Source organism: Nasonia vitripennis, chromosome 2 (genome assembly GCF_009193385.2).
Source record: "Nasonia vitripennis strain AsymCx chromosome 2, Nvit_psr_1.1, whole genome shotgun sequence".
Taxonomy (NCBI): Eukaryota; Metazoa; Arthropoda; class Insecta; order Hymenoptera; family Pteromalidae; genus Nasonia; species Nasonia vitripennis.
This window is the reverse complement of record NC_045758.1, coordinates 17437120-17541564: the sequence shown is the minus strand read 5'-3', so window position 1 is coordinate 17541564 and position 104445 is coordinate 17437120. Positions and strand designations below refer to the sequence as shown.

General features: G+C 37.8%; 3 protein-coding genes across 16 annotated transcripts; 2 read left to right on the top strand and 1 right to left on the bottom strand.

Moving 5' to 3' along the window:
* The first annotated feature begins 6044 nt into the window (after positions 1-6044).
* Positions 6045-9589, top strand: LOC100680064. Its single transcript, XM_031922968.1, has 3 exons — positions 6045-6916; positions 7143-9027; positions 9085-9589. Exons 2-3 carry the CDS (start codon positions 7143-7145, stop codon positions 9567-9569), a joined length of 2370 nt encoding a protein of 789 aa, XP_031778828.1. The 5' UTR covers positions 6045-6916; the 3' UTR covers positions 9570-9589.
* Positions 9590-13061: 3472 nt separating this feature from the next.
* LOC100115447 (protein NDRG3) lies at positions 13062-63935 on the bottom strand. Of its 14 annotated transcripts, XR_004344617.1 has the most exons (12): positions 63431-63935; positions 56418-56899; positions 55105-55233; positions 53780-53833; positions 29015-29214; positions 28045-28165; positions 25134-25422; positions 23592-23861; positions 23073-23157; positions 20923-20924; positions 20299-20421; positions 13062-18037 (listed from the first exon to the last, which is right to left on the bottom strand). XR_004344617.1 is itself a non-coding variant. In XM_016989130.3 (11 exons), exons 2-11 carry the CDS (start codon positions 56636-56638, stop codon positions 17892-17894), a joined length of 1560 nt encoding a protein of 519 aa, XP_016844619.1. In that variant the 5' UTR covers positions 56639-56899; positions 63431-63935; the 3' UTR covers positions 13062-17891. The 14 variants fall into 14 exon arrangements, 10 of the variants coding, with proteins under 10 accessions (XP_016844619.1, XP_016844620.1, XP_001600170.2 ...); XR_512887.4 differs by lacking the exon at positions 20923-20924; XM_016989130.3 differs by lacking the exon at positions 20923-20924 and having other exon boundaries at positions 20377-20421.
* Positions 34951-39409, top strand: LOC116416186. The gene is made up of 7 exons (XM_031923714.2): positions 34951-37214; positions 37609-37867; positions 37946-38157; positions 38224-38432; positions 38516-38844; positions 38924-39107; positions 39197-39409. Exon 1 carries the CDS (start codon positions 35828-35830, stop codon positions 37058-37060), a length of 1233 nt encoding a protein of 410 aa, XP_031779574.1. The 5' UTR covers positions 34951-35827; the 3' UTR covers positions 37061-37214; positions 37609-37867; positions 37946-38157; positions 38224-38432; positions 38516-38844; positions 38924-39107; positions 39197-39409.
* Positions 63936-104445: the final 40510 nt, after the last annotated feature.

Below are 104445 nucleotides of genomic sequence, written 5' to 3'. Positions count from 1 at the left end.
GAAACTTAGAAAATTTTCAGCCGCACAATTCACAAAATAAGGCTTTTCAATGTATAATATTTTAAGGCTGTTGATTTTGTTAATTTGGGCTATTATTTATCCACCGGACTTTGTTCGTTGTCAATTTTCACTAATCATATTATTATGACTACTCTTTTATAACTACCGAATTTATAGCAGCCTGCAGGTTTCGCGCCTATACACGAAATAAGCGGCGAATATCGATGTCGTTATCGCGTTGATAATAATTCTGGTTATTGTTTATTACAATAACTTGCAACTTTATTAACATCAACAGCTGCTCGCAGTACATAAGGACACAATTAGCTATGACTTGTAACAAGTGTTCGTGGTCGAGTGGTAAAGTGCCAGCCTGCTAGTTGCCTTCCGACCGCCGAGAGAGTTGCACGCACTCAAGTCGAGCTCCGTAAAAAATCAGAAAAAAAAACTGAAAAATCGTGAGTTTCAAATAAGGAAAGTGTAATATAAGAATGACCAACGGGTAGTGCTTATAATAGTGAAGAGTAGGTGATAAAAATCTCCTGAAATTCGAATAGAAGACGGCCGGAAAAAACATCAATCAAGAGTCAAGGCCAAACGGCCACGCGCCACATGGGACGCCATATTGTGGCGTCCCGCCGGCGGTTAAGGCTCCGATAAAATTGCATCAGATCATACAAATGATTAGCCCGAATAAGAAATGCGACACGCCAAAAAAGAGAAGAAGAGACTCCCCAGAGTCCAGCAAGGAAAACGAAAAGATGTTTAAGCCTGACACAGTTACCCGAAGATAGGAATTCCTAAAGATGGACAGTACAGAGAGAAAGATAATAAATAAAGCTCTTGGAAAAGAGAAAACAAGCGCCAACATCAAGCCAAACATCATAGTGAGAAAAGGGGCACAGAAAACCGCCCAAGACAACCTGAAAAAGTCAAACACAACCTCGGAGATTCCGAGAAAGTCACAAACAAAAGTAACGACCAAAAACGACGATAAAACAGGGATCTTGACCCGTGACATAGAAATAAGAGCAAATGATGGTAAAGAAGACCATACCGGCCGAGGCGCAAACACGGAAAAGGAAGATGACAGAGAAAGAAATGAAGAGAAGAAAGAGGGCAGCGCTACACCAGAGCAAATTGCTACAGGCAACGAGGCAGGCACAGCAGCGGGAGAGACGACGGCAGCAGACGCTAACATATACGAACGAGATAGGACAGATCTACATAATCCCGGTAACATCAACGGAGAGGACAATGATAGAAACAGCGTAGCGTCTACAGATTCGATGAGGTCGCAGGAAAGAAGAGGACCAAGACTTCCACCGATAACCATAGAAGGGTATAATACCTACGATATAATAAGTAAGTTACATGCGATAGACAAAAATGTTAAATTTGTTATTAAAAACTTAGGAGACAAAAAGAGTAATATATTTGTAAACAATCTAGATAGCTACGTAAAAATCAAACAAATGCTGTCGGATGCTAGTATACCATTCTATTCATTTACACCAAAATGCATGAAAATAAAATCTATAGTTTTGAAGGGTTTATATAACGACACAGATCCAAATCATATAATAGAAGAGATAAATTCACTGAAAATAGAGAATGTCACTATTAAAAAAATATCAGTCTTAAAAACAAAAAATACTGAAAGAAATTTATTTCTAGTGCAACTATCAGCCGACAGCATTGTTAAAAATCTAACAAAGATCGATCATCTATTGAACCAAGTTGTTACCTGGGAACCGCTCAGAAGAAAAACAGTAATACAATGCAAAAAATGTCAGCGTATAGGACACGTAGCCTCCAACTGTTCAATGGAGTACCGCTGTGTAAAATGTATTAAGAAACGCGAACCGGGCAAATGTGATATGGCTAACGTAAATAGAGAAGAGATCCAATGCGTTAATTGCAATCAGAAAGGCCATCCTGCCTCCTTCTTAGGGTGCCCCGCTATCAAAGAGATCATGGCTCAAAAAGAAACCATTAAGAATCAATTGGCAAAAAAAGGCAGGTGATTTTAAATCATACGCAAATGCCCTCCAAGCAAATAAGACTGAGATTGAAAACCACAACAATGTAAATAATATAAATAACACTGAATTAATAGTAACTAGGATCAAGTCTGAAATTATCAGTAGCCAAAATAAAGCTTTAGAAAGTTTAGTAAATAAAATGAAATCGGACATTTTAGAATATGTAGTCAATTCTAATGAAGCTATGATTAAAATGATAAATGAGAACACTTGCAAAATTAAATCAATAGCTAATCACTTTCAAATAAAGTGGAAAGTCGTACCGGATCAAAATGGAGAGTAAGCTTAAAGAACTGAAAATAATATCAGTAAACGTCAACTCAATCTTAGCAAACTATAGGAGATACAACCTATATCAATTTATTAACGAACACACACCAGACATTTTAGCTGTCAATGAGACGAAAATAAATAAAAAACACAATATATTCTTTGAAAACTACATTACGATTAGGAATGATAGAGATAACAATAAGGGTGGAGGCGTTGCTCTTCTTATTAAGGATCACATACCATTTGAGAAAATAAAGATAAGAACTCTAAAATAAAGACGACTTAAATATAATTGGTACTAAATTAAAGCTAAACAAGGATCAAAATTACTTCATCATATTAGGTGATTTTAATGCGAGACACAGTTCGTGGAATGACGATAAAAGCAACTACAGAGGTACATAGTTATACAATTGGCTAGCAAACTACAACTTAGAATTCAAGTGCAATATCATAAAAACAAATGAAGCAACATTCCCACAATCGAACGCATATATTGACTTTGCAATAGCTGACTCGAGACTTAATTTTTCAAACACTAACCTAAACACGCTACATTACGACAGTGACCACAGACCAATAGAAGCAACTCTCATACTAAAAAACGAAATAGATCCGATAACAAATAATCCTAAAAAAATTTACCTTTTTAAAAAAACCAAATGGGACAATTTCAATAAAGCACTAAATAAGAATTATAATAGTGAAATCCCTGACGACAGGAACCTTAGTATAGAAGAGATTGACGCGTATATTGATGAGCTGCAAAAAGCAATTGAAAAAAGCACAGAAGAAACAACTCCAGTTCTGCAATTTAAAAATAGGCTAGAAAAATTAATTAATGAAAAAATACTTAGGCTATATGAGGTCAAGCATAAGCTTCAAACCCACATACATAGACTAACCCACAAACATGATCCTGACTCCCAAATAATATTGCTCAAGCTTAAGGAGCAAATGAAAATAAAAAAGGAAGCTATAAAAGAAGAATTTTCGAAAAGCTCCAACAGTTCTTGGATTAACGAAATAAAAAAAATTGATTACAGAGAATCAGCTAAATTTTATCCTAAACTAAACAAACTGTTTAGAAACAAAGGAAAAGATAATATCGACTATGTTACAGTAAACAGTAAAGAAAAAAATATTTTAGAAAGCATAAACGTAGACCCGAAAGATTTCATTAATCCAAGTAATAATGAAGAACTAATAATCGACGACGAAAAACTCTTACCGGATGTTATAGGAAAGCAGCTTGAAATAATAAATACAGAGAATGAACAAATTAAAGTAAATAAACAGTTAAGAGAACATTGGAACGAAATAAATAACAAAGATACTCTAATAACATTTAATCAAAGTAATAAGTCAACTAATCCGATAAATACAATCCAAAAGGATATTCATTTTACTAATGTATTAGAAGTTAGGGAATTAGTCAAATACATGAGTAATAACACTTCGACGGGATAGGACAACATACCAAATATAGTCATTAAGCACCTAAACATGAAATGTATCAGGAATTACACAATCATCTTTAATAACTGTATAAACACCGGCTATTACCCAAACAAATGGAAAATTGCGAAAGTAATTGTGTTAAAAAAAAAAAAGAAAGACAAACCAAACGAACTCGATAATTTCAGACCCATAAGCCTGCTGCCACCGATCAGCAAAATTTTTGAACGAATTATCAACATTTCAATAGACAACTCATGTAATAGCAAACAAATTATTCCGGATTACCAGTTTGGATTCAAGAACAATCACTCAACTCTACATGCAGTTAATAAACTAGTCTCGGACATAAATTGGCATTTACTCAATAATGAAATGGTGGGAGCAGGCTTAATAGACTTGAGAAAAGCTTTCGATTCCGTTTGGCTGAATGGATTAATATATAAGCTCATTAAATATAAGACGGACTTTCACCTAGTCAAAATAGTTAATCAATGCCAAAAAATGTGAAACTATTCTGTTCCGAAATATTGTCGATAAGTACCCTAACGTAAGTAAAAGACATTATAAGAATTTCCAAATAGTGGATAACGAAAATAATATTGTAACAAAAATACCACACAAAAATGAAGTGAAATATTTAGGTATACTAGGAATGAAGGCGCGCTTCGCGCGCTCCTTATTCTATCTATGTCTAATAACCCTGGTAGAAAAAACAACATAAGTTTTGGGTACACTAATTTCTGCTAATATTTTTACCATATTACCTACCATATGTTACCATATTCTGTAATACTTTTAATATAAATATATTAACAACGCCCAAAGTCGTTGTCGTTAAGGTCTGAGAAGTGAATTTGAAGAAAAGTTCAGTAGAAGAGTCAGTGAGTATAAGCCTATTATTACAACCCTATTCATTTGCATTGTAAAAAAGCTAGGCAATTGAAATTTTACACAGATACTTGATATGCTACCTATAAAAACATGTAATCCAGATGATTTTAATTTAACTGTTTTCATTCATATTTTCACATTGAGGCACATGTGAATTTTTTAATTTGTCGGGTCACATTTTGCTTATAGGCAATTACGCAGTAAATACTATCTCTAGCACATTGTATTTTTGGTTTTCAGTGTATTTTTACACGAAGAAAGTGATAAATAGTTTGCCTTTCTTGTCAAGACATTAATAAGAATTTTAACTCTTAACAGTCGTGAGAGATTTTGAGATCGATGCCTATTTCTCTATTTTTGCATTTGCTCTCATTCGAAAACTAACGGGTCTAGAGAGCACATATTTTACATATAGATTTATTTTGTGTCAATGAAACAATATACAAAGTTCAATTAACCTTAACTGAAATACTTTTTATTTCGATTCCGACACTGATGTGAATAACTTATACGACTAAATAATTATCATGGGTGTTGAAGTCGAAATCAAAAGTATTTCAGTTAAGGTCAATTCAACTTTAAATATTTTCACAACCAAAACAGAAATATATATGCAAAAAATGAGCTCTCTAGAAATTAGTTTTTAAATGAGAGCAAATGCAATGCAATGGAAAAATCTCAAAATCTCTCACAACTATTAAAAGTAAATATTCTCATTAATGCCTTAACAAAAAAGCCAAAATATTTATCATTTTCTCCAGGTAAAAATACACTGGAAACCGGAAATACAATGTGCTAGAGATAGTAGTTACTGCGTGACTGTCTATAAGCAAAATGTGAGCCGCTAAATTAAAAAATTCACATTGCCGTTGGTGTGAAAATATGAATGAAAACAGTTCAATTATCTAGATTACATATTTTAAAATTTAAAGGGCATTGTAGTGATAAACTCAAATTCACTGACTCGGATACTGAACTTTTCTTTAAATTCACTTCTTAAACCTCACCGTGGGCGACTTTGGGCACGGAGACACAATATATCTTTATACTTTTTATTCTTTTAATTGCACTTCTCACTTATATTTAAAAAAAAAACTAAATAACATACACACACACACACACACACACATTATTACCTACTTCAAATAGGGTTAGGGTGACACTTTTCAATGCACATGTTTCAATACTACACTTTTGGTAATGATTAATTTATCAAGATTTCTTGTTGGTAATATTGCATATATTTTTTTCTGAATCCGCTATTCAGATTTCATACTATTTAACCTCATTTCATTTTATTTTAAACACCTGAAAAATTTCTACCAGGGTTATGACTGTTATGAGGGTTATGAATTTAAAGCGTGCGGGTTCTCATCTGTTACCTAGGCAACCGACCATAGCAACCAATCAGAATCACGTATTAAAGGCTTCACAACCAAGTCCATCATTTTTTTAAGAGAGGAATATTGGATGAAAGACTGAGGTTTAATACGCACATCAAAACACAGCTAGTTAAAGCCAACAATAGCTTTAAAAAACTACATAATTTATTCTATTCTCGATACGTAAACTCTAAAACAAAAGTAATAGCCTATCAAACTTTGATCCGTCCCATACTTACCTATGGCTGCAACATATGGTTTAACATAAGCGCTAGCTATATGGAACGACTCCGATTATTCGAACGTAAATGCCTTAGAGTATGTCTAAACTGGTACAGATATGAGTACTGTGACTATAAAAAGCGCGTAAGTAATGTTAATTTATATAAAAAAGCAAAAATAGTGCGCATAGACTTATAAGAAAAATAATTTGATTTCGGACCATTCTTAGATAGACCTAACTTTTATAAGAGATGTATCCATTCTGGACATTGCTCACCGGAAGGTTTTAAATATCTAGACGATAACGGCTTCATTGTAAACAAAGATTCTATACCGATATTGTACTAGGGTAAACAGCCCAGTAGATAGACACATACCAGTAAATAGACACTTTTTTAATTAATCAATTATTATAAATAATTACAAAGAGAAAATAGGTTAGTTTGTATTTTATTTGTTACGATAGAGTTTTAACTTTCATTAAAAAAAAATTACTTTAAAAAATTTTGAATTTCGCGCGTAAAAAATATCGACTATCGGACTATTGCTCCGGAACGTACGTTGGTGCTCGCTTCGTAAAGCCATGTCGTGGATGAACTGTGATTTTCCTCAAAACGGAGCTTTTCTTTTCTTCAACAAAAGGTAAGTGATACATCATTCATTTTCTATTAAAATTAGCTTTCAGTAGATATAAAAATAGTTTATATTTAATATAGCATGTTTGAATAATCGGCGTCTATCGAATGGGCCGCCGTTCATAACCTTAAACCCATAGATAGACGCGTTTGCTTAGTCATTTAATCTTTTAAAGTAAACGAGCATGCTAGTAAAAATACCTATATTATTTATAAGTGTGATATATTTACAGATGCCACCGAAACAACGAGCATACAAACTATACAATTATTCTGAAAGTGACCTGGAGAGAGCAGTGGAGAAGTGCAAAAAAGGAGAATCTTTAAGAAAAGTCGCCCAAGAGTTCAGCATTCCCAGATCAACACTCTTCGTCAAGTTGAAAGGAATAGTTCCACTTCATGCCAAGAAGGGTCCAAGCACAATCTTGTTTGAAGCTGAAGAGATGCGTCTGGTAAAGTGGATTTTGGATAAAGCTCGACTAGGCTTTCCAATGCATGAGGATGAAGTTAAAGTTGCTGTCAAGAAAGTACTGGATGATGAAAAGCGAGACTCCATATTCAAGAATAATAAGCCAGGAGATAAGTGGATGAAGCTATTCCTCAAACGTCACCCAGAAATCAAGAAAAAGCAGACTGAACTGATCTCAAAAAGTCGAGCAAGTGTAACTGAAGAAAAACTGAGAGATTGGTTTAAAGAAGTAAGAAGTTATCTGGAGGAAAATAATTTGTGCAACGTATTGGAGAGACCAGAAAGCATTTTCAATGGCGATGAAACTGGACTTCAGCTTTGTCCAAAGAGTGGGAAACTCTTGGGACCAACAAAAGAACGGAACTTTTATGAAATTTCTTGTGGTAAAGAAAAAGAGTGTGTGACTGTGCTGTGCTCGTTCTCTGCTGCTGGTGCATCTGTTCCTCCCATGGTGATGTTCCCCTACAAAAGAATACCAGCTCATCTTACTAAATCAGTACCAGCTGACTGGTCAATTGGGCGATCAGAGTCAGGATGGATGGTCTCGAGTACCTTTTATGAGTACATGGCAAATGTTTTTTATCCTTGGTGCGTTCAACAGAAAGTGCAGTTTCTAGTGATTTATTTCCTTGATGGACACAAGTCACATTTATCACTTGAACTTAGTGACTTTTGTATAAAACATGAAATCATTTTGGTTTCATTGTTTCCAAATGCGACTCACATCATACAACCTTGTGACGTTGCAGTGTTCAGAGCTGTGAAGTATAAATGGAGAGAGGCAGTACAACTTTATAAGCAAGAGACGCAGTCTTCCATAACAAAGGCAACCTTTGCTCCATTATTCAAGAAGGCGTTCGATCAATTGAGTATTGATACCATCAAGAGTGGATTTAAAAAGTGTGGATTATATCCGTTTGATCCAGATGCTGTCGATTATGACAGATGCATTTCAGCTCGTCGCCAAAAAATAATAAATGCCAAAGCCTCACAAGAACCCCTGGAACGCAGTGATTTTATTTCAGCAAAAAAGTTTCTGGATTTTTTTATAGATGAAGAGACTCTTAAAAAGTTCAGTGAAACAAGAAGTAAAAATCAAAATTGTGATGATCCAGTGTATTTTTTGTGGAATTCGTGCATTGAAAAGCTTCAAGAAACCAACGACGATGCTGAACAGCAACAACATGTGACACAAGATCAGAATGACAGTAATATTGAAGAGTTGGGCATCGCAGAAGAAAGTCAATTAGTGATGCAAGAGAGTGCGAACAATATTATTCATGAAGAGCCAATGAATAGCACAGATGTAACGCAAGTAGTAATCCTGACTGCAGAAGAGGCTATGGAGGTAGTAAACGACAACCAAGACATAGATATTTCAAGTATTCCTATAATAGATTTAAGTAATCTAAGTTCCGTAGAAGAATTAAGTGTGACAGCTGACTCTACACTGAATACTAGTATAGATCAGTCGAGTGATGCTGTAATCATTATTCCTAGTCCAAATAAATGTGATAATTTTGCGAGAAGCATAACTGGCACGAGTGATGATCCAAAGATGACTGAAACGCATAAGACTGAAGTTGATATTGTTTATAGTCATAGCAGTCCTTCGAATAAACCTATACTTATAGAAAATAGTACTAATTGTAAGTTTAAAGCTATAAAAATTCATATATTCTTTTCTTATAATATTTTGTTTTCAGTTTCTAGCGATACCATTCCTGTAGATCTGAAGCAAGAGATAAGTTCTTCAGATGCCTGGGATAAGCATCTGCTTTGGCCATCGCCTCCAGTTTCCAAGGATAAAACTAAAAAAGAATCGAAACCCATGCCTTGTGTACTTACCTGTTCGCAATGGAGAGAGCAGCAAACGAAAGAAAAGGCAGAGAAGGAAAGAAAAGCTTTGGAAGCTCAAGAAAAAGCTTTGCAAAGAAAAATTAAAAAAGAAGAAAAGGAAAAACAGCAGCAAATACTCAGAGAGGAAAGAGAACGCAAAAGAGCAGAAAGAATCAAGATTAAAGAAGAAAAAATAAAAATTAAAGAAGAAAAAATCAAGAATAAAGTAGAAAATAACAATGTTAAAAAACAAAAATGTATTCAAAATGCTGTACGCGTTGGTCCATTGCAAGCAATCGACACCAATATTCAAGAAAATATTGTTCCTCTAGATTTGTCATTATTTAAATAAATGCAAATTGTTTAAATTTATGTGGCTTTGTTCAAATTATTTCAGGTGTCTATTTATTGGCCTGCTGCTGTTTATCTACTGGTCTTTCTGTCTATTTACTGGGTTTTTGCATTTTTTCCCTAAATTTGTCATTTTTTCTTTTAAATAATGCTTATAATATTATAAAAGTTATTCTAAATTAAATTAGGGGGTTTCTATTAAACATTATAAGTATTTACATGTGCATGAATATATTTTTTATTTTTAAAATACGACAGTCAAGGTGGGAATTTCCTTAACTGTCTATCTACTGGGCTGTTTACCCTACATGTCAAGAAACAACAACAATAAATCCATATTGTATGACCTGTTTAGAATAAGCAAAGCCCATCTATGCTATAACCACGAAATAACGAAGCTAGACAAAAAAGAATTAGAAAACTTTGATTACTATAAAACTAAAAAAAAACGATAGCCTGTATCTCATTCACTGTAAATATGTACATACAAAATTGTTACACTTTACGAAGTCTAATTCTAGTTTATAAAAACAAGTAAAAAATCCCTGCTATGACTTAAATTAGGCTAGTTTTTTCTAACTTTTCTAGCGCAAGAACATTATAAGTGACTCGAACAAAATTGAATAATACCGATAACATAGATTAACAAATAATTTACGTAATTGCAGCGAGTGTCACACCGTGACCATTCTTTATTAAATAACAAAAAATGTAAAATGGGTTTATATATTCGTTTGCCATGTAAACTGAACTATAAGTATAAATATAGAAAATAAAAAAAAAAAGTACCAGCCTGCTAACTGAAAGGTTCAGGGTTTGATCCTCGTTAGGGTTTTAATTTTTTTGTTTTTTCGCTTAATTTAAGTGCCGGCACGATGCTTGCACCGCGTGCCGTCATTGTGCTCAGCACAATGCCGTCATTTCCGTGTCCCGGAGCAGGGGTACCTGGACGTCACGCGTGGCCCATTCCGTGCAGTCTCAGTGCCGTCATTCGGCCGACATCATGTTATCGGGGGGGGGGGGGTACCTGGACGTCACGCGTGGCCCATTCCGTGCAGTCTCAGTGCTGTCATTCGGCCGACATCAAGTTATCGGGGGGGGGGGGGGGGGGGACCCCGGGTCATTCGAACGAGCATTGAAATACTCTCTACAATCGCGAAATGGTTTGAAGGTAGCGAATAAACTAGAACAGTGTTTGTAGTCAAACCAGTTTCAAGAATATATGTGATATATTGTCTCAAAGAACCTAAATACAAGAATCTACTATGAATCATAAAAACTGAGAGCCGATACTCGCACAATGGCATCTTTCTTTCCACTACTTATAAAATTTATGTTCTATTTTCCTAACGGTTGAGTAACCAAGAATACAGAAACGCTTTTGTACTTTCTCTAAATGATTTTATAAGATGTACATAAAATATACTCGATTTTATTAATAAGAATTTGAATTACGCGCATATATTCAATCACGTGATCACGTGATTACGGCTTACGTCACATAACATACCGAATAGGACGCCACCATTAAAACCGACCCCCCCTACCCCAGCCTATAAAAGTATATTTTTTGTAATAATAAACATACTGACCGATGTATTTTAATTAGCTCTATCCAAAAACATCGCCAGATTAAACTGCTCCACCTTATATTTCTAATGAAAAATCAATAAAGATTTGGGGAAAAAAATAAATTATCTTAATTTTGATACAGCCATATCTTTTTAAATAAACAATATTTCAAACTGCTCCAAACTGCTCTACATCCATATAATACTGCTCCATAGTAATTTTTATCGGCTCCGCTATAGTTAACTGCAAAATAAGTAAAGAAGGAGATTTTTAGTCAAATAATCTGTGATAATCTAAGAAATAGCGATGGTAGTTTTATAATACTTCTTATAGTTAATACAGTGGCACCTAAGGCAGAATCTAAAATAAAATGCGTTTTCATTAAACACCATTGGCAATAAATAATAATAAAAAAATTTTTCGTTAGAAACTTAGTTTGTAACACATGTATTCTTTACCTTAATTTAAACTTTATCCCGGCAATACGGCAATGAATGAGATCCGCGCCTGCGCGCTACGAGCTTCAGTCAGCTCATTTCTGACAAAATGAATTTTACTTATTTTGCAGTTAACTATAGCGGAGCCGATAAAAATTACTATGGAGCAGTATTATATGGATGTAGAGCAGTTTGGAGCAGTTTGGAGCAGTTTGAAATATTGTTTATTTAAAAATATATGGCTGTATCAAAATTAAGATAATTTATTTTTTTCCCCAAATCTTTATTGATTTTTCATTAGAAATATAAGGTGGAGCAGTTTAATCTGGCGATGTTTTTGGATAGAACTAATTAAAATACATCGGTCAGTATTTTTATTATTACAAAAAATATACTTTTATAGGCTGGGGTAGGGGAGGTTTAAAACCGCGGATAACTCGCGACTTTCACACTAGGCGCGACGCGCGAATTTCAAACGCACATTATAAAAACGTCGAAACTCGAAAACTTGGAAAGCCCTAGAGAACCGTAGAATGTAGGATTATCAATCGTCTCTCAGGAGGCTATAGAACAGTAAAATCGTGGAACAGAGAAAAGCATAAGCAGCCATAAAACAAAGACCCAAGCCAAGGACTAATAACAGTCTGGGGAAATCCTAACGCCGTCCAACGACGCAGAGAGGGCAGCAGCACAGCATAGCCAGGTCAACGTGGGCGTTCGCCGCCGGCTTTGCGACGGACCTTTTCACCACTCCAGCCACCCACGCGTACCCTCCCCCAGGGTCTCAAAACACCATCGAGGAGGAAGAAACCGAGGGGAGATGCTCCAAAACGAGAGAACATCAGCAGACCACTCCGAGACGCGTTCCGATCTACATCATATTTTTGTAACCTACAGTCGAATAAACGCAAGACCTAGTACATCTTTCTAAGTCCTGCTTACTGTCAATTCAAAGTGTGTATGGCTGACTCAAGCATTCACTTACAAATATCTATCAAGATTATATCAGCCTTACTTCATCCTTGGTAATTTTTAACAAGTAGATTACATCTGATGTTTCTAATATTCATATAATATATGCAATTTCGGAGTTAGACAATATTTTGAAAAATTTTAAATAGTCTCCAAAAAAATCTGAAAAAATTCATACGTCTTTCTTGGGTAATTTTAGGCACTTTTTATTCTATTAAATTTTTTTGTAGAGTTGATAGTTTTTATTATAAAAAATTCATGAACATTTTTTTGTAACAAGCACGATTTTTGCGTTTTTCAAACAAAAAAAAATGTTAGTGGGCGTTTTTAATTTTTTTTTTTTGCCCAGTGGACGTTTATCATTCTTTTTTGTCCGCAAATGCCGCCTAAAAAAGCCCACTTTACGCCCTTGGCACACAATATACTATATTAATACAGTATTTTTGGAAAATTCATGCGATTCAGGATACGTTGGAACTGAGAATTATTTCTATAAATAAATAAACCATGTGTTTGCATTTTTCCACGTTAGTTTATTATAAATAACAAGATGTATTATCTCGGTGTGCACGTGTTCATTTATTGTATAGTATTCTTTGAAGCTCCATTTATAGGTGTGAATTTACTTGTGTATTTGAGTTGTATTGCATTTACATACTCGCTGATGATCATTCAAATAGCATACATAGTTCGAATACACGTATGTTTTGTTTGGTAGTAATAACGCTGTGGCTGCCCATATATTTTGTTTTATTTTCTTTTTTTTTTGTTACAGCTTTTGTTATATGTAGTTATAAATGAGTATCGGTGCGTGCAGTCAATAGCAAAATATGAGAGTGGAAGTCTCTTAAATTAAAGAGAGATAGGTCATGAATTTACTTTAACTTAGAAAAAATGCTGCTCTTAAAATTAAAACTTGTTCTCTAAAGATGACAACGATCAACTTCTGTTTGATCTATATTTAATTCAATTAAATGAAATTACTTTTGTTATTCTGGGTAAGCAACATAGGTATCGTATAGAATGCTCAAAATTTTAAACGAGGTAATTGTTAACACTTAAAAGTTTGTTGCATTTTATCACACTCTTCAATTCAGTTATATAATTAATTTAATGTGCCTTGTTTGTTATTATATTATTTTTTCTTGCACAGTGATTTTGTAAACAGAAAATATAGTTTTAAACAATTTAATTTTTATATGTATAAGCAAGTGATTTTGTAGTTGATTCGCTTCAATTCCTTCTCATTTGTATAAAGAAGTTTAGAATCGATTGGCTGACAAGTTTAATATTTCTAATTCCTGATATTTAAAAGAAGAAAATTTTGTTATGACTTTTTTTCTTGACTTTCACAATATTGAACGAAAGAGAAACTTAATATAATACACATCAAATAATTTTTAGACCTTATCTTACATATACATCTATTCTTGTTAACATATACATATAAAAACACATCTTTAATTTCTTTTAAATTACAAGGCTCCAGAAGCTACAGTCACAGATCTACAGATTTTTTACGTTAAAATAAAGATCTTTTTAGAATATATTTGTCAAGCTGTACGTGAACAATACATAATTACTTTACTTTTAATATTTATTCTAGAATAACCTCTCAATTATGTTACTTGGCCCTTCATGCGCTTCCTAAAGAAATATATTATAAATATATTTTACTTTACTTTTTATCTTGTTGCCTTAATTTAGAAACTTTATAATTTTACTGCAAACGCCTCGCGAAATACTTATAAGTCCTTAATATACTTCTGTGTTGTTTTGCGACTTTCGTGAACATTTACCTTTCATAATTCCGCTTATTATACTACTATAGATGTTGATATTCTCAATCCTCCATAGCTAATTAAAAATAAACTGTTAAGAAATGAAAAATACAACAGGTACAGTATTCTTGAGCCGTCTTTGCACATAATCATTAACTGATAAAACTTAAGTACTACAATGAAGATGTGATTACTAAATCATATTTATAAATAGTTATACAAAATTATTCAACAGTTTATCTTAATAAAAGCTTATACATTTTAAGAAAGCGAAAATCTATGAGCATAATAATGTCTGCATGTTTGCATGCGTGTGTGCCAACGCGTGTATGGATGTGTGTCGCATTCTTTGCGCCGTCGGAAGAATCCACGGATTGTTATAGAAAATAAAAAGGCGACGCATAGTATAGTGTTTAGTAGTGTTTTACTCTCAAGAACGATTCCTTCTAAAATTTCCTTCTGTCTTGTGTAGCAGGCACGTTTTCTGTTTTAGTATAATCAATAGTCATATACATATATATCACTTGCTAGAGGCTTGCAAAACGCTGTTCACGCGGTAAAACCACGCGAATTGCACTCAAATATTATAAGATTTTACCCACACGCTTAACTTTGCTTTTTAATTTTTATATTTTTTTATTAACTTTTCTGTATTTATTTAAATATCTTTAATTTGAATATTTGCCTAGCTAAACCCATTGCTTACTAAATATAGACATACCTCGACTCATTATCTAAACTTGTGTCTCTGCCTCCTTTATCTGCTGTTATTTTCGAGAAACAAAAGTTATAGGGTTTCACAGATGATTTGATTTAGTGTTTGTGTATGCGCTAATATGTTGCGAAACCATCGCGAAAATCCCCTTACTCTATTTTCACTAACTTATTGCATTTCTCTTTACGCACGTACGCCTGACTAATAATCTGTATAATTTCTTTTTTTTTCGTAGACCTTACAACTTTCTAGTTTTTCTCTTGCTAGCTTTAAATATTCATACACCTTTTTTGTTTGCCTATACTTTAGAATGCGCAAAATTAGCCAATTATCTTTGAGGTGAAAAAATCGATTAAAAAACGGCGCCAATTCCATATGCGACCACAGCGCAGTTGAAGATAAAAATTTGATAATAATAACAATACGCCTATAATTATAGTCAATACCTAATATTACATAATAAACGATCAGCTCTTTGCTAAACGCGGCACTTTCGTTCTATAGCACATATAACGCTCGACTCATCGCCGTTATATTTTATCCCTGTAAAGTCTCATTCGTACGTATTTACGTGTAAATCTACTTCTCTTTGCATGCCCTGCGAAAAAGCATTCCTTCGACAAAGCAGCATTTTTCTCTATGTTTTATAGGCGCTTTCGGACTTGGTATCCTGCTTTCTTTCCAGTTGTGTATAGGCCAGCGTCGCTTTTTATTTGCTTTCTAATAAACGCATTAAGCTTCTATTGATTATTTCCACAGCATAACTTGTAGTTTTTTTTCGTCATTTCACACTCGGAGTGTCCACGACTTCTCCGCACAAAAAAGCCAGTTGATCATTAGCGCGACTGTCCAGAAATCTTTTGTCTTGTACTTTAAAGTTTTTAATATGAAAAATTTCAGTATTTGATAAATAAGTAAAAATATTGTTTAAACGTATGATAATTTAAAAAGTATCGTAATTCTAAATGGTGACTTCTGGCATATAGTATATTTGGGCAGTATTATAAGTGATATTATCATGATATTCAATTATATGTATAAAGACTTGCTTACATATAATGATATTTGACTATATGTGCTCAGGTCTGATCTATATAGAATTTAAGAATGGCCAAGATTGACCCGCTATATCCATACGGTACGAGTATGTTTATTACTAAGTTTACTCAGTTTCAAACAAATTTGATCTTATATTTTTATACGACTTATACGAATGATGCAAAGTTTTATTTACGCCTATTTATAACAGTAACATAAGAGAAATAATAATTTGTATTTGTTAATATTATTAATGGGATGAATCGTACTTGTGTAACTCTCAGACTGGATATGAGAAAGTCGTGGACTGCGTTTATATTATAGAGGTTTGTGTATAAATAGAGCGTATATGTGTTACTGGAAAATACGGGTCAAGCCCAAATTTTTCTCCTGCTGTCTGTAAAAAATGTATAATATTGGTTAAAGATGTGAACAAAACGAAACGCTTATATACTACCTTTTCTGCACTCTGGACATTCATTTAGATGAACGTTTGATAACGCTATTCTTATTACATTTGTGTGAAAGATTATATTTTAGCTTGAATCAATGCAGTAACTTTATATATATATATGTGTTAATTACTGGTAGATATTGTATATTATTGTTTATACAGGTCACACACGTAGCAAAATGACAACGCACAGCAGATTACTTCTTACAATGTCTAGCGCATTATATATATGTTATTCTAGTAACAACAATATGTTACGAATGATAAAAGTTGTAATGTGTTTCGTTTTGCACAAATCTGCTTTACGATTAAAAATAGTAAAATTTGCAATAATTGAAAAGTCACTTTTATCGTTATTTAGTTATAGTAATCGATGTCGGTACTGCCAGAGCACACTTTAATAATCATAAAATCTCACTAAATTAAAATTAAAAGCTTGTGTCATCCGTGTACATATAAATTTAAAAACATTCTTTTCGTACAAACAGCAGTTGAAAAATTGTCAAAGGTTAACACTATATGCAATTCCGTATAATCGAGCGGAGACCGTGATGCTGCGGATGAGAGGTACTTTAATAATGCAATTTGATGAACACGAAAAGCAGTAGCTTGTGAGCGTTTCTCGTCTACGATTAATGAGAGAGAGCTATGCTGGTCATCGCTCATTCGTTGCTGTGTTATTGGATTTCGTTCAAAGATTTTCGTATTTCTTTTATCTTAATAGTTATTTCTTCGGTGATCCACGTTTGGATTTCCTTAGTTTCTTTTGCATTTCATTTTTGTTTCAGATTGTACAGATCGAAATTCGAATGATATTTTACTCAAAAGTGGACGATCGTCGATTCGCAACTTGAATTTCCAAAAATAAAATACTGGATTAAAGTATTATTCGAGGCAGGATCGGATTCCGAGACATTATTCTCGTAAATGCGCAGTCGGTAAAAAGCTTAAACAAAACAAAAGAAAAAAAAAATAGGATCGATCAAATGCCTTTATCCAAAAAACATCGTATAAAATGTAAATCTGCTGAAATTTCTGCTTGAAATAGTGTACCGAATACCCTGCTTGTACAATTTATTTCTGCGTGGAAATTTCAATAGATTTATTCTGATTAGAGAATGCCCAAAGTTCAGCAATCAATTTGGGTGATCCATCATTTAATTTTAACGATCGTCCGAAAGCTTGTTGCCGTCTCCTCGAGAGTTGTTACCATCCTCATCCCTTACGGGACAACGAGATCTATGTCCTAATTCATTTGCGGGACTACAAATGCAGGAGCGACGAACATTTCTATATTGCTCTCTTTCTTCTCCGGAAAAAATTGATAAAGGAAGGGCACGCGTTTTTCATGTACTTAACAGACGACGGCCTCGGGCAAGGGATTCTCGGTGATGTGTATGGTCGCAGTAGGCCAATCCATCTTCTTGCTGCAGATGTGATTCAGCCCCTCGAGTGAAGCAAGCCTGTAGTCGGCCATCTTCAACGGCGAGAGCGGCGCAACTGCAAACGAAAATTGTACATCGGCACAATGAGCGAATTTTTGGCCAGCGTTGTTAACCCTCGTTGCAAAACGACAATATTATGCGCAGAGTCTTATTATTAAAAGAACGAAGTTTTTAGTAATTACATTTTTGCATGTTCAGTATCTAGAATCATCGGTAGAATCTTAATAATTTCAGTTATAAAATATTAAAATATACAACTACAACTTCATTCGATTAATTATTGTTTGGCATTTGCTTTTTAGCTGTTAGAAAACGCGGCTTTGGTTATCACCGATATGCTCAAAGTATAAACAAAATTATAAATAAAAAATAAATAGCCGGGTTGTATCAAATTCACGCTGCGCTTAGCGGAATCATTGGCACGAAGCAGAAATATAGTTTAGTAAAACAATATAAGTATTCAATATATCACGTACGAGGAAAGAGGAAAAAAAATTAAACCCAAGCGTACATGCAAAGTAAAAGAAGAAGTAGAATGCGTGTGTTTAGTGGTCTGTTGTGTGCAAGAAACAGCAAGACATATAGTGTGTAAGTCACGCAATGTTTCAGAGTATACTCTACTATGTTCTACCCGGTGCAATTGTAATAAATTCATTAGTTCTATTTGTTTTTCACTCGTCCTCGATAACGAAATATGCACAGTACAAAAACTTTGCATGGAATCTGATAGTGGTCCTACCGCGAAAGATCGAGAGCCGCTATAAAGAATAAAAATTACATACATTCTTTCATTGGCTTTGACATGAATATTATGATAAAAAATATTTTTACATTTACGATTTCATATTATTCTTTGGGTTGATACTTCAGACGAAAAGTAACGATGAAAGGTGAACATAATTTACATGGTTTGAATGAATGGATTAAGGGATTAGACGAACACTTGCAGTTCAAACAAACAAATATTCACGAGTTTTATAATTCTTGTTCAGATCTTTCATTTACCATCAGTCGGTATCCGAGCATAAATCATATGATCTGATGCATTCTCTACAACAGATATGAATAATAATCACACTGTCGATAATGCAAATTTATAACTACGGATTTTAAAATTTAATAAATTTCAATAGCAACAAAATATTTACCTCGTTTTCATTATAACTGTAAAATATTATTTCAATATGAAGATATCAGGCGCGAAATTCGTTCGTTATGTAATTCAAAATGTACTTAAGTAATATTACACTGTCTGTGAGTCAGTGTTTTCTAAAGATTGGAATTATTTTACTGTGTATCAGGACATTTATCTATATAAAATAAACGCCTTCAATGTAGCGAAAAATGAAATCCTTTCAAACATCAATTTAATTCAAAATCATTTTTATAGTAATAAATCAATAATCAGAATAATTAATCAAAAACTTTAAGTAATATGCTTACAAATAAACGAAAATTTGTATTTTTTAATCTGAAGTATTTAATAGAATTTTATATAGAAGAAGGTAAATATATCGGAAAAGACCACGTGCAAGAAGTGCTAAAGTTACTGCTGTCAAAATACGTAAAGACGTAATAAACTTAATGCACATTCGATTAATCCTTCTGGATTACAAAGACAAATACTACGTTTTTTAACAGAAGCTACATTAAATGGATACACATACACAAAACACCAGATAATATATATATATATATATATATATATATATATATATATATATATATATACAAGTACAAGAGACCATATTATCAAGCTCGAAAAAGAATATCAATTGAATATTATATTATACAATTAAATATATATTAGTAGTCGCAAAAGACTTATGGGACTGAATAGGGAGTGAAATAAATTTAAAGGATCATTACGCACGTTCATGAATAAATATAAAAAAATATAGTCAATCATTGACGAAAATGCCACGTGTAAAGATATAGTATCTATACATTGGAAAATCGTTGCACAAACTACATGTAGAAGGGAGTTCGTTTTGTATTTTGAGGAATACAGAAGTGAAAAGTAAGTTCATTTCTTTCAAACATTAGGCGACATTCGTGATTCTATAGACAAACAAAGGAATGCCATCACCTGTTAGATTATTCGTAAGTTTTAGAAAGAGCGTATTATTAGATAATTCACCAAGAAGAAGTTAGTACGATTGTTGGTTGGATTATGAAATGATGTTAGACAATTTGTTAGTATACGATAGAAAGTTTTGCAATATATTACATTAGTTGTAAACGTTCTCCAGTTAGTTTCGATTGTTAGTCTCTGATTATTTTTACTTCCCGAATATAGTTTGTAATCCGACTTACTTAACGCTTAGACGTGGCCTAATTGACCGACACAGCGCGTTCGACTCCTTTGCGGCCTCAATTCCTAATTACAATTACCTTCGGGTGTTGTAGGCGTCGTGGGCTTTCCCGGGGATCTCACCACTAAAACGCAGAAGAAACAAAATCACTTGTTTTATTGTCAGATTTTAATTTCAATTCGGAATCATATTTTTCAGATCAATTATAAGGTCCAATATAAAATAAAAAGAGTTAATCGCAGATATTTAAAATAATAGAAATCAATATAACAATTACATATTCTACCTTAGCATTAACTGTGATAGTTATTATCTAGAGAGTTAGCTTCTGTTACTTTTAACGAATAATTTACCGTAATTTGGTAATTATTGAAAGCAGTTAAAATTATCTGTTTCAAAGTAACAGAAGTGTTCATATTATTTTCCATTCTTTGATTTGTTTCATGAGAATAACATTGAATACTTCAGTCTCTTTGCTTCTATATGTACAACACGAACAACCGCGAGCAAAAAAAAAGGCGAAAATAACCACTAGTCGATTGCCATGTAAAGAAAACTAGCCAACAAGCTGAGAAGAATTGAGAGGAAAATTACTACAGACTTGAGAAAAGATTTTAATACATACCACTCGATCAATCCGAGACGCGTGGGAAAAAAATGCTCAAGTCGGTGAAAAGGAATTTTTTTCTTTTTCTCATATTAATAATTAAACTATTTTGAAAAGATGATGTGAAGAATGAATGAAGAAAAAAAACGTACGGCGAGAATGAAGTTCAGAGACGAATAGTTATGGTGAAATATCTTTTAATATTTATTTATTGAATAATTAATTTTAGATGAATAGATTCTAAAGAAATAGAAGTCTCATTCAAAACAGGCTCGAATTTTAGAATGATAATGATGATGGATTTAAGTTTCTATGCCTATTCAATACTTTGGGTAAAAAATTGTATAGCAATCAAATGTAGAGCATTCGAACAAATGAATTTATCAATCTAAAATTCTATGCCAGGATTTATTAATTCATTCATACAAAAAAGATTTCAACTTGTTTGTAATAAATTGACAGTAAATAATAAATCATAAAAGCATCGATTATGCTAACAACAAGATGAGCTTTTAATAACAGTAACAGTGGGAGGATAACATTTCTTGACATCCTACAGGAAAAATTCAATAGTAAACACAATCAATTAAAAAAGTAACTCTTCCATTTAAAACAGATCTTATTTGCTTTTTTTAGTTCGGCTCATACACATTTAGTAAATTATGATCATTATTTTTTAACAAATACAAGAACATTGTGATATTGCACATAACTAAATAAATAAATGCTTGAAGTAAGAAATGGAATATGTAATATTAAATCAATCATTGACTCGTTAATCACCGGTTTGATTTCATTAAGTTTTCACTCTCTTATTTGCGTCGATGTACAGTTTACTGTGACAAAAGCGTATTATAGTGTACAGTGACAAGTGCGGGTGTGTTTTCTGTGACCAAAAAGCCAAACAGAACAACGAAGGCCGTCTAAGACAGCAATAAGATATTATTTCCGATGCCAGCCGTATCGATGTTGTTGTTTTTTAATCTATATGTTCTTCGCCTTTTATTTGAAGCGCAATCGTATTATGATTAATTTTCTACCGAGTAGGTCAGGAAAGTCAGTTTTCAAGCTACCGCATATTATAGCGATGCACGTGCAATCTAAAATTTTACACTTTACTTTTAATATGCGTTTATTGTGAGCTTACAGGCGACAGAACGACTGCTTCATTGACTAGCAAACATTTAAGTAGTATTCTTCGCTGCCAAATACACTTAGATATCCGACAAGTCGACGATGCTCATGAGGTTATTGATGCTCGCATTTAATTACTTTTGAATTTTTATCAATATTTTATATTGGATAAAAAGCTATCTGACTTTAATAATACTACGATTGATTCATTCGACTTCGAAGCTTCTTAAAATAAATATTTAACAAAGAGTATCTCAATGGTAAAAAGAATTCATGGTGACTCTAAAGAAAGGAACCAACAGCGAATGCAAGGATACACAAGCTTTTAGATTGCGTCGTACATCTACAATATATCTAGACAGATGTTATCTAGACAAGAGGAACACTTTGAAAATAGACAAGATACACGCGCAACAATGCTTCGGTTTGCTCGTTTAAAATTTACTTTTTACTCTTTTCTTTTTGTCAACATCGATAAACATTTTCAAGAAAACGCATCATGCTTTTTGTTATTATCTATGAACTACGACCGTAGGCCAATACGAGATAGATGCAATAATGCAATGTTAATATAGATGCCAATCAACAGATAAACTTTAACTTTCAAGTCTGCTCTTTTTGTTTATAATCAATTAATCTCTCAAATGTTTGTACGTCGTGCGACAGGTAATTCGAAGCGCTCACAATGTCGAATGTACGATTTTTCTTTTAAATTTTTCGAATTTATTTTTAATTCCAGGCGAGATTCTTTTTTGGCCATTGGAACCGCGTTCGTGACCCATCACCACAACGGTTCCTTATATTTTACCCTTTTTGTTTATTTATATATCTTATTCGTCTGATAATCACTCGAATTTCGCGAATCCATGCTTATCTCATGGATGCAGTCGTATTTCTTTAAATTCAGCTTTTAACGTCTTAGACGCGAGATTGCGAATTTACGTGATGAGATTCGTGATGATTTTTTTTCGATTTTTACACAATTTGCTTTTGTTCTAAATTTTCGTTAAGCATTCTCCGCTCCGCTCACTTACCATAGCCTTCACCCTGGAGGAACAGTCGAAAGGCTTCGCTTACTTTGCCTGGTTGTTCTTCGAGCACCATTCCGCAGTCTGAGATCTGAAAATTTCAACAATTATTAATAGAAAATTTTTCATCGAGTTGTGCTTAACAACTACTCACTTATACCTGTGTCTATGTGGAAATGAAACAAATCTGTTTTAGTTGACATTTCAAACATGATATATTTTCAAAATTTATTCACTGTATTGAATCTACAGAATACAATAAAATGAAGTTTAAAGACCGCTATGTTATAGTTCATAGCAATGAGCAAAACAAAACTACAACAACATCGGATTCGCAGCTTTTTTGCAGTTCCAACACAAAGTTAACGTTTCGTGCGCTTTCCAAAGCCACGCATTGGCGATAACGCGCGCAAGCGAGAGCTCAAGTGCTTACCGAGCGCCAAGCTTAGCTCGAGCTTAAAGGCAACTTCGATGTTTGCCTAACTCCCGTTTAGAATACGTATAGGAATTTGCAAATTCTCTAACCTTCATCCACGAGCTGTTGGTGGGATCAAGACGTCCATTTAGCGTAACGGTATCGTCGACGTGAGGACTCAGCGAGCCGGTGATGTTCATCACAGGTACCAAGAGAGTCGTGCCATCCCTCTTCCGTGTGGGGTCGAGATCACGGTTGATGTTCAAATCCGTGCGACGGACGTAGCTGTCGATGAAGAGAGCGAGATTTGTCGGGTTGACGCGACGCTCAAAGTAGTTCTTGTACACCTGTACTAGATCGTGGTTTCGCTCCTCGGTACCCTGGAAATGAAGAATTTAGTGAGATATGGATTCTCTATGATACATGAATGTCACTAAAAGTATGACGAAAAAGCGTATGTAAGCGTTTGTATTTCGTAACGGATATAAACTCCTGTTTGTTTTAAGTGTTCGGAAGCATGTCATAACGGATTGAGGTGCTTTTCAGTGTCGTAATATTGACTGCTTGAGAATTAGGAAATTGTAAAATTACGTTAACGATACAAAGCTTTTTGAATTGCACGAAAACTTACAACGTAACTTAAACCCAGAGTTGGAATTAAATCGCGAAGAAATTCGGCATCACGTAGGCGACGTATGCATTTGTTCCAAAGGTGACACACGCGCATTATTCTTTGTTGTCGAGTCACATTAGCTAATCCTTTCATGACATAATAAAACAAATTTCCTCTTGGCCCGTAAAACAAGCAAACGCTAAATGGACATGCGCATTTATACCCGTCATTCTTTCCATTGACGCATCTCTCGACACTGAGCTTGCTATTAACATAGCGTATTTATAAGAATTTCTGGGTACACTAACAACTGGCCAATTGATTTACAAGTCCCTGTACATCGCGCATAACACGTATACACCTATATATCTGGCGCGGGAAGAATTGCCAGTAATGCAATAATCCAATTTTCCGGGGAAGCGGCGTTGGACTCGACTCTCGAGCGCTGCAGCCGCGTGCGCGAGTCGGTAATTTGAGCGCGCGCGCCTGTAAAGCCACTTGAATGATGAGCTTTTGCGCGCGTTTCGACGACGGATCGGTCAAGCAAACTATCTCGCACTTTGCAAACAGCCTCGGTGCAGAAGCTTTCCCTCGCTCTACGGCTTTTGGTGACTGTGCATATACCTGCACGTCTGCGTGTGAAAGCTCCTACGAGAGATTTCCGCGTGTCATGCCGCGAGCTTTGAGCACGAAGAATATCAATTAATTTCGGGCCAGCTGACGGCATCCTCGACCCGTTTGTACCCCTCGCTTTCTACGGCAATTTACGCGTGAGAAAATGCATAACAATCCTTCAGTACATTGTCGCGAATCGAATTAAAACTTTTTCCTAAAGTTTCAAAGGCACTTTGGAAAATGCTGAAAAATATGATTATTAAAATGTCAAGTGCGTGTGAAAGGAATATTTTTTTAATGACGATTACGTATCCCGCACCGCGGAAATTATCCTGCACACGGACTTGAAAGTTTTAAGTACAGCGACGTTGTTCAGCTCGAAGCGTGCATAATTTGAAAAGAGCGAGTAGAAAAAAGTTCTTACCCTGCCGAAATGATGCCACATGAGGTAATCGAGGACGCCCTGGGTCATGCCCTGGGAGCGCAGGTGACGGCAGTTGAGCTTTTGGTAGCCCCATTCGATCCAGCCTGCTTGCGTGGACACGCAATTGATGAGACAGAGGGCGTTCACCTTTTCGGGATGCGCCAGGGCGAAGCGAGCGAGAATATTGGCGCCCGCGCCGACACCAAATCCAATCACGGATCGCAGCCCGAAGTGGCCGGCAACGAACAGCAATTGTTCCGCTAACTCGTCCATGGTCGGGTACACGTAGCTGAAAAATCATTTTACGTTATAGTAGATAGTCCTCGTTATTCTGAAAACTTCAGCTTTTTGCGCTTTTTATTTTTCGTTTGATTAAATTTTCCTACAAAATTGGGTTTCTCAATTATTTATCTCACTCGCGGAGAGTGCCTCGAGATTTAAATGCATGAAACCTTTTACCCTGGCTTGAGAGATTTCTGAAACGCACTTAACGCTTAAAGTTCATTACTGCGGCTGTTTCTATATTTTTCACGGAAATAAAGTAACGCCGTAAACACGTCAGTGATATTTTGCGCAGAGCAATTTGGAAACATGAGCAGCCCAAGGGTGCTTTTATGCCTTATCGAGCGAGACAATAATCGATCGTGAATCGCAGAAACGCCTGCTAATAAAATTTGTTCGTCGCCCGCGCACTTGCCAGTGCAAATGTTTGCACTGGACTTTCGCGCACGCGCGTTCCGAAGAACGACGATCGAATTTTCTAGGCAAATACTCTTGTCGTCGATCATAATTTAACGACAGTTCAGCGGTGGTTAAAGACACACAATCAATCGTTTAAAGACACCGGGGACTTGCGCAATACTTGAAAATTACATATTCTACTCATTTCACTCGAACGTGCATTTCCGGTTCGAAGCGAACTCTCCTATACGAACTATTTGGAATGGTATCACGCGACGCCAGTTACAAACGAAGAGGAGACAGAGTCGAAAGCGAAAAAGTAGACGACGGGACTCGAACTCGCGGACCCGAGAGCCAGAGGCCTGTGCTCTAACCACTGAGCTAACGTCTACGATGCATTCGGATGCTATGCATCGTAGTACGGCTCGGCGGACTCTTATCGCTGACTCGTCTTCGCTGCTCGCGTTGCAGACGTGTGCGTCTGTGACACCCCCCCCCCCTTTGAGGTGAGCCGTCCTCGGCTCGCGCACTTCCTTACCGATAGGCAGTTGTTCCTGCTTTCTTCGGCCTTGTGTCTCGGCCTTCGGCCATGTTCGGACACAAGACTGCAGGCTGCATTACCACGCAGATTAGAGGCGTCCATGCATGATCTATTCAGACTCATGACTTACAGGGGCTTGATCTGGGGCGTCTATTGGTGGAGTGCTGTCAAGGGTAAGGTAGGTGTAGTTAAGGTAGTTAATGTAGGTAAGGTAGGAATTGTCGTGGGTTCGAGAAGAGATCTATTTTTTTAGCCGGGTTCTAAGCCGGTGATCCCCACAAGGGATGCCAGAATGTTACAAACGGAAAGGAGACGAGTCGAAAGCGAAAAAGTAGACGACGGGACTCGAACTCGCGGACCCGAGAGCCAGAGACCTGTGCTCTAACCACTGAGCTAACGTCTACGATACATTCGGACGCTATGCATCGTAGTATGGCTCGGCGGACTCTTATCGCTGACTCGTCTTCGCTGCTCGCGTTGCAGACGTGTACGTCTGTGACACGCCCGAGTTCAAAAATAAAATTTGTCAAATACCCTTTAAAAAATATACCTGCGCGAACTGATCGAATGTGTGTATCGATTTTGGAGAGCAGAGCAGCTTAGCGCAAGAGATACGATCTCGAATTCGGGTGCTTTCCTCTCGTTGACGAAGAATATAACGAATTTGGCACGCGATCCCGAGCGGGAGAGCGCAGCACAGCCGAGCTTAGCATGCAAATCTGCAATGCGGTCGAAATTATTTCACCAGCTGATGTGTATACGCGGAAGGGCAAGGACTAGTCTGTGTTTTTCAGCGATCCCTTTGCCCGGCATTTCTCGACTTCTTTGCTATGTAGGTAACGGAGAAAACTTATTCGGCCAGCGTCTCGAGAGCTCATGAAACCGTTGCAGGATCAAACGCCATTGAGAGTACTGGCGAACGAAGTTTTAATGAAATCCCGACGGAGAAAACTCTTCGATTGCGAGTAAGGACAGACACGTGTTCATCAAAAAAGTTTGATTAAAAAGTGAAAAACGCGGTGCCTCAAGCGTTCGCAATTCTCGACGCATATAGTTTTTTTTCTGGTTGACCAAATGAAAAAGTTATGGGATTCTATTAGTTGCGTACGGTTGTTGAGTACGAATGAGCTTGTTTTCGCCTTTCAACCTTCATGGCATCTCTCTGAAATAGAATCGTGAGTCCTTCGCGCGTTTTATACAAATTGTACACTGAATAATCCGAAAAATGGAAGATCCACTGAAAATTCAAAACCATGCTCACAAGGCATGTTGATGTATATGCATCACACGCTGAGACCCAAAGTTGAAACTCAATAATTCAAGATGAAAGTAACGACTCGAAATGAAATTACATTCTGTAGTCGCGAAACTAGTTCAACCAGTGCCAACCCTCGCCTCCTCCCTCGCGGCTCTCCTCTACAGATCGCAGAGAAATATCGAAGCGCTCGGGCGGCCGCGCGTCATATCGCGTCACGTCGATCGTAAACACCAGGCCGCAGCGCCGGCCCTGTTGTGCTCATGCGAGCTCCGCGCACTCGTGATAAAGAAAATCTTGTTAACGCGGTTTTGCGGAAAAGGCTCGAAACAGAGAGGGAGAGGGAGAGAGAGAGAGTGTGTGTGAGAGAGAGAGAGAGAGAGAGAGAGAGAGCTGGGATTCGCGGGCTCTGCGGTGTGTATGTATATACTTACTCCTCGGCTAGTGTCGGGGCGCCTTCTTCCTGGCCTGGAGCGTTCACGTGATATACGCAGAAGTTGTCGAGGAGAACGCGCATGTCGATGTAGTTGAAGAATGCCTGGAAGCTCGAGATATCTGAAAGAAAACGGTGAATGCGTTAGTCGCGAGTTTGTAATTGGGCCGTGGGGGCAAATGTAAAACTTTGGTACAGTTGTAACTGTATGACGGCATACAAATAATTCTATTTTTAAAGAACGCCAAATTTTCATCCTTGAACTATTTAGATTAAAATTTAGATTATAGTTTTTTATCTAACTGGACACCCTGATAAAATTCAAATTTACTCGTACGAGCGCCAAGAAGAATTGGAAACCATATAATGTTCAGCCGAACAATGCGGTCCATCAGATTGAAATTTCATCTCGACCAGGAGGTGAGACAGATGCCCATGGCACTTCAATTTCGTGATAAATATTATAACACACGAAGGGGGCGCGGACATTCATAAAAGCCCGGCGCGCGACATCGGACATAATTTGCTCGGCCTCAAAAAGTCGCGCTGGCGCAGGAGACTTGGATTGAAGCCAAGTTACCGTCGCACTTAATTACGAGGACTGACTCAAGTATGACAGCGTCATCTGTATGTATATCGATCCTCTTATCTTCGACCGGCGCATATAATGAATGGATTTATTTGGGCGAACGATCTGATACCATAAAGATACAAATTCATCAGGATTTCACGACCGAATTCGCATTGTTTGTAAAGCTGCTTAGACTTTGAGATATATCACTTTGGCACTCTCGCACGATTTGGGAACGTCTTCAAGTCTAATTGTATTGAAAAGGAAAATAAGAAAAATAATAGGAGAACCAGAAATTAGGCTTGAGCCAACATGAAATCTCCAAAATAGCAATGCTGAACTAGATCTGAAAATCAATCTAAGCTAGGTTCAATAATAGACTGACGAACTGGTCACTTACAGTTAAGGCCTAGATCGTGATACGTGAGAATGGCAGGCTTCGCTCGATTTCCCTGGATGGCGACGACCAGCGAACCCTTGTCGGTCTCGACGCGCTCCTCCCGCACCGAGCCGTCATCCCTCGTCAGGTACCTCAGCGCCGGGAATTGCAGCTGAATGTTCTTGAGCTCGATGTCATCCATACTGTCCGACGGCATCGCGCTGTTAAAAATAAATTGTATTATAAGATATAATTGCTTGCTTGTTTACATAATATCAACTTAATTCTACGTCAATCCACATCCGCACGGGATCTGATTGAACCTGTTCTTTTGAATATTATTGCAAATAAATATTTGATCAAACCAATTATGGAAATAAATATCATTTTTCGATATAACCAATAGGTGCATTATCATAAGTAGGCAGTTTAGGTACGAAGTATACTCTCTCGCGAATATACCTTCGAGGTGTAACATTAGGAAATGACAGCCGTAAAAAAGTATAATACAATGCATTCATCAGCTATCGTGTAAACTTATTCATGAGGTAGGAACACCCATTTTGCAACAGATGAATGTCCCATCTGTATATACTCCCGGTATACAAAGCGACTATTGTGTGATGCAAACGCGGTGCAAATCATGCGTATCACGAAATATGCAAAAATTAACTTTCAACGAACGCGTTCGTCTTCGTCGTCAGCTCGAAGGAGTTTGTGCGGCATACAGGAGGTTGATTTGAAATTCACTCCGATTTCGGAGAGTTCAAAAGCTCGTAACTCGATCTCCATGCCTTCAATATGCAAATCTTGACAACCTGATTATTCAGACATGATCTTTCGAGAATAGTTCATGCGTTATGCTCAACTTGTTACACAACTCGAAGAGCACTTGTTATGTTTGGGAAAAAACCTTTTTTTAAATCCGTAGCAAGTTTGTATACAATTGGTAAGTATATAATTGGATAGTAAAAAATGGCTATTACGTTTCAAAAGCGCAAAAGCAAAAAAGAATTGCTTCATGTAGAAGTTGCGTGTAATGTATCGCCAAGCAACATCGTCCTTGTAAATTAATCAATATAACCGATATAGGTACACTCGTTTACAATTTTCATTTTGAAATTATTTTATTCTAATATCATCCATACAAATTAAAATCATTAAAAACAATGACCCTGTTTTAAAATTACATTTAAAATTAATTGAATATTTGTCTATTTAAATTCATCAAGATGCCATTATGCAAGTCAAAACAAAATGCTTCCATTGGAAGAAGTTTACGAATTGGTTGTAATTTTATTACTGTAGAACTGCAGTAGTGCACATATAAAAGAATTGGAGTTATAATTTCAAATATCATCAACACCTTCGCCCATGGGCTTAAAGTCACGACTGCACAAGAATAAATCCCGCGATCGATATACGGGTAACACGCGACCGAAGCAGAGAAAATAAATTGTCCCTTCGCAAGTTCTAACGACACAGAAAGAGAAGAGTATTATACGTAAGAAAATGCAGCAGCAGCTTCTTCCAATATAGCTTAAGACTCTTATACCCTGGCCAATTTAAAATCACGTTATATTTTTATATGATTTTAATTAAAACACTGCACGTCAGTAGGTTCAACAAAATTCTTTGAACATCGCAAAAAAATTACTACGTGTATTTTTAATATAAAATAGTTAAAAAAGAGTAAAAGTGTATAAAAAGCCTTTTCCGATAAACTATATTTTTCAGTATAAATATACTTACACGAAGAATTTTACTTTTACGGGACTTTTTCCTCGCGAACTAATCAATAAGTTTATAGAACACTGTCACACTGACACAAAGTCTTTTTTAATCACCATTAAAAAAAATTAGATTGGACTGTTTGCAAGCTATCAATGCGTTCGTCTCCTATACTCTCTCAGGCAGGCCTAAGTAATACGTTTTGCAGACTTGATGGGTAAGCGTCGTCGGGTCGACGCGACGAGCGAGAATTGCATTTCGACGGGCAGCGCGTAATCCGGCAAATGTATTTTCCTCTCCTGCCCCGTTGCTTGAAGCGAGCCGATTACCATTCAATTACGCCGGGCGACCCGCACATTCACTCTTTCCCTCGATTATCCTGATAAACTACTTAGGCGGGAAATTCGAGCATCGCGACGGCAGAGGCGACGTCCTATCGGGTAAAAAATATAATTCGGCGAAAGATAGAGCGCAGTTCATTGGCCGGAGCTCGAAAAGTTTCGAAACCGAGCGCAAAAATACACGGAGACGATCGTAAAACGAGACGCGCTGCAAGGAAAATTTCGCGAAAGTTTATAGCTACGCCCGCGACGAATGGCCATTCAAGGCGCATCGTTCATACACTGCGGATGCTAGATACCGTCTCTGGGTAAGGAGTTCAAAGATTTATGGAAAGAGAGGCGGTCGTGGGATTCAGCGCAAATCGATCGCGCCCCGTTGTTCAGGGGTTATCGATCCGGCAAATAAGCGCGAACGAGGGGAAATGATGAATTATCACGTGGGCTCGTACACGTACAGCCGGCGTCATTGTTGCCGTTTCGTTGCGTCACGTCATCTGGCAGACATTTTGGGAAAGGGAAATAGGACGAGAGTGATTATTGCTTTCGATATTGCATCGGCATTTCAGTTATTTAATACGGAAATACCTGATGCGATTCCGATTCCCCGCGAGCGCTGAATATACTTTCATGATTTCGAGTTAGCTGTTGAAAATGCGAACACGTGTGATATTCGCAGGTCACCTATTGTTCATAATCCTTATCAAAATAATGTTTTCAATGATTGAGAACAAACGCGATCGCACGGAGTCCACCTATTATATCGATCGGATTTGTCCGGGTGAACGGAAATAGTGGATTTTTCTTGTATTTGTGTGTGCCATTTATCGGGAAAAACTGGAGCAGCTAAATATAGCATCGAGGATAATCGGGCGAGCTTTATAATTTTGTGTACAAGGTCTAGTTTGCGCAGCATAAATATTTACGCACTTCGATGCCTATCATCGTCCTTATTACTAATATTTCTTTCAAAAAATGTGTTCAAGTTTTAATAACACTTATCTCGTTCTATATGTAGCATTCGATCCGGTCAACACGATTTCTCCCTATCCGCCTTTCTTTCTAAAAATACACCTCCGCGCTTTAAATAAATCCACAAGAATAAAATCTTTCAGCTGCAGCGGCAGCTTCTCAGCGGAGCAGCAATATCGCGCGGCCTCGGCCAAGAAAAACTGAAACCCCAGCGTAGCTGCAATACCGCGGAACTGTACACGCGAAAGCCATCGAATAACACAGGAATAGAAAAGAAAGAAAAGCATCGGGGGGGGGGGGCGGTTCCAGCTGTTATCCATGCAGCGCAACTTTTCCAGGTTAATGAAATTCGTCGAGCGGAGAGGATGAAAAGTGCGAGCAGCGCGGGTGTATCCCCCAAGAGGGATGGTAAAACCGGTTCCTAGTTTCTCGCGAAGGTCGCGCGCGCGTCAGCTCGATCGAATATCTCCGCGAGCGCGATAAAAGCCCTGGGGAGTCGATTCCGAGCTCGGTATACATAGTTGTGTGCAGACTTCGACCTGACCAGCGCAATATCTCGCGCGGATGCTGGCGCGCGCGCTTTCGCGATATCGATCGGCTGAGGCCACGCCCCGGCATTGCCAGCGGTGGATCGGCGCGACGACTATATGTCCCGCCGACGTCAGAGCGACGTCGCATGCAGCCAGGCCAGACGGAGCCCGCGATCACGTGGAGACAGTAACTCGCGCAGGGGGTGGTTTCGTCAGCTTTCGGGCAGGAGGGGCGCAGACGCTTTTTTCCGGGACTACTCGCCGAGAGACGCAGTGGCGTGAGCCAACCGACAGGATGCTTCTTTCGCAAGATTTTGGAGTGGCCCTTTCCAGCTTGCAGTGTAACGCTTCTGCTTGGTCGCCGAGCTTTATATGCAGACGCTGCTCGCGGCGAATGCACGTTTTGATTGTCAGTCAACGCTCTTTCCGAATGTGAATCTTATTGATTTAAATTTTCGAGCTAAAAATAGGACGAAATGCGCTCTTGAACTCTCGAGTGTTTTCTTCCCAATGACGACTTTATTCATGTTTAAAATGCGGAATAAATATGCTCCCTATCTGTATATAATGTATTCGCTTCTCTTATCGAAGGTTGCAATTCAAAAAAATCACTTTCTCGACATTAGTCGCGCTATCGATCGCCTCGAGAGATAATCACCTTGGCATTCATAAGCCGCAGCTGCTGTAATACTAATGCTTATACGAGGAGGGAGTATCGCTTTCTGCATCTATTTGATTCACGCCGCGACCCACTTAATTTACACCTGAAAATACTAAGACTCCGCGGAGAAACGTCTGAGAAAGCTCTGGATAGAGGTCCTCTTTTCAACTCTACGGTATTTTGAAGCCACTTTGCCTCCAGCTTTAACGTCTTAATGACAGCACTCCCGATGTCCTTTTCGCGGCATATTACGCTAATGAATTGCGAACTTTTTGCGCTTAAAATGTTCCATTTTAATATATCACACTTAAGTATGCTTTAAATGCGCGCACGGAGAAAATGATTGGTAAAAATAACAAAGCGCTTGGCAAAATACCCACCAACTATATTTTTGGTTAACCTTACCAAGAACTTGGTAAATGTTACTAAAAAAGTAGGTAACTTACGAATTTTTTTCTTATACTTACCAAATACTTGGTAAGATTAACCAAAGATACACTGAGAAAAATTTGACAGTAAAAATTACTATCTCGAATAATAATTTCGTAACAGACTCGGAATCTAGTAATTTTTACTATCTTTTATCTCAAAAAAAAGAAAACTTTTTTCAAAAGTGAAAATCTTGGCAAGAAAAAGGCTAATAAACGTAGTGAAATGTCTAAATATAAAAATGTCAAGTAAATGTTTTTTTGCTATACGCATTAAGATATAAAATTAAAGTTAAAATTATGTTTTCCCAAAAAATGATATTTTAATGCATATAGCAAAAAAACATTTACTTGACATTTTTCTTGCCAAGATTTTTACTTTTGAAAAAAGTTTTTTTTTTGAGAGATTTCACATCTTTTACAAAGCATATTCTTCTTGCTATTGCACTTCATTAAATCTTGATCTATTCGATAGACAACAAGCTACTATTGGATCAGACATTGATCGCATCGCGCATATAATCGTATAGCAATATACGCATATATACGTATAGCATTACATGCATATTATAATCGCGTGTCGCCGAGTAGCAGACGAATGTCAGTAAAGTAGATTAACTACTGTAACCACTGGTGTATAATAACAAATATACTCACCGGAAGTCACGTGACGGGAGGAGACGAAAAATATCGGGCGAGGATAGAAACTCTGAACAAAATGAAATATACCGGGCAAATTTTCAACTTGCAATATTAAGTTAATAACTTAATATTATTGAATGAACCTTTTATACATGAAAAATTAGGATAATATATTTAAGTAGATACCAACAGATTGCGCATACGTGCAATAATAATGATTTAAATGCAATAGAGATTTTTTTTAAGGTTAGGAACACCTAATTTCAAAGTATATAGGGTCGCGCCGTCGACAAATCATACTTCGTATTTTTTCTTGCCAAAGCGGCGCTATCGCGCCCCTTGATAGTAAAATTCACTATAACCCTGGTAGAAAATTAACGGTTCGGATTTGCTAAGACGTTTATACTTAGCTAACCGTTTTAACGGTTATCCAGGTGAAATTAAAAAAAATAATGGCTTAGAAACCGTTAAGTTTTGGAGCATGCACATATTTGAAATTGTAAAGTAACTTGTAATTTTGTCAAGTACCTTATATGAAACTATTTTACTTTTTAAGTACGGCAATGCTCTACTTTTGATATTCCTAATAGATCGCAAATTATATAGGTTATCTCATATTGGTATACCTATATATGTGTCGGGACTATACTTGCTGCGCCTGTGTAGAGTGCGGTCTTCAGTCGGTATAGATATAGGCGTAGAGTATTATGAAGTATCGTTTCGGAGCACGTTTCGAAGCAAACGTCCGACGCAATTTTCAGCTCGAGTTGAATTTTTGGAGCCACTGTTTCGAAATCGACGTCATTGTTTAAAATAAAGTTTTCAGCTTTGTGAAAGTGTTTCTGAACAAAAATATTAATTGTGTTTGTGCACAAAAATATCAGTTGTGAAACCTAACCTGCAACTTGGAGTAAAGATGCAAAGAATTCCAAAAAAGAAAAGATCATCTGACACAAAAAGACTGCAAGAGTTGCAGCAGTTTGTGCAGTTACTTTATGAAAAAGAAGAAAAAAAGCAAAAAATTGCAAACTCATCATCAGAGTCAAACAATTCTTCTAGTGATACGGAGGCAGAAGATGAAAGCTTGTACAAATCAATTATTGCTACTTTTAACAATGTATTGGAGGATTTTAGTGATAGTGAACAAGATGAAAAAATAGATCTGCCAGAAGTTCAAGAAATTCAAGATATTAGAGCCTGGGTTGTCGACAACAATATCCCACATCAGCATGTCGATAAACTTCTCCCAATTTTGAAAAGAAGATTGTTGCCGGGGATTCCAAAATGTACAAAGACCTTACTGAAATGTGATGTCAAACTCGACAATATAGAAGAAATGAAAGTTAGTGATGGGTCTAAGGGAGACTTTCTTTATCTACGAATGGAAAATGAACTAAAAAAAAAGAGTTGATGTTAAACAACATCCTGAAGATTTTTTAGAACTTATATTTAACATAGATGGCTTCTCACCATTCAAGTCCAGTGCTGCGACAGTGTGGCTTATTTTGTGCAAAGTGTTCACTGAGTGTGACATGTACCACCTGTTTACTGTTGCAGTGTATGCTGAAAATGGAAAACCCAAAGAGTCCACAGATTATCTAAGAAAATTTTCTGAAGAACTTAATCATATCCTGAATGCAAAAGTGAATATTGATGATACATGTTTTACAATCAAAGTGAAATACTTTTCATGTGACTGCCCAGCGCGTTCCTTTGTGAAGAATGTTATAGGCCATGGTGGGTTTCATGCTTGTGAAAGGTGTCGAGTTGTTGGGAAAAAAGTTGACGGTGTGACAGTTTTTTTACAAACAGACGCTGAAAAGAGAACTGACAAAAGTTTTGCAACATTTGCTGATCCGCAATGCCACACAGGCGTGTCACCATTAAGCACAGTCACACCAGCTTTAAATATGGTTTCCCAGTTTATTCTGGATCCGATGCACCTTGTATACCTGGGGTGCACAAAAAGATTATTAGAATATTTATTGTTACCATCGACTCGTGCAGCGAAACTTAGTGCTACTTTCAAAAGTGAGTTAGTGCGAAGGACAAAACCTATCTATAATGACATTCCAGCAGAATTCTGTATAAAAATGCGATCAATAGATCACTTCTCTAAGTACAAGGCTGTAGAATTCAAATTTTTTCTATTATATGCAGCTCCTGTATTGTTTATAGAATTATTATCTGATGATCTATACGGTCACTTCATGTTGCTAACAGTGGCATGCAGATTTTTGTGTGACATATTTGAAAATATTCAAATCAGTGAAGCCAGAAGGTATTTAACAGACTTTGTTGATTTGACTTCGACTCGTTATGGAGAAACTTTTGTCTCGTTAAATGTGCACAATTTGATCCACTTGTGTGATGACATTGAAAACACGAAAGGCTCAATGAATGAAATCAGTGCATTCTCTTTCGAGTCTTACTTGGGTATTATCAGAAGTGTTTTACGTAGTCCAGTTAACTTAGTCTCTCAGTATTATCACAGAATGTCAGAGAAGCACACTTTCTCAAAAAAAGAAACAATCACTCAATGTGAAGTTGAAATTATAATGAAAAAAAGGACAGTATTGTCAAATTACGATATCAACATTATATTTTATCTACAAAACATCCCAATAACGTTGTCATATTACAAGATAGAAGCATTGCACGCATTTGTAACTTTAGCATTGTCGAAAACAATTACTATGTTACAATTCAAAAATACGGAAAGGAAGATTCAATATTTGACAAACCGTGTGATTCTGGTACTTTGAATATTTGGGAGGTCAATAATTTATCCAAGAGAAAAGTTCAAGCGAGACTTCAGCAAGTAAAATACAAATGTGTTCACTTTAAACTCAATTTGTCCAGAGAGGAAGATGCAAAATCGTTTGTTTTGCCACTCTTGCACTAGAGAAGTTAAAAAAGGTAATAATACTTTTATTAATTATACTTGCTACTTTTACAACCTTATAGTGTATACTTAATTCAAACGGTGCACTTCTGCTCGTCGTCCGCTATCGCATCATGCTGCTTCCTTAACCTAACCTAACCTAACCCTCATCTGTCACTGTTTGAACTGTCCCGCATGTATACTTTCGCGCGAAAAAGTCACGACTAGCAAAGTTACTTTTTGCTTACTTCGCGTGCTTTTTTGTTGATTAATCTTTTGCTGCAAAAGTTAATCAGGTATCTTATTTTCCCACTTCCTACATATTTAATAAAAAAATTTAAAATATCAAGATTTTCAAATAAATTGGCGATTCTAACTTCTGAAATGAGTTTGAGTTTTGGTCTTAAAGTGTAATTTTGTTTATTTTAGGATGTCTGACAGCGAGGAAGAAGTCAAAGAGGAAGAAGTTTATGAGTTCACTATAGTGAGATTTGTACATAGAGGCAGAAGGAGGGCAGTCGAGCAAATTGACATTATCAACAGTGAATGGCTCAGCTTTGACGGCAAGAAAGGAAAATGCACGACACAGTCTCTAGATAAAGTCCATACTCAAGAAGATATCAACTTGCTTCATTCCCTTGTAAAAGAACTTGCTCCAGCACCAGAGTCTTAATCATTGGACGTGCAAGTGAGTATTTCAAGATATTCTTCTTAGTGGCTTCGTTACTTGGCAGTTAACTTTTAAAAATAATCCTTGTTTTCTCAGAGACTTACAACGAAGCTTTGCAAAAGTTAAAGCTTCTTCAATCAGAAACCAACGTCCTAACTGAGGATACCGAGGATGATCAACATGATGTGCAAAAGAAAATGGAAAATGAAATCAGGCAAAGGCAATTGCAGAAGCAATTGAATGATTTGAAATCTTCATACGCAGTAAAGTCTAAGGAAACCACAACAAAGCCTTCCACAAAAGACAAGGTCAGTTGTTTTTATTTTTTTTTTTTTTGGTAAAATTCTTTATAACTGAACTCATATTTATTTCAGCTGGCAATGAAGTATCTAATAAGAAAGCTGCGACAATCAAAATCACAGAAAAAATTGATGAAGAACAACCTGATGACACCGAGCACAATAAGAGTGATGCTGGTAAAGAAGCATTAATTTCAGTTCACTGCGATCAAGAAGATACTATCAAGACTTATGAGGATCAACGAGCACTTAATTACAGGTTCATGGACATGTTGATGTGCCTGGTCAGTAAAAATTAGTTTAATTTAGAAAATCAGTGATTGCACAATAATTGTTCATCTATTTCAACTGATTTTTATATTTTAAGTTTCAGAGAACATTCCTGTCCAAGAAGACAATGTTGTTGTCATTGAGATGGATCCACTCAACTCCAAAACTGATTCAGATCTCATGCTCATGAATACGCTGAGAAATTAAAGAAATTACATTGTTGCCATTAGCGAGGACATTGCAGCTATTAAGATTGCTCAAGATCAAATCATCAAGTTTCTTTTGGACAAGAAAGTCACACAGATCAATAATGTGGTTATTGATTTCAAAACTAAATTCAATTTTACAATTCCAATAACCTCATTGGAACAGTTTTTGCAATTCGACAGTGAACTAGCTAAGAATGAACTTTTAAAAAATGATGTGGTATGGTTTTTCTTCTTTACTTATATATATATATATATAGCTATTATTTGAGACTATTTATTGGATATTTTAATTCCAGAGCGTACAACTGATTGATCTCTGTGTTGCTGATTTGATCGTAACCAAAAGTTTTACCAAGATGTTGAAGTTCTACATGACGAAGGAAGTTGCTGAAAAATTTACAACTGTAAGAAGTGCAAGGAATCAGAGCGAAGAGAGAAAAGAGAGATATGTCTCGACTAATCTGTATGGCCTTATGTGTGGTATGTCTTGCACTCCGAATGGCATATTAATCAAAAGCACATAATCTTGGCATTTTGAAATGATCAATCAATTCATTTTTTGGTTACAGGTATTATAAAAGTAAAAAGAGTTAAGAAGACATTAGAAGTCTCTGATAAAATACTATTGAAAAGTATTAGTGAAGTTTTATGGAATGTTAAGCAGTGGAAATAAATTATTATTGTATTTTTGTATAACAATTACATTAAGGTGTTTTTGTGAAAACAGTTTATCGAGCCTCCTGTAAATAAGGAATTTTTCAATAAATATATAATTATATTAATTATTTGTTATTTTCTCATGTCCTTACCTTTTTCCTAACCTTGTTTAACAATAATCCAATTATAATTAATTAATCATAATTTCAATTCCATTCATTTATAGAAAATCATAACCTCACAACTTGACACGTATGACTAGTAAGCTAAATTTCAGCAATTTAGCTGTAAGGAGCCATGTATAAACTTCTATTACAGTAAGCGGTTATTTAGCGGTTTTCTAAGCGGTTCATTAGCGTTATTGGCTAAATAAGCCATTGAACCGTGAGATTTCTACCAGGGAAGAGATATTAATTTTAACTATCTCAGATAGTAAACATTGTTACGGCTTTCAAAAAACTTAATTTTTTAATTTTTGCTAGCTAAGATGGTAAAATGTACTATAAAATGTGGGAAAAATTATAATATTCTCAGTCGGTAAGGTTTGAATTTAATTTTTTTTCTGCTGTAATCAGTATTTTATTTGACATTTTACGTTTATTTTATTATAATGAGTTTCTGTGTCTATTGATTTAACTTTATTATTTATTAATCGTCGTTAATTTTTATTAACTTTAGTTCGTACGTCAATTAATACGTGAGCTAGATCTGAAATTTTGTGCGTAACAGATCTGTTTAGGTAAATGGTCAGCGCACTCGACTCTCATGCCGGAGCTCCGGGTACGATTCCCGTCGCCGCAAAAAAAAATTAATCTCTTTCTTTCTTCCAAACAGCATAATAATAATCAATAAAAATAATAAATAATAAAGTAATATAACAGCGCGAAGTACCTAAGAGGTGTAAACTATAGAACTAAGCGAAATTGAAATTAAATTTTTAAAAATTCGATTTCATCAAAAATTACTATCTTTGTATAGTAAAATCTAATAATATCTTAAAAGTCTGTTACCAATTTATTATGAAAAGCAGTAAAAATTACTGTCCCAAATAGTAATTTCTACTATAAAATTTTTCTCAGTGTACAGTTGGTGCGTATTTTGCCAAGTGCTTTGCTACTGTTACTAACGATTTTTTCCGTGTGCCCTTGACAAAAATTCAACCCTCTAAGAGCGTAATCCGAATCTCACGGCCACAGATTTTTCGCAAGCTGTTTTTCCAAACTAAAAATCTATAACAGCTTGCCGAGTACGCCGTTACACGCCGAAATTAATTGAAGCTCGCAATTCCAATATGAACTTGTTTCCGTGCCAAATAAAGCACCGACTTTGAGGAGGTCGCCAAACAAGCGGCGTACACACTCGTCTGCATCTCACGGCTCAAACTCCAGTGTAAGCACTTGCAGCTCTCTCGAGCTCTCTTGCAGTTCTTAGACTCCAGTAGCATAAACTCCGCGCGAGCGCGTTCTCCCGCCTCCTCGCTTGTGCCAAAGCACTCGGCATCAGGATCGAAGTTGCAGTCGCGACCTGCACGAACGTAAAAACCCGAGATACGCGAAGAACAGCAGTAGCGGCCGCGTCGCGACGCGAGAATCGATTCGGCTCCGCGAGCTCGCAATCATCCGAGTGAACCCTTTAGTCAGGTCGTTAAGTTCGCCGTTGTTTGTGCCTCGGCTGTATACGCTGAGTGTGGTTCGCGAGCTGCCACGGATTTTCGAAACGAGGCAAAGAAGAATTTTACGGGGCATGCTTTACGGCTGAGAATTGCGTCGATTCTCATTGTTGTTACTTGGCGAATTGCTTTGGGTTGTGAGAGTTTAACGGGTGTTTTCTTAGAAACGCCTTTTATGATGCTTCAGAATGTTTGGAGGGCCTTATCTATAAATATTATGAGGCAGTATACAAGGGCAATCTGCGTGTATTATACGATCCTCAAATAGTATGATTTCGCGAAATTGCTCGAGTTTTCATAGCCAAGCAAAATTCATCTGGAATATGCGAGCTCGCATTTACATATTCTGTCCATACATAGCGTCGCGCGAAGTACTGAGTTAATTGGATGATGAGTCGTTCTCTCCGCGCGCGCGATAACCGAGTTACACCTTTCATTGCTATATGCGAGCCGGATAAAGGTGTCTTTAATTTTAAACATACGTTGCCGTGCCCGAAGGTCAGTCCGCCGTCGAGATCGATATAGCGCCTTTCAGCTTGACATTTATTGTGTAATCGCTCACAGGAGGTTCGCTTCGCGCGAAAAGAAAACAGTGTTCGCCGGCTTTCGCGTCCACGCTGTGCGATAGCGCAGGAATTTCCTTTGCGTGTTTCTGCGGAATGCATGCATGGTAATGCAGAAAATGCTATGGGTGGCGAAACTTAAGAGATTACGTTCTTATTTTCTGCTCCAGAAATTCCAGAAAATTTTCCACGCGTGTTCCAGGCGTTCTTAAGCGAGCTTCTCGCCCGAGTGACGGTCTCCATGGAAGATTTCGCGTAATTACTTTTGGGCGCAGAGTTTTAAAGTTGTGCACGAAAATATATATCGAGAACTTGCATCGACTGTTCTACGATTTATAAGACGAGATGTAAGGGTGCCATTAAATTTTCCAATGTTCATTATCTTAAAGATCTGCATAATTTAACTACATAATAACTCAGGTGCGGCTAATTTTCAGGTGCACTTGCAGCTCGTGAAAAAGCTTATAAGAGCATCAACTCGGTTTTATCTCAACTGCAGCTTACACGACCTCAATTACACCTCTCAAAAACCGTAAAAATAAAATACAGCAAGTCCCGCGGGCAACCGCAAGCAGCCGACTTCAAAAACCCACTGACCGAGTATACACTGTAACGGACGGAGAGGAGACGAGTCAGAAAGCGAAAAAGAGTAGACGCGAGCTTGAACCGCGGACCCCGAGATTAATAAGCCGGAGCTCGCTAACCACTGAGCTAACGTCTACGATGCAAGCGCATGCTATGCATCGTAGTACGGCTCTACGGACTCTTATCGCTGACTCGTCTCGCAGCTCGCGTTGCAGACTGTGCGTCTGTGATAACACTCAAGTGGCGCACAAGTGACCATACGCTACACAGGTCGCGATAGAGTAACCAATTTTGCGGAGACTGATACGGCCGCGGCAGGGGTAGATAACCCATACTTGATGTTGATTTACGCCCGACGTCGCGCTGCTGCATTCGATTCGCCCCATTTGTTAAATTAAACGGCCACGACTAACCGCCCAGCCATAAATTGATTCCGCGCCTGGACTGGCGAGGTGTTCACTCGAGGGTACTGTCGTCGATTCGTCCGTGCGTGAAATTGCTGGCAATAAACGTAAGCGAAAGTTGAGTTGAGCGCGCTCGCTATACACTTCGTGGGAGGCGATGGCGTTGATGGGGGTGTTACGCGAGGGGTTAACGGCGATGCGAGAGCCGACCGGGTTGAAACTTGTGTTCTAGATTCTTTTCAGTGCGGCTATTGCGTGAAACAGTTTTGACGAATAAGGTTTTGCTTCTTACACATGTTTGTTAATCAAAGTCGGGATCGTAGAAAAATATAATTTTTGAATGAAAAAGACCTAAGTTTAGGTCAAACATATTTTTCATTTTTTCTAGATGGTATAACAATCCTTCTTTTGTTAATCGGGCAACATCTTTCAAAATTTTATACAAACGCAACGCCTAGCGCACACTTCCACTGCTCATGAATTCCTCGGTCATCTCTCATGTCTCTTTCTTTGCGGAAGCTCCGAGCAAAACAAACAGAGAAAGAGAAAAAAATCGAACGCAGTAATACACTTGGCCGTCATCAGCGGCGGCGCACGCGAACAGCCGCGATAAAACTCTCTCTCTCCCTCATTTTCTCTTTCTCCTTCACCGCTACCCTCTACATTTTTCGCAGAAGAAAAATACTTTTAGCTTCATGGCTTCACTGCCTCACCCTCGCACCGCCCCGTCGCCTGTATGGTTATAGCGTTCAACGGCATATCTCTGTGATGCACGAGCCTCGCGGTAAATTGCAGTTGGCTTGGGTTGGGCAAATCTTTGGCATGGGGTATTTTCTCGTAAAATTGCAAAGGGCGAGGAAATTTCGAGAATTCAGCCCTTTTACTTTTACACTTGGTTGCTTTGATATGAATTTTCGTTCAATTTATATGTAAGAAGCGCGACACTTTGTACTATATGGCTTTTTTCTTTTTCTTTGAAAGCGATAATTTCCAAAGTTTGTTGATGCAAAAGTTCAGTCAGTGCATGGTTTGTTGTAATTATACGAGTTAAGTAGTTTCTCGTTAGATCCTAGTTAACGGCGAGTATTTAGTTAGGCTCACAGCAAGGAAGTTCTGTACCACGCAATAATTTTAGTGTGATTATATGTGTACTCGAAATTGAGAACTGCATGACGTCATTTTGGTCGATGAATTTATTCAAATCATTATTTAAATATGGATCTGCATGCATTACAAATGCAGTATAAAATTTAAAATGGTTTTCGAACAATTTTTCCTCTAAAATTTTATCGTCTACTTTAGGCTTACACAAAATACGGAAACACTCTCTGTAATCTCAAAAACCATGATTGCGTTATCTGGCTGCATGCCATTAGCCAAGTCTGACTACATATTTGCGTTTCAGAATGATCGTCGGAAGATCCAGAAAAACCCAGCTTCCTGCAGTCAAGGAGGTGTTTAAATCCGCGGTAATGCTTTCATGCGACGACTTTTGGCATCCATATACTGGACATTGAACTTCGCAGTGCGTACTTGTGTATGTCTCGACATGATTTACGGTTAAGTTTATCACTTCTGTCGCTCGTAAAAGGTCAATATTTTACTTTTTTAAGGCAAACTGAATTATGATGCGCATATGGATATTTAATACCTCATCACTATTCTGTTTGCAACAACGTAATTATGCGAAATAACAAGCACGTCAAGAGGCAAGAAATCTCAGCAAAGGAGTTTGCTAAATGAACTTTACGTCCAGCCATTAATTTTTTAATAAGAAAAAGCTTTTAAAACGATAAAGCACCGCGAGTCACAACGAATGGAATTATCCACTCCCCCGTCGTTACCTTTCTTCCTTTTTGCCTCCCGTCATCCAAACTCGCTTAGCGAAAAGGCAAGCAGGCAAGAAGGCTTTTCCCCTCCCTTATTCTATCTCTCGCAACTCGTCCGTCATAAAATCCGCTCGAGTGGGAAACACCTTATCTCCGGCTCTATAAATTGCACTCTCCCCGCCCTTGGCTTTCACGACTCGTTAAATGACTTTTGTAAACGAGCCTCGTTACACAGTTTTTCTCTTCGTTTTCCAGTGACCTTATAGGCGAAGGCATTGCGTTTTCGAGACACGTCGTGGCGAACGGTTTCCCGTGTCTCGTTCGCGCGTCACTCAATCGCAGGAATACGCATCGCATTTCCGGCGGTACAGCGCCCGAGAGTCTACTGGGTTCCTGGCGTGTGGCCCTGCGTATATATCACGCCCGAAGGAAGGAAGTTCAACTTTGTTTTAATGAAATTGTGATGTACCAGGGTCCGATGGAAATTTCTTTATTGAACTTTGTTGGGGCGGCGCGCTGTCCTTCCCGTGTAAGTTTACGTTATTCTATCGAATATCGGTAGCGAACACATAACTCTCGCGTAAACCGAATAATGTGGGTTGCTATGTGCTTTAATGCTTTGTGATTGAATTGATTGAATCTAAGCATTTCAAAACAATACTTTTAAAAAGCATATATTGAGCATTCGTTAATACAAAGTGAATTTATAAGAATAAATAGTATTGACTTCGAGCAATAGTTTGCTGTATACGAGTCAAAATTATAATTTAAACTATTTTTGTCGCTTCGTTGTTCCTGCATCGATGCGGGAGTCAAGCTGATACTGAACCCAATTCGCTCAAATAAATAAGTATGTAACTACAGCAGTTTTTTCTAGCGCTGAAAATGGAGTCACCTTTCTTTTTTCGGAGTTGCGCACTGAGACTATTATTGAAGCAAGTTAATAATCCATCGCTTATTGCGGTTGTTCTGTTTGCATGCTGCTTGATAAGACGATCTCAAACGTGTACGAGCTTGGCACTAGTTTTGGAAAGTGTGTCAAGTAGGTATTTGATGCGTATAGTTTGAAGGGCTCGCTGAATTTTTTTGCTAATTAAGAGGGTAGAAGTAAACCATGTTGGAAAATTTTTGTTCAAAATTTCTTAGTGTTCCGACTACTTCCAAAGTTTCAGTGTACGTCTGGATGTACAACAAAATGTGAAGTAAGTTACAAAATACTAACATACTTTAGCATAATATTTTACCAATTTTATTGTTGAAATGAAGGGGTCTATACCGATATATTCAATTTAAAAATACACCTTCTAATACGATGCGCAAAATATTTTAGTAGAGCTATAATTATGGCAGACAAAATTAGCAAAGTTCAAATTGCATCGTTACTCATTGATCTATCCTTCAAAGTGTCCTGTTTGTCCATGCTAAAGGCCTTCAAAGTATACACAGTGATTCGCCATATCAAATACACAGAGAAAATCCGGATTAAAAATATCATTACAATAAGCCATTAAAAGATTATCAATCGGCTCTGGATTTCAATTTAGTCCAGACGTCGTAAAGGCAAAGAAGTAAAAAAAGGACTAATTAATATCTCGAGGATATGCATCGGCGAGTCAAAGGCACTCCAGCAGTAGCGACGTCGAAAGGTGAATTAGTCACAATGCTGCGCTCTCGGCTAGAGCCTGATACATTCGGGTCAGTCGTTGCGAGGCGGAGCTGCGCACACACACTCGTGGGTTCGCTTATGTATATTGCATCGCGTTGTCGCTCGTTGTCTGCTGCGTGGGCTATATACCTTATTCCGTGTGTATGCAGCCATGTCCTGCATTTTTGTCACTAAAGGTACCGACTCGGGTACCAGGGAAAGAACTCCGGAACACAAACTCGAAATTTATTAAAGTCGAGGCGTGTACATTTCCTTCGAACTGAATTGTTAAAGAAAGTGCTGAGGGAACTAGGGCGAAATTGTGAGAGAAAATTTTGTCGAAACCCGATGATAAAATGGAGCGCGACCAATATAAAGAAATAAATGTGTGCTTCGATGTTCCTGTTCATACAAAAATATAATCAGTGTTCCAAGAAACTCGTTCTTGCGGTTATTACAGAATAGAATGTTGAAAATTATATCTCATTCTATGTGACGAGATAGAATCGGAACAAAAACAATACTATTTCCTACGACTTCTCGGAAAAGTGATTTAACAGTTTTTCCTACACTGCGTGCATTGGGCTTTAACAGAGGCGAACATGTGCAGCGAGAGTGGGCGCACGAGGTGAAAGACTGAAAATCCACGAGCTAGCGCTACTGGACTAACAATGAATCGAGAGAGGATATTTCGCTGCGGAAACAAAGGAAACCCCGTTTGGCTTAGCGAGATAGAGGCAGGGTCCGGCCCGGACTGAACAAATCCTGCGCACAGCACTCTGAAGGATTATAGCTGCTCAATAGTCTGGATTCCCACCTCCGAAAAAGCACTTGATTACGCTGCTGAATGAAAAAAGCGGGAGCTTATTAATAATCAACGGGCCCTCGGATTAGTTCTATCATTTAGGTTGAAAAACTGCGTTTTTTACTTTTAATATATTTTGATATTTTTTGTAAGCTGTTGACAGCCTTACTTACGTTGTATTTAACTTGCATTTTATGCATCGGGTAATGATTTTTATATTAATTTGAAGAGAAAAAATTACTTGCCCTTGACTAAAATTAATTATATGCCCCGGCTTTTGTTGGCATAAATAACAACTAGCTTTGGCTGGTTGAAGAAATAGCAACAATATGAGAATCTTAATTTTTTCTTTCCTTCGATGAGTAGTAGTCGTCTTTTCTGAGCCATGGCTTTTAATGAAGTTGTATCAGCTAATGAACTGACAGCATTATATTATTTTTCTGTACTACAAACAAAATTTATAAAAAAGAATTTTAATTTAAGCTCAGCTACGTTTAAAAATAATTACGGCTAGGGTGTAGAATAACTAGTCATTTAAAAACTAGAAAAATCACTCGATTTGGAGATTTTCATAATTCTTTGCAATTTTATGTAAACACCGACAACTTTTTAATTGAGTATTCACTTTTTATTGACCTTTTTTGTACTTATTTTTATTTAGAATAAAGTTAACAACATAATGATCTATTTTTTTTTAACAAAGAAATGTTAATATCAGTTTACTGTGCATCAAATACTATGCACTGTATGTCTCACTGTGTGTGTGTGTATATATATATATATATATCATGTAATATCGTTGCGCGTTTCAGCCAAAAGAGACTTGATATCATGACATTTGATACGCAATTTTTTGCTTTATTTATCGATCGATCGACATGCCTGCAAGTTTTTTCGCGGCTTTGGTGGCTGCTTGTTACGTAACTGAGGTGAATCAAAACTAAAAATATCGCGATTTATCTGAGATAAAAGTGTAAAATTTCAGAGGTATATAGTGTGCTGCGATGCAAGAAGAATTTATTTTGAATTTTCAAATTGCTATTGAATCAATGACTTTCTTTATTTTTAGTTGTAACCAAGTTTCGACCAAATCTTTATTCTGTTCCTTGAATAGGCAGCATTAGTACAGTATAACCAATCGTATTCGACTGGACTGATAGACGAAGCGCATCAAACTTGACAACTTTCTTTTGTTCTTAAAGAGTTTTGCTCTGATTTTTCCTTTGACACGCCAGCTTTTATCTAGTGAGTTCTATCTAGAGCTCGAGTCGCTTTTGTTCAAGCATCGCGTAACGAGGGCTAATTACGTCTAATTCCCGACGTTAATTGCGCGCGCTCAAAATCGACTCGAGCTCTCCGCGACTTTAAGAGACACACTGCCTCACTGTAGTATGCAACACCGAGAAGACGTCGACGGGAAGTTCGTTTTATGTCCTGCGGCTGGTAGTGCGACTATAGCTTGCACGAGGACTTCTAGAAGCTCGCAGAGCTCTCCTTCTCGTTTAGGCTGCATAATTATTAATGATCTTGGCGAATGGCTGCAGGTTGAGCAAGGTTTAAGTGCACCACGATGGCTAATTATTGATTCAACAAGTTATCGGACAAATTCACTTCCGATTTATAGAGCATTTAGATGCAGAGCATGAAGATCATTATTCTTTAATTTGTAACAATGCTTGTTTTAAGAAAATCCAAGTAAAATTTCGTGAGCATCACCGTCATGCTTCTGTAAAGCTGACCTTACATAAGGTCCGCCTGCGGCAACCGTCGAATTACCACCGGTCACGGGGAGTAATTACGCGCGGCTGAAATGGGTCCCCGAATTCAGTGTGTCAGTTCAAGTACGGCGATGATAGCTAGAGCTACTAAAATGTGTGTCGCGTATAACCACCGATATTAGTTAATTAATTTAAAGAAGAGTTATAATTATTGACATGTTTTTAAATGATTTATTTTCGTTCTGGATCAGGAGATAAATAGATTAGAAATCGGTTTATTATGCAGGTGTTATTGTAATTATTTTAAACGTTCACAAAAATTAGCATAAATAATCAGCATCCGAGCGTAGCGTGGAGGTGTGATGAATCGAGTATCGTACGCTATTTTATAGCACTGCCTAGCATAAATTTTGCGTTGTTACGCCTATCAATGGCATTAGCAGTCCCTTTTTGCACCATGCAGCTAGCGACGGAGCGTAGTGAGGGTGATAAGCACGGCGAAATGATGGACTACTTTATGCCACAGATAGGCGTGATATAAGTACGGATTTATGCTATCTAGTGTTATAAAAAAAAATTATTGCATTTATTACGGAAATTCTGGAGTTTATGTTATTTCGTCGCTCCCTACGAAGACTAGCACAGTTCAAATTTTCAAACTAACGATTTGCCGCCAAGAGTAGCACAGTTCAGAAATGCCGACAAGAGTAGCACAGTTCAGAAATACCGACAAGAGTAGCACAACTCGCGACTTTATATTACTTCAAATGTGAGTATTTTATTGGGTTATTTGCTTGGTTATGAAAACCTTAGACAAAGACAGACAAACCTTAAAGTTTTAAAAGGTTTCGAAAATTTCTAAAAAAAGTGAATAATTTTAAAAAATGTTTGTAAAAAATTATTGTATTTGAGAAAACAATTTTAAATTCGGTAAAAAGTTGTAAATTGTGAATATTTAAAAATGTTCATTAGAGACAGTTTCGCAAAAATCGGGAAATTTTTATAGAAATTCGTTGTTTAAAGTTTGAGTTGAGCTAGTCTTCGCGAGAAGTTTTGGGTTGTGCTAGTCTAATGTGCGTCGAATGAGTTGTGCTACTTATGACGGGAAATTTGAACAGTGCTACTCTTCGTTGGGAGCGACGACTTATAGTTGACTGCATCGTCAAGGAACAATAAACTCTAATTTGGAACAAAAATTTCGAAAATCCAGGAACAACATGTCCCTTGCGTAGTAACTACGAAATGGAATAACGCGGATATTTGGGCAGGAGAACACGTTCTCGTGCATTTAACTCGTCTAAATTGACATTCTGGCAACCAACTTAAATGTTACACTTTGCCGTAAGTATTTCAGCAATTTCTACTATAATATACTTACGTATATGGGGAATTCTACGAGAAAAATACACTTTATAGCACAGTGTGGCTAAAATCCGCTGTTAAGTCACGCCTATCTGTGACTAAAGTAGTCCTTTTTTGCACCGTGTTTATCACACTCGCTACGCTGTGCGCTAAACTGACGGTGCAATTAAATTTTACGCGGCGCTTACAAAAGAACCATTTAAGTCACACGTATCGTAATGTACTATTCTTGACTTCAAAATCTGTGAAAAAAAATTGTTGGGGCCGCATGCGCCCGAAAGACTTGTTTTCTAATTGCAAATGTTTGAAACAATACAAAACCACGTTCCAACACTGAAAATGTGCCTTGTGACACTGTTTTCATGGCCCCTCAAATTTGTCGAAAAATAGCTATTGTTCAACGGCCTGTATCTAATGCGTGAGGGCACAAACAGAAAATGTATATCGGTAGGACGAAAGTACGGGAAAACATCTTTAATTTGAATAAAAATGCGTTGAAAATGCTTGATTTGGTCAAAAAATCATAAACACTGCAGGATTTTTGGGAGTCAAGAAATTTGTACCTTTATTTATGATTTTTCCACATTTTTAATTACGCGTAACTTTTGACTAAATCAAGTATCTACAAAGAATTTTTTTTAAATTATAACTCTTTCTTGCACTTTTGTCTCACCGATTTACATTTTCTGTTTGTGCCCTCATGCAACAGGTACAAGCCGTTGAACAATGACTACTTTTCGACAAATTTGAGGGTTCGAGAAAACTGTTACAAGGCACATTTTCAGTGTTGGAATGCGGTTTTGTATTGTTTCAAACATGTACAATTAGAAAACAAATGTTACGGGTGCGTGCCCCAAACATTTATTTCACCGCTTTTTAAGTTGAAACGTGGTTTTGTATTGTTTCAAACATTTGCAATTAGAAAACAAGTCTTTCGGGCGCATGCGGCCCCAACAATTTTGAAGTCAAAAAAGTATTTTTTCCGTAAAATTCCCCATATTTACTGCATAACGGTTAGTGTTTATTATGCTAAAGGTTTTTACAAACTTTTCTAAGTATGAATTTCTATCAGATGCATTGAGTTTTCTCTAACTCATGATTTTTTTTTTAAATTATTTCAAGTCTAAATCAGACTAAAGAAAATAGCAATAAATTTTAATTCAACGTGATTAATTTTCCACCTAAGTAAGTATCATTAGTCGCTTGCAAAAAAATTTTAGCCGTGAAGATAAATTAGTGTAGAGACAATTGTACGGGCACTTTAGGAAGACCATGAACTTAATTTCACTTGCGCTTTGGTCGCTTGAGAAATATGAAAATTAAAAGAGTCACACGCGCAAGAGAGAAGTTGCGCTCTACTGCAGCATATAGCTTTTGCGCATTATATTTGCTTTCGATATGGTAAGGGTATTTTACATATTTGCAAATGTAAATGGATGCATGTATAAGGACACACTGCTCTATAGTTTTTATATTGTCTTATATCGAATCTGTATAAACTCAAGATATTTGTATATAGAATCATTATTGATATTAAGATATTTCCATAAAGAAATCCCTGGTATAAATTCGAACATTTAAAATGGGCTGTAAACTATGTGTAGCTCGCAAATCGAGCAATGCGCACGAGATAATTAATCGAGACTGATAAGGAAATAAAACTTTATTGAGGAAGATTGATTATAATGAATGTTATACAAGTAAGTGCGTTTTCGCTCAAGCTTGGCACTCGACTCACTCGAGCCATCCCGCCGCTCTCCAGCAACCCTATCTTTTTTTTTCTAAACAATTTTGTTTTTGTATCCGCTTGCCCGGCAACCGAAATTCGCTCCCTTGACAATTGAATCGCGGCTTTCCGTCCGCGAGAAAACCTTTTGTTTCCTCGCCACGTGCCCTTCTATTTCCGATCTTTGATCGATGAAGGGGAAAAGCGGCCCCGAACAATCCATGATTGTCGTGTACGCAACCAAATTCGCATTCCAAAACAACGTGAATGCATATGATTCATTTTTCTTTTTATTTTAGGCTAAACCCAGTAACCGAACAAGCAGCTTTTTGGCAATGCTCGAGACCGTAACACTATGAAATGGCTATGAGAAATAGCCTAGTCATAGCTTGTGATGAAACGCTTTTTCTCCCATTTCTTGAGCATTTGTTGGAATTAACATAACCTTAAATCTTTCGTATTGATATTATTCCTTGTGTCGTACACTAATTTCAAAGAGGCTTACGGATTTTAATCGATTTCCAAACGGTTTACACAATTAACAGTCAATTAGAGTTATACAAGCACGACATACGAAGATATTCGTGATTTTCTTATTTTTTCACTTTTTTGACCTGACTTATTTTGCGTAATACTTTCGTTGCCATCAACTCGCTATCACCTGTGCTTTGCTTTAGACGATGAAATCTATTTTTACAAGCTTGAAAATTCCTTGTAATACGGTATGACTCTATTCTTACTCCAATAAATGCGTAAAAAATGTCCGAAAAAGCGTTTCATCGCTGGTCGAAAAATGGACCTATTTTTCGCCCATCTCTAGTAATACGTGGTATGTTGTAGCTTTAAACTTATATCGATTTCTACCAGGGAAGCTTTAATAATATTCTGCTCTTTATAACTACTTTAAACATTTAATTTTGAGAATGTGGTTTGTAATTAAATAGTATAATGCTGGATGACACGTGCATTATAATTTACAGAAAATTGCCAAGAAAGAGTGTCGCACCTTCGGTTAATAGAATTAACTAAGGCTTTGAATAATTGTTTTTTGTTACTCACTCAAACATCGCACTATTTTTCAGTATAAAACTGCCCTCAGTTTAAAGTCGCATTCTTATTCTTTAAAAAAGGCTAAGAATAAAACTTCATAAACATTTTAAATACTTTATTAATGAAATGTAGAAATTGGGTTATCAGTATATTATATGTATTACTAGATTTTGAAAAACACGCGTAGCGCGCCATAACCTCGACAACGTTTAGACTTCCTGACTTGACACATGCACACTACAAGAGCCAATCACATAATGTCTATCTTGGCTTCACAGCATCCGGTCATAACTTTTTTTATAGGGAAATCTTGCTATTAATGGACACATTATAAAAACTTTAAATTAAAATCAATTTCATCAATAAATCAATTTCCTTATATCTCAGCAGCAAAGGTCCATAGGATTGATCTTTTTTTGATACCAGAATATAATTACTAAAGCTTTAGCCAAATCCATTAAATCCCAAAGCCAAAAATCTTCTTGTTAATGATGTATAGAGATATAATAGGCTTACGAACAATTTCACGATACGGACAATCAGATCAATGTACAACGTTAATTTTAATAACAATATAAAGTCACATTTTAAATCCACGAAATAAACGGTCATATGCAAAATTTACCTTCTGTACTGTTGGTAGATCTTAGACTATTATTTACTTTTCATCGTAGTTAATTAATTGCTTTGTAAGCTAAAAACTTTGTTACTTGATTGTTTCATGAAACCAAAATCTACGCTACATTATTTTTATACTAACAATATGTATATGACACATCGATGTAATTTTTACAAATTATTATAATTCTATATAACACTAGCTAGTTTGCAAAATACTTGTTATATTCAAAGTAACACAACACTTGACAACATTGTTTAAGTCAAATATATAATAATTAATATATAATATTATAAAGTATATAATTATTACTAAATTCAAGTTAAATTAAGTTAAATTAAAATTAAATGTCCGAAATTAAGAAGAATTGTTCATTAAAAAATTCGTACACTATTACCCATATAAGGCCATATAATATCAACTACTCTAAATAGCTCGCATTTTAGTCATAGTCCGCATTTTACAATTTATCTTTTCAGACACTTAATCTTGTGTACTACAAAAACCAAACTCAACTTACCCCAACAGAGCTGACTCCTCGGCAGTGGCTGCGGTCGGCATCTTGTTTCTTTCCCTAAAACAGAATGGACGGCGCCGATAATCACACTGCCGGCCCTAGCGGCTAATCTACGCTTTGATGTGTTTGTTTTTCACCGTCACCAGATGCGTGTCTGTGTTTTTAGATATAGTAAAGTCTACGCTACAGTTACATACATTTCGGTGCACTATTTAAACATGCGGTATACATCAACAATGAAAGCTTGCAAATAGAATATATTCGTGCACGTATTATTATAGCTTGTACGTGTACAATACGCAAGTGCACATAATGTGTTGGGATAAGGTGAGAATAATGTATGGTAACTCGTAAAATTTCAAGTCAAATATCTCTTCTCAAATACGAGAGAGATAAGAAGCCTGATTTGGAATGCGCTTTAAGCTTCGAATTATCAAAAGATTACGTCTGTCAAAACTGGGATAACTAAATTAGGCCGCCTTGGAACGGTGATATTTTTTTACATTGACATTCTGATGCTGTCGGAAGCTCTATTGTGTTGCACCGGACCACGGTAATAAACGCTGACGCAACTGTGACGACATTTTATAATTGAAAGCACGGAGAAATTTATATTTGAATTGTTTTTAAAAAAATTCTGCAAGAAATGATGATGATTGATGGATTTCATTCAACAAAGTTATTCATTCAAAAGTCTGAGATGAATTCAGCAAAAGTTATCTCATATTTCTCTGCTTTAATGCTCTGAATTGAACAACAAGCGCGACATACTTGTCCGAGAAATTCTGACCCGCTCAAAGAAATCCCCGGACGGCACTTAGCCTTCCAGCTTGCCTCCGAGACCACGACTTACAGCGCGATAACTAGATCCCTCGCGGACCAATGCATTAAACACTGGCCATTCACTGGACTACTTTGAAAATATATACGTCCTTTGTTTACACTACTGCTATATTTGCTTGATTTTAATATGCAAACTTTGCCACGATGGAGTTAACCGTAGAATTTACTTCTCGCGGAATTTTTGTGCAAAATGAATTTTCAAGTAAAAGAACGAATAATTAGCCGCTAAATGCACAACGGCCCATTGTTTGGGAAAGCGTTTCCTCGAGTAAAAGGTCAGTCACTAGTACATCCGATTTCAGGTAGGATCAAAGGGAACACATTGCACACATGCATATCGTACAGCGAGTCTTATTGGCAATGCTGAAAGCTTGGAAGCGATAAGGCCATAATATCATGCGCGCGTACACGAGTTTACAGGCGCAGGACGAGTAAGAACGCCGGTGGCAGCAGCAGTAGCATCAGCAATAGCAGCATTGGCTTACCTTGGCACGCCAGCATCGGAGTCGGCCTGCTTTTCGTCCTGTAGCTGCTCTGAGCTATGCGAGAGAGATCGATAATACCCCTCCCCGTGGCCCCCAGATTCCGGCCCTAGAAACTCCGGGCACTCGTGCCTAACGCAAATGAAATTTCCGTTCAACCTTTTCTTTCCTTTCGTCTGGGTCTCCGTCCACGTTGTCGTTGTCGTCACCGTCGTCGTAATCTTTGCGAGAAGGTGGGAGGTTGCGAGTGACGTGTAGGTACGTGTGTATTGTGTAGTTGGAGGAAGGAATCGAGTTGAAAGGCTTTCAGTTTTGCGCGGTATACACGAGAAGTTTTTGAGTAAAAGTTTGAATGCAGCATTGTGGGCATATTGAAAATTCATTCCCCAGATGATCAACTGAATCTTGAATCGCACGAGAAAACACAATGTCGCTAATAAACTTTATTTGGCTTGACTGAACAGTGTATTGTACGATAATTGTGTAACGAGAATATTTGCGTAATTGGTCAGGATAGAAGAGCAAAGTTTTCTTAACAATTATTAATGTAAATACTGCGCGTTGATTAAAGTATCGATCGAGAATTGAAAATGGAATGGAAAAGTTTATGAAATAATTGGTGAATTTATCAAAAAGTGCTCCAAGCTAATACTCGGTAAAACAAACAGCAAAAAGGATCAAACGCTGCCATCCGATTTCCGCTCTCACGCGGTTCAAGTAGATCGGAAAGAAAAGCTCGAACAAAGCCGATTGCTCTTCTATAATTCTCTTAAAGCGTCTCTCAGGTTCTCAAAGAGAGCGCAAAATACATCGCGCGCGTGAAGTACAAAAGACGGCGCGGCCTGCGCGTGATTTGCATTCGATCGATATACTGAAGAGGATCGTTTTACCCGGAGAGTCAGGGCTTATCTCGCGGCGAGCAGCGACTCCAGGTGAAACCACGAGGTAATGGACAGGAAGAACGTGAAGCGTGCGATCGGCTTACTGTCAACGCTACACCCAAAGGAGTGGAAAAATGGGGGAAGGGGTTGAGAGTCCGTGTCGCTCTTTGTCCTCGCGGCATAGCTGCTCTTTTGCACAATATAAAAGTAAATGTCCCGCCACCAGATATGAAGCACCCGCAGGCTCAAAGGCGCGATCAGATTTTACTGACAAAGCTCGAGACCCCCGCACCCGCGCGCTCAGAACTCAGAACCATCCGACTTACAACCAAGAACCAAAAAGTAGAGTAAGTACACAGTATCTATCCAAAAAAAAAAACCGCGGCAGAGTCTGGGTATAGAAAAGGAGAAAGTGCAGAGCAAAAAGAAAGTTACCTGGAGACGATAGAGACGCTCTCGCGCCTGTCCTCGATCAGCGGGTCCTTCTTCCGAATGACGAGCTCGACCTTAGGCGCCGCGAAGCTGAACGCCTTCTTCACGGACTCGAGCATGCTCTGCCCGGTGGTCTGAGTCTGCTCGACGATGGTCGTGCTCTTGTAGACGTCCTCGCCCAGGTCCCCGAGCGACCTGTACGAAGCGCCTATACCTGCGGGCATCAGCGTAGCAGCGGCTGTGGCGGCGGCGGCAGCCTCGCGACGCCTGCGTAGCTCCGAGCGGCGCCAACTCCGCCGGTCCCGCCAATCGCGACGACGATCACGCCGCTCGTCCCGCTGATCCTGGCCCGCGCTCTTCTCCTCGGCGCTGCTGCCGCTGCCGGCGGGGGCCGCCCTGAGCCTCGCGGCCTTGCGCCTCAACAGCGAGAGCGTGCTGGCGGTGCTGCCGGACGAGGCACTCGGTCGCAGCTGCGCGTGTGAGAGCTGCGAGAGATAGTGTGTGCGTGTGCTCGTATTCGTTTTCTCTTTCTTTCTGTTCTGATGCGTCGCGTGAAATGCGCTTCTATTACCTACTGATGAATGGGCGACGATGAGCGGATGCTTGCGATTCGTGTGTTTCGTTATCGGCGGTGATGATAGCGTCGCGGCTCCGAGATTTCGTCCCGCGGCTATGACGCTGTATGGTTCATCAAACGCTTACAAAAACTCGACTTTTAGCGAGCAGCCTGTTTTCATTCCGGCCTTTTTGGCTAAAAAAGCAACGAAGTCAGCGAAAAGCGCAAAACAAAGCGACTAGTTGCAGCGTCAGTACGGACGAAATCTCGCAGCCGCTCGCTCGGCCAGAAGACGAGAAATAACAATCATCGGATGGCTTTCAAATGAGTGATCCGTGTGACGCGATCATGCACAACGCGTCACGCGCTACGACTTTTGCTGTCTCGCATGCCACTACGATTTAAATGTCTATATAATGAACATGCACATTTATTATACACACATGTACACAACCACATGCTGCTGCGCCATGCCAATTGCGAGAAGTATATTATCGTTCTGGGAAAATAATGTTGCCCATTGCTCACCTGTACGTATCGTAGTCAATTTTGAAAATATAAATTAAAACATCTATGTACAGCTACTATGTAAACAAATAAACAGACATCGAACGGAACAAAGCATGCAAACATTCACTATAAGATAAACGTTATAAAAGTGTGTACAGTATCATTTTTAATTTTTCAAGGGTCGTAAGCTTGGAGAACAATATTTTTAGAGGGTAATAAAAACCCTCGGTATTGTAGCATTCTTTTGATAGCTTCATCCGACCTAACATGGACTCTGGTAAATTTCGAAGCGCTGCCATGCGCAGTTTCAGCGACAGCCTACTGGCGAAAATATTATTCTCTGCTCTGTAGCGTACTAGTAAATACAGGTCCACCGTCGTTACGTAGTTTTTTGGACCGGACTCGAGTCTATAAATCACTGCGTGAGCTGCGCAAGCAAAGGCTTGAGCTTAGCGTGATGAACGATAGTTCCCAACGTTCCTGAATACGTATCACTGCGCGTGCGTTCCCTAATAACCGCTGCGACGCGTTTTATCGCATTTCAAGGTCCCAAGGTAAAGCGCATTTTCCGGCCTGTACTCGCCGCTGCGCATAGTCAATTCGGTGTTTGGAAGAGCCATTTCTCACGTATCTAGGTCTTAGGCTGATTTGATGGAATTGAGACATATTTTTGACTTGAAATGAAGCAGAGTATGACTCTTGTGTTTGAAAGAGGTTAATACAGAAGTCTGAACAATTTTCGAAATTTATTGATAGCTTCGACACTATTTTAATTAATTTTTTATTTTTGAAGTTTCGTCAAATAATGGACAGAAAAATCGTCGAGAATTATTGTTTTCAAAGAATCAATACATTCGATAGCAGAGAACCATCGCATTTGTCAATTAAAAGTCACAGCACAGACAGCCAGCAAAAAACACGGCTGCGCAATACCAGCTTATTCGCGGAACAGCGCAGAATAAAAAGAAACGCTATTCAGCACAACGAGCCGAGGAAAATTGTCCATCATGGCCGAACATATTGGGTACCTTGTTGTCGAAGATCGACGTTGTCGTTGTCGTCGTCGTATGACTTTACCTTTCACCGAAGCGCGAGATGTATAATATTCGATCTCATTCATAGTCAAGCGAATAAAAAAGGGTACCTACACGACGCTGTTGCAAGCCGACTGACGCGCCACACTTTTTCGCCCACTGCTTCCAATCTTCATCTTTTAATGTCGAAGATACGTGCTCCGAATCGAAGATATACCGTGTATAACATAGACGTTACTTCTATCGACGGATTAGTTACTTCTATCGACCTGAGCTTCGGTTCACATTTCGATGACTTTGAGTAACTCTAAAAACGTTTTTTTTTTAAATTAGCGTAATTTAACTTACTATGGAAGACGCTAAGTGTAGAAACATGCTTACAAAGAAAACGGTTTATTTCTCATTTCTAATTATAAAATTATGATGTATTCACTTTGAGCAAAGTGAAAAACCCTATCATGACATTTATTAATTGTATGTAGATGTGCGCAAAAAAGAGCTCAATCAATTGCGTTCTACCACTCATTTTTTGCTCCATTTTTAACAATCTTCAAATTAAGTAGCAAGTCATTTTAAAGTCATACTGCTGCAGCGTCGTTCTATAAATAAGAGGTTATGTACGCATAATGCGAAAAAACTGAGCTTAAGGTATTTATGCTCGAACTGCGTCGTGACACAAAAGCATCTTTGCTACATTAAGGCGATAATAGCTCAAATTTTCCGGGATGGAAAATTTTTTCAGAAAAAACTTGTTTTTCCTACTTTTATCAGTCGTCATACAGAGCAGCGAATGTTTGGAGATGAGACAATGAATGCATAGTCATAGATATTTGAAAGTCCGCTTTATCTCAGAATTAGTCGACCTCATTTTGTAAACTCGAACTTTGCTTTCTTTCCAGGTTAGTGTTGGATCGCAGAAAAGGAAGTACCTCGTTCGAATCAAGCTAATTGTATGCTAATGATAAAAGCCTGAGGTAAATATTTTTGATGAATCATCTGTTTGGTTTTGGACGAAAGTGTAAGCAAAGGAAAATTAATCATATAGTACACTGACAAAGTTTTGTTGAAATTTTATGCTCTCTGCGTGTCAAGGAATCAATTGAAATTTCAAAATGCATAACAGGAAGATTTAATCAAACTATCTGAGCACTTCGAAGATCATTTTCAAGCCTGATTCATGGCCGACATTAGCAAAAGCTCGTCTCAGTTTTTGAAGGCGAATAAATTAATACCAACCAGTGCAAAAACAGTAGCGCAGCACTTCATAAATTCCGATAAGAGCTCATTGCTCATAAATCTTTTTAAAGACCATTCAAAAGGATCTTAATATATTATTAACTTATCATGCGTGCATCGTACAGAGACACGATTGAGTTACATAAACAAGATCTACGGACTTTTACTATCATTTTAATTTGTCAAGTTAATCCCGAGGCTCGCTAGGCGAAGAGCCGCGGAGTTATTTTTGACTCTCAATTTCTCGAAGTAATCGAAAATCGATGCCAAATTCTCATTTCATCAACTTGTTACGTCTTCGCCGATTGATAGCAGCAGCTTAGTTCCTCCCGTATAACGAGCGTAAAATCAAATCGCCCACGCTCTTGTAATTCCGAAAAGCCTAGGCGCTCCGGAGCCGAATTTTCCGCGGCCGCATAGCAACGGGACGCGCGCGCGAGCTCGCTCCCGGCACGTAGGTACGCAAAAGAGGAAATACGGAAAAAGGGCTTTTCCATAACTGCGGCTGGGGTCGGCAGCGCTGAAGTTACGCGCCCGGCGCATAATTCGATTCGCCGAGAAAGCGGCAGAAAGGAAGAAAACTTGCAGCAACGAGCTGATGACCTCGAACTTATGCGCGCGCGAGGGCTAGCTCGCTCTCGCTCGGTACTCAGAGCCGCGCCGCGCATTCTCTTTTACTTTATCGATTGCTCGCGAGCCCAGCCTTACGGAGAGCAAGGAAATCGCTGCTTTCCTTCCGGTTCCCGCTCCCAACTTATTTCTGCGCGCTTTTTGTTCCCTCCGTTTCTGCGATTTCTTTGCCTTGGCTTAGAAATCGTCATCAGATATGCTTATTATAATAATTGATGAGACCGAGTGGAAAGCAACATTTGCCGATCGTTACAGCGATGCGCTATTCTGCATCTGCATCGATTTTAAGAAGCAAGGGAAATGTAAAGACATGATGATATGGAACTGAATAATAGAAATCGTTATTTCCGTTCTAAATATACAAGAGCAACGACAACAAAATCGAACAATAAGGCACCTATATTGTATACCGCGGTCGTGTTAAAAAAACACTTGACCGGATGTCTTCCTATCTTCCTCCTTATTAATCACATCCACATCTGTGTAACAGCCTCTAAATCCACCTGAGCTATCACGCGAAAAGAATGGTTGGTATAACGAAGGGTTTATCTTCAACTGCACTTTTGGTTACTCTAGCCGAGTACTCTTTGAGTATAACAAATAAAATAGCAACAACTTATAACCTTTTCGTTACATCTATCAGGCACTTGTTAAGAATAAGCAAAAACGTAGTGGGTGCGCATTTCACCAAGAGCTTCGTTACTGTTACCAAGCGTTATTTTTGGCGCTGACCCACCCTTCCTAGTGTATCCTCCTCTGAATCTACCGCCTACACAAAAGCACCAACGCAACCGAGTACATCATCTTGCAAACCGCGATACGATTGCGTTTCGCGCAGTTCGAAAGGGCTCCGTATCGCACAGGCACAATGCACAATTTCGCACATATACTTGCACGCTGAGAACAGTGTGTGTCGCGTGTGTTGCTGGTATTGATTTTTCGCGCATAAACTCAGCGGTGGTGGCTCACGTATGTGTGCTATGCACTATGCTATACTCGCCGAGCGCGAGGAATCGAGGTTAACTCGGGCCTATCACCCCCGCCGCTACTGGCGAGCCAAGACTTAATGCGTCTTCCGTTTACTCGCGATTCTTGCCGAGTTTTGCCCTTTTTTATAATTCGGAAGCCCCGCATCATCTTCATCCGAATGTGATCGCGCATCGGTTGAGCTCGAGATAAAGTTGCAGCTTTACGATCTATGCGTATGTAGGTGTGTCGCGGCTGCCGAACGAGGCTCGAGATTGCGCACGCCGAAATTCGAATCGCTTGTGCGACTGATATCATTACAGCGGATGTGATCTCCTTGTATAATGTGCGATGATGGCATTGGTTATGTTGCATCGAGAGGATAGACTGTTGTGGTACATCAGAATGATCGATATGCACTATTGCAAAATTTTTCATTCGAAGCACAACTGTGTGTACATCTACAGCATGTTCTTATTCGGAGTATCAGTTAGAAAACTGATATGATCCTTATTGGTATTTACGTGATCAGTACGATAATAATAAACGTATAAGAGCAATGCTGTATTTAACACTATCTTCGAGAGCGTGTTGATACCACTCAAAACATGCAGGTATACTTTCTACGAGTAAAAGAATATTATTAAGGTAGTTAATTGTACAATTTCACCATCAGTGTTAACAAATCCAATTACGTGCAATTTTTGTGTGAATAGACCTCACAAGTGATGGCGACGTTATAATAAATCTTGCCAAATTAAATAATGCTCGAAATGAATCTCATTATAGGTTATCAGTGTATTGTATCCAGTTTCAACCGGATTCAGCTAGAACTCGCATACCCGGCCTCCGCTAGGGAAGATGTGGAATTGATTTAAAAAATTCAAAGCATATAAACATCGAAGTTCACACACTATTTTCGCACATCTGAGCAGACGTGTCAGATAATGTAGATAGTAAGTACACTACAACTGCGTTACACGATTTTCAGATAGCGATAAGTGCCTGTGACGCTCTATTGGAACTGTACGACTGGAAATGAAAAAAAATTTGTGTGCTTGAATCGTTTGACAATATTGATGCAGAATATGCTGACGCGAATAGTAGCGACAATTGCTAAAGCCTATTATTTTTTTAGCATCTGAAATCACATATAATAGTGAATTAAATGGATAAAAATGAAAATTGCTGCATTAAAACGATACCTATTATAATCAAAAGCTGCAATTGAAGCTTTGGACGCTTTTGCGGGTCAACCATATCGGTCTGTTATTATTATTGTAATATGAATAACACTGCATTGATCCAGAGCACGATATCGAAGAAAACAAAGGTGATGCTGCTCTTTTAAAAAGAAAATTGATACAAATATTTATGATAAATGAATGATGAATGAATTAAATAATACTCTTCTACAGCTATAATCAATGAAACCGACTCTGTACAATACCACGAAGCAACGAAATACATCGGGTCAGTCATTAACGCGCCAGCTCCCCTCCCCCTTGAAAGTTACCTAAATAATTGAATGCACCGCGCTACGTCGATGACTGTACGACAACGACAACGACAACGACGACGACGACGACGACGGCGACAACGACAACGTTGGAAACGAGTGTAGATATAACGGGAAATCCCGCACCGATCGATTTCGTAGTGGCTGGGCGCCTTTGTAGAACACACATACACTCGTATACAGCGCCGAGGCTCGTATACTTAAGACTATCGCTCACGAGTGTCGTTGGGCACCGAACTGCACGCGCGTAGCAGTAGCATAGCAGCCCGCTAGTGTCTGTATATCTATAGAGATACACGTGAAAAAAGACAGCAGCAGCAGCAGCAGCAGCAGTGGCAGCGGCAGCTGAAGACGGCGATATCGCGTGTGTATAATAACATCAGGCCTTTTTCGCAATTCATCCGATCGACTACGTTGTGCATGGTGTGTGTACAGGCGATGCAGCGTTCGTACGTATCGTAGAAAATAGAAAACAAAGAGACGTCGCGCGCATTCGGACGTGGTGTAATGTGCCTTGCCTGTTCGTCTGCTGCGAGAGTAGACGGGCGTCCGTAGCTTGGCTTACCTTGTCGTTGATTCCCAGCGACCAGCAGCGGACGACGCAGCAGTGGGGAACCTCGAGGAGCCGAAGAACAGTTGCAGCTTTTCGTCTCGCTCGCTCTCTCGCTTCCGTGAGCCGTCTCTCACTCGGCTTTAACTTGTCCGCAGCAGGGAGTTGCCGCCGGTTTCTCTCTTGCTCACTCTTCTGCTGGCTCCCCTCTCCGAGACTCGGCGCTTTTCGAACGACTCGACGCGCGAAATATCACGTCAGCCGTTGCTGCAGCGACTGCGACTCGACTGGCTTTCTGTGCGAGCGTGAATCGCTGAGACGCCTGCGTGTATCTGCTCTAGCGCAGCGTTGCAGCAGAGGCAGAGAGAATCTACGAGGGGACGAGAAGCAGAACGACGCACTAGACGGACTGTCCGTCTCGAAGGCACCGTATAGTACTAGTCCGCTCGCTGTGCGACTAGTCGGGCTGAGAACGCGCGCGAGGCCGTGGAGAGTGGAAAGAGCGAGCCTGGTCAATGAGAGAGTGCGCGCCGAGTCTTGCGCAGTAGCTCACTGCCGTACACTCGACGACTCGGAGGTTTCGGTGTCGACATCTGCTCGGCGACGCCGGAAGTCTGGGCATACACACCGACTACAGAGCGGCAGAGGAAACAATACTCGCCGCTCGGCCGCTGTTATACTTATGTTCGTTTATCGTTAATATGTGGCCTGGAAGTGCAACGCTATAACTCTTATTTTCTGTTCGGTTATTGAGAGCATTGTTTTGCTTGCAGAACCGATATTCTTCGTACGATATTTCTGCCACGATAGATATCGGATGCTCTCGAGTTATCTTATTGAGGATATAAGTCATTGCGTAATACTTACCACTCGTGTCGTGCTGAAAAATTAACTCAACGCAATTTTAATTAATTGTAACGCAAGATAGTTTGTTTTAGAAGGAAAAAACATAATTGTTTGCATATGGCACTGTTTATTTCGCGGATTAATTCTAATTTTTCGAATGCATGCTTCGATAACGGTAGGTTATTGGTTTTAAAATTATTAAAATTCAATTCTTTTTTCTTAAACTATAATAACAAAATATTTCGTGAAAATTGGTATACCCTCCGACAGTCAGGTAGAAATCTCCCTTGTCGAGTGTAACTTTTCGATACAGTTACCGTTTACCGTCTCCAATACCTACAGTAGATAAAAAACTGTTGGTATATAATTTTTGTTGTACCAATAAGTGTCAACAGTGTCATAGATATTTTTAGATAAATCAAAGAACTCGTTCAAAACTAATGTACAGCGTCACGAACGAGATAAGATAAATATACGTTTTTTATGTCTATATGAAGCGACAGTCCAAAAGATACCCTTTATCACAAAACGGCCACTTTATATACCTACTAGCAAAAATGTATGTATATAATATCATTATAAAATTTCATGAATTTTAGCAATATTGTGCTTGCTAACTCTACGTTTGTTGATTGTCAAACGTTGTGTTTACTTAAATCAATGCAATCGTTATCGCAGATTAGTAATCGCGATAAAAAAATTGAATAGCTCATAGTTACTATAACGATGCTCATTTGTCTCATTTGTTCAGCATGCTTCAGACTGTCCAGATGACATTAAGTATATTAATTATTATTCAATAATTAATAAATTTATTAATATTTATACTTCGCAGTTTAACCGCTAAATTTTCTGTTGCAAGCATTTTATACCAAACCAATATTATAGTATGCGAAACAAGTCGTGAATAATACACATAACGATAGTGTCGTAAGTCGCACGTTTTGACGCCAGGCTAGAGAATTTCAACAAGGACATGCGTATTGTACAATATTTTATAGCAGGAAGCAAAAGGGTTTCAACTCCCGATAAACTTTATTTTTTGGCCGGTAGAAATACAAATACTTTAGAAGTATTTTTAGGTAAAAATCGCCAAAATCATGCAATCTTCACACATTATCATTTTCTTTTTATAAATTATGGTTAAATTTTATGAAGCTTTTAGAAATTGTCGGTGCGGATGGCTTTATGTATATACCTTCGTAATTCTGGTACTACGCGACCGATCGTAATAAAATTTGAGATGCATGTATGTTTTATGATTTTGAATTCGGGAACATTTTTTTCTATAATTCTGACCATTACAAGGCCATTTTTCGATTTTTGAAAAAATATTTTTGCTTTTTTTTAAATGATATAATTTATACAATAAATTTAGCAATTGTATGTCTAAAACAACATTAAATTGCCTACTTTCTCATTCAAGATTTCCCAGGTAGACCGTTTCGCTCATTTGTTATATATAAAGGTAACTAGTTTTTGAGCTGAAAATCGAAAACTAAAAAAATGGGTTTTCTGTGTCGTACGATTGCGGGAGTAAAAAAATTTAATTAAGTTAAAATTTTGGGAAAATGTAAACATTTTGCTTAACTCTTACAGCTTACGAAACCGATTAGTTTATAAGATATTAAGATTCAAATTCTTTGTCTCTCACCCTGTATACTCTATATGACTAAAAATTGTTATTTTTGTTACTATATACTATGGTATATAAGATATTGAGAAAATGATATGATTTGATATTGTACGGGTTATGGACGTAAACAGCGATTGCAGGGTAGTTGCGTGCCACCCACCAATATCACATACACTTCTTTTATACACTTTGTTTTAATGGGCCCACTCACTGTAACCGTCACCCCATCGCTCTAAGTGGCACCTTTTTTTCTATTTTGAAGATTTTTATCGTATCTTACTGATTACCGTAGATATTTGCAATGAAAGTTGCTGCTTCAATAAATAATAAGTTTAGAAATATTTTCAAAAAATCATCAACATACTGTATATTTGAACAATATTTTATCCATCGGAACTTTAAATTTGGTTGGAAGAAGCGACGTGCAAAAGAATTGGCAGCAGTTTTAGTAAAAGTAAAACCAAATAAGTTTTTTTCATAGACTTATGTGCTAGGTGTATATATGTTGTATATTTACATTTTTCGCTTCCTCCTAAGAGGAGGAATTTTTTGTAATAGTAAAATTTTCAGTTTCGCTGAAACTTCGTAGAAACGCATTTGGAGGTATTCGGAGTACAAATTATGCGTTTTTAGAAAATGTCCGTACGGATGGCTGTGTGTGTGCGTGTGTGTACGTATACCGTAATAATTCTGGAACCACGCAATTGATCGTAGTAAAATTTGGCATGCATATATGTTTTCTGATTCTGAATTCGGGAAAATATTTTGTTTATGATTCTGACCATTTTATGGCCATATTATAGCCATTTTTTGATTTTTGAAAAAATATTTTTGCTTTTTTTTTGATAATATGATTTATACAATATATTCAACGTGTATCTAAAACAGCATAAAATTGCCTACTTTTTTCCGCAAGATTTTTCAGATTGACCGTTCCGTTCAATTTTTATGATAAAAAAGGTAATTAAAAAAAAAAATGTAATATCTCCCAAACTAAATCGTCAAACGTTTTGAAAAAATGTATGACAATAAAAAACGATAATATCTATTTGCTGTAAAAATTTTAAACCATTTTGATTACTATTTTTCAAAGCTAAAAATCGAAAACTAAAAAAATGGGTTTTCTATGTCATACGATTACGGGAGTAAAAAGGCTTTTATTAAGTTGAAATTTTGGGAAAATATCGATCTTTTGATCACCTCAGCTAGGTTCTTTTTGCAGCTTATAAAACCGTTTCGTTTAACAGATATCAGGATTCAAATTCTTTGTCTCTCACTCTGTATACCCTGTATAACTGAAAATTACTATTTCTGTTGAACCATTATAACTCGCTAACTGAAGTTCAGGTTTTAAGACAATTCATGATTTTATGAGGTTATGAGGACCCTATGGAATTTAAAATATTAAGGTTTAAATTTTTTCATGAAAATTATATGATTTTATATTGTGACGAGTGCTCCTTATGTAAAATAATTAAGATTGAAACTATTTTAAAAATCATTAATATAATGTATATTTGAACAATATTTTATCTATTTGAACTATAAATGTTGTCGGAGGAAGCTGCGTGCCAAAGAATTGGCAACGGTTCTTTTATATTCTGTTATCTTTCTTAAGGGGGCACAACACCTTTGAAATTACAATCAAATTTTTCCATTAAAATTTTATAATTTCTTATATAAATAAACCAAATATTTTTTGCTATTCTTACACATAATTACCTTTATTTTGACTGTTTTAGACCTTCTATATACCTCTATAATACCTACGTATAGTAGGGTGTCCATAATTCACTGACCGTAAGATTCCAAAGGAACGAATGGCCCAAATGAGCTCAAACTCCAGGATAAAGTACATTGGTTATGGTATGAATGAGGGGATTTGGTTTAAATTCCATAGAAAAAAATTACATGATAATTATGTTAAAATTAATCAAAAATTGATTAAAAAATCAGCAATATGCTTATTAAACTTTTTCTATGGAATTGATTAAACAATATCACCAAATTTGAGCTTATTTGGTCCATCCGTTCCTTTGGAATCTTACGGTGCAGCACCTGAAATTGAGAAAAACACAATTAGGAGAAAATCAGCATTAAAGTTTTGACTTACAATACTTATACATAATCACCGTAATACTTATCTCTATCATTTTTTTATTGCTCCAATCATTGATATCCATCAAAATATAACATTGTGTACCAGACTGTCGCATCTGGACACATAAAAACTCCTGTTGGGGTGTAGATGTATCTAGAACACAAAAAGTTTAAATTAGTACATTTCATTTAAAAGCATGTTTTTATTAATAAAATGTCTTCAAAGCTCTTATCTTTTTTTCACCGTAGTCACAAGGCATTTTGTGTCTCCTGTCCATCATAACCTCAACTGTCATGTTTATGAGGCAGCTGTGGTAACCCTCTTAGTCCAAGATTTGCTGAAAAGTGATAAAAATAACTTTTAAAAAGAAATACTTTAAAGTATTAAATGAAAATATTAATAATATTAGATGTAAGTACTTACAAAATTTAATTTTCATATGCATCATCCATGCAATCTCCATATGCATCATCCATGCAATCTCCATATGCATCATCCTGTAGTTCCTCTCGAGCTTTTCTCCTGGTAACGCGTGCCTCCTTGGTGCTTGCCAGTTTTTTCCTCTCCGCGTGGAATAATCTGCTGTCATTGCTGCTTTCTACCCATTCACAAGCAGCTTTTCTTGGCATGACTTCAAACTGCCCCATAATCTATAGAAAGCCCGTACGACCATCATTGAAGCACGTAACAGCTGTGTACACTCCAATATTGAGCACTGACAAGCCACTAAATGATGTTTTTGGAACCAGCTTCCACACAGAATTGTTGAAACTTTCATTAGATTTCTGTGTGAAACTTCCAACACATCTTTCCAGAAGGTTTGATTCCGTTAAATCTTCATAAATAGGTTTAATCTTCTCCATAATAGCAGATGGAATGCTGCTTTTGTGCTTAAAATTCTTCAAAGTCTTGTGCACTTTGGCTTTCTGCCATTTACACCAGCTGCTGGCTCCTTTCGGACACAAGTGGTGCTGAGGCTTTGCGTCTGTTGATAGCTGGTGATAGAAGGTTGCCCAGATTGCATTGGACATGTCTTCCACGGAATCAGGGTGATCCCAGATTGCTGTGCCGTAGTATGAAGACAGTCTGTCGATCACTTGGGCAGTCAGTCGTCCTCTTCCTCCAATTCCTTTTCCATCGGAGAGTGTCTGTCGTCCTAGTGATTTCTTCAAATTCCTGAGACGTGTACCCATCCTCTTCTGCACATGACCGATACACTCTTTTTTTGCAACGGTCAACCTGCTGCCATAGGGTTGCGATTCTGCCACTGCTTTGTACACTTTCGAGTCACGATCACCAATATAATTTTTGTACATTACACCGTACTCTTCTTCTGAACGTTGAAACATCTGGACGATTCCATCCACTTCCATTTTTCCTGCACTGCCTTGATGATTAGCATTACAATTTGGTTCATGTTCTTCGTACCATTCTTGATATGGAATCGTGTCTTCTTTGCCTGACCAGTTATCACATGCTTTGCAGAAGCTGTTCTTGATGGCGACATCCAAAACCTTTGCTGTTTTTGCGACGCTGTGCCTCCCAACACAGGTGCGCAACACTTGACGCCTCGTACGCGCCAAGATTTTTCGTTAATCTCGGGATTTACTGTAATCGCCGGCGTTTGGGAGAACGTGGAGGAAAGAAGGAGGAAGTAATCACACAATTCATTAACTTGTATTGCACGTATATTTATCCCAGCCCTTCCTTACAGCGTGGTGGCCGTAGCCGCCCACACACAATAGCCACGCAGGGCTCGCCGTCACACCTCTACTCTCATATACGCGCGCACGCCTCGAGTCTCTCGCCTCTGACGTTGCGCAGTCTGACCCGTCTGCGCTCTCTCTCTCCCGCTTCCGAATTTCGGCTCGGCGCGACCCGCTCGAGTAGCGATACGGCCGGCGCGCTCGTTCTCTCTCTCGCTCTCTCTCTCTCTCTCTCTCTCCCGCACGGATACTCGCGAGCACAGCGCGCGCTCACGGCAGCGTTGTCGGCCGAACCAACGCGGCCCCCCCTCTCTACTCTCGAGCACGCACACACGTATCGGCGCGCTCACCAACAGCTCGCGCCGGCGGTCCCGGCCTGGCGAGGCCTAAACCGACGCCGGCGTAGCTATCGGTTGTCCCCTTCCTTCTCTACTCTCTCCCGCTCTTCTCGATGCTCGCGCGCACCGACTTTGCCGCGCGTTGGCAGCAAGCCCGACCTGCTGCTACCGAGCAGCGAGGACTTCTCGAACGCCCCGATGCTTCTCTCTCTCTCGCTCTCGCACACACACACTCTCCCGCGATCCTTCTACGCTACGCTGTTCTCTTCTTTTCCCGCTCTCGTGTACACTGGCCCGATGCCCCGCGTAGACGACGTCGAGGTGTACGCCCGCACCGTACACCGCTCTCTCGTCTCACTCACTCTTTCTCGGACACACTCGCGACTGTCTCTCTCTCTCTCTCTCGCTTCTCTCGGCGGCCTAATGGCTCGCACCGAGAGTATCCCGAGCAACCCAAGAATTCTTACCTGGTGTAGGAGAGACGAACACCAGTCTCTCGTCCCCCAGTGGAAGCCTCGCTAGCCCAGGAGGTGCTGGCTTCCCGTACTCTTTCTCTCTCGCTCTTCCTCTCTCTCTCTCTCTCTCTCTCTCTCTCTCTCTCTCTGCAGACAGGGGAATGAAGGCCTGGCTCCCGTTCCGGCTTCCTTCCTCTGGCTGAACGGCTGGATAGTCGTCTCCGGGGAGGGATCTCTTCCTCGGGGCGATGGTCCAGGTCGTGGCGCTGCTGCTCTCTATCTCTCACTCTCACTCTCTTCGTGATTCCCTCTCGCGTGCTCTCGTCACTTCGAAGTGGTATCGACAAGGCTCGGAAAGGAACTGCCGAGCCGCTCCGCCGCGCGCGCTCGGCGTCTCGCCGTCGTCCGTCGGGCCCGGCTGATAACGTAGCCCGATTGGCTGCGCGAGGCGCGAGACGTGCTAATTGGCTGCTCGTTTCGCGCCAGCTCGAACCGGCGAGCTCCCCCCTTGCGTACGTCGGCCAGCGAATTCCACGAATTCCCGGGACGTAGTTCGCGTCCGAGAAAACGCGGGCCTCGCTGGAACCGATCGTCTTTTCTTCCTCGCATCGAGTGAGGTTGCCGCGCAAACAGCAAAGCGCGATTTGCTCGGCTGCGACGTACAACGTCGCATTTTATTTCCAATGATGCTGGCGAGGCCTTGTAAAGATGGAAAGCCCTTCTTCCTCCAGGAGCAATCGCCAGAAACATCTAATTGATTGTTTCCTGTAGCTTCCATCTCCTCTTGGACTGCAGCCTTCATAGAGTCCTCAGCTATTTTTTGACACACTTCACTTAATTGATTTCTAATTGTATCGTAAGCAGATTGTGCTACTGGCTTTTGCAGATCCATGATGCCACAAAAGGTAGACAATCCAGCGTGCCCACGGCCAAGTGCACGCAGAGCGATAATGCTTCCTCTGTTCACTTCACATGCATTGCTTCTTGGACCCATTATTTAATTTATTTAATTTAGTCTTATCACATAACACTTTCACTGACACTTTCATTATTTGAAAAAACTTAACCTATATAAACGCACCTATCACACTCGCGGATTCACTCACGAATGCGCAGAAAATAATCCACATTTACACTGACTGACAATTGTTAATTAATTAACGACGGGCAAAAAAAACTGACATATAGTGATAGCTGATAATAGCTGTATTTGTGTACATGTATCAGCTGTTCAGTATATACAACACTATACCCGTGCAGCGTAGATGTAGACATGCGGAATCAGAACGAAAGGAATGATGACAGTTACAAGACAGTCTCAAAAAAATTCCAACAGTAGATTTTTTGTTCTTTTTTATCAATGAATAATATCGCCTATATATCGATTTATTTATTTATTTATCAAACCACTTATAATGTCTTTAGAAGGCATCCTATAGAGGTAAATAAAATTACCTGTACATAGGAAATGGTATAAAGAAAAGCTTAAAAACTAACCTAAAACTAAACAAGAAAGAAAAGTAGAAAAACAAAGCAAGTATGTACTTTGCATACTCGTTGTTCTCCCCACCTTTCCAGCCCTTTCATACTGTTGTTGTAAAAATTGTTACTCATGATTGTGTTTATTTATCTTTTCTAGCTACTAATATTCATTGCAAAAATACACGCAATTGAATAAAGTTTTGAATTTGAATACCCAAATAACGATGATAAAACTTTTTAATGTTTAACAAAATACTTATTAATAATACATTTCTATATAGTTTATACTATAACTTTCAAAAGTACTTATTTACATAAAATGTCTATTTGAGATCTCTTACATTGCGTTGGTTAATTGTAAAATACTAGTACTTCAAATTTAAGAGTTTTACCATAATATATTGCATTCATTTTCTTTGATATATTCTTTGAGTTTTGTTTTAACTGTTAGCTTACTACCACATAATTCTTTCAGATCACTTGTTAAGTTGTTAAAAATTTTAATTGCTACATAGTAACTATTCTTTGTAGCTATTGTCTTAGATATTTTAGGTATTTGAATATCTTTGTTTCTTGTTTTGCTCGTCGAGTTAATATATTTTTGTCTTAGATGTTTATGATGGTACAAGATTGATTGATAAAGGAATAATTGTTTTACGTTTAGCGGGTATTTTTCTTTTATAAATTTGCTTATACAAATAATTTTCATGATTTTATTTTGTACTCCTTAAATTAGTTTAATGCAAGTACCATAAGCTCCGCCCCATGCAATTATTCCATAATTAATTATGCTATGAAAGAAATCGTAGTAAACAGTAAGTAGTGTTTTAGTGTCCATGATGTTCTTAATTTTAGCAAAAATAAAGATCAAATATTTCTTTTTTTTTTATAATATAATCAACATGTTTATCCCATTTCATATTAAAATCGAAGATTGATCCTAAATATTTATGGAATTCAACTCTTTTTAATGATTTGCTATCTAGCCGTATATCAACTGTTAATGGCACACTATCACAGTAATTTCCAAATGTCATGACAACCGTTTTCTCTACATTTAAAGACAATTTATTTACTGCTAGCCATTTCGCTACGGTTTTTAAATATTCATTCATCCTTTCCTCTGCCTTAGCCCACGTATCGTCACTCGAGATGACGATGGTGTCATCAGCGTAGGACAGGATAGAATCATTTGACATATCTCTCAGTAGATCATTCACGTATATTATAAATAGTAACGGTCCTAGTATAGTTCCTTGAGGAACTCCAGTTGTTACGGTTTTATCTTCACTCATACAATTAGGAATTTTTACTCTTTGTTTCCTACTATCGAGATAGCTGATAAACAAATGTAAAGCAGTCCCTCTTACACCATATCGTTCTAATTTTTTAAGCAGAATTTTATGGTTTACCGTATCAAAAGCCTTGGATAGGTCTAAAAAGGCAGTTATCAGAGGTTTTCTTTTATCCAAATTGTTGTAAATTAAGTTTGTTATATAATTTAGACAATCTGTGGTGCCTTTATTACTAACAAAACCAAATTGTTTGTCTGATATTATATTATGTATTTCCATAAGATTGTAGAGCCTAATAAAAATTATTCTTTCAAGGATTTTCGCAATGTTTGAAATGAGGGATATCGACCAGTAGTTAGACATCAGAGTCTTAACCCCAACTTTATAAATAGGTATAACTTCAGCCCTCTTGAGGGCTGAAGGCTATACTGATTTCTCAATGCATAAGTTATAGATGTATTCCAATGGTGAAAGAATGTAATCTGCTATAGTTTGAAGGGTAGCTACACTTATATCATCCACTCCACCTGCTTTTTTTTCATGGAGCATATTACTTCATGTATCTCTTTCGCATTCGTAGGTCTGATGAACATTGATTGGTTATTACTGATTGGAAGTTTTACCTCATTTTCGTCCGGTGCTACAATATGATTACTTAATGTTACTCCTATTGTACAGAAATACTCATTCAAAGTGTTTGCTATTAACGCCTTATTTTCAAGCTTTACGTTATTGTCATATATATATTCAATTTGTTTCTTTTTTTGTACAGTTGATTTACCTAACTTAGCCTTAATTGTTTTCCACAGTTTCTTTGGATTATCACTGTTTCGCTCTATGGTTTCGCGATCGTATTTTATCTTAGCATCTTTGATGACTTTATTTAGTATTTTTGAATAATTAATATAGTCCTGTTTCAAAATTTGACACGTTGGTTTGCTCTTCATTAAATTATACAAGTTTTCTTTTATTTTGCGAGAGATTAATATCGCACTTGTTATCCAGTTTTTGCGTGGTACAGAATCTTTCTTTTTGTTTTTGTTTGCTTTGTTTGTAATAGTAGCTTTATCAACACAGTGTTGTATTATTTCTATTAAAGATTCTATAGCACAATCTGGGTTATCTATGCTCAAGATAGAGTTCCAATCAATTATACTAGCCTCTCTCCTTAGTTTTTTGTTACAAATACGTTTCGAAACTGTATGGTCATTTATCTGTGCAGTTTCTTATTTAATATTTATCATCAGAGGGTAGTAACCATTGAAAGGATTTGTTAACTTGTATGAATCTATTAAAATATTATTTGACTTAACAAAGAAGTTATCTGTGCATGTACCCCCATCATTGTTGGTGGAGGGTCTAGTTATCGTTGTGAAACAAGGACTATATTTGAATTCCAAAAAATTATTTATATATTCCTGGCTAAATGTTTTTTCGCATATGTCTTTTATACTAAAATTACCGTCCAGTATATCTACATTGAAATCACCCACTATACAATGGTTTTTTATCTTTCACTGTGATAACATGAATTTTTTAATGCTATGTATAAATTCTGTTTTTGGTAAGTCATGTGATCTGTAGATCGCGGAGACTTTAAAGGCTTCACCAGTTATTAATTTTATATTTGTGCTTATTATTTTTAGTCTATCTATCTCATCTATACTAGTACTTTCAAATATGTTATTCTTTATATAAAGCATTACCCCGTCAGATTTATTGATTACACTATTATTGTAATAACTCTTATAACCACCTAGGTGAAAAGTACTCTGGATGTTTTAGCTTCCATGTCTCCGTGCACACTACAATCACTGGCTTCCTAGCTAGTCGCTCAATAAAAGTCTCAAATTTCTCAAAATTTGCATTTAGACTTCTTACATTTATACATAATATTAAGTTTTTAGTGTTATCATCATTAAGACTTTTATTGAGGGTCCGTATGTTATTCTATTCTAATTCACTAATACTTATTTCAATAAAGTCAATGTCTTCCATTATGCGCTTTGTTGTTCCTTTTGCTCACTATTCCTGAGTTTATGCTATGCAGACTTGTAGTAGATAATCCAGCTGATAGTGTTGTCGTTGTCTGATAATGTTGTTGTTCTATTTTACCGAGGTATCTTGGAATGATAGGGAATACACTGTAGTCAGTTGTTTCAATCATTTTCCTTATTTTAGATTTTAACACTTCGCATTCGTGACTGTCAAATGCCAAGTGTTCTGTATTGTATTTTTTATTATAGTTGTTATTACTATGTAGACAGTTTGGGCATTTATAGTTATTTATTTGACACTCATTTGATTGGTGGTTTCCAGAACAAATTTTAGGCATGTTATTTCATTCCGGTACTTTGTTCCTTTATGACCGTATCTGCCACACTTAAAACAAGGTTTTACACTAATGTGATCAAAGACTCTGCATCTTTGATGCCCTATGAAAACTCTGTTATTGTTTTCTCTGATGTTCTTGTAGATTTCATCGGTTACCTCCAGGATGAGCGTTTGGAGGTTAGTTCTAGGATTTTTGTATGTGTATAGGACTGAACTCTTTTTCTTCATTTCGTTGAAATTTCTAGTATTGATATCAGATTCTAAGGCGTCGTTTCCTAGATTTTCAAAATTATTTATGCCAACAACTCTTACTTTCGGATTCCGCATTTCTTCTTTCTGTACGTTGCATATGCTATTTAGCTTGTTTAGTGCTTTTATCGCTTTGTCAGCACTTTCTTCGTCTTTGCAGCTAATTATTAATTCCTCTTCATTTTTTTTATTACTCTTTTTGTTTGAATTGTTTTGTCTTTAATTAAATAATGATTTACTCTATCCGTAATTTTTTCTAATTTGTCCTCTTTATTCATTTTTTTGACAATAATTTTTGGTACACGTTTTTGAACTCTTTTTTCATTCGCTGCTGTTATTTCAGTAAAACTTTTTGTTCTTAGCGTTGGAATGATAGATTTATCCGTATTAATCTTTTCTCTTAAGAGTTGGTTCTTCTCTTTCAATTCGCTGATTAGTTCTTTTAGTAATACATTTTCCATTCTTAGTTTTTCATCCTCACTTTCAGATTCATTCCCATCTTTACTATCATTGAGTTCATTTAGTATTTGATTCTTAATTTCACTTATTGTAGTTTTCTTAAGTTGAGCTAATACGGTTTTCACTTCTTTGCTTAGCAGATCTTGAGCTACATTTGAGGTTATTTTGACATCCTCGTGGTTTGGGCAAATAATAAACACATCACTTAGGGTTTTTACTTTATCAATTCTATCAAAACAACTCGCGTGGTATATATTATCACAAAAAATACACACAACAATTCCACTTGTCTTTTTAGTATGACACGCGAACGATTTATTTCCTGGCCTTAAAATGTGGCCCGCACTCGTGGTCGCCATGTTGGCAATTTCAATTTAAACATAAAAATTAATTTTTTAACATATATATAACATAAATTTTGTCAATTTTTTACTCACTGGAACTTAAAATAATAATTGTTATTTATTTAAAAATGAATTAACTGAATTTCGTAAATTTATGAAAAAACAGATAAAAAGTACTTTTAGCGTTTGCTGTACAACTTTAAAAAAAAAAATTTTTTAGCGCAATAACGACAATAGGAACATATTCTACGGGAAATTTCCTATCAAAATACGGAATAAAAAAAATCGATTTTTTCATGATTTCAAAGGTGTTGTGCCCCCTTAACACTTTGTTACATTTACAGAGGAATATCATTTTTACCGCATTTTCATTAGAAATTTTCAAGGTTATTCAGAAAAACAACCAATAATTTTTCCGTTGTTTCTAATGATACTAATAAATAGTATATGTATTGATCAATAGCTTTTTATTGTCTTACTATTTAGCTGTCATTTCTCAGTTTGAAAGAATATATTCCTTTGTTCTGTAATTGTACGTATTGAATGAATTTTGTTTCCCCAGATGCGTAATTATTTGCTACATTTCATATGATTTCATGAAAATCTATTAATTTTATTTTGATTGAGTTTAGATACTTGATTTTCTAACATCTACTTCCTCCCATTTACGACGTAAACATTTATCTCAGAAACGTTTTCTCTCTTGGAAGGCAAGCACCTTCGATATCTTTGCACGAATTAACGAACTCTCCGTCGATAAATTCAAAGCGCAGGCGAATCCTACCCTCGGGCCGTGAGACCGAAACCATTCTCGCTCTTGCAACGCAGGCGGAAAGCCCCCATACACCTGTTTTCCTTCACAGAGGAAATCCCAAGGGCTATCCGTTCGGCTCCGGCATCAAGCAGTGAAAAACGACTTGTCTTAAGTGCGAATAGAGAGCAAAGAAAAGAAGTAGGAAGAGATACACTCTGAATAGTGTAGTCTAGCCATTTTATGTATCTTATATATATATATATATATATATATATATATATATATATAAATTTGTCATGCTTGATCAAATGTATATATTTTATAAATGATCTTAGCATTCGTTGTAAGAAAAGCAATTGAAAATAGCTAATTTCACATTTCCTATAAAAAACGTTGTTTGTTTTTCGTACAAGTCTGATGTTTTAGCTCCGACACCACAGTCAACAAATTAATGAGCTCAGAAAATAGAGTCAAATATAACACGGCTGATTCGCTTTAGCCTTCGTGCTTGGCTCATCCCAGTGCACGGGCTATAGCGACCCATAAAGAATTCAGTTGACCGGGGTCAGCGCTGCACAGCTGTTGTCAAAAAGAACGAGTTGTCTAGCCGTCCCTTGCTCTCGCGTCTAATAGAGACAAACGTCGTCGTCAAGCACCACCGCTGCTCGTGGTGCTGTGTTCTTGCGGTTTTTCTCTATCCACTTCCAAGCTTGGGATCGAATAATCTCTTACTGGAGCGGAAGGAAAAAGTTTTTCGGAATTCCGAGAAGCACTATCGAATTCTTCATCAATTTCATCGCTTTATAAATGTCTGTCTGTTCTTCGTCACATTCTATTTCGCATTTTTTTTTTATATTTCTTATTTATCATTTTTCACAAACTCATAGTTGCAATTGTTAAAAGCGTAAAATTTAATATCACTGCCTTTTCGCATTAATAATTCATAACATACGAATGATGATTCCAGTCTAGATCTAGTGCCAAGCTCACCTGAGGAGGGCTTTGATAAATCCTTTCTTGAGCTTGGAATTTGTACGCACAATTATGCAAATACGAAACGTTAAATTTTCTGTGCTTCCTCTAACTTTGGAATTCGGCTTTAAGTAAAGCTTTAAAGCGCCAGACTACTTTCAGCAAACTCTTATCGATTTTTCTTTGATACATTGACAAAACACGTCTACGTATTATACAAGCAGTTAAACTTTTGGGGTCATTAGTCTTACTTGAGCTTTATATTATACAGGTAAAAGCTTGCTTAACCCTTGCCCTCCTGAACCTCCTTGGAACACTCATAGTCAATCTGAAATAGAAAACACGAAAACTTTTGATGCACAAGACGGTATCAGTTAGGCTACGGGGAGACCCGGCCCAGCCCCCAAGAAATTCTGCACACCCGTGGCGTAGCGTCAATTTATTTCTCGTGAATCCCACGGCACCCTCGCACTCTCATGATACACTGGACGCCCGCCGGTGGATCGAAGAGCTCGAGTGGGTTCGGTCGCGCGCACCTCCTGCCCGTTCAAGGTAGACGCTATACCTACTCCGGATTCTCGGACATCAGAGGCCGAAAGCGCGCTCGCCTGCAGGATCTATGTCCGCGACGAGCAACGAGCGCGCGAAAGTTGCTTTTCAGAAATTTATCGCTCCCGGGCTGAAGGTAACGCGAGCTCGTTGGCTTGAGATAGTAGTGGAAAGGGGGAGAAGATGGAAGGTATTACGTGGCGCTGATCTCATTAAAATTAAGTAGCTGGGTAGGAGATTGACTGCGCAGTACAAATGCATTTTTCGGTCAGTTCACCTGGGAATGTTATATTGTTGGTTTACTGTGAATCTCTCGAGCAGGTTTTGAACAATATGAAACTTGAATCGGTAGTAGAGAAAAAGTTTGAAACTGTACTTGAAATGAGGAAGGGAACACGGCGTAACATTCATCTTGATGAGCTGGTTACAGCCCATTTCTCAATAAAAAGAATATCCCACAGTTAAAATTGTTCCACGTGCGACATCTCGCGCATATATATCCCAATTCTTGTGCATGCAACATGCAGCAGAGCACCGCTAGTATACTCGTGATACGTCGGTCGTTCGCTCCTGCATTTATAGTTTATACAGCTAAAACTCTCTAGGTAAGCTTACGTTTACATAAAATGTGAAAAATAAAGCCACTGCACTGTCTTTACAATGAAGCTACGCGCGATACTTGTCCTTTCGCACCTTCTCTCTCTCTCTCTCTCTCTCTCTCTCTCTCTATTTTTTCTTGATCTTTTCTTCATTTTGGTGGATGGGCTTAACTAGATTTGGCTAGGAGACTGCCTGGTAATAGCTAATTATGGGCTCCAGAACGATTGCATTTCGTCTTCGTTATAAGGCTTTTTGACGATTTTTGGTGTTTTTTAACTAATCTGCCTATGAAATGAATGAAAAAAAATGAATGGTATATAATAACAGAGCGTCGAATGATAATATAAATTTTCCGCGGTAAAAAAATAGGTAATTTATTTTTTAGGGTACGTATCAAGCAATTTACTTTAATTAATTTTTTCGATAACTTTATCAGAATTAACTGAACTCTCAAAACTCAAAAATCGCTATGAAAAAAACGACTTAAGAAATGTAAAAATGGACTTAATTTACATCATGTTACAGTCACAACATAGAAAATAAGACTTGGTGGCTTAAAATCCATTCAGTTGAAGCTGAGATACAAGGGTATACATACGCACACACACATAAATGCATACAGACATTTTCCAAAACCCCTATTTTTCGACTTCATATACCTCAAACCCCACTGTCAACATGTTTTTAGACGAACTGCAAAAATCACTATTATAAAGCTCCCTTAAGAAGGAAACAATATTCATAGAATCAGATTGTTGTCGATTTAATAATTTTTCTAAACTCGTAAAATTGATGATGTTAAAATTAAATTTTCATTATAATTGTACAAAAACATACCGGCTATCTTCCTGGATAATAATTTTTGAGGGCTCAATAATAATAGAGTCTTCCTTTCTCTTCACTCTAATTCCTTGATATGTGACCGACATACATCGATCGACATTTTTTTGTTCTGAATTTGACTCATTTGATATTGCCATTGACTGATTAATTTTTAAAACTGTACGTACAATTTAAGTTTGGGTTGTCATGCGTCTTCTTCGTGTATCTGTCATCTATTGCAGCCTTCCTTTAACCATGAATCGTGTTTATTATGGCACATATAGTATTTTTAAAATACACTTCACTAGCTCCTAAGAATATACATCGAAAATCGATATTATCTCAACGACAAAATTGATGGTTCTCACCGATATAAATACGTTTAATTATTATAAACCACCATCGCTTGATTAATTACTTATTATCTGTATAAGGACGCGTCAGTTCTTTAACTGTTTATCTCGCGACGAATCATAGATTTTTTTTTTATAAATTCAAGCTACGCCGCAGAGAGCAACGCGACTACTGAAGTCGCCCTTCCGGTGAGCTAACATTTAAATGCGAATGTTCAATTACGTGAACATTTGGGCGAGTCCTGGCTAAAGCGTCACGCTAGGCGAACGATCGTCAATGAGCGTCGACAACTCGCATTCATTTCCCCAGGCAGGCGCGGATGCGGGCTCGTTATTTTTCCGATAATCCATAGAAAATTTTATTTCGAAGCACAAGTTCGTTGCTGCGTAGGCGATCGCTCGAATAATTTCGAATTACAGATCTTTCAATGAGATCATTAATGTATCAATCCAGAGCGTATACGAATTTATGCACCATTGTGTGAGATGTTTTTTGATTTGTATCTAAATGATGACGAATTAGATAATTGTACACAGTAGTGATTGATTAGAAAACCAGAAATGTACTTACAGTCAAACAAATTGTGTATTAAGTACATCTTTTCGACGTAGTATTGGAATTACGTTACAGCAACTGAACAGCCAAACAAGCGGCCATCTTGAATTTATATACAGTCACCGTGCCTTGGTAGTTCATATCGTAATTCTAATACTACGTCGAAAATATGCATTTAATACCATGTTTTGCACGAGTTACTATTACTTTAGGACAAAAGGAAGGGCGTTAAAGAGCGATTTTTTTCTTAAGTACGCGGTTCTATTGTATTTATTGTTCAATCGGTATTTTGCCACCTGACCGCAGCGCCAACTTAGACGTTGCGGTGGCATCGTTCGGCTGCTCCTCCGACAGCCCCTTAAGCAAAAACAAAAGTGTATAGGAAGTAAAAATCGCTCTGTTATTGTGTATTCATGATGTAAACAATTATTTTATGTGAACAGTTTATGTATGGCGAAAAGCTTCTACTTTTTAAGTGATTTTGTCAAAATTATATGATGTAGTTACTCCCGTTGTAGCGTCGATAGAGATTGGTAGGTTCCTGTGACGTTTCTCATCAAAGGCATAATTATACAATATATCTTGATATTTTAGAAGATACACGCAAATGCCGACCAAAGCAGCACTCAAGACGAGAAAGTAATTCACAAGAATGAAAGAACGAAAAAGAGCGCTCGCTTGGAAAAAGTCCATTGTCTCATAATTCGCGCAGCAAAACTCATGCCTTTCTTCTTTTTCTTCTTCTTCCTCTTCTTTTTCGACACACGACAAAGTGTAGGCAAGTTTTCCCCCCGGGACTCTAGCTTATATACGCATCTTAGAATTTTTGCATGAGACGCGAGCCCCGCACGGAGTTTCGCGTTATGCGCGCGTGTACGCGGGCGAGGCGCTGATCTCATGTACGCGAGAGAATTGCAAATTCTCGGCGAGAAAAGAAAAGAAATAAAGATTGAGAGAGAGAGAGAGAGAGAGAGAGAGAGAGAGAGAGCTGCTGTGTTTCTCGTTATATATGCCTACGCGCGCTGGGGCTATATACGCTGTATACGGTGAATGCGTTTGAAATGCTGCAGGTGCGATATCGAAGCGTTTGACTCGCAGGATGTTGCAGGGTACCCTTTAGCCTTGCCGATGTAAATTTATGCGTATTTCTATGAAAAGTGTGAGCTATTTTATTTACAGAAGGAGCTCTATTTCGCAATGTGCCCAAAGGAATACATCCCTTCATTAGCTCTATACTCGAAGCGTTTCGAAAAAATTCTAGAGAAATTTAAATGTGCCAATCTTTGCGGAAACTGTTGGAATCTGCTAGTCTACTTTGCGAGGAATTGAATATGCTAGCCATCGGCAAATTTTGAGGAGCGGTAGAATCATTAAAGTATAGTGGCTCTCCTCTCTCAGCCCTCTATCTCGCACTCATGCTACGACAATCTCGTGCAAATGGGCCAATGCAGTTGCTGACGTACGCGTAAGGAGATACGTCATTCACACGTACATCCCTTCGCCAATCCTATCTCTCTCTGAGCAGGCAGGCAATCACAGGTAGCGAGTAAACTCATGTAGGCGCGTATAGCCTCTGGCTTTCCTCGAGAATCGCTATTAATTAGAGTCGCGCAGCTGAAGTTGGGCCTCGAGTTGGGCTTCTCCGTCGCTGCAGCCGCAAGCGCCGCTGGCTTTGAAGATTCGCTCGGGAGATAGATAAGGATGGAATGAGGCGCTAATTATCTTAGCAGTCATACACCTTGGTTACAGCTCCTCGCTGGGGACGTACTCCCAATCCTGCTTTGAAATTACTAATGCATTATCGCGCAAAGGAGAGTAAGAGAGTTGAAAATCATCTCAGCAGCTGCTTCTCATATGCATTTCTCATATTTCTCAGTGAGCTCGTTTCATGATGTAGCCTATGTGTACCGAGAATTTTAATGTTAATCATTAAAAAGAGTTTGAAATAATTTACAATTGAATAATTCGAATCGTTCGCAATACTGTATTCGATCTCATGTTTTAATCAAAATTGTCACTTATTACCGGGAAATGTGGAGAGGTACGCAGGTGATGGATAAGATAAGATGTCACATAAGTATTTCAAAAGATACGAGGACAATAATAATTCTTGTACATATTTTTGAAATTAAGTAGTGCACGTAACGTCTTAGCACCATGCACAAAAGAAGGACATTTATTATTATTTCGCAGAAGTTTCAATTCAATCTGGTACCAACGTAGAGAAAAAAATTTGTCTGATTAGAGCTTACAACAGGTTTAGGCCGCGTATGTGAGTCTTATCGATATGTCACACCAGCGCAAGGGGGTTACCACCAACGCCACCGCGATGCAACTTTAACGAGCGACAGTTCCCTGCACTTTAATCCATTATCTCCTCGGTTAATGCGGTCTTATACACTCGCGTCGGCGTTCCCGCTAACAAGTTACCATCGTTATGCCCTGCATGGATATAGAGGGAGGAAAGGCGGCGGGCTATCAAGAAGGCACAAGAGAGTCGCGAAGAAGATGATGAGCTTTATGAAACTTTCAGGCATGCAAGCCAGGACAGATCATTTTCAAGAGTCTGGATTATCAGAATTTTCGTTTTATACACGTAAGACTGATTAAAGTTTGTGCAAACTTACAACAAAGCAAAATCGATTTAGCTATAGATATTATATAAATGGACGAAAAGACCAAAATTAATAAAAAAATCCATCGATAAAAGAAGTAAGGTACGAGACGCAATATTGATCAGTTAGATGAGCAAACTATTAAAGGCAATGCCTGCCTAAACTGTTTTCCAATTTCATCGTCCTGGTTAGCCAGGCAGCCCTGCTGTTCGCAGGATAAAAGTAGACGTTTATCCTCTGGGCTTCGCGTGCGACCTCGTAAAACAACGAGCTTCTCCCATCAAGGTGGGGGATGGAGCAAGAGGATCCGTCAACGCGCGTTCGATGGATTCCGGATTCCCGCACGCTCGTAAATTCTCGAGGACATGGGAGAAGAGCCTATAGTGGCTGTAACGAAGGTGCACAGCTGGTCAGGTTTTCGGAGCCTACCGAGTAGCGAGCGTCATAAGCTGCTAAGTAAGTAATAAGGGGGCATTTTTACGATGATGCGAATGTATGAGAGCAAGGTTTCGGGCTCATCGATTGCAATTTTTACATTTTGATGTATTTAGAATTTACATTGATGGCCTTGGTAATTTTTAGTGTAATTTTGCATCTTAATTGATTCATCCATACCTGCCCTATTGTAAAATGTATAGCGTTTATTTTTACTTATAGAATATGTGCGATTTTTTCGTTTGACAAATACATTAAATTTTTATACTTGAAATTCATTGTACTTCTTCATTGCATCATTATTTAACAAATAATAACTCCTAATATATACATATTATACATATACACATTCATTTCCGTATTTACTCGCTACGAGTCATTCTTCAGTCAAAGCCTTACTATACGACAGCTTTCATTTCCTGTCAATTTCAGCGTCAGAGAGGTTAATTGCTGTCAGATATTAGATTAGATTGAAATCCAAATCATCAATCCATCTCACCGACCTCTAACATGAACGCCCTCTAAACTTGAACACACCAATGCTTATTACTGCGGAGATTGACAACATTCTGCACGGATATACGTTATGACAAATTACACGAACGCAATTACATCAGTCGGAATATTTGATCATAGCTAGCGGCATGTATTACCTACATCATATGCGATATCATTAACAAGGCGTACAATATGATTAACTTTATTGGATACCACAATTAATTGTTATAACTGCAGGACAAATCTGTGAGTCAGAAAAAACTTAACATCAAATGTTATTTACCATCTTTTAATAGATTTTTTGCTTCCTCTTATAGACGAAGCGGGTGGGGAGAAATGTACCGAAAGCTTATTTTACAGATAAATAAAAATACCAAAAGTTAAAAATACTGAAGAAACAAATCCCATCAAGTAAAGTTGCGGAAAGTTAAAATTGCCGAAAAAGAGTTACGAAGGGTAAAAATGCCGAAAGTTAAAAATGCCAAAAACTAAGATTTGTTTAAAATGATAAAAATTTTACTCAGTTACCGGTCAACGTAAATGTTTCAGCATATTATTTTTCGGCATTTTTAACTTTCGTAATTTTTACCCGTCGTAAATAATTTTTTGGCACTTTTCGAGTTTTTGTTTTATGGCCATTTTTAGAATTTTGCAAATCTATTTTTTGCGTCATTTTTATCATACTATTGCTACAAACAATTCAGCTATAATGCATTTAAAAGATAATAAAATTACCTACTTTTCCCCGTTTGACACACGGGATCGACCGCACTGTTCGACAGAAAAAGCAAAAAAGGTGATATTTCTGAAATAAGGTATATCTCCTAAATGAAATATCAAAACCCTGCAAAAAAAATTGATGAAAAATTATGAGTTAACAGTGTACCACAAAAATTTCAATTCATTTGACCACGTAGTTTTTCAGTAACAATTCGGGGGGGGGGGGGAAAGGGCGATTTCTAACGAGGGTGAGAAGTGCCTGTAAAGACCCGTTTTCATGCATATATAGTGAATGGTAAGATGCGCATTTTGAGTCGTAAACCACTCTCTTTAAAAAAATATCAATATTTTTCAAAAATTTTCAAAAATTTGATTATTTTTTAGTGTTTTTGAGCGCTTATGAGTAGCGGGAGGGAATTGCTATTCCCTCCCGCACGCTCGAAATGAGCAGCTTGCCATTCACTTTAGAGGCATGGAAACGGGTCTTTTTCATGCACGTGTTAAGAAAAATGAGTTTTCTATGTCGAACGACACATTATACATATCATTTTTGGTCACCTTACCCATGCAACTGACACCCTACCCCCGTAACTGACACCCCTCCCGCTACACTTTCTTCCTACACTTTCCATATCTTACTGCTGAGGGTTTATGTTGTATATTTTAATCTGATGGATGTGAAGATTTACTCAATTTCAATATAGCATAAGTTTTATTATATTTACACTGAGAAAAATAATCAACTAAAAGTTATTACTAGGCATTACAGTTATTTTTGCTGAACTTCCAGTATATGTACTAATAATGGAAGGAAATAAATCATTATCAAAAGTACATACGTTTATCTAACACATTGTAGATTCTCTACAACAAAGTTATAAATTAATTTTGCTATAAGTCCTATGAGTGCGTCTAACTGAATTGGACCTTGCACTCAAACAAAAATAGTATGCGCAACTTGTGTGGCATTGGCACAATATACTATTATTACATTTAAAACAATGAAAAAAAGTGAAATTGGAGGAAGCTAAGTGCCGAGGACTTGGCAGCGATTTTTTTTTTAAAGATTCTTGTGTATTGATCTGAAAAAAAGTAAAACCCGTATACAATACTGTTTCGCGCATAACATATTTAAATATATACATTGTAGTGTGCGACAAAGTAATCTTGTAGACAGAATTTATTGAGGATCAAAATTCTTTGACAATGTGCAATAAGTCGTATTTAATGTTATTTTCGCTGTTTTGAGGTAAGTAGAAGTAAAATTTATTTAGAAGATATGTAAAATACACAACGCAGAATAATAAAGAGTGTCTATGTTTCAGAAATATAAGAATACAACTGTCATAATGATGAGGACAAGATTGTTATTGATAATGCATATTTGTACAGCGTACACAAATATATGCCTTTGCAGTTAAACATGCCAACATTCTAGTATTAAATACGCATCTTTTAAAAAATTTGAGTTACGGGTAGAAAAAATTCAAGATCACAGATTCTGACAAACGATCGAAACTCTTCGATTCTATCAGATAGTCGTAACCTCGTCGGGCGATAACGGCGTGGACTCGCTGAGGGAATAGCTTCTCGTAACTCCCTCGATAACTGGGGTGAGCGCAAGGGTAAGAAAGGGAATTGCAAGTCCGAACAAAGCCGAAGAGCGGGGCAAATGTAAACATAAGGATTTGTGAGGACGCATTCGGTTTTATAGTTGCATTAAAATTTCACGAGTATTCTGATCCAAGTCTTGTTCCGAAGAGATTTTGAAATGTCACGCATTCGGATTCGGAATTGAAATGCTTTTAATACACAACTGATATTTCTTTCAATTTATCGTAAGCATTTTTATATAATAAAAATAAGAAAATCTAAATCAATACCTTGTATACAGTAAAATTTGAAATGATATATTTGTCTATATCTTACCTTATTTTGGAGAGAATGTGCCTACAAATATATGTGTCTTGTTTCTTGGAAATTTTATAGTCAGGACAATTGAACAATTTTCTGAAACAAAAATATAATAATCATTAAGATAAATATTTATATACTACACTGCTTGTAGTATATAACATTGTATGTATATATAGTAGTATATAACATTGGATGTAGTATATCACATTCTGTTTGACATGCAAACCTTAGAATTTAACTTCCACATTCAATTTTTCAAATTATTCTTACATAAGTTAAAAACTTCACTCATTATGTATACAACTTTCATAGAGTAAGTATTAACAATCGGCAGGTCACCGCATCCACAATATAAGTCTACGTTTTACGCGATATTGAGAATGCGAAGCTAGATGCAAGCGTTATCAAACCACCCGAGGCTTTTGCTGGTACGAATAATACGTTCCCGACTAAGTGGGGTATGCGTTCGCTATACGCTTCTACTACAGGCGCTACTGTTGTTTTGGTGCTTACACTCGGAAAACCGAGTACTCAAGTTAATTGAATGGTTCTGCGCGTAGCAGTGGTTACACCACGACGCAGTAACATTAGTTGCCAGGTCCCAGTTGGCCGGCCGGTAGTCGACGGCGATGGAAGCTTTCTGTTTTGGTCAGTTGCAGTCGAGGGGGCGTCTTCCTTCGTCGTGGTCTAACGTGCAATGCATAGCAGTAAGAGAGAAATTTTACAGTACCTGAGCTGTATTGTTTAAGGCTTGACATCCAAATGCACTTTTTAAAAGAGGCGTTTAATGAATTGTTGCATTTTGGTTTGTGATTTTCCATGTTCAAATTACAATGTTCATTGGTAAAGTTCGTATTAATAATAATGAATTGTATAGAGTTCAGGAGGTAATACCAGATCGTTGACGAGCATAGATATCCATCTGCAGTTTTAGCTTATGGGAAGAGATAATGTAGGACATTGTACAAAGTGTATATAAATAGAATAACCAAAATAATTGATTGATGCCCGATCGTCAATTGTCTTTGTTATACTGGAGGCGAATTTGTGGAAGATAAATAACAGGCCAATTAAATATGCCTCCGATCATTTCAAAAGTAATTTTTTATGCCATAAATAAAGATACCAATTAGTATTTATATTTTTTTAAATTAATGAAAATAACAGAAAGAGAGTCGGGAAGGGGTTAGTGAGACAGAATAGCATTTGCAAATTTATGGTTTTTAACCATTAAGCTCTGCAGAATGTTTTACTGATGTCCCGTTTTCTCAACGTTCTTTTCACTACAGAATGTTAAATGAACCAAAAAGTAGCTATCTCGCTTCTTATTTCTTTTATATCGCAGCTTGTATTCTGTGTAGGTGTACACAAGTTTTTGCTACAACATCTTTACAATGCAATAGCAATGCTGAAAAGTAAAAATGTTTTCCAACAAAATAATATGGAATTGAATGTACGCTTTAAAAGTATGAGTTGCTATATATTTATTTTATAAACGTAACTTATATGTTATATCAATACGGGTGATATTTTCTCCTTATAACAAATGTAAATAAGATTTGAGTAACTAAGTGTAACACGATCATACTAAAAGAGTGCCAATAACAATAGAATCAGTTAATATATAAGATATCGCCATATGAAAATAAATAGGTACATGAGATCCAATTTTCTCATGCATGAGAAACATGTCAGTCATGCAGTAGACCACTGCCTCTAGAATTCCACAGAGAAATCTCTACCATATCACCGTCTAATTTTGTAGTTTTAATGCAATAACTAATTCAGCAGCGATGCATAAAAACATTTTTTTTATCCGCTTAAGGGAATTCAGCGAAGTTTTAGTAGGCGGGGACGTGGTTACACTCTCCACAGAGACAATCAGAAGCCGACAATACTCAAACTTTGTCAAGACTTTAAAAATTCATTTCAAATCTCGAGTGAGACTATTCGCATTACTTCTTATTCCCGAGGAGGAGGGAGGAAGAACTTTCGTCGACTTGTATATTTCATGGGCACGATAGGAAAGCCGATTAGTTACAGACTGAGTGGCATTCAGTATTCATTGATTTTCAAGTTCTGAGGATAGAATAAAAAAATTTTCAGATTTTTTGTAGAAAAAATAAAAAAAAGTGCATTATAATGTACAAATAAAATATAGAATTTAAATAACGAAGCTTTAAATATGTGGATGAAAAAATTGCTCTATTACAAAACAAGTATTCAGGAATTTACTCAAAATAACTCGCGCTTCAGCATCAAAGCGGCCTGTTTGGCCAATACAACATAAATTTTTAAATTCGAAATCGTGCGTTTAATCGCGTACTTTTTACATCCAGCTCTCGTTTCCATCGTCGCTCGATTTTCGACAGCATCGTGCAACCAATTTCCTAGCTCGTATTTTTGCGCTTTACGGTACAGAGCCGAAAATCGCTCGCTTTGCTGCGTACACGCACGGAGATAGACAAGAATTATCGCCAAAGTAATGACCCGTCGCTGCTGCATCCACGTGTGAACGTGCGTAGGTAAAGGCCGTCGGCTTTTCCATTGAAAGCCAGGCTTCCACGCATCGAATAAGCTAGTTGTAAAAACAACTACAATACATCAAAAAGTATGAGTGGTTTTTGTTTTTAAGAATTTTTATTTTGTTTCTCGATTGTAAGACATTCAATTGTAATTAAATTTTAATTTATGAATTTCAATATATTGGAGCAAGCATTCTGTTTGTAGTAGGATAATGTCTGAACCACTGAAGAAACACTTTTCGTAGTTTCCTCTTAGGCAATAACTCCTGCACGAAAACGAAGAAAAGTTACTGAACTACAGTAGTATGTTCGTCCAGTTGGGTTAGATTGCTTGCCGAATCTACTTTCTCGAGGAGAGAAAAAAAGAGTAATCAAGTAGGATCTATATGTCAATTGCAGCGCTCGTGCAAGTAATCGTTGTACATTTCACGAGGTGGAAAAAGAAAAATTCTTTTGTCCGTACCGTTAGATTGCAGTTGATCAAAGCGTAATGTAACATCAACTGATCAGCTATTGATATCACTCCTACTATTAATTCCAAAAGTGTTAAATTTTTTTTTTAAACTCACCGTGTACGTGGGCGTGCTAAAAATTCTTATTATTTTAATAGTTAAATTTTCAAAACAAATAATAAAAAATATTAGTTTCAGCAGAACATACGCGTATAATATGGGAACTATATGTGAACACACATATACGGGAATCTTATTGAAAAGTTCCGAGGGCTATGCTTATACGATATGGGTTTTCGCATACTTTTCATGTAGCTTGAAGCAAAAAATATGTAGCTTCAATTGATCACATAAGAGATCAGGGAAGATCATGCGACTTCTTTGTAATCACATGAGATTCATGTGGGAACCATGCGGTACTTATGTGGGGATTACGTGAAAATAACAGTAAAACTCCATATTACACTCATAAAATTCTCAATAAGTCCCGAATATAATTCCAACATATGTTCAACATGCTTTTCCATATAGGCTTTTCATGGAATTGGTGCTCTAACTTTTTCTTCTACTCACCTAATAACCAATCAGTTTTTCATAAAAGTGATCATCGAAGCTAGTGACCGATTACCTGCTTTGAAGTGTGATGCTACTTACTAGATGCTGGACCACTTTGCAAAATAATGTAAGCGAAAATGAGTTTAACTAATATAACTCACTCGCAGGTTCATATATTCTCATTACAAATACACAATAAGCAATACGCGACCCCTCGGATCGTTTTGTTTGCGTTTCCATTCATCTGGTACATGCTGTTGAACAGTAGCTGGTTTTTGTTGAATTTTAGTTGTCGAGAAAACAGTATTACAAGGCACTTTTTGCATGCTGCAAAGTGATTTTAGTAACATTTTTTCAACGTATTTGGGACAAAAAGATGTGTATGTTTCCTAGAATTCCTTACATAAACGTTTCTGACTTGCTTATTCGGTCGTTCAACGAAAACTTAAATTCCTCGGAAGTCTCGCATTCTCAATTCAACGCCGTAGCATATAATACATACATCCCCTCTTGGTTGCATAATCCTATTCAGATATTCGCATGCCGTGCTCGTTAAAGCGCGCTAGGGATAAAACTTCCAATTCGCAGAAACTGGCAGGGATATCCGAGAGAGAGAGAGAGAGAGAGCGAGAGAGAGAGAGAGAGAGAGAGAGAGAGAGAGAGAGAGAGAGAGGGAGAGAGAGAGCCGTGGCCTGGCTTAATCCGATGAAGCGATTTCGAAGCTGCAGCAGCACTAGCTGTATTAGACGCGTTAGCCTAAGCTGAAACTTAGAGATACGTCGGTTAAGGACTCATTATCCCGTCCAAGATGGACCCAAGCTCGGTCTTCTCTCTCCGGGCTTCAACGCCCGGGCCCATCAATATAAACCGGAAATCGTATTATCCATCGTCCAATCGGCGCTCCCTCGGATTTCGCGCGAGAGGACACTGAAGTTGTCAATTCTTAAAATTAAAACAACAAATTATTTTCTAAGATTTCAACTATGCAGATTTTCAGAACATAATACATTTTGTGACGTTACATATATGATGAAAGAGGTTACACGGTTCTCGTCTGAATAGTTTTTAGTGAAATAAAAATAAATAGGACCAAAATGATATGAAAATAATCACAAGAGATCATTCTAATATAATAAATCGTATAAAATGAATTCACTTCGAAAAAGCCCTGTAATAAGAGTTAGAATTATTGGAGTTATAGTTTTACGGGATAGTTGGAACCGCTATCCCGTAAAAAGAGGATGAAATCAAAGTAGAGTTATATTAGAAAATAATAGACTATGTAACATTCTATTATATCCTTTTTTTTTACATGGCATTTGGAACTCGAAAGTTCATCGCCTCATCTACGCAAGCCTTCCACGCTGCCCTATCATGTGTCAACCCCACCCAAGATGCACCTCTCCGATCGACACCCACCCGTCCTATTTCTACTAGATCCGCTTTTACGTTGTCCTCCCATCTACGTCTAGGTCTACCTAGAGGTCGCGTTACCATCGGCCTGCCCTTCATGACACGCGCTGCCGTACGGTCGTCTCCCATTATCGCTACGTGCCCTGCCCATCCCAATCTGTGCGATTTTATTATTCTGTTAATATTTGGTGACGCGTACAGATTGTGTAACTCATCATTGTGTAGTCTCCTCCATTCCCCGGTTTCCTCATCTTTCTGCGGCCCGTATATTTTTCGCAAGACTTTATTTTCAAATACCCTAAAACGGTTGTCCGCCTGCTTAGTGAGAGCCCACGTTTCGCACCCGTACAGAACCACCGGCAGTATTATTGTCCTGTATATTCTTATTTTAACGTTTTTAGACAACAGCCTCGACTTAAGTAAATTACTCACGGCGTAGAAGCAAGCATTACCCGAATGGATTCTCTTATTTATTTCGACATTAATCTCGTTTTTATCATTTATGGTCGTACCCAGATACCTGAATTTGCTAACCTTTTCAAAAGTAAAATTCCCAACTCTGAGATCTTCCTCCCCTCTGCAGATGCCTAGCTTATCCACAATCATGTACTTTGTTTTTGATTCACTCACTTCTAACCCTGTATACTCCACCGCTTTTATGAGGATTTCCGCGTTTCTTGCTACCGTTTCCTTACAATCCCCCAGTATATCTAAATCATCTGCGTAGCCTAGTATCTGCGTTGTTCCATTAAGCGTTGCACCCATCTGGCTAACCTGCATTTTTCTAACGGCATACTCTAACGTTAAGTTGAACAGCACCGTAGAGAGTCCATCCCCTTGTTTTAAACCATCGCGTATCATGAAGGGTTCTGATACATTACCGCCTACTCGGACCTTACCCGTGCTTCCGTTCAGACATATTTGAATTAATCTCACGAGTTTTTTCGGTACACCGAGAAGTACTAGAATTTGATACATTTTGCTTCGCTTAATAGAGTCGTACGCTTTTTTAAAATCTATAAATAGTTGATGTATGGTTTCGCAAAATTCCCACTTTTTCTCTAACAACTGTCTTATAGTAAACATTTGATCGCTCGTCGATCTGTTGCGCCGAAATCCGCACTGATAATCTCCTACTATATCTTCCGCGAATGGAGTGAGTCTAGCTTGTATTACGTTTGACAGAACTTTGTAGCACGTTGCTAAAAGTGAAATACCCCTATAGTTATTGCAGTTTGTCTTGTCCCCCTTTTTAAAAATCGGTATAATGATAGATTCCTTCCAATTTTCGGGTATTGTTTCATTTTTCCAGATGGCACATACTAGTTTATAGATTTTGAAAGTGAGCTCGACGCCCCCATATTTGAGTAACTCAGCTGGTATAGAGTCATTTCCCGCGGCTTTGTTGTTTTTTAGTTTTTTAATCGCGGCCTCTACTTCTTGGTAGCTCGGTTCCTCCACGTGGGGTTCAGCAGTGTGAATTTCATCCCCTAATTCTTCGCTATTTTCGTGCACGTTTAATAATTTATCGAAATAATTTTTCCACAGCGACAGTAATTCGTTGTCATTTGTTACGAGGTCCCCGTTTTCGTCCTTCATCAATTGCGCTCTACTCCTAAAACCCTTTCTGATGGCGTTAATCCCTCTGTACATTTCGCGGGGGTTATTTTCCTTACTGTTAGTTTCTATTCTCCTAATAAGATTCTTTTGATACTCCCGCTTCTTATTTCTGTAGATCGCGCTCGTCTGTTTCCTTACGTTAGAGTACTCTTCTACGGTCCTATCGCTTCTATTTTGTAAGCTATCTAATTTAGCCTTTTTGCGCCTTTCAAACCAGAGTTCGCACTCTTCGTCAAACCATGGTTTGCTCTTTGGCTTTTTCTTTTTACCCAGTACTTTGTTCGCGGCCTCTTTTACCGTTTTTTCGATGTCCCCCCATAAGCTATTCGGTTCGTCATTCCCCTCCGACGATGTGTTTGCTTCTTCAAGTGCCTGAAACCTGTTATTAATTTCTATCTGGTACCTCATACGCTCTGTTCTATCTCGTAGTTTCTCAATATCGAAGCTTTCTACCTTGTTTGCTCGCTTACTATTTTGATTCGCTACTAATCTAGCTCTTAATTTGGCTACTACTAGGAAGTGGTCCGAGTCGCTATCTGCCCCTCTGTAAGCCCTTACGTCAAGAACATTAGTATGACGTCTTTTTTCAATGAGGAAATGATCAATTTGGTTCTGTGTGGCCCCGTCCGGCGATGTCCACGTTGCCTTGTGTATGTTCTTGTGCTTAAAACACGTAGTTTTGATTATAAGATCTTTTGCCGCCGCGAAATTTATGACCCTAATACCGTTATCATTGCTGGCTTCGTGCAGGCTTTCCTTACCTATAGTAGGCCTAAACATTTCTTCCCTACCTATTTTAGCATTGAAATCGCCTAATACTATTCTTGTGTCGTAAGACGCGAACTGGTCGATTACCTGCTCTAAAGTTTCGTAATAGAGATCCTTAGCTTCTTCTTCTTTGTCCTCCGTAGGACAGTGTACATTAATAAATACATATCTATACCATTCACCTTCGATAATGATGTACGAGAGCCTATCATTGACGGATTTGAAACTTTTAACCGAATGTATGATGCTTTTGCTTACGAGAAATCCGGTGCCTAGAGATCCCCCACTCCCGGCCCCATACAGGTACGTGAAGTTACCCGATGCTAGTACTCCGCCATCTGGCCACCGCGATTCCTGTATTGCTACCAAATCTAGATTGTACCTATCAGCTTCCTTTACGAGTTCTTTAAACGCACCTGCTCTGTATAGACTGCGAACATTCCAAGTTCCGACCCTTAAGTCCATTTTGGTTCGGATTTGATTTTTTTGAGCCATGATGTTATGTTAAACCCGCGCGCTTCGGATCCTGTTCCGATCGCAGGTGAGTCCACCGTTCTAGAGGTGATAACCCCCATACCTCTCTAGAACTAAGTATGAGAGCTTTCCGACTTTGACGAGGACAGTGTCAATTCGTCGTCAGACACACTACGGTTTCATTCTCGCATCCTAACGCCCCCCTGCAAGGCAGCGCGCCTTCGCTTGCATCGTTCCGCGTAAGACCAGGTGACGAATCATTCTACACATCCCCTTTCGGGGCAGTTGTCATCGCTCCCGCATCCTCCTCGGCAGCAGGATTTTTGCCCATTTTTGTAATGTGTGATGAAAGAGATAGATTGAGAGATAAGAGATAATGTGAAGTGTTTTTGTTGTTGTGGTGCTTGCGTAGTGTTTCTAGATGAATGCGTTCGACAGTGTGGGCTCATCACACCCACGCCTGTTCCTATCGGCTGTCCGCGGCTGCTTATTCAATTAATTCGCAGCTAACCTCTTTCTCAGGGGCTGTTCCTCTATCCGCAACCTAAGGACGCGCTGTGTAGTGGTGATAGGCACCCACCCGTCCGATCTGGACGACAACGCACAAGACCCGCTTAGGGTAGCGGCATTGTAACAGTTCTATTATATCCTTAGCTTAGGAAAATACAATGAGATTAAGCGACATAGTGTCTATGAGTATGTAGGAGTATATTTATATTGTAATGCAATTTTCTTACTTTGCAGGCGTCATAATTTAAAAATTCGTCATATTATTAAGTGTAAGAAAAATTATTCTGGATTATTTGATAATGCCAATGATGATTCTTGTGATTAACGACAATTTGATAATGATCTGCAGGAAAAAATCGTTAATACTTTAGAATATATGTTTGGTGATAAGATAGAATACGAGGAACTGAAATATGCAGCTTTGGAATTAACCTATGACTGAAAAATAATTACTGAAAGTATTAAGTACACCTGATCATGCAGAAAGTACATTCAATATGGACACAAGTTGTAGAAGAAAAAAACGTTACACAATATTCATTGTGCAAATTTTTCATATATTGTAAGAATAACGATAACTGCTCAGAACAAGATATGCGTATCGTTAATTATTAATTTTAGGATTTAGAAGCAACTTTTACTATACAATGCAGTAACTGTAAGCATACCGCTGCCATTAGGAGTGAACCTAATGCATTGGGTTAACAAATCATGAGCCTAAATAGTTCATCTGTATAGCAGGCTCAATAACATCTGGAAATGGGCATTCTCAGTTGAAAGAAATGTTAGCATCATGCATATTCATTGTATAGCACCAACTATTTACATTACGAACCATGACGTATTGTTGAAAGCATTCAAGAGCTCTGCTAAGAACTTAATGCGTATTGCAGGAGAACTGGAGTTACAGTTTGCCAAAGAAACTGGCAGTGGCAAGAATGGAATACCATGTATAAAAGTAGTAGGTGATGGTAATTCCAAATTCTAGCACGACAATAATTGTGGAGTATCAAACGCAGCGAATTTTATACATAGTATTCGAAATAAATACTATTTTGAAAGTAAAAAGAAATATACAAAGAAATATTTCAACAATTTTCCCTGGAGTATTGTTAAAGTATTGCAGCCGGAGCTCGCATCCGCAGTATCTACGCATGATAATCTATCGTTGGTAATGTTTTGAGGTCGAAATATCATTTCCTCGCCGAGATTTAATGGAGCAAGAGCAACGAGACCCTAGTTTCTCTCCGTTTACTACATATATATAAGTATGTCTATATCGAGTGTGGAGAGAGACCTTAATTTAATTAAGTGCATAAAATTGATAATGTTCTCTGAGCTGACTTCACAGAAAGTTCGCTGGACAATATTATGATTATACTCTCGAAATTGAGGTATACTGATGCTATTACTGATGACCGCGTTGGGCGAGCAGCAAACATGCACAGCACTTCATAAGCTGTGCTCAATCCCTCACATAAGAGGGAATGTCTGATATGCATTAGGTCGCCCGTTATTGAGCACCTACGATGGACGCATGGCTAATTAAATGAATCGTGTTTATGGATGCCTTGATAAACCACGTGTTTAATTCATAATATTTAATTTTTTAATTTCTCAGACGCTATATATCAATAACGACTTTCTACTGCTGAAATTATTCTACGATGTTCATACAGCTTTCGGTTATATGTTATGTGAGCAAAATTAAGATTGGCTATAATATGATTTCAGGAAGTAAAAGAAATTGTCCAGGCCCAATGGCAGTTCCTACAAGTAGTCGTGTGTCATAAACTTCCCTCCCGACTTTTGAGAATTATTCCGCGGACTGCAGTCACACAATTTTTACGATGCGAGGTCATAAAAGAACGACTTTTAGAAATGAAAAGAAAGAACGAAGAATAAGAAAACGAAGAAGCGGCAGCGAAGCTACGGAAAAATAAAAGAGACGAGAGCTCGCACGCGCGTTGAGCGCGGCTGCAATCGTTGCGTCATAGACCTTCCTGCTGCCACCGCTGCCTCCTACACGCCGGAGTTTCTTTTCAGAACAGATATAAAAGCACGCTGAAAAAGGACGACGATGACGTTAAACGAAGCGACGCTAGCGTTCAAGTGTGCCACACCGTCGGAGTCGCAATTTTTCCCGCGCGTATCCCTCGACATGGATAAAAAGTTTCTGAAAAAATCTTCAGGACAAGGGTGAAAAAATGAAGCCGCGAAAAAAATCGAAACCACAGAGTGTGACGAGTACGCAGTAATTGAAAGAGAGAAAAATTTTTATTGAAGGTCTTGCTTTGAATGCGATTCGGAATTAGTCATCACTAATGCTCACTTTATTGATAAACAACCGGAATGTGTATGGGAAAAGTCTAATGCATTACGAGTCGGTGCCATCGTTCTGCTGCGCAGAAAAGCCATTTACATTCTGAACTCTGAAACTGCAGAAAACTGCACGAATAGAGGATTATATAGGTAATGAGAGAAACAGTCGCGGAAGCTGCGTAGCAGAGAGCGGGGGACAAGCCAGTCTTATTAGGCTAATTTAATTGGAAGTTTCGGCACGTTTGCGCTTTCGTGTCCGTGCGCACGTCAGTCATGAGAAGTTTAATTTTGGCAGACTATTTGAATTTTATTTTCAAAACTTGTATTTTTCATCTCAGACATCAGAAAAAAACAAAATACTTTAATGTTTTTTACAGATATAGGGTAGGTCCGTGTTAGTTCCAAACAATAAACGTCAAAGCATCGATTTTAATTTAGAACTATATAGAAGTGATACATTTGTTGTCATTGATGAAAATCAGAATATCGAACTTATAAAAATCAATAAAACAATGTATGCGAATAATTACTTATTTCATATAGTTATTGGTAATCGTTATTCGGTATAGGTTATCAGTGCAAAGCAGTGTTCATCATAACAGTTCTGTATTAGGAAACAAATCCGTTTATGCACATTTCCATAGTAAAACTAATTGACATAATTTTTAATATATATTAAGGATGTATTTTAACTTTGAAAATGAATTTATTGGTTTCAACGAACAATCAAATTATAACCTTTTCTTCTTTTTTACTTATAAATTCATTTTCAAAGTTAATTGACATTTTTATAACGATAATTCTAAATTTTATATTACTAAACTGATTCCGTAAAAGAAACACTATTTTCATCTGCAAACGAATGTTTATCAGAATTTGGATTAAAAACGACTTAAATAATTTGCATTAAATAATTTGGGCGATCTTTACTTGTTTATAAATCAGTAATATCTGAAAATAGCTAAAATAGTCGCTGTTGTCGCTGAAATACGGTACTTAACCGAGTAACATAAAACCCCCGACTGGGCTTACGGTCATTAAATCCGTATTATTTTCCCAAAATAATAGCCTACGAGCGAACCGAATTGGGTATCACAATTAGTCGGTCAGCAAGAGAAATTTCGGCCCGTACAATACACCACAATGCTCTGTAACTGACCCAAATAATTTCCGGTTTTCAAATACGGAATCCAGAGATATTGAAGACAACAACATCATCTGACGTGCGCGAATACGAGATAATAAAAACGGTGAATCAGCCACCTTGAAAAAAAACCGAGAACCCACTTTCTTTCGATGTTAAATTTTTCGAGCTGTTTACGAGTTGAAGTTGGCGACCTACAAGTGTTTCTTTGGTAATCGAGAAGTTTTGGGACTTTTGTCTATTCGTCATACAAGGATTGTGACACTTTGTTTACTTGTTGACCATATTCTTATTAGCTCACCTTTATATTTGTATACCTAATCTAAAACAGTTTGACACATTTAATAATGTCTACTTTATTAATTTATCGCTTTTTTCTAGAAGAAACTTTTTTAGTAGCAATCAGTTTTGTGGAAAAACGTTAGAAACAGGTTTTGACGCGTCAGAAGTTTGAATTGCATGCTTTAGAAAATTTCATTTATTTTGAAATTTCGCTATAGTTAGTTAAATGTGCAATAAGTTCTGTTAGAATGAAATTCCGGAGACAATCCTTTGTATCACATTATTCTCTATTTCTTCTTTATTTTAACGAGTCACCAGAGCTCGTTTGGAGACGAAATTTGTGCAATTAAAAAAATCCGCGGAATCTCTGGTATGCGTGCAAGCTTTTAATTGGACCAGTTCATGTGTCTACGTAATTAAAAGTCAACTGTTCCAAACTTTTTTCAACTACCATTAACGAAAAAGTGTTCAAAGTGTTCAGCTTGTGGAAGTCGCTCGGTGCATCGGACCTCTATTTTTTTGTGCGACATTTCAAAGCCAGTGCTGCTCTCCCAAAAAGCTCGAATCGTTAACTACAAAAAGGGAGAAGAAGGCGGCAACGAACTTACGCGGACACGAGAAAAAAATCAAACGAGTCGAACTGCGTGCACTTGAGTATTTCGTTAAAAAATGAATACTACAACGCGGGAATGCGGCCGTGAGGCATATTGGAGTGTAAAACGATTTTACCCGGCACCGATAAATCGCGATATAGCGGCCAGATTATGAGAAGTCATAACCTAACGTTATTGAAAGTCGATACCAAACTGCCTCTGCAACCACCGCCTCCGGCGCCCTTCTATATACGTATTGCTGCATGCTACGCCTCGACAAGCCCACGAGCCTTCGGCTGGGTCGTAATTAAAGTCTCGCGGCTGTGCAAATTATTACGGCAATTCCTAAAATTCACGTTTTAATCTTCATTGTCCTGCTGATCATTTTGTACCTGTTTTATATAATTATATGATTCATCGTAAAAACTTATTGGTCAAACAGATACAACAGCTGATTCCGTCAGCGTGACGATTTAATTTTCTCCGTGTGCATCCAACGTGCATAATTTTTATAACTTTCACAATATTTTTTCATATTAAAAATATAACGTGTAAATGAAATGTAATGGTTTTTTGGCTAATTAGATAACGAAGTCAAAGTTATAAAAATAATCAAAGAGCTCTCAATGCCAATTAGTGAATCGCTCATTGATGAGCTAGGAAAAAAAGTACGACCCTCCAGCCCTTGCAACTTTGGTGCATGAAAGGGACGAAAATCTATACAGCGATGCTGCAGTGTCGCCTCAACAGAGATTTCCATCGAACTAATTAACGTTGGTGCGTAGACTAACTCATAATTGGATGACTTTTTTAATTTCAAAAGCCATTGACTGCATTTGATTAGCATTGATGAATGGTTTCGCCTGGAGTCATATTGATAGCATCAGCTTCACGCAAGTGCATACAGTCGCAATGCAATATTTAGAATTTGAATTTTAGTATATGCTTAATATTCAATTCTTGTACGCCTTATTATGATACCATTGCATTTGAATTATTTAGACTTTCCATATCAGATACTACATAGATTTAATTTTTTACCATTAACAATTCATAATGCGAACTATAACTGAGTGTAACGTTATAATGTAACTATAATAATTCATAAACTTATAATTTAGTATGTGGCTGAAACTTTTGAATAATAATAATAATAATCGATCAATCGATTTGAAAATTAAAAGCGTTTAAAAAATTAATCAAGTCGCTCTTGTCTAATAAAGTACGATAAACCATTCAATAGAAGTATTTCAAAATATAGTAGCTGTAATAATAGGAGTATTTGCTGTATTTCTATGTTTAAATTCATCAATATGGAGAGTAATAAGTATATAACTATTTCTTCAATAGGAATATTTGCAGATTTTTTTCATCTATAAATGTCTGATTTATATGTTAGAAATCATATAGAAAGTCATCTAATACTGCAACTAACTGTAGCAAATAAAAAATTTATATATATATATATATATATATATATATATATATATATATATATATATAGTAAACCTTTCGTGTCTGCAATATACCTTCTGTTGGAACATCTGAACAGCAATATAAATTTATTACCTCGCACCACACTGCTGTATACCTACGTATGCTAATATTGTTGTAAATATGCTCAACACTCTTTTTAAAATTCCTATAAAACTCCAGCCAAGACATTTAGACTTGCTCCGTCGAGCGAGAAATAAATTTGAATAAGCAAATCAAAAGAGGAAGCTGCACGCAGAATACCAAATGCGTCATAGCGAACATCACGCGCGATAGCTATGCAGCTTCATGATCCGGAAATCGAGAGTCGCGCTCTGCACTTTCTCTCCGACGCGACGCGCACACGATGCGTCGGCGACGCCAGCTCTCACTTATATGAGCTTCCTCTTCGCGCGGAGAAATATAACGCAAGCATTCGCAAAGTGATGCCAAGCTAAGACCATAATGTCGGAAAGATCACTCGCGAGAGCTTAGCGATTAACGCCATACCGATGCGGATGTGACTATACTTGGACGCGCAATTTTCGAAAGCGAGCATTTAAGCAAGAAGTATTTCAAGTCTAGCTGGGAATTGCATATTCAAAGTGTTTGCTCGAAGAAACTGATTTTCCATATTAGTCATGCAAAAGCATCGCATCACGAGTTTCAGAAGTTTCGAATCGACTTGACGTAACTACAGCCAATCTTCGCGAGCGGACTCTCTGGAAATACTGCGTCTTTCTATCCACCTTCGTATGATTCAATAGAGCCTAATGATTTTAATGCGAAATTTTTCCACCCTCGAGCTGAAAGACCCCGTGAATTTTCTCGACGCGGAGAGTGCAATTTTTCCCAGCGTTGAGCACGACGAATAGAAGTAAAAGTTTTTTCTTCTACCTAGAAGGATACTCACATATACTGCAGACAGAAGCGAGAAACTTTTTGAGGCAGCGCTTTGGAAATAGTTTCGCGTTAAGCGAATTCCACTTTCGTCGGAGCGAGCTATGCGCGTTACCAAGGGGTCGGCTGAGAGTAGGGGGTTTAATTTAGGCTATTACTCGCCCTTGCCTTTCGTCTTTCTCGATCGGAAACTTGTTAATCGCTAGATATAGGATCTGAGCTTTGGGCAACGACTGGCTCGTCCAACTCCTGTACTCTGGCCTCTTTGTTCCAACAGCTGATCATGAAGCAATCAGCAATATTTGATGATCGTTATAAAGAAGGCAAAATACGGTAAAAACACTGATGCGAGTATTTCAATGCGTAAATCTAATTATAAAAGAAATTCTCGTGGAATATAAGAAGAAAGTTTGAAGAAAGTTGAAATCCTAATGATTCATCATTCATTCATGTAGCCGCGCATGCAAACACACGATCAAACGCGTCATCGAAACAACAAACAAAGCCAAAGCTGCAGCTCGTAAGCAAACATGACTGCAAACAAAATTAATCGCCAGTCCACGTGTAGACTTTCCCCGCGATGAGCAACAGACGGCGATGGAAAAAAGTTGAGCTCGACCGCGAGGGAAGCCTTTTTCGCGCAGCAGCCAGCCGACAAGGTCTCGATCGCAGCAGTGAAAGTTGTTCCGCGATGTAACTTTCTAGCATAGACGCGCAGCGCAAGTTATTCGCGTGACCCTCGAGTGTGTACACACCTAGATTGTACTTGTGCGTGTGTGTGTATGTTTATGTCCGTTCAATGTTTTGCCGTCAGACTATAATTGGACGTTGATGAGCGCGGCAGGATCCGGTCGTGAAAAATGTTTGTCTGATGGGCGTCGATTTTGCATCACTCATTACTGCTTGGACTGTATGATTATGACGCAGAAATTTTTTGCTATGAAATCTTGATTTATACCTTATGTATATTCTACATACAAGATTTTTAGTCTCGGAGATTATGCTTATAATGTGACGGCGATTTTCTCAATATTAACTTATCAAAGTTTCATCGTACAATGCACAAATTTTTAAAATTTAAATTTGGAAGACTTCCGCTTTCTCAAATCCAAACTATAATGCAAACTCGTGAAGATCGGAAGAGTTGACACTGCAAGGAGACTACATTTGCTGGTTTCCGTTTGTATCTTGCTTCTTAATCACCCCTTTGTATAATGTTCGCTACCAAATAAAAACACGCGACTATCTCTTCATGTACAATTATAACGCCTGCTATTAGAGGAAGCAAGCAATACATCGCGAAACTGCGACTGATCTTGATCTTGTACGCTTTCTCACGCACATTTAGTATCAACATGTAATTCATTGTATACCTGTTAAAGTTAAATATAATAATTAAGATTTCTAATTACTCTCTGTGCGATAATGAAGTGTCAATTATAAGTACCGATCATTATGATTTCTACTCGCAATAATGATTTATACAAATGTGTGCGCCACAACACTATTAAATTTGAATTTGACAACAAACAAGTGCGCATTTCGTTGCTACTTATGCATTATTTCGAACCGTTAAACATCACCTCCATAACTTGACGACAGCTACAACATATGTAACTTAATACGTATAGCTACTCGGGAAGTTTTGTTCTTTACATAATGAGTCTTGGCATGTAATTTTTCTTAAACAACTCTCGATCCCTCGGGTTGACATGAATAATCATGCGAATTTAATCCAAAAAGTTCGCGATCCTGCGCACAACAGGTATATGAGGGAAGACTGTTTGAATACGCAAAACTGAAAGAGCTGCAAGGAATCACACGCTCACGCTCTTACCCTTAGATAGAAGTTTGTTGAATAAGAGGCGATCTTCTCGTGTTCGTCGTCACCATAATTATATGCTCGTCGCTTCCTTCCGGGAGATAATGAGTCAGATGCACGCGTCACTTTCCAGATCTTATT

Coding starts and splice junctions, on each gene's coding strand:
- LOC100680064 (XM_031922968.1), top strand. CDS start 7,143: ATGCCACCGAAACAACGAGCATACAAACTATACAATTATTCTGAAAGT. Junction 9,028..9,084: donor TATAGAAAATAGTACTAATT/GTAAGTTTAAAG, acceptor TTTTGTTTTCAG/TTTCTAGCGATACCATTCCT.
- LOC116416186 (XM_031923714.2), top strand. CDS start 35,828: ATGTACCACCTGTTTACTGTTGCAGTGTATGCTGAAAATGGAAAACCC.
- LOC100115447 (XM_016989130.3), bottom strand. CDS start 56,638: ATGCCCGCAGGTATAGGCGCTTCGTACAGGTCGCTCGGGGACCTGGGC. Junction 55,234..56,417: donor AGCGTCTCTATCGTCTCCAG/GTAACTTTCTTT, acceptor CATTTGCGTTAG/GCACGAGTGCCCGGAGTTTC. Junction 18,038..20,376: donor GACGCCTACAACACCCGAAG/GTAATTGTAATT, acceptor TTTCGTTTGCAG/TTGCGCCGCTCTCGCCGTTG.